Here is a 111,317-nt window from a genome sequence, read left to right as displayed (position 1 = left end):
ATGCTATTCTTATGGTGCTAAGGGATTTTAAAGAACCTCTTAATATAGTTAACAGATCCTCAATATGCAGAAAGAGTTATCTTGCTCTTTGAAACCGCTGAATTTGTACCAGATGACACAGAGTTGACTTTATTGTTTATCCAGGTACAAGACATAATCGGGAATAGGTTTTGTCCGATGTACATAACACACATCCAGTCCCATATGGGTCTGCCAGGTCCTCTAGCACAAGATAATGCAAAAATTGATCAATTATTGATTGGAAGTATGTTGTAGGCCTCAGAATTTCATAAAAAATCACATCAATAGCAAAGGTTTAAAGAAAGAGTTTTCTATTACATGGCAACAAGCTAAGGAGAGTGTAAAGAGATGTCCTACTTGCTCTTTATATGACCAAACACCACTACCTGCAGGGACTAACCCAAAGGGTACTCAAAGGAATGGAATCTAATAGATGGATTGCTCCATTTTGCAGAATTTGGAAAATTAAAATATGTACATTACACCATTGACATTTATTCAGGCTTTCAGTGGGCAACTGCTCTAAATTCAGAAAAAGCTGACTCAGTAATCACACATTTATTAGAAGTTATGGCCATCATGGGTATACCAGCACAAATAAAAACAGATAATGGTCCTGCTTATGTCTCTAGGAAAATGAAACAGCTTTTTGCTTATTTTAATATTAAGCATGTTACGGGTATACCATACAATCCTACAGGTCAAGCAGTCATAGAAAAATCAAATGGAACTATAAAGGATATGTTAAATAAACAGAAAGGGGTGGAAAATGCCCCCAGAAATAGATTACATAATGCCTTATTAACCTTGAATTTTCTTAACGGTAACGAGAAAGGACCAACAGTGGCAGAAAGACACTGGATAATGGAAAAGTCTGCTGAACTAAATCAACTGGTTTATTTCAAGGATGTGCTGACCTCTCAATGGAAGCCCGAGATGTGCTACGTTGGGGAAAGGGCTTTGTTCTTGTTTCCACAGGAGAAGAAAAATTGTGGATACCATCAAAATTAATAAAGGTTTAATTTGAAGAGGAGAAACATCTTAGAAAGGAGATATGACAGCTCATCCACAATGATAATAATCATTCAGGTGGTAAGAAAAACATATAGAATGGGGGCAGGGTTCTGTTCTTATCTCTGCAGGGAAACACTCATCTTTGAAAAATTCAAGGGACCCTGGATGTTTGAATACTGACAGATGAAAAAAATAACTATCTAAGATGGACTATCAAGAAAACTGAATAGGTTCTGTAAGTAAGATATACTAAATCCTATTTCTATATTTATAGAGCTGGTTTTGGAGTTAGATTCTGTTTCAGTCCCTCTCTAATTCCAAGTCTGTTGTTAAGAGAAAAACCCAGAGTTTTTGGAGTTTCTGTCTTATATCAAGAGCCATGATAAGGGATAGAAAGAAATATGAGTTTAGAAAACATCTTTGCTTTTCTTCATATCTATCATACTTTTCATTGAATTTATCTATCATACCTTTCATTGAATATATGTATGTCTGTATATGTTTCTATAATTAATGTTTAAGTTTTCCACAATGAACAAAGAGTTTTTTTCTGCACTGACATTTGAAGTTTCCAGGAAGAAGATGGGGCCCCCATAACAACAACTCCACCTGGTTGATATGACGACATGATACTGATAGCGCTACTACAAGTCATTTTTCGGGTATCAGCTGCACAGATGGTTCCAATTTGGTTAGCTGAAATGGTGCACATCTTGTACAACATTCTGGCCAGACCTCCACAAAATACTCAAAGACTATTTGCAATTTTAAAAGACACTGATCTTGAAATTTAACCATCGTTTTACTTTCACAGGATCCCCCAGGAAAAAACGTCACCCCCATGACAGCTGGAAGTAATTCTAGAGGAGGACGGCCCCTCTCCCAGCAAAGTTTATCCTCGGGTTTAGGGATATTATTTAGGAGTTGATTGTAATCAGTATACAGTTGAGGGTTGGGAGAGGAATTTTATAAGCTCAGGGATCTTTTTGAAAAAAAAGAGGGAAAATTGGATGATGGGATAATAAATAATGGTATTTGTGAGTTACTGTTTAAAGATTATTACATTGATAAATTTTTGTACATGGATGCAAAGTTAAATTATATTGAATATAATGCATGCTTCTACCTCTGTTTAAAACATTTTTATGTATTGATATATATATTGTATTGATATATATTTACAATATTGCAGTGTACATTTCTAACTCTGATTAAGATACTTATATATTGTTTATGAATTGATATTCATTGTTTACATTTGAAGGTCATTGTCCTCATTTATTGCAAGTTGTTTATTCTCTTATTCTTTAAGTTAGATAGGTATTAAGAATTATAGATCAATAGTCATCTATGTCTGTCATATTTATAGTTAGACTAATCATGCTCTTTAGATACATAGAGATTATATTCTGTATAATCTTCAACCTCTTCAAAGAGCTGTAGAAAATTGCATTTAATTTAATCTTAGAGTTCTGTGGTAGTGAGACACAATCATTCCTGGCAACACCGATATATTCCTGAGAGATTGTTGAGCGCCAAAGACGTTCCACTTGGAGCCCATCTTCTTCTTGGCAAAACCGGCCTCTGGGCAAGGAACTGTCCATACCTCAACTACTGAAAAAATGCTTAGTATCTGGAAATGGATAACAGAACTGTCAAATCTTGCCAAGACTGGGTAAGATGGTTTTGAAAAATCTCTTGTCTTTAAAAATAATCTATCAGTTATTCTAGGCCTTAGTCTATAACTAAGAGTTGCTAAAATAGTTTACAAGTACATACACTAATCTACATTATTATCCTATTCTACCTAGTCCCATTTTTTGTATATACCAAATGAGATTCCTTAGTCTAATTATTATTATTATGCCATCAATGCCATAATAACATATAACCAACCCTGAAAAAAAACACCAATCATCCCATCTGTTGGGAGAGGGGACATAATTTTCTGACAATTACTTCAAACTGTCTTAGGAGTGACAGTATCTCTATGTGGTCCTGTATATAAAACTAAGACAATGGTTAAGTCTCAAGAGGACTAGCTGTGACATTTGTAGCTAGTCTCTCAGTAGTGGGTAAGGCTTATCTGAAATTCTGACCATTTACAGGATACCTCCTATTATAATTAATCTTTCTAAGATCTCTGATGATATTGACAGCCCAAATTCACACCAAACACTGTACATGAGCCTAGGCAGTCACTACTTATGTAAATTTGCCTCCTCACATTCCTTGCTCACTTCTCTCGCTTCTCTTCCTCACCCATAGTCAGAGTACACATCCAATCCATTAGACTCTTGCAAACTCCACCCTCAAATTTCTTCTTTCAATGCAGTTCCTTTTAGCCTTCCTTTCTCCAAATCCCCTAATAATGTCCTCCCCATTCTCCTCTTTCCCTTACTAAGAAAAAACTATTATTTCCAAAGCTGTCAAATATTTTTACTTTCTTCCCCAGCAACAGCTCTCCAAATACCTTTTTACATCCCTCCTCTTCTTTTTGTAGGTCTCTAGTTGTATACTCTCTCACTCTTCAAAATTTCAAAACTACTCATATTCTTGCCTCCATCTTTAATTAGTTCTATTTTATAGGATAGCACCTCTCCTTCCTTTGTTGCCCTTCATAAAGTCATATCTGTTACAGTAAAATACTTTTCTGCCTACATCTACCAACCTGAATACTCCCTATTTTAATCAGTTTCTGAGGCCTCAAACACATCATCCAATGCTTTTTATATAACCTCTTTCTATGTCCCATTTCTTCACCCTATAATACTCCTGTACAAATAGTCAAAACCTAATGGAAACTTTTGTTTGGTTTAACACCTTCACTCAATTAGCACTGGTATAATACTTTTCTACCCTATGGTCCTTTTCCAGGCACTCACCATAGACCTGACCTTCCCTCCTCTTTTTCCCTTCATCCTGCTTCAGTATATAGAGAATCTCCTCATTTACAGACCTCCCCCTTCTCATAGCCAATCAGATACCATTCCACTCCTCTATTTCTCCAGCTCCAGGCATTACCAAATCTCACCTCCCAAAGCTCAAATCTCCACTCCCCAAGTCACCAATCTTCAATTATCTCTCAACCCAACACATAAACATCTCACTTTAAACTGAGTGGTCCATTTACACTCTTTTCCTCTGGCCTCAATACAATCAAGACTACTTAAAATTTAAAATGTTCTCCTTTCTGTCTCAGCACTCTGCCTTGCAGATCTAGCTATGCAGACCTTTCCATCTTTACACGTTCAAAGCACACAATCATTTTCTAGGATTGTAAGCATGGGTAAGTGAGTTCATGAAACAAGGGGATATCAAATATTTATTGGAGAGCACTCTTGAATAACAATAAAGTAAAAAGTCACCATGGTTGTCTGCCCTGGGAGAATTGGAAGCTGTGATAAGGCTTTGGTGACCACAAAAGAGAGGGAGAGATACCTATAGAATATTCCATCCCAACAGAAAAGAATATACCTTCTACTCAGCACCTCATGGAAGCTCCTCAAAAACTGACCACATACTCATTAACAAAACAAACCTCAACAAATACAAAAAAAAATTGGTATAACCCAATGTATCTGATCAGATCATCATGATTTAAAACTAGAAGTCAACAGCAATACTAATTCCAGAAAGCCCACAAACACATAGAAATTAAACAATGCTCACCTAATCATCAATGGGTGAAAGAAGAAATAAAGGGAGAAATTAAAGACTTCCTAAAATTCAATGAAAATGACCACAAAACATACCCAAATTTATAGAACACAATGAAAGCAATATTAAGAGGAAAGTTCATAGCAATAAACATCTACATAAAGAAGCTGGAAAAATCCCACACTAGTAAATTAACAGAACATTTTAAAACTTTAGAACAAAAAGAATCAAACTCACCTAAGAGAACTACATGACAAGAAATAATCAAATTGAAAGCTGAAATCAACAAAATAGAAGCAAAGAAAACAAAACAAAGAATCAATGAGACAAAGAGTTGGTTCTTTGAGAAAATCAACAAAATAGACAAACCTTTATCCAAACAAACCAAAACGCAGAGAGAGAGAATATCCAAATTAACAAAATCAGAAATGAAAAGGGGGACATAACAACAGACATGGAGGAAATACAGAAAATCATCAGGTCATATTTAGAAAACATTTACTGCACAAAATTGGAACACTTAAAGGAAATGGACAACTTTCTGGATAAATATCACTTACCAAAATTAAATCAAGACCAGATAAGCAAATTAAACAGACCTATAATTGCAAAAGGTTGCTTTAGGCAAGAGATAAGCTCTGTTTTAAATATGAATGCATCCTTTCCACTTACAATTTTTTAATTAAAATACTTATTTATTTATTATGAATACAATATTCACAGACCAGAAGAAGGCACTTCATTACAGATGGTTGTGAGTCACCATGTGGTTGCCCGAAATTGAACTCAGGACCTTTGGAAGAGCAGGCAATGCTCTTAACCACTGAGCCATCTCTCGAGCCCCTCCACTTACGATTTTTGAAAGCATGAAATCAAAGAACTTTTGAAAGAATTATATCAATAACTTGGAGGCATGGTGACTTGTATCTGTAAGATGACTCTCTTGCTGCCTTTTCTGATTCTGCTTACTTAGGTCTATGTATCCAATGTCTACATACATCCAAGTAAACATAGATGACACAATAAATCTAACGATTAAAGCTGTCGTTGTCACTATATTCAGAATACCAGCAACATCTCAAAACCCTTTGATCAGAGTCCAATTAAACATATTTATTTTTCCTCACACAAATTTTGATCGTATTCCCCACTTTTACTGACCCCAGACCCATGTCCACTTCCTTACCAATCCAAATTTGTGTCCTCTCATCTTTGTAAAGCTCATCAACTTTAATTTGTGCCACCCATATGTTCTCCCTGTCCTAGTAGCTATCAATGGCTAGTAGCTCCTTACTTAGTGATGGAACTTACTATCTACCTCCCATCATGAAGCTATGGTTTTGTCATCTTGAACTTGTAAATTAATGGTTTTTGTGCAGCATGTTTAAAAGTATAATAATATACAGCACATTTCTCCAAGTAAGTTTTTCTAAGTACATGAATTTACTTAGAGAGCTGGGGACATAGTTTCCAGTTTAAAAGCATTGTCAGCTCTTTGAGAGGTTCTGGTTCACTTTCCAGCACCCAAATGTAGCTCATAACCATGTGTAACTCTGAATCTAGGAAATCTGACACCCTCTTCTTGTACCCTTGGGCACTGCATACAGGTTATGCACTGACATGAATACAGCAAATAAAACATATAAATACACATATAATAAGCAAATCTAAAACAAATTTGCAATAATTAATTTAGTAATGTTGCCTTTTTAAGGTTAGACCCAGAGAAATTAAGAAATTAAGGGATGAATTTTACATTACCTAAGTACACAGAGGAGTGACTTTCTTTTACAAAGAAAGGGGCCCTGATGGTGTTTCCCCTATCCCACAAAACATGATCTCCATCCAAAAACACATCCGCATATATGACTTGCATTCACTTTAAGAATATGAGAATGGCATGTACTTTTAGAAACTTCAAAGCTCACTCCCAGTGACATATCTCCTCTAACGAGGTCATAACTCCTTATTCTTTCCAAAAAGTTCCATCAACTTGTGACCAAACATTCAAATATGAGCCAATGGGGGCCATTCTCACACAAACTACCACAGGTTAAAAGGTTATCACAATATATGAAATGCCTTTTATTCTAACAAATCCTGTTAATCCCTCTTTCCTTTTTTTGATTCATCTTTTTTTCTTTCAATCCACAGCTACATCAAAAAGCAATTCTTTGTTCTAATATTAAAATGTGACCACATTATGGAATATGAGTTTGTGTCTCCCCAAATCACCATGTTGAATCATTAGTCATACATACTGCTGGGGGCAATTAGGAGATTGTTGGTTCTTGAGAGTTTAACTTTCACACTGGGATGAGTGACTTAAGAGAAAGCAGAGTACTTGCTTCTCTTGCTCTATCATGCAAGGATGCTGTAAATAGTCCCCCTGCACATTCATAGAGAAAGTTATCACTACCTGGCTCTGAAGGAAGCTTGGCTTCAGTCTCCCAGCTTCCAGTGAAATACAAAATGAATTTCTGTTGTTGAAGTTGCCTACTCTTTTCTTTTCTCAGTTGAACATTCAGTTTAAAAAGAGGTAGAGTGATGCATTCACAGTGTTGGGGGTGGGGAATAAAACTTCTCAACTAAAAGCTGTAGTTAGAAAAATGTCGTTAGGGTTCAAAGAAAAATAATTATCTTCCTCAGATGAGTAGAATGTATGGGAGTTTATTTAAAATTTTTCACAGTGAGAAAAGACAGACGGAAAGTGGAATCTGATGTATATTCCCTTGTTTCCATTCATCATTTTCATTTTTGTTTCCCTTGCTACAAACTAGCCCTCAAAGTCTACTCATTTATTTGACCACTGACTCATTCCTGAGAAAAAGCACCAAGGTCTATCAATCAGAATTCACTAATTGGCTAATATACTCAATCAGTATTTACCAACTCACCCTAGCACAGACTCTCCTCCCCTCCCTTAAACGCTCTCTCCTGCAGAGATAACTTTCTTTTTCCATTGATTTCCTTGTTTACTTGCTGCTGCTGCTGCTACTACGTTTGCTGCCTTCCACTTACAACCCTACTTTCCTGCCAGGTTATAAATCCCCTTTGTGGTAAGAATTCGGTGTTCCGTATGTTCTGTACTGATTACACATACAGGGAGGTGCAGATGACCTCCCTTCCAAGAGATTTGTTATTTGGTAATTTCTGAGAAATATTTGGAAATACATTATCTGGATTTATGAAAGGATTAGTGACTACATCTATTCCAGTTTGATGATACCAACTCTAACCAAATAATTAGTTGGGTATGTCTAATGTGGAACTTCCCTGCTCCCTAAGAAGTTAAAAGAAGGTATATTTATTCCTATAAACTTCTAAATTTTTTAACCTGGAAGACTCTGAGATGCTTCAACACATATTCAAGATTAAATAAAAATAGGTTTGAGAGAGTTTTGTATCAAGATTGATGAGACATTTTCTTCAGGATTCATTAGTGTTGAAAAAATTAAATTTTATCATCCTGTGAGCAGGAGTATCCATCTTAAACAAAGGAAACAGCTTTGTAAATAAGGTTTAAGGGTGTTGCCACTTCAATGGCCTTGTAAAACATTTGTCTTCCTTCTATAAACAGGTAGGGATTATGCTGTTTAAGAATGTAATGAACTCCCTTGTAGGAAAATTAACTACAAAGTTAAAGTATTTGGCTCTTACTACATCCTGAACTCATGGAATGTTCCCTGGGGAAAAAGCAGAACAAATTCTTTGATAAAGTGAAAGTAAGGAATGAACATTGAAGAAGGTGAGAAATAAGCCTTTCATCTGAAATGTGGGAGAAGAAATTATGCAAGAGGAAAGTTGAAAGACAGACAAACATGCTGTTTAAACTGTGGTCACATTTTACTTTTGATTTATATGTATTTTTATTTAAAGGAAATTAAAAATGAATTTTCTTAAACTTACTAATGACCACATAGGAATCATTGTGGTACTAAATATTCACATATCTTTGTTAGAACACAAGTTTTTAGAATATCAGTGCACTTACAAAGCAAGTGGACAAGATGTGTTTTATGGAACTAGCAAGGTGGCTCACTGAAAAACGCATTTGCTGTCAAGCCTTGGTGTAAGGAAAAAACTGATTCCTGCACGTTGTCTCTGGATCTCTACCTAGAAACATAAACACATGAAGGAAAGAAGGAAAGAAGGAAGAGGGAAGGAAGGAAGAAAGAGTAGAAATAAATAAAGAAGGAAAGAAGGAAAGAATTTTAAAAGATCTTTGTTTTTAAAGACATGGGAATTTTTAGTGATAATTGAACTGCTTTGTGCTCCTTGCTCTATGAGGCAATGGCAGGGTTCCTTCTCCTGGACTCAAGCCCAGGAAGCAGGACTTTAAGAAGCTTGCTGTAAGTTCCTATCTGTGTCTCATGCACTTTGAACGACACTGTGGACTGATGTCAGACTCATGTTTAAGGAATCCTGACCAAAGCTTGGGTCTTGACACCAGCTCTGGTGGTAGAGAACTTGACTAACATGCAGGGAGCCCTGAATTGGAACCTCAACACAGCAGAAAATTGCTCACCTATACATAAAATAAAAAATATCAGTAAATCTTAGTGAAAGAAGTTCAAAGTCGGGCTGGAGTGATGGCTCAGAGGTTAAGGACACTGACTGTTCTTCCAGATGTCCTCAGTTCAATTCTCAGTAACCACATGGCCACATGGTAGCTCACAACCATCTACAGTGAGATCTGGTGCCCTCTTCTGGCATACAATCATACATGGAGGCAGCACACTGTATTGTATACATAATATAAAAATCTTTAAAAAAAAAAAAGCTTAACTTCAAAGTGGAATAAAAAAAGAGTTCAAAGTCATCCTCAGCTAATGAGTTTGAAGCCATCCTATCACTAAAAAATAAATATGACTGATGCAGTCATTATGTGAAATGAGATTCAGTTTTAAGATTTTAAATTTTTATGTTTGCATTTATTTTTTATTTATTTATTGCCAATTTGTTTATTTGTGACAACAGGTGCTTTACTCACATGCTTTTGTGTGTCCCAAATGTTTGTATATAGTGGTCAGAAGAGAATTTTGGATCTCTTCAGACTGGTATACATACAATGTTCCTGTCTCAGAGCCACATGGTTCCAAATACCCTGCAGCTGCTTCCCTAATTATCACACAGAGGCTTAATATAAGTTATAAATTCTCAACCACTAGCTCATGTTTATTATTAACTAACTCTTACATTTTAAGTTAACTCATAGTCCTTATTTGCACTTTGCCATGTGTCAGTATGGCATGTCCATCTTTGATGACAGCCCACGTTGGGCTTCATTTTCTGTATTCCATGTCATCGACCTGGTCTTGTCTGGCTTATTTGTTCATGCTTGATGGGAAGCATGAGGGCTAAGAAAGAAATAGACAAGAGGCAACTGGTAGAGTCAGAAAAGAATCTAGTAAATTCTGAGATTCACGTCGTGTTTAGTTTTCATAGACTTTCTATACCTCAATCCAGAAAGGAAGGGGAAGGCAAAACGCTTCTTTACCAAGATACAAGAAACAAATGAAGTATTTGCCTTCTTAATAACCAAAAGATTAAGTAACCAAACTAGGTTAAAACACCCTGTTAGTAGCCACACAATATATCAAACCTTCTGTCGTATACCCTTGAGGAAACAAGAATAGGTCTGAAGTCTCTGACCTTAGTGAAATGGATGTACTTCTGTGAGTTCCCATACATCTTACTCTCTCTACATCTGGGCAATGTCTTCTGACTCTGCCCTTCTTCTTCCCATTATTCTTAGTTTGGTTGACCCACCTATACAGTTAGTCAATCACTCAAGTTTCCTCTGTAATGTTGGGGCACTCATATTCAGTCTGCATGCCTAAAATATCTGAAAGACTTTTCTGTGAAAGTAGAATTTTGAAGGAATTTTTTAGTGATATTTTATTTGTATTTTAATAAATAAAGCTAGCCAGAAGTTCAGAGAGTAAAACAGCTGTACTGATCAGCCTTATAGACCTGGCAGTGGTGACACACACCTTTTACATAGGTTTGCCATATGATCTGGGTGGTAGTGGTGCATGCCTTTAATTCTAGCACTAGAGACAGCTCTCACATACAGTCTCATTCTGAGATTTCTGGAGGCAGGACCACCATTTTGTGGTGCGGGAAAATTGTCTGTATTCTGTCAATCATGTTTTAAATAAACACTGATTGGCCAGGCAGGAGATATAGGCGGGAAAACCCAGACAAAAAGTAAAAATGATGCAAGGAGAACAGGAGAATTCTGGGGAGGAGGAAGTTGATTCTTCCCACTCCTGGCCAGATCACCAAAGCAGCAGAATGTGAGCTGCTACCACTGGAAAAGGTACTGAGTCACATGGCTAAAATAGATTAAAACAATGGGTTAATCATGATGTGAGAGTTAGCCAGTAAAAAGCCTGACCTAATGGGCCAATCAGCTTTATAACTTACAGAGTCCTTTGTGTGATTTTTCTCTGGGATTAAACAGCTGGGGGGCTGGACAGGACAAAAAAAACCACAAACAAGCCAGCCCTTCATGTTACAATTTTGGACTGAAGTAGAAGTAAGAGCCAGTGGCTGGCTGTTTTGCTTTTCTAACTATCAGGTTGAAACCAAATTTCTGTCTCTAGGTTTTTATTAATCATGCTACATATTGTACCTTGTCATGTCAGATTTCAGCAATCATGTTTTTCTGTGTCGTGCTTGTCCAATTTGCACAGCACATTTTCAGCCACATGACAAGGGAAGCTTCTTGCCCAGTGCCTATTTTTTGTCACTAAGAAAGTAAATTCCATAAGGATTTTCTTCGATGCCCATCATCTACTCTGAGGTATATTGGTTCTGCCAGGAACAGTCATGTCTCATTGCCATAATAAAACCCCTTATGTTATTAAAACATCTTAAATGAAATATTTTGTAGAGCTTTAAAGTGTTTGGAAATAATCTTTCTATTGAAAATATAGCTCTGTTTGACCTTGAAAACCTGCCTAACATGACTATAAGTTTGATTGTAATAGGTAACTATTAACCTGCATTTCTATATTATCCTAAACACTTTGCAATAATAACATTTAAGGACTAGGAATTTACATTACAGTGTTAATTGAGCTGTATAGGTATAATGCCTTGAAAAAGAGTAAAAACATATGTAGGTTGTACCACCATGCCATTCTACTCATTTCTTTTTAAGGACTTTCTCTATCTTTTTTCTTTTATTTCCCAAGGCTTCATTTGTTTTTAAACACACTGTAAACCATTTAAAGTCTGTTGTTTTCTGTCTGATTATGTTGTCAGTATATATATATCTATTTTTTTCTTTGCACATGAGTATTTAATCTGATAAGTGATATAACGAGGATTAAAGCTGTAGTTTGGCAGCTTACTCTACCCCATTCCTTAGCTTATTGAGAGTCTAGCTTCATGGCAGAGGTATTGGCAGGAATCACTTTATTGTGAGAACTCTATGGAGTTTTTAGGTCCATGCCACCACCAAAAAAAATCTGATGCTAACTTCTTATAAGTACTATTTAAGTGTTTGGTGGCAGGACTTCTTAAAAGAGATGTTAGGTTTTTACTGCTAATCCTGAGTCAGGAAGCTTCTCTTAAAGGAGCTGTGCCTCTGCTTGCCTCTAAGAGAGCCCACCTGAGAAAATTACGCTACCAAGAACCATGCTTGACTCTTTTGTGTCCAAAATCACTTCCCAAGCTCTCTCATGTTTTATGTGGATATAGATGCTAAATGTTGGGCATCATTTGTTGTTAGAAGTTTGTGTCCCACCTGGTCCCACAGCCATTCAGTACCAAATAAACATATATTTGGTATGTATATGGCTTATATTAATTATAAATTGTTTAGCCTATTTGTTTAACCTATTTGTTCAGACTAATTATTAATGATTATAAGGAACAGCTCGTTCATCCCCATTGCACTGAACCAAAATAACCACACAGAATTTGTATTAATTAAATCAATGCTTGGCCCATCAGCTCTAACATCTTACTGGCTAACTTACATATTAATTTAACCCATTTCTAGAAATCTGTATATCTTCACAAAGTCATGGCCTACCTGCAAAGTTTCAGCACATCTATCTCTGGTGGTGGATCTATGGCATCTCCTGACTCCTCCTCCTTCTTTCCTGCATTCTGTTTAGTTTTTCCCACCTAGCTCTGTTCCTCTCTAGCTCTGTTATAGGCAGTTTCTTTATTCATTAACCAATCAAAGCAACACATAGATAGAAGGACGTCCCACACCAATTAACTATCTATTACAATCTAAATTAACCCATAATTTTTGTCTATGTTTAAACACATGGCTTGGTACTGTTTCTCGATGAGGCATTTTTATCTTGCACCTACTGTATCTGGTTGATGACTGATGCTCTATCTTTCCTCTTCCCAGAATTCTTAGTCTAGTTGTCTTGTCTATACTTCCTACCTAGCTACTGGCCAATCAATATTTTATTAAACCAATATGGATGACAAATCTTTACAGTGTACAATAGTGTTTTCTCACAGCAATGGAGCAATTTCCAGGAGACCCAAATCTATACAGAGAAGGTACTTCTTGATAAACCATATATATATAGTCCTCCCATTCTGGGATTCAATATCAGACTCTTGCACACTAGGCAGCAGTCCTTCCCTGAGTCTTAGCTCAAGCCCAAACATCTCTTTTCTTCCATATGCTGAGGTGTATAAGGGCTGGGAAGGTTACCTAGAGATTAAGTGGTCTAAGTTCCTGCTTGATGGAGCTTCAGGTCTATTTGGTTTAGAAGCATTCAATAGTAGCAATTGGAGTGATGATGAAATATATTCTACAGTGTAGGATAGAATGGAGACAAGGGTTGCTGAACAATCAAGACCACTGCAACAATCAGCTTTAATAAGTATGCTTAGATTAAAGTTACCTATTCTTAGGTGGGTGCCTGGATCAAAGAGAAGAAATCTCAGGAAGGTTTTTCTCTGGGTATTTAGCATATGATTGTTTCTTTCTGGTAATAATATTGAAAAAACACCTGCCAAAATATGTCAAAGTGAACTGAAAACATCATAATAATCAAAGTAGTTGGCATCCAAAATTTAACTAGGCTTCTTTTCTTTTTGGTGGTACTTTTTCTTTCAAATATAAGTTCTAAGGGATAGTGGAGCATAACAGAGTCAAAATGGTGATTCAGAAACAGGTAGTAAAAAGTAGCTGAACCAATGAGGCTTTGACAACAGATATTGGATGGAAGAGAGGGGAAAGACATAAAGAGAACTGTTGAAGGCTTCTCTCTGACTCCTCCTCCTTTTCCCCAACATTCATTTTAGTTTTTCCTGCTTTCCTATGTTCTGCCCTATCAACAGACCCAGGCAGTTTCTTTATTCATTAATGGTAATCACAGCATACAGAGGGGAATCCCACACCAGAGAGCAGGGGAGAGAGGAGCAGGGAAGAAAGTATATTAAAATATATTGATGGAAATGCTATGAGGAAAACCATTTCTTTGAATTCTAATATGAAATTTTAATGTAAAATGAAAGGAATCAAAGAGAATTGGTTAAATAAAAGAAAACCCTTGAAACCAGTTATAATGGTTATGATGATTATGAGTTCAATGTTAGGCTGAACTATGAGACCAAGGTAGGACCACTCCCAAACTACCACCAATAAAAACTCAATCAGTTTTGTTTGTTAATTTAACAGGACCCAGAATCACTCAGAGGTTAAGATTCTGAGAATGTCTTGAGGGATTGTTGATATTAGGTTAACTGAGATAGGAAGATCCATCCCAAAGGTGGACAGAACCATTCGATAGACTGGATTTTAAACTGAATAGAAAGGAGAAAGCAAACTGAGTGCTCATCTCTCTGCTTCCTGACTTTGAATGCAGTATGAAAAACAACCAGAACTCTAGAAATGACAGAGGCATCTGACTCCCTGGACATTCACTCAAAGTGCTTCAGTAATGATGGGGGCATCCTTCGTCAGCCTATAGGCCTAGAGTTCCTATCAGATTTTTCTGTGAATCAGGAACCCTGAAGGACTGTCCCACCTTGTTTTTGCAAATTCAGCAGTCATTTTTCCTATGAGTCCCAAATGTCCAGTTTATATAGCACACAGTCAAGCAGGCCAAGCAAGAGCAGTTTTTGCCTAAATGTTTAGCCTTGCTACATTGAAAGAACCCCCATAAGAAACTTCTTTGATGCCCATCATCCTCTTGAAGTAATCAGTGCTGCCATAATCAGATCTCTTTCTATCACTGCCAAGGAAAGTATAAGTTTTTAAAATATTTTAAATGCTATATTCCATAGGTTTTGTAGTGTATGAAGATTACCTATTCATCTGAAATATATCTTGGCATATCTAGAAAAACCTATCTAACATAACTCAAAGTGTGATTAGAGATAACTATTAATTTGTATTTTGTAACTGTACATTTCATTTTAAATGAAGAAAATCAATATAATACCATAAACAAGATGAGAAATATGCATATAGTATAACAAAATTGACCTTAAATTTGTATCACTATACAACAATTTTTGAAACAAGCATAGAAATATAAATAAAGTATATAAAATTAACCTTAAATTTATATTTGTATACCAAAATCCATGACAATGAAAAATGACTGAGAATAAGAGTTATCTTTTTCCTATATTCCCCTAAATATAACAAATATCCAAAGTAACAAGTAACAAAATAACCAAAGACCATTCATGACCCCAAAACTCTTGGGAATGTGGACATCAGTTTCTCCAAATTACTTCCTGATATTGGTGAGTAAATTATCTTTAGGGTCCCTGATCAAATTTTGAAATGATGACCATGTCCTAGGAGGACTAGTGGTAACCTTTATTGAAAGACAATACTTGTCAAGGTTCATGAGATCTGCCTTCATCAAACCTGCTCTATTTTCACCTGGAACAAATCCATAGCCTCTTGTTTCTTGTGGAAACAAAAGCAAACTCACTTCTCCAAAGCAGTGAATCATTCAAGTTCCATTTACAAATAAAATTTTGACTTTTGTTTTAAAGCTAAGGCACTTTTTTAATTTACTAGATTTATGTCGATGTTCGATACTACTACATAAACTACTTTTCCCTCTCTGGATTGGCATGGAGGCATGGGAAAAATTGAGACACAGTTAATGCAGCAATATTTATTGTGAGTCTCAGACTTCCTTCATTCCTGAGGATCACCCACGTTTATTATTTAAACACCTTTTATTCCCTAAGGTAAACTAAGGTAGAAGTTCATTAATATTCTCTTTCTGGTGGGTAGAGGGACTGCAGTAACTTCAGCAACTCAGTCACTAGCTTGGAATTCACACTTCTTTCCAGGTGATCTACATAAAAACAAAAGAGGAGAAATACATCCTGAGTCTTTTGTTAGGTAGTGGCAGGCTTTCTGGCAGGATAGTAACTGCTTGGGATACCAACCATGGCCTGAGAACTTGGCTGTCATATCATGTAGAAAATATGGGCCTACAGATTTATTTTTAAAAATACCAATCCAAATTCCTACTCCCTTCCCTCCTCCCATTTCCTCCACACACCTTCTCACTCCACCCCCACCTAATCCTAAGAGAGGGTAAGGCACTTGCTTTGTAGAAGGTCCAAAGCCCTCCATACTACATCTAGGTTGAGCAAGGTATACATCCAAAGACAATAGGATCCCCAAAAGCCAGTGTTAAATTGGGATTATAGGCCTTAGCCCCTCATATCTATCTCAAACCCCAGGCCTGAGAGTTATATTGGTCTAGACTCCAAATCCCAGCAGGCCAGGTCCTGACCCCACCACCCACAGAGTATTTGAATGAATTCCTAAAAGAGGAACATGTGGTCTCTTTTCCTTTCTCCTGGTGGTTGCATTTGCAGCCTCCCTCTTCCGCCTTGGGACCACCTGAGAGCACAGAACTCCCATTAAACCTGGATATTTCTTATTTGGCTTGTTTTTTATTTGGCTTGATTGGGAATTTGCGTTGACAGAAAGCTCATGTAAGGAAATATTCCACACATCTTGGAGGTCCTACCGACACAGGGCAGCCCTTTTCACGTGGTCCTAGACCATGTGTTGAAAGCCCCATAGCCTACAATCTGAGTTCTCCATGCCACGTTTAACCCAGCTTCTGGGCTATAGTGGCTGCGTTTTGGTGAGTCCCTTTTCTCATCTATGCTATAGAGTTCTGGGGAAACAGCAGATGTGCTGGCTCAGGGTCATGGAGTTCATGTCAGAAGCTCTCAATATCTCCTGGACAAGGGGACTCATCAAAAACAACTAACCAAGCTCTCCATTGAACTCAGGTTATCTTGGTCCTCCCTTCTCCTCATTGCCCTGAGTGCCTCAGAGCCACCCCACATTCCTCTATGAGCCTGAGACCTTTTGAGCTGCTTTATGGCAGGCCCTTTCTCCTTAACCATCACCTCCCAGTCCAAACTCCTCCACTGGTGGGATACTTACCCCATCTCTCACTTTTAAGGTCCGTTCTCTGTTCACACACTGACAGTTGTTTCCTTGCCACCACGCCAGTGGACCCTAATATCCCTAAACCTGCCCCACTTTCCCCAGGGAACAGAGTACTCCTCAAACAGTTAACTCCTAGGTGTCTTAAACCTCGATAGACTGGACCTCACATGGTAATCCTCACCACCCTGTTGGCTGCCAAGCTCTTGAGACATCATGCTGGTTGTTAAAAATGCTGCAAGATGCCCTGGTGGCAGTAGGCAGACAGGCCCACAGAGCAGCCAGTCCCAGGTAGAGATGTGGTCCTGACACATGGTGGGCAGGCTGCTCAGTCTCAGCGAGCCCTGGGGTGTGAGCAGGCAGCGAGCAGCTTGTGGCAGGTCCTGGTGCCTGGTCCCGAGCAGCGGGTCCCTGGTGGGGGAGTCGGCAGTCTGGGTGGGACCCAGCCATGCAGAGCTGGGCTGGTCCCAGCTCCTGAGCAGCTGGGCAAGCAAGCGGGTGGGAGACACATGGACAGACACATCGTATAGAATAGAATTGGATATTTATTACTTAGAGGGGAATGAAGAAAGAGAAAAAGAGGAGAGAAACAGAGAAGGGGCGCTAACACAAGAGAACACACTCGAGCCAAGAGAGAGGACAGTGAGAATCAAGATGGAGAGAGAAGGGAAGGGGGTCACTAGGAGTGGGTGTGGCTTGTGTCTTAAAGTGACAACTAACCATAACACTGGTACCATCTCTCCAAACTCAAGCAGGCACCTACTCAAGACACTTGGTCTATACAGCAGAGAGTGTTATTCCTTTGCGGTCACTTTAAGAGCTAGCCACGCCCACCCCCAGCCATTTCTGACCTCCCTCGTCGCCAAATTTCTCGCTCTTGTGTTTGACTCTTGTCGTGTGTACATGTGTCTTTGTTTTTCCTCTATGTTTCTCTTATGTCTCTCTGTTTTCCTCTTCTTTAAGCAATCAATGTCTCCCTCTTTTTTAAATAATACTATGTCCTGTGAGCCTTTTATCCACCATAACCGCCCGCCTGACTCCCCCGGCCGCATGGCTGCCACCCTGGAGATCTTGCAGGGACCCACAGCCATCCTTGTCAGACTAGCAGCTGCTCTGCGAGCCGCCCGGGGCATCCCATCATCATATTCTTTTTAAAGAACAATATTTGGTGCTGCGGACTTGAGAGATTCACCCGCCAAGGGCCAGGGTCCCAGCTTTACTTTTCATCTGGGACTCTGAGCACCAACTTACGGGATTGAATCAAGTCGGGACCGAGGGCCTTCTCAACACCACCAACTGCCTGGACTCATTCCTACAAACAACACCGGCTTCAATTGGTGAGTCGCTCCTTGTTCTGCTACAGACGGTTGCTTTCCTTTACCGGAATCGTGTTTGGACGACTCCTGGGTTGGTCCGCCTGCTTTAGCACTGCACACTTCCCGTGCTGTGTATTCGACATTCATCTGGGGACCGGGTCCTCAGTTTCTTTATCTTTTTTCATTTTCACTTCTTTTCTTTCCTTTTTCTCTCCTCTCATCGTACCGCCGCTACGGAGTGGCCCCGGCCTCTGATTTATCCAGCTAGGCCCATAGCTCCCCACCCGTGAATTGAGGACGCTCGTTCACGTGGTCCTGGGCGCTCTTTCTTTGCGTGGGTTTTCATGATTCAGACTCTGGATAGCAATCGTCCATGGTAGGCAGCTGTTGGCTTTTCCATCCCAGCCGTGACATGGTGCAGTTTTTTTTGGTTCCAGACTTTTGCTCCCCTCTGCAGTTTATGGTTCAGCATGGCAGCTCAACAGCAGCTCAAAAATTGTAACTTTTCCCCCCACAACACGTGGCCGCCGCCATGTTCATTGGGGTCAGGTGACTTTATCGCTAGATTCACTGAGAGCCAGATCACTCGACCAAGCTCTCTCATTCTTATGTATGTCCTGCCTTTCCTCTCCCCTTCCTCAGTGTTCTTGTTAACTCTGATTACAGATGTTTTGCATACTGACATGCTTTCTGATAGGGCCCATCAGAAGCATGTACTCTGCCTAATTCCTGTTCAATCTTTCTATGTATAATGATTGTTCATTTCATCTCGTTTCAGACTACAAAATCATAAACTGGTATGTACTTTTAAGCTGTTTTCTACCAGTGTCAGTTCTGCCACTAATCTTAATGTTACAAACAGTTTTTTTTTTCTTTCTGTCTGTCTTTTTACAAATGTGGATCTTACCTGTTAAGAGTCAGTACAGTCAAACTCAAACCCAACCTTCCAGACAGATTCTATACTGCAGCTATACCTAATAATCTGCCCTCAACTGCTCAGAGATCTGGGGAATGCGATATTTAAATATTTAATTATTTAAAAAAACTTTTCATAACAAAAAGAGACAGGTTGGCTCCTAGCAAGCACTCTGTTTCCTCCGAGAAGACAGAAGACAAACCATCAAAGACCAGCGTCCATCTGCAGTTTGCTTCGACTGCCAAGCACTGACCATTGGGCAAAAACTGCCTTTCACCTAAACTGGAGACCTCCAAACGTGGACAAAAATCACTGGAATTGATAGCCTAACTGCCCAGGTAAGGTAGGCCTGTCTTCCTACAGATTTCTTAGCCCACAGGGTCTTCTAAAGCCTGACAGGCTCTACATTAAACAGCAAAGGTCAAATGCAACCTTCAGCAACCAGGGAGGACCCAAAAGAGTAGCTCTGGGTGCCAACCAAGTAAGTTCTCTGTCATTTTTTAATCAGTAACTCAAGTAAAATCTTATCCTTCTCAAAGACCTCTGCCAGTCTGATAGCTAAGAGGTTTTGCCAGGTTGTCTCACCAAATAAAAATACTTTTCATTATAATTTCTGTTTTTAAAAACCCAAGGAGTTCTTAATACAATATATATATATGTCTAAAACTTCTGTTTTTCTTATAAGTTCCAGAGAACCAAATTAAAGAACCCATCATAAACAGGTCAGATACAAACCCCTCAATTCCCTGGTCCTAAAATTTTTTTCTCAATTTAACTTTGTCCTCTGTTCTGCCAATACCCTAACCAGGTACAAGGGACACCAGACATTTCCTTGCCACAGACACCTGTTCTGTCGGGAGCAGAGACCAACTATGCCAGGATGTGACCAGCACCCAGCTTCTCTCAGATCTCCCTCACCCCCCCCCAAAGATGACGCCCACAAATCAGCCGGAAGCAGCCTTGAGAATTCGCCGCCCCAATTCCTTCAAACTGTAATGTCTAACCTTCTACTTTTTATTATAAAAAGGATCCGGGAATGTTATTCCTTTGCGGCCACTTTAAGAGCTAGCCACGCCCACCCCCAGCCACTTCTGACCTCCCTCGTTGCCATCTTTCTCTCTCTTGTGTTTGTCTCTTGTCGTGTGTACATGTGTCTTTGTTTTTCTCTATGTTTCTCTTATGTCTCTCTGTTTTCCTCTTCTTTAAGCAATCAATGTCTCCCTCTTTTTTAAATAATACTATGTCCTGTGAGCCTTTTATCCGCCATAATTGCCCGCCTGACTCCCCTGGCCACATGGCGCTGCCACCCTGGAGATCTTGCAGGGACCCACAGCCGTCCTTGTTGGACTAGCAGCTGCTCTGTGAGCCACCCGGGGCATCCCAACATCATATTCTTTTTAAAGAACAATAGACAGTACCTTCGACCCCCCCCACCCCCCAGCCCCGGTTTTCCAAGATGCCACAATGAAGGGCCTACCTGCTCCTCATTCTGGCACACTCATCTTGGATAGCAATTTTTTTCCTAGACATCGGCCTTCTCTCCTCCCCCAAGGAACAGATGCCTGACTCTCCGGGATGACAGTACATGGGATGCCTCTCTAGCCACACCTCTCGCTGAATGTGGACACTTAGCTCTACCCTTCCCCACGTCACCCCGTGCCTGCAAGAAGTAGCCATATTTGAGTATATGCCCTTTATTCCAAAGAGAGCCTAAATGTTTGTCATAATTATCACTCCAATTTTCTGTCACCCCTATATCCAAAGAGTCTGGAATGTTAAATTGGGAGCTTAAGCCCCAGTCCCTCACATCTATCCCAGCCCCCAGGCCTGAGAGTTATATTGGTGTGGACTCCAAATCCCAGCAGGCCAGGTCCTGACCCTGAGAGTTCTATTGGTCTAGACTCCAAATTCCAGCAGGACAGGGCCTGACCCCTCCCTTGGGGGTCAGAACCACTCCCACAGAGCATTTAAATGAACTCCCAAAAGAGGAACATGTGGTCTCTTTTCCTTCCTTCCAGTGGTCACTTTTGTGGCCTCCCTGTTCCCCTTCGGGGCCACCCGAAAGCGCAGAACTCCCATTAAACTTGGATATTTCTTAATTTGGCTTGTTTTGATTTGGCTTGATTGTGAATTGCGTTGGCAGAGAGCTCAAGTTAAGAAATACTCCTAACAGCTATTATATGCAGTATAGAAAAATCATGCTGTGACTGCCAGTGGCCCCTCAGTCTGCCCCAGCCATACGACTGTCAACCACATTCAGAGGGATTAGTATGATCCTATGCTTGTTCCTTTCTAGTCCAGCTGGAGTTGGTGAGATCCCATTAACTAAGGTAAACTGTTTCAGTGAATGAACCCTTCATGGAATTGACCCTTTTGCTCACATTCTCATTCCATCCACTCTTCAACTGGACCTTGAGAGCTGGGTTCTGGTGTTATCATGTTGTTTTTTAGGTTGTTGGAGGAATTCTTGCATTGGTGCCTACCTATCTCTTCCATCAAATGAGGCCAGCAATGTCTTTGAATCTTGCTCCAATCTTTGCAGTGACTGTCTGAGTTTTTCAAGTTTTTCTTGGTCTTCTCTGTACTGTCAATGTCTGTGTCAGAAAGCCTTTGAGGTCTCTATAAGTCTACTCTTTTGGTCTTCTCTTCTGGTTTGCTCTTTTGGTGCTCTTTCTTAGTCCCCTCAGTGTTGTAGCAAGCACTTGGTCCCCTCACTATAGCTCTCAGTTTTTAGGCATGGTGTAGCTAGCAGCTTGTGTGGTCCAGTGGATGGGTTTGGGTTTTGGGGGAGCCTAGCCACAGAAAACTCTCTGCTGTCTGGATAGAAAAGCCTAGTGAATTGGGGGAGTGGCCCAGGGTTTTTTTTCCCACTGGAGAGGACCTAGAGAGTGGGCTTCTCAATGTGTGGCTGTTCACTAACCTCTTTAAGTCTCCACAGTATTGGATCAAGCTGTGTTTCAGAGTTTCTCTGAGATTGCAGGAGGATAGGTAGTTTTGGTGGCAGGGTGTGGCTAGTAGGCTGGATGGGTTTGTGATTTGGGGCAGGCTGGAACCAGGGAACTCTTTGCTGGCTAGTTAGAAAAGCCAAGGGAGTTGGGGAAGAGGTCTGGGCTTTTGTCTCACTAGGGAGGACCTAGAGATTGAAGCTTCCCACTGTGTGAGTGTTCACTCACTTCTTAAGTCCCCTCAGTATTGGAACAAGCTATGTTTTAGAGTTCCACCAAGGTTGCAGAAGGAGAGAAAAGCTAAGGCATTTTTTAAGATATTCAGGTTGACGTACTGTATCAGTCTCTTTCAATCCATGTCTCTCAGCAACTGTTTCACTTACCTCCTCCCAATGCTGCCATCAGGTAGCTTACAGTCAGCCCACACACTTCTTATGTCCATATGAGCAAAAGAAAATCTATTACATAGTGCTTGACTGATTAGCCTCTCTCTAACAAAACCTGTGTGCGACTGGGAAAACCCATCATCCACTACATAGTTTAGCTCATGGCATCCATCAGCCAACACTATCTTTCAGGCCCTATGGAAATTTGAGTACCTCATGTTGGTATACCATTTGTAGTTTTAAGTTTATCATTCTACCCAGTTCCACAGTCACTTTTAAAATAACCACTCTGAGGCTTAATAATAATTGCAAGCTGTTTGGTCTATTAGTTCAGGCTTATTATTAACAAGCTCTTACAAATTAAATCAACCCATTTCTATTTTTCCATATTTTACCATGAGTCTCCTGGTTTGTTGTCTCACATCTTACTTCCATGGGGGCTGCTGGTATATCCCAGACTCCACCTTCCTTTTCCTCTATCTTTACTTGGATTTCTGTGGAGGGCCGGACCACATTCTCCATTGCTTCTAGGAACAAAGGTAGAGATTGACCTCTGTGACCCCAAGGTGTGGCGGCACACGCCTTTAATCTCAGCGCACGTGCTTTGTAACTCTCTACCGCTGCGTCCCTGCCTACTCCCGAGGTTTCACCTGGGACTGGGAGCAGTCAGCCAATCCGGGAATGACACGTCCAGGGCAGGGTCTGTTTCCTTTATAAGGGATGGGTTCCATCTTATCTGGGTCCCCACAGCCGTGTTGGCTTATGCTCTGCTCCCAAGAGACATAAAGCTATTCTGCAGAAGGATCCTAGTGTTCCGTGTGGTTCTTGCTGGCGAGACGGTAGCGCGGGACATCTGGTGCCGAAGCCCTCGGGACGCCGAGGAATCTTGACCACCGCACCGACGGGGATCTCTTGGATTCACTTTGGATTCAGGAAGGATTCAGAACTGCAGGGTCTGCATGTCAGAGAGGTAATGTCTGTTCCTGGATTTTTCGGTTTTGAGCTCGACTTGTCTCCGCATTGGGAAGGTTTCATACAGGCCTTGATGCTTATCTTAGCAATTCTCTTATTTTCCATCAAAAATTGCTTAAAAGATGAATCTTGCCAAGCGGTTGTTGCAAGGGCGGAGGAAATTCAGGACAGAATATCAGAAACTGAATGCAGTGGGAGGTTAGACGCGCGCGTGAGAGAAAAAATTAAGGAAAAAGGACCCTCCAGGAATTCTAAGGAAGTAGAAATGGGGGAGAATATTGGCCCACAAGGCCAAAAGTTTTCTGCAGGAGAAGAGGAAGGAGAAATGGATATAGAGGAGGAAGTAGAATTAGCCAACGGCAGGGCCATGAGGTTATCCCAAACGGTCCATCCGCCTCATTATAGGCTACACCTTCCCTCAATTGCCCCTTCGGCGCCTCCTTATGAGGAAAGCCTTGGGCCAAAGACCTTTTCATTTATCCCTGATAAGGTCAAGAGAAAGCTACACTTGGCTTTCCCCGTTTATGAAGGGGAAAACGGGCGATTACATGCACCTGTGGAGTACAATCAAATCAAAGAATTAGCAGAGTCAGTCAGAAAGTATGGAGTGACTGCTAATTTTACCTTAGCCCAGTTGGATAGATTGGCCTTGTCTGCCATGACTCCAGCGGACTGGGAAACAGTTGCAAAAGCATCGCTCATCAGCATGGGTCAATATTTGGAATGGAAAGCGCTGTGGCACGAGGCAGCCCAGGAACAGGCCAGAGCTAACGCTCAGGCCTTAATTCCAGAACAACAGCAATGGACATTTGACCTCCTGACTGGGCGAGGGCATTATGCCGCTGCCCAGACAAACTACCCTTACGGCGCCTACCGCCAGATAGCCGATACAGCTGTAAGTGTGCTTTCTAATGAATGGAAAGGCCCGGATCCCATCTTATTGAGATCCAGGGGAGCTGTTTGTGTTTTCCCACAGGATCAAGAAAGCCCATTCTGGCTGCCAGAGCGATTGACCCGAACAGTGAAGAGTGATCCACAACACACGGATTCGCCTGAGGACCTGGCTGCTGTTCCTCCTGCCATTTTGCGGATGGATGACAGAGCACCGATGGAGGACACTCTCAGCCTTCCTGAAGTTGTTACCAGTCAACCATAGGATGGCTGTGTCTCCCCGATTTTTTTACAACCAATAAGATTTTGGGCCCCCTCCCTACTGTCCTAGAGATGATTTATAAGCTTGGCCGTAGGACTTCAGTCCTGGGCCGTGTCTCTCATTCCCCTACTTCAAAGAATGGGTGGGGGTGGAAATGTTTTGGAACAGTCCTATGCTATGGATTAGTGTTTTTCCTATGGATGGTCTGCTGACTCAAATCCTAAAATTGTAGGGACAAAGTGGTTATTGCACAAGCGCTGGCTGCCCTGAAACAGGGGGCCTCTACTGATGTGTGGTTATCTAAAGCAGTAGGGTTTAAGCCAACCAGCTCCTGCACCCCTAGGACTGTGGTCCATTGCACAGGGTGGAGTACTTGGCTTAGCTAGCCCTGAAGGTTGTCGAGCTGAAGAGCATCGCACAGAGAATGGCCCTCTCTGAGAGATAAGTCGCTCTGCTTAAGGGTTTTCTGCTGTATATTCCCTTTCCCAGAAAAATGGCAGAGGGCAGGCCGGATAGGTTCCAGGTGTCATGAGCCTAGGGACAGATTCCGTGTAAGCCCATTTTTATGTTTTCATTTTGGGAAGTGCGACCTCTATCTTTACCTTCCTAGGGAGTTGCCTTTCTGCAAAGAAGTAAAAAAAGGGGGATATGTGGAGGGCCGGACCACATTCTCCATTGCTTCTAGGAACAAAGGTAGAGATTGACCTCTGTGACCCCAAGGTGTGGCGGCACACGCCTTTAATCTCAGCGCACGTGCTTTGTAACTCTCTACCGCTGCGTCCCTGCCTACTCCCGAGGTTTCACCTGGGACTGGGAGCAGTCAGCCAATCCGGGAATGACACGTCCAGGGCAGGGTCTGTTTCCTTTATAAGGGATGGGTTCCATCTTATCTGGGTCCCCACGGCCATGTTGGCTTATGCTCTGCTCCCAAGAGACATAAAGCTATTCTGCAGAAGGATCCTAGTGTTCCGTGTGGTTCTTGCTGGGACTGCTCCCAGTCCCAGGTGAAACCTCGGGAGTAGGCAGGGACGCAGCGGTAGAGAGTTACAAAGCACGTGCGCTGAGATTAAAGGCGTGTGCCGCCACACCTTGGGGTCACAGAGGTCAATCTCTACCTTTGTTCCTAGAAGCAATGGAGAATGTGGTCCGGCCCTCCACAGATTTCCTCCAGCTAGTGGCCAAATCAGATCTTTATTAACCCATGGTAATAAGACATATTCACACAATACAAAAGGATATACCACATCAGGTAATGCAAGCATCAAGACATGAGGTACAGAGGGAGGAAGTTTGGTGGAAAACATGGGGAAGAGATCCTAGGCCCTTTGCTCCTTACATACATCTCTGTTTGATTCCAAGTTGAAGTGATGCCAACAAATTCCTTCCTACAATTTACCTTCCCACTGTGCTGCATAGACACAGCTCCAAACAGCAGGACCAAGAGACCTAAGACCTCTGAGAGAATGAACAACATAAGCCTTTCTTTCATGGAAGTGGACTGGCCTCAGTTCAAGTAATGAAACTGTAAACTGTAAACTTAACACTTCTTTGAGGAGACGACTGGTTCCCTCAAAGAGTTGTAAGATTGTGCCTTCCTTTATTCTTTTTCTTTCATGTAGATATTCTCCGTATATATAAACAGAAACACTATATTGACCTCCACTCCTCAACTTTTCTTCCTTCATTCTTCTTATCTTTGGGGATTTAGCTTACTTGGTCAACCAAAGCACAAAGCAGAGAGTGAACTGAAAGTAGGAGATGCTTTTAACTCTCAACATCCAGCTCAAGGATGCACTTCCTCCATTAAGAATGGACCTCTAGTTATCACAAACAGTTATCAACTGGAGTGCAGATGTCTAATTGTTTGAGGCTAGGATGGACATTTCTCCCTCAAACTACCACAACTTGATTTTGTTTGTAATGTTTGCTTTCAATATTATTAATTCCTGTTTCATAGAATAAGTCATTCTTTAAACATAGTTTTTTTCATCTTTTTATTGTTTATTTACAGGTGGGGCATGTACACCACAGTACAGGAGTAGATGATAGGACAACTTGCAAGACATGGTTCTCTCTTTCTACCATGTGAATCTCTGAGGTCAAAACCATCTTGTTAGGTTTGGTGCAAACTTTCCTTCCCACTGAGTGTTTGACTCTAAGACTATTTTGAAAATTAATAGACATCAGTGTGTCTAAGGACACATGAGTAAAATGAATTTTGGTCAAAGAGGCCACCTGGATATGAGATATTAGCCTTCTGAGAACATCTGATACTGCATCCAACATTCATTTATTTTTATTTTATTTTATTTTATTTTATTTTCAGGAATTTGTTCTACTTTGTCATTGAACCCAGAGATGCATATGTACTAGACAATCACCGTACCACTGACATACATACAACCTCTTCTCTATGAAGGCCTGTGAAATACAGGTTTTCTCAAATTCTTGCTTTTAAGAGTGAGTTTTTTGACCAGCTTTGAATTGCTAGGGCAAAAAAGTTCCAAAGATCTTTGCTTCATGATTTTTAAAGCCTTGATTAAAATTTTCAGCGCTCTAAGTAATCAAATGTATGACATGAGTAATGAAACAGGGGATTGAAAACAACAGATGACATTTAATAAGAAGCCTAATTTTAGAAGCATCATACCTAGATAAAAAAAGAGAATTAAGAATTCCTAGGTAGAAAAAGAAGTATGCTAATATTTTGCATATAGAAATAATAAATTTGAACAAATAATTTCAATGTAACACAACCAAGATGAAAATGTTTTGCTGTAAAGAAATATAACATCAAAGCAAAATTCAATGAAATTGGATAGTGTTTGAGCATGGTAAAGTCTTAAAGCTTTTTACAGATGTGTAGGAAAGGTGCACTTGCTTTGACTGAGTTAAAAGAAAAAATGCTGTTTGACAATGAAGGCAGCTCTGAAGTTCATTGTGGTGGGGTCACCATAGTCTTCCCTGGGAAAATCTTAGGTGTCACTCTAATGCTTCTAAAATATAAGTAAATATTTTAATCATGATTAAAATAATTTTTGGAGTCAAGGATAAGAAAATATTTCCCAGTGTACTTCCCATAATTCAAAAGAACCAAATGCACACTGTCCATGCGCGTGTGTAGGCCAATAGAAATCTCATTACAGCTTCGTTTTCAGTTCTCTGTCATTCTCAGACTCAGGACTTTTGTGCACATCCATGCACTCGCTTTCCTTCTCTGTGAGCTTCATCTCTGCAAACTCAGTCTCTGAAGAGTCAGTTTTCTCAGGGAGTTGGAACTTTCTCAAAAGTATCAGAATGCAGATTGCTGGGAGGAAGCTTGATCCTCTTAGTGTTACTGGCAACCCAAAGAAAATGTTCCTATAGAAAACAACTAATCTGCATTAAATCTTAACTTGATCAGTGAAATCTAATTTTGTATACTCTTACAGATGATTTATTCTTAAAATAAAAAGACCATGTGATTATTTTGTCCATGTACTTACTATAAGTTATTTTGCTAAGATATTAATAATTTTTGTTAAAATGTCAAAAAAAAAATCCAGCATAAAAGTTTGAATGTATTTCTTTAGTTTGGTGATGCCTAGTTTCCTTTGTCAGCTTGACTGGTTTTAGGATCATTATAGAAAGACATCCCTTGATGTGCTATGAGAATGTTTTCATAAATGTTTAGCTGAGGATGAAGTCCCTTATACCAGGCACTGGGCTTGTAGACCTCAACACTTTCTGTTAGAGCAAGTAACATGACCAGCCTCCTAGCCAAACCATGTCGGCAATTACCTCACACTAAGTCACTATGCTTCCCCTACTGTTATTGCCTGTTTTCTTAAATATTGAGAATAATATACCTGTCAGTTTAAGGGAGATCTGTCTTTTTTGCTCAGAGTTTGATCACACATGAATAAAACATGAAAAGTCACTTCGCAAGTTTTCTCTCCTACTAAGAATTTGCATGTGTGTTATACCAATAGATTTATATATTAATAGCCTTAAATTGTTAAATTCCATGCATAATTTTGCATGTATAAAGGTCAATTTACTTTTTATTGTTTTACTATATGTATGTGTTGGATCTCTCTCTGTGCATTTGTCCAGAAATCCCAGGTGCCTTACAGTTGGAGTAGCAAGAAGTTTTGACCTGCTAATATAGGTTAGAGAATTGAACTCCTGTTCTCTGCAAAAGCAATATGTGTTCTTACCCCCTGAGCTATATGTTTAGCTCCAAATTCTTTTCATTTGCTGAACTTGTCCAGTTTAAGCATGAAGACTATGGATGCTCCCTAAAATGAATTAGGTAATTTTCCTTCTCACCATTTCTGAGAATATCTTTTATACTATCATAAGCATCTCTCTTTATAAATTTGATAAAATATGCCTTAAGATTTTTGTACTTCATGAGTATGGAAAAAAGGTATTTTTAGATGTACATTTCTAAATAACTATGAAAACATTCTTTCATATTCACAACATATTTGTAGAAAAATCTGGTGTGATGGATAGTGTTGTTGACTTAATACAATCTAGAATCTCCTGAGAAAGAAGTTTCAGTGAAAGCCTGTATGCATTTTGTTGACCTGTGAACAGAGTCATGAGACAGGATCATTCCTTAGACAGGATACCTGGGACCACGAAAGAATAGAAAAATTAATCTCACCTACTTCTACAGTGTTAAAACATAAAAATAGTATACATGTGTAGATGCCTAAGATTTCAGATAAAACAATTCAGAAATATATTTCTAAAGTGGGAATAGATTAAAAAGTATCAGTTTATGTCTCTTTCACTTTTATAAAAGACCCTAATCAAAATCAACTTAAAGGAAGAAGGAGTTAATTTAGTTCACAAATCTAGGTTACAAGTCACTATTATGGAATACCAAGGCAAATGGAATTTTAATCCACCCAGATACACTGACAGAAGTAATTGAGATCTTCCACACTCTTAGGATGAATATACCAGCCTGGGAGTGGCTGTCAGCTGATCACAGCAGACCTGCTTGAGGACAGGTCAGCACTTTTCTCTCCCAGAATTTTTAGTATATTGCTCACCCAGAAACAAATGAATGGATATTATCTACAGCTTTTTTTTTTTTTTTTAAGTTTTGGATCAAGAAGGAGCCCAGTGCAGTCTGTTCCGAGCAAAGCTTCTCTGTGGGCTTTCTTAGATCTGCTGCCCTCAAGGACCAGCAAGGTAACAAGCTAAGTCTGATTTAAGATGAGCCTAGAAGGACCTCTGGAGGTGAAGCAGTGAATCCACAACTATTTCACTATACTATTAGATGCCTGCATAGCACTGAGAGTGATGAGAACCATACAGGTATTGCTTTTGGTTGAAGCCATGGCATAAAAGAGTACAACTGGATACATCTGGATCTCAGAGGCCAGGCTCCCTGGTCTGCTGGATCTTGATGGTAATGGTTTCAGATATTTCTATGTGTGGCAACATCCTTCTGCTTTGTGACACTCTCAGCTGGTTTGAACCACACTCCTCTACTGAGCCACATTTTGTTCATGAGTCAGCCAACCACTAAGTGCAGTGGAGCATCTATAAGTTTTCAGAGATGAAACCGTCAGTGCAGGTAGGTCCCTTCTCAAGGTAGCCCCTGGCTAAGGCACCTGACATGTTCTATTAAACTGCAAAGGCAGCACACAGATTTGGGGTGCACGCATGAGAGGATTGTGAACTTTCCAGAGGCTCTAATATCAGGATCTATTGTGCTTGAATGTGCTGGAACTGTTTTCCTGGCCCTTGCAGAAGGGAAGAGTTCTCCTCTTTGTCCATAGGTATGGGGGGGTAGGAGCTGAGAGACTTGTTCCCACCTACTGTGCCATTGTCCCTGGTCTGTGGAGCTTGCTTTCCTGTTTATCACTGGTGTTTTGCCATGCTGGCTCAAGCTCAAGATAGCTCTCCCCCTACTGCTTCAGAGTGTCCACATAGACACACTGTTCCTTTCTGAAAGTATTTAGAAGGATTGGGTTAAGAAGCCCACTCACATTTATATGTATCAACTACTTTAGGGATAATTAGAATATATTAAAATACATGAAAAAGGAAGATATACCATTCATGTGCATTCTAAAAATGAAACAAGTATCAACTTACCACTCAAAATGTTACATATGAATAAGAAATTTTTTGTACTAAAATCATATGTCACAAAATTATTATTACCTGAAGTTATTTATTTCATACATCCTGCAAGCCCCTGGCTTCCCACATTTCCGAGTTCCCCAGTGTAAACAGGTTCTGTCTGTCAAGGCACCAGAGTAAATAGGAGCTGGAATGCCCGCTGCAAATAAATGAGAAAGAAAAACAGCCCGTTGAAAAGAAGAAAGCAAAGAGAAATATGTTATTTGGAAGTATTTATGCTTCCCTGTTTAAAAATAATGAATAAAAGTCTCTATGCTTACTTTAAGGAATTATCAGTTAATGTAAAACTTTTAGATCAAAACAAATAAAAGTTATGTATAAAATGCTTAAGAAGTATGCACTGAATTCATAATTATTTTCTGAAATGTCTTTTTCAGTTTTCTGTACATACATCCAAAACCAAAACTGTTTCCTTCTCATATTATTATTAAATCTACTAAAATCAAGACTCCTGCTATTCTCCAACTATAAACATCATTAACAGTCATCATGTTGAAACTTGATACTTGGATGTTCTTAATCTCTGTTGTCTTTATGGTGGTGCTTGTTTGATTTCAAATTAAAGCCTTTTATTTCCTTTAGGGTGAGCGTTGTGCTTTGACTTAAGGAAATAGTTGCTGTCTTTTGCTTCAGAAAATTTCATTGGTTTACTAAGAATTTGATATTGATCTGATATGTTGGAAAAATTGTTAATACCAAATACTTTTATGAACAATGCATGTAATCCAACTCCAAGTGACTTCTCTTCAGACTTGATACACCTGAAAAACAATACTCACATAAATAAAATACATCATGCAAACGAGTGTCTATCCTAGCATCCTCCCAATGGCAATTATAGTTCATGAACCTAAGGGTTAAGCTTTTAAGCATGAAGAGAAGACAATGCAGCTCTAGCTCTGTTAAACATGCACAAAGGGAGGGGAGTAATGACTGCTGAGAGCTCTCCTGTGACATCCACACATCCGATTCAGGGTGATACCCTTTAACAGTTGGACACTGACTGCAAACCTAGATAACCTAGGTTACCATGGTAACCACCATGCGGTACCCTTATACCAAAATCAATGGAACCAAACCTTTGAAACCACAAATCAAATAAATCTTTTTTCTCTTAAGTTGTTTGGCAGCATTTTGTCCTGATGATAAAAAGAAAATCTAACACATATTCTATATAATTTCAAATTATAGTGAAAGCAATCCAAATAAACAGAGAAAGACTTCATCATGTAGGCTATGACATTAAGATAAGGTTTTGGTTATATGGAGGTAAAAACATTAGATATTTGTCTTTCCTGTACCACCCACAAAATTAAATAAGATGGTTTTGAAAATTACATACAAGGAGGAGGCTTATTAAACAATCAGGATAAAATATGAAAAATATTCTTATAAATTATGAACACGGAAGTCCTTTTAAAATGCGGTCTTTTTCCACCAAATACACCCCTGTATAATAAATGCAGCTGCTGGGATTTAATTTGGGATGTGATTTCATGGAAGAATTCAAGAAAACATAACAGAAGAGTAACAATAGTGTGCAAACATTATTACTAGGTCAACTATTATTTATATTGCAAAATAGTGCAAAGAAGTACGAAAATTTTTATTTTAATAGACTTTAACCCCCATTACATCCAGGAGCCCCACATTAGGGTGTACACGATAGCTCAGTGGGTACAGTTACTTGCCAGCAAGATTGCAAAACTGAGTTTGATAACGGGAATCGACATAGTGGCAAGAGAACCAACTCCTGCAAGGTGTCCTCTCATTTCAACATGCATGCCATAACATGCAAACACACACATGCACAAATGCATACATACACACATGCAGAGAGAGAGAGACTAAATTATTTAAAAATCACATATTAAAACATCAATGAGCCATAGTTTTTACATTCAGTTGACAAGTCAACTTCAGAAATTAGGGTGATTGAAAAAGTGAGCAGGACATGGGAATGGGAACAGAGAATTGCTTAGGGGATCCAACAGCATAGTTCAGCTACTCATATTCCCTTCACCTAGGGCCATCCTCCTCTGTGAGGAGTACTTATCCTTATCTACTGAGCATGCTGCTTTGGAACAGAGGCACCTGGAGTATTGAGGAAGAATAGAGACACTGTGCAGCCACATCAGCTGAATCAGCCTGAAACATGATGGGGTGACAGATGCCACAGCCAAATCTCACTGACTTGCAAGAATAAGTCTGCAGAACTAGTAGTATTTAATGTGTTTATCTGTCTATGAACTAAAACAAGGCATACTCCACATCTCCACTTGTTTGAATATAAAAATATCACATCTTACCATAGAAAATGAATATATAAGAACATATATCTAGCCTATTTCAGTGAGTGCTATGGTGGGTAGAAGTAAAGGGAAAGAAAGACCAATGTCAAGGAATGGAAAGGTAGGGGAGAGGGGGAAGGGACAACATCAAAGAAGAGGAGAAGAGAGAGCACCAGAGGAGAGGAGAGGAGAGGAGAGGAGAGGAGAGGAGAGGCATCATGAGAGAAGAGGAATGAAGTGAGGGAAAATAATGGGAAAGGAATTTGGAAAAGGAGGAGAAGGAGGAGGGGAGGGGATGAAAAGGGAATGTGGGCAAGGAAACAGAAGAGTATAGTTGCCCACAAGGGAGAACTGAGAACGCTGGTCCAGTTTATTTGGATAAAATATTTTGAATGACATGTTGTACTTAACAACTTTGCTTCTGAATTCCATTGAGACAAGAAAAGGGTTGAACAGTCTCTCCATTGTTGGTGTCTGTTAAGCTTGCTAGACGAGAAAGAACATGCAGAAGAAGAAAATGACTTGAAACTTGGCTCTGTAACTTCCTCAGATTATATTAGAGACTAGAGGATCGACTATTGTATTCTTATACCTTCTCATTAGAGAGTATCCACTACTGCATTCATGTGCCTCTTTGTCAGATAATATTATTGAATTTATACTTTTTGATAAAGACAGATTGAGCTCAAGATGTCAAGGGATCCTGGTCACTTTTACACATAGAGTTACACGTTTTGTCAGTCACTTAGCTGAGCATAGGAAAAGGGTGTAGGCAAATACTATCTCCCCCAAAACTAGATGTGCCTTAATGTAGGCTTAAGACATAAATGGAGAGAATAGAAAAGGACCAGAAGAAAAATTCCAGCAAATTTTACATTTCTCTTAAATATAGCAATGCTATTTTTGTATTAAGAGTCTTGAAAAGGGAACTCAGAACATTTAGATTATGGGAACCATTACTTCAAGGGTCTTTCTTGGGAAAGGGAAATTTAATAAGTGACCAAAAAAATCTAAATGCATTGGTAGGGTATTCTTTGTGTAAAAGTGCTTGCCACAAGGTTAGATGACCTGAGTTCAACAACCAGAACCCAGAACCACAAGTAAAGAAAAAAAATATAAAAGCCCAATTCAGTGACATACATCTGTAAACTCAGAATTCCTATAGTAAAATAGAAGAAAACAGAATTATTTAGAACTTGAAGGCCAGGTAGGCTTGAGTACTCAGCCAGCATGGCAGCTGAAATAAAAATGACCCTGCCTCAGAAGCAAGATAAATAGAGAGAACTGATCCCCAACATTGCCTTTTGATCTTCCCCTGCTCTCCGTGGCACACAGGAGCCAGCCAGCCTCACACACACACACACACACACACACACACACACACACACACACACACACACACACAATCATACACTCAGGTATGCACGCACTGCTATGTGGAAGAGAGACAAAGATAAATGAACAAGTTATTTATTACCTCAAAAGAACCATATACCCAGGTATTGATGCTACTGAGGAGACAAAAATGCCAATTACTGCCCTGATGAAAAAGTAATGCAGCTTTATAGTACAATCAGGGCCTTTCTTACACAGCCCAAGAACTGCAGATGAGTTTCCTGAAGACTGAATGCAGCTGCAATTTTGAAATACCTGTTAAAAAATCAAAATGAAACAAACAAATAAACAAAAAGCAATGTCCTATTTGCAGAATAAAACTATTGGGTATAAATGTTTAGTAGCTGCTACATAGCCAATTAGAGAAAAATGGAAAGTGTTGAGGACAATGGTACAACTCGGAGGAGCACTGATCTATCATGAATGTGTTGGAACTCAAGCACCATTAAATAAATACTAAATAATTAAAATGTAGGTTTTTCCCCTTTATTTTCATCTCTGTTTTTTACGTCTGAGAATTTTATCTTAAAATATAAAGGGGAAAATGTTTTAAAAAGTATTGAAACTTTTTATAAATGCATGAAGTATATTTGCAAAAATTCAATTATCCCAAATGAAAAAAATATTTTTGTATCTATTTGCTTGCTTCTTTGTTTTTTATGCATGAATGTATGTATATATTTATGTATATATGTGTATGTGTGTGTGTATTTATGTGTGTGCATGCCTATGTATGTGTGTGTCTATGGGTAGACATGAATATGCCAAGGCATTGAAATAGAAGTTAGGGATAAGTTATGGGAGTTAGTTCTTTTCTGATCTCATGTGGGGCCCCAGGATGTAGCTCTGGTGGTACTGTTTGGGGACAAATGTTTTTACCCACTGAACCAACTTTCTAACCTGCACATACTTTTTTAAAAAAAATAAACAAATATTGTTTGGTTTTGGACCAGTACTAAGTACAAAAACAAAATGTGTTTCAGAATGTTGATAGAATACTAGCAAGTTACTTGCTTACTAAGGAAGTCCCCAAGAAAACAATTTTATTTTAAGAATAAAGTAGATTCTTTTTTGAATTACGTTTCTGGGTATGATTAAGAATCAAAATTTATGTTTTATTTTCACTACCAACAACTCTGTAAGAATTATAACATATAAAAGACAAGGAAAAATACTTATCTCTTCATCTGATGAGCTATAATGATGTGGGCTGGGGAGATGGTACAGCCTGTAAAGTTCTTCACAGGCATGAGGACCTGAGTTCAGATCCCCACCACACATGTGAAACATGCATGTGTAGAAAAAGTGCTAGAGACACTGGTACTCTAAAGGACAAAACAGGTGACTCCCTGGGGCTCACTGCCAGGCAGCCTAACAGAATCAGAAAATTCCAGTCCAAGTGAGTGGGACCTGAGAGTTCACAGCAGAGGTTGTCTTCTGACCTCTTTGTGCACATGCACTTGCAAACACACACACACACACACAAACACACACACACACACACACATGAATGAGGTCCTTCTTTCTACCTGTTGCTTTTATTGGTTAATGAATAATGAAACTGCCTTGGCCTGTTGATAGGAAAGAACTTACATAGGTAGGTGGAGAAAACAGTACTGGATGCTGGGAGAAGGAAAGAGAGAGAGAGAAGTCATGAAGCTGCTGTGAGAGACAGGTGTGCTAAAATTTTGTTGGTAAGCCACAGCCTCATAGCAATATACAGATTAATATAAATTGGTTAAATTAATATAAGAGTTAGGCAAGAAGAAGCTAGAGTTAATGGGCCAAGCAGTGTTTTAATTAATATAGTTTTTGTGTGGTTATTTTAGTTCTGGATGACCAGGACAAACAAACGACCTCACTGCTCCAACACACACCCACATCCACAAAAACTGCAATAAATAAATAAGTTTGTAATATGAAAACATAAGATTTATGCCTGCCTCAACTGCACAACTTGTTTGAGTTTGGCTCAACTTCATGAGTCTCTGTCACAAAAAATGTCAGACTTTGTCCAAAACATTTCAGTTTTAATTTTAATGTTTATGTGTGTGCTTCTGTGTCTGTGTGTCTTAAAGCAGGTGCATGTGATACCTGAGGAAGGTCACATTGAGTTTCAGATTGCCTGGAGCTGGAGTTGTGAGTTGATCTTATTGGTGCTGGGAACCAAACAAGTTTACTGAATGAGCAGCAAGTGCTCTTACTGCTAAGCTAGCTCTACCACCCATTCTGAGGATTTTAACTCTAATACTTTGAAAAATGGTCTCAATTACTTTTAAATTACAAAATAATTTTCAGACTCTGTCAAGGCTTTACATAACATCTGAAACTGTAAGGTCAAATTTCCATATACACAGTAAAGTCTGTTGTTCACAAAAGTATTCATATTGATATTAAGTATGAACTAGTTTTGCCTTTTAGAAGATGTAGGCTTAGATCATAGCACATATTAATTCAGAGAACAAAACATCAGCCTCCAACACTGAAAAGATGTTTACCATGTTAATTCCTGTTCCAACAGATTTCTCACAGCCTGCAAGGCAGGCTGACATGTATGCTATCCCATTGTCTCCACACACTGGATCCCATGTGTTGGTTAGACAGTTACACCTTGTGTTGCAGTTAGCAAGAATCTTTTTCTCCACATATAATGGCTGCTGAATTCTGAAATGATTTAAAATAATGTTACAGATAGTGAAGAACCACCAAGATACCTATTTTCTTCTCTTCATCTCAGCCTGTGTGTGTGCAATCATAGAAAATGAAGCAGGATGAATCAGTAAATTTTCAAAAAATGTTCTCAATAATACCAAAGTATAATTATATTTATAACTCCATCTCCAGTTATGATGACTTCACATTGGGTTTGAGTGACAGGATTTGAATTTGACCTTGAGAATCTCATGTTACCCTCTTTCAAACTCATTATTAAATTTGGGGCAGGTGCTTTTTATTGCAGGAGAGCATGTCTGATTACTCAAACCACTGTTTTGGGGGATTAAATGAAGCATCTATTTTATAAATGGAAATTGCTGATTTTGCTCAAGCTAGTCCTTTTTCATTTTTTCCCACTGTGCAAATTAATAATAGATTACAGTCCTAATTTTTAGCTCTACTAGTACAGCATTTTCTTACATGGTATATAATTAATGTTTATTTTTAAAGTAATTGAAAAAACAGCCATATAGATGGTTTGTGTACCAATCACATAATGCAGAGATCACAAATTGATATTTGGGTATTTTCTCTTTTTGTTCTTGAGGAGGAGATGAATTGTGTTTCTTTCCCTCCACCCCATTTCTCTCTCCTCCCTTCCTGAGTCACTCTCTTTCTTCCTCTCTCTCTTGGATTCTCATGTGTGTGAGTGTGTGTGTGTTTGTGTGTGTGTGTGTGTATAAGCACATATACAACACCATGCATGTAAAGAGCAGAAGATAAACTTTCACCTTGTTAGATAAAGAGTCTCCTGTTGTTCACTGATGCATATGCCAAACTAGCAGGCCTATGGATTTTCAGGTTTTCCTGGCCATGCCTCTCAGCTCACAGTAAGAATGCTGGGATTACAGATACCATGCCAAGCTGTACACGCATTCTGGGAATCTGAACTCAGGTCCTTCTGCCTCTTCAGTAAATATTTACCAATGAATTGTCTCCCCAGAACCTTGAAAGTAATACTCATGTATATGTTTTATTTCATTTTAACTGATTGGATGATATATAACTCTACCCTAAACTAAGCTTTACATTTCCTATGCTAATACAGAAAATGACCAGGCAATCCTTAAAATATAAAGTCTAAGACTGTTGGATCCCAGGCCTTTCCTGGCTCCTCGAGGTGCTATGCAAGACTGTTTACCCAACCAGTTTAGCTTTCTGTCCTCTCCTCTGCTCACTCCACCGGCTAGGGGAATTAGCATAGAGAGCCTTATCCTCTATTGGCAAGGTAATTCAACCTGCAAAGAAAGGTTCTCGCAGTGACACCTGCCCTGTCTGTCACCACAGCTAGCTCAGCACCCCCTGCCCGGTAGCTCCTGCCACTCGGCGCCAGCCGCCCAACACCTTGATCTCACTGCTGACTGGGAGGGGATTCTCGTCCTTTGGCCCCTAAGTATATAAACCTGGAATTTCGCTGAATAAAGTTGACATTTACCTTTTGGGTAAATGATCCAGGTCTCTCTTTCTCTCTCTCTCTGTCTGTCTCTCTCTCTGTGTATGTGTGTGTGTGTGTGTGTGTGTGTGTGTGTGTGTGTGTGTGTGTGTGTGTGTGTTTAACTCCTAGGACATTGTTCCAAGCTCGTGATTCGATATGGGAGGCGCGCACCCGTATCAGGGAGAAAAGGGGCTCACAGATTTGGGTGAAACATAAGACTACAAAGTATATGAGATATAATTATACCGGTGACATAAATAAATATGCACATATATTGACTTACCATGTATTAGACTCAACTATGATAATTTTTTGCCCATTGTAGAAACCTATGAAGGTTTCTTGGCCTGTATAGTTTAGTTTTAACGCTATCTGTTGTTATATAGGCAACTTTTAAAGTAATCTGGATCATAAAACACATGGATAATTAAGTTAAAAAGATTTAGATTATTTTCTTTATTATACTTTAAAGCAGACTAGGATATCATTATGGCAACTACTCATATGTACATAGAATTATAAATTTACTTATTGGTAGTCCCTAGGCCTCTTTAGTAGGCTCAGTTGAATATGATTTATGGATGGAAGAAAAATAAGGGGTAACTATGGATGATTATCTTTATGTTGTAATAAAATGGCCTGGTCGTATACAATGCTTGAAAAAAATGGATTAACAATAGGGAAAATATTATGATCTTACTTATGAAATAACATACCTTTCATGTTCATAAGACATAGTCAAGCCAGCAACTGGGAAATTATCACAGGTCCACATAAAGTTTAATAAAAATATAAGCCACTCGGTCAACGATAAGCAGAAAGCTACGTATGCAGCTTTCTTGACAGTAAACTTTAACTTTTTCATAACAAAACCACCAATTAAATATCCAAAAAATGCTGGAGGTATGTTATAAATACCTATAAATGAAAAAAGAATAGGATTAATAAAACACAGCAGAAAAAGAAATGATATCAATTCTAAAAAAATATCTTAGTTAGGAAATTACTTAATTCTAATATACAGTAATCCTAACCCCTACTCATTCACATATTTCAAATGTCCCATAATGTCACTTTAAAAAGACAATTGTCATTTGCCTAATTATTTGAAACAAGGTATAACTCCATTGTAACCTTCACACACACAGACACATACAAACAGTTAGGTATTTTAGGTACTTCTTTTCACTCTGTAATTTTGAAGGTCACCACTGAACCCATGCTTATCACATATAGAGCATTCTGTGCACTGCTTATGTTGCCCAGAAATCTTTCTTCCTGACTCTAATTTCACTGTTTTTAAAAAAAATGTCAAAGAAAAATAAGAGAAGGAAGGGAAAATCCTATATAGGTTGCATTCATGTAACATCATACTCAGATGAATTTATGCTTCCTTTTCAACTCCATACCATTGCATTTAATTTTATACATCTGAGGGTAGGCATTGGGATTTGGACTTTTAAAGAACTCTAGATAATGTGGATGTTACCAGCCTATGATTGAAAATTTTCTAGACTAAACATACTGTGAATAATCCACTATGAATATGTATTACTCTCATTGGTCTAATAAAAAAGCCAACTGGCCTATAGCTGAACAGGATAGAAATAGGCAGAAAAGCCAAACTGAGAATGAGGGGAAGAAGAAGGGTGGAGTCAGGCACAAGAACTGCCAGTGAAAAGCCTCTTGAGAGGAGCTGCTACTAAACTCTTAAGTGGTGTATATGAATTGTGGATGAGAGATACTTGGTGGATGTGTAAACCTAGAAACTTCCCAGAGTTAGGACGGTAACATAGCTTCCAGAGCTAGTGAAAAACATACCTCAGCTATGAGGCTCAGGTCCCAGAGAGCCAAGCAGGTGGAGCCAGCCACAAGAGCTGCCAGTGAAAAGCCACTTAGCAGTTTAAGGTTTGTATCGTGTCATCAGAAAAGGATAGAGATACAAAATAAAAAGAGAATCAGATTGAAAAATAATGTCTAAGTGTGCAATGTTGTTTAAAAATGCATACTTGCTTGAAAAAGAAAATAAACTGAGAAAGAATAGTCTAAAACAATAAAGTCTTTAAAGAGAGAAGTATAATAATGAAAAATAATAAGCCATACAGATATGGGAAATACATAGGGAGTCTGGATAAGGAATGTTATTGTGTTGGTTTTGAATTTTTTTGAATGCTCATGAGCAAAAGACAATTGTTGGGGGATATGGAATTGTGAACAGGACTGCAAATTTTAACTTTAGGGCTATCTTAAATTTAAAAATGAAATAAAAATATACCTGTCAAATAAAAACCAAAAATGTTTTGGAGAAGAGTATTTGCTTTTGTTCCCACAGGAAACAAAAATCTGTGTAGTCTTTCAGGAATAATATTTATCAGGTTTGATCATGGAAGACCTCATGAATCTTGCAGATGATTTCTATAAGTTTACTGTTTATCTTCCTAGCACTTGGTCATTATCTCAAAATTTCTCAGGCACCCTAAATATGCCTTCACCAACAGACAACAAAAAGCAGTGTGGGGAACATGATGCCCATATTCCTAAGAGATATGGGGGAGGCAATTGGTTACTTGCTGGCCTATGGATGTTTGCTATCAATTAGGGGAATATCATATATTGATGTAAATTTAAAGTTAATATTGTGTCATTGAATATATGTTTCTACTGTTGTTTAAGTTGTTATACCTTTGCAGTTCATTAGAAAATAAAAGCTAAAGTTCTAGTTTTTGAAAGTTATTATAAAATATTTAGGGAAATCAACAAATACAAGTTTGTAGTGAGTCACTTACAACAATCATATTTGTAGATATACTAGATTTGTTTTCAAGATCATGTCGAGATACATTTTAGATAGATAAATGATTTTCAAGAACTTCAAATGTCTACAGAATATGACATATTAAATGTTTTGCTAACATAAGACATTTTCATGACAATGAGATACATCTTATCCTGGTAGCACCAATTTACTTCATAGAAGATAATAGGCATTAATTCAACTCTGTAGATATTTGCTCTCTTTTTGGCAAGAAACTACTTTAGCCTTGAACCTTGATTGCATGCTCTATATACTGGACATGCCAGACCCATAGGAAAAAGATTGCTGAACTTAACCAAATCAAGGCAGGACAGTTTTTCAAGATTCCTGCTTCAAAGAAATGTCTGCCAGACATTCTGCAGAACAGACAGGAAAAATGATTGTTGAACTTTTCCAATACAAGGCATGATAGTCCTTTGAGATTCCTCCTTCATGAAAGAATCTGTCAGACATTCTGCAGGACACAAAGGAAAACAGTTGATAAACTTTGATAATACAAGACAGGAAGGTCATTCAAATTTTTTGCACCACAGAAAAGTCTGCCAGATACTCTAAGCTGGTAGACTGTAGATGGATGCCCCAATATTATAGAGAAATTTGACTGACTGTCCAGGCAGCAAGATGTCCTGTCATTAAGTAACATTTCATCCTTCTGGGGTCTTTGATGGAATTTTAAATTATTCAGTCATAGGTTGAACTTTCCTCAGTTACAAAGAATAAATTAAGTATAAAATTTTAGAATCACCAAGATGAGATAGATGACAGAATACTTGCTCTGCTTTTGTCAAATACAAATTGACTAGATATTGTACCTGTAATTCTTAATAACTGTTTTTGTTGTTTATAAACTTACTATGTTAAAGTTAAACCCTTCCATTTTAATTAGACAAAAGTGGGGCGTACTGTGGAATAATCCATTTGTACACTGTAAATATATATTACTCTCACTGATTTAACAAAGAAGTTGATTGACTAATAGCTGAACAGGATAGAGATATGTGGGAGAGTGAAACTAAGGATGAGGAAGAGAAGGAGGGTGGAGTCTGAGGAGTCACCAGCAGAAGCTAAGGGAGCAGGAGACTTATGTGTCATGCTAATAAATATGGTACCATGTGGCAGAATGTAATAAGGATTACGTGTTAATTTAAAATGATTGAGCTGGTTAGCAATAAACCTGAGGTATTGACTGAGGGTTTGTAATTAATATAAGCCTTGGTGTGTTTATTTGGGAATTTCTGGAAGGACTGAAACTTCCATATATATAAATGAACCCAGGAAAAATTCGAAGTTAGGTATGATCCCAAGGATTACTGTACTAACAAGAAAAGCAGATGTGACTGCACAGACTTCACAAACAATCAAAAGCAACTGAATTAGGAGTAATGGGAAAGGCAGACTTGAAACTCAGAAGTAAAATCTGGGAGTAAGATATCGAATCCCAGTGAGTTAAATCTATATTATTCTTTAAATTAACATGTTGCCTATCTGAAAATTGACTAATATGAGTATCCCTAAAAATTTTCATAATGATGATAATTTCATTATAATTAGAGAGAGAACAACGAGGGTATTTCTGGATTCTTCCTTTCTTTATCAATTTTTGTTTCATTTTCCTGGAGACTAGAAAAAAGAAATTTACAAAAATGTTAACAGACATCAATTGTCTTGTAGTTTCTGAGTCACATTATCATATTGCTTTGCATGTCTCTGAAGACACTTTTTAAAATGTCCTTGAGGAAAGGGAAAATGCTACTAAAAAAAGAATAAAATTACATACCCATGAGAAATACTATCTCTGCAGTTGATTTTCCATATTGTTGTTCCAGGAATTTAGGCATGAACACAATGGATGTGGTAAGTGAACTGATTTGAAGCACACTTACAATGACAAAAAGCACATAAATCTGGTTGCAGAAGAGGCTCTTCATGAATGGCAAGAAATCTGAAACAAGAGAATGTCAATACCATCAAGATAAACCAATCTTGAATTTTGTGTCTAGTAAACTAAAATCTTCTCACAGATTCTGTAGTGTTACAGAAATGCATTTGATGAATCTTTACCCCTGTGACCTAAAGTTCTATATCAACGTATAAGGAATTTTTGAAAGTTAGTAACAAAACTGGCTTTATAAGAAGAAGAACCCAATTGTGCCCTCAAGCCAAACTATAAAGAGATGAAATCATATTTATGGCCACACCTTTTATTTTTTTCCCTTTTTCCCTTCTATTAATATCCTGCATTCACTAGAGAGTGACTAGTCTGTTCTCTTGAATCTTCAAAAGACCCTCGTTGATGAAGTTTAAGCTCGGATACTGATGTTAACACACCATTGTGCAAGGACAGAGAAGCAAAACACTTAAGAAGACTCCAGGATTCTTTCAGTGACTCAGCCAACAACAGCATCCCTGCAGCACTTCCAAACTTAACATTTATTAGAAGAATTAGTGATATTTTTAAATTTCTCAAAACAAGGGTCTCACTGCAGGGAATGTTGACTCACTTGGTGTAGAACTTCTTACTGACTTAACCAGAACCTTTTCTTGTTTAAAGGCTGTGACTCAAACTTGCAGCCTCTTTCTGGTAAATGGATGGAATCTTAACAAAAATAATTTCACAAAACTCTACACTTAATAATCTCTTTTCTTGTCTTCATATTTTCTAACTGAATTTTCTAATTTTATATAATACTCTTAATAAATTGTCTAAACTTTTTAGAGAGCAAAATATCAAAAAATAATTTAGAACAATAGATAGTGCAAATGATAGCAAAATCCATCTTTATGAATGTGAGGGTTGCAACCAGAATTGCCAGAAGCTTTTGAATTCACCCATGTTTTCAGACATCCCTGCTCTCCTAAATTAGTCTGCACATTTCACATTGATTTTTCTATGTGTCTTATACTTTGCTAAGTTCTTTCCTAGTTTTGAATATCGGGTTGACCTAGCAGATCACACAATAACACATAACAATCAGTACTATATCTTTTAGGAGAATCATTAACATGATCACAATTCTAAGAGTGTTTAAGCCTCAAAATATGCTCCCAGTGTGACTGTCTGCCAAGTTATGGTTAACAGTGTATAAGGTAGATATGTGTTATTCAATGCATGATGGTTTTAAAAGTTATGAGTGATGGAAAAATATATACATCATTGATAAAGTTCTCTTAACAGTACTCTGGACCAAAATAACACAAAAAGACAATGTGATTTTCTGCTTATTTTAACTGTAAAGAAATAGCCCCTTCCTATCTTCCAACTATAAATTTCCAGAATTTCAGAACCCAAACCTTGCTCCCCACACAATTGTGAAGTTGGTGCTAAGGTTTAATAAAAAGTAGGCTTTAGTCTTTAGAACCTAGGCACCCAGGCAAAACCCTGGGCCCCTTTGCTACCTCCCTCAGCCACACCTCCTGCAGAGAGGCTGCTTCAGAAACCCTCATTAAACCCAGTTATCTCCAAGTTCCATTCTGCTCCCAAACCCAACCAACAACCATGACCTCAGTGACTTCCTGAGACACAGAAGTAGACTCTACAAAGCAGATCAAGAGTAGCTCCCTGACACAGGAAACAACTGCAACAATCAGACCGAGACAGAATCCTAGAAACGCAGACACCACCTACAAGGATTGGACCAAGAGGCGAGGATACTGCCTGAATCAATTATAGGAAGAGATGGATATGAACCAATGCAAGAATACATTAAAACACCTAAAGAGCAATATGGCAACCACAAAACCTAGTATCCTAATACAGAAAAAAATATAACTTTATGAAAATGATAGAGACTCTTAAAGAGAAAATGAAAAAGATCCTTTAAATATATGAAGGAAAAGACCAAAAAAATGGAAGAAATCAATAAATCTCTTAAAGAAAATCAGGAAAAAGCAATTAAACAGGTGTAGTGAACAGTTCAAGACTCGAAAATTGAAATTGAGGCAATAAGGAAAACAGAAAAAGAATATTAAGAGCTGCAAGAGAAAAGGTCAAGTAACATATAAAAGCAGACCTATCAGAATTAAATCCAATTTTCATTTTTATTTATTTATTTATTAAAAATTTTCACCTCCTCCCATTATCCTCCCACTCCCCCCACTCCCTTTCCCCCTCCCTCTCTAGTCCTAAGAGCAGTCAGGGTTCCCTGCCCTGTGGGAAGTCCAAGGTCCTCCCCCCTCCATTCAGGTCTAGGAAGGTGAGCATCCAAACAAACTAGACTCCCACAAGGCCAGTCCATACAGTAGAACCAAAACTCAGTGCCATTGTCCTTGGCTTCTCAGTCAGCCCTCAGTGTCAGCCACATTCAGAGAGTCCAGTTTGACCACATGTTCCATCAGTCCCAGTCCAGCTGGCCTTGGTGAGCTCCCATTAGATCAGTCCCATTGTCTCAGTCCAATTTTTAATGAAAACTTGTAAAGCCAGTATATTATAGACAGATATGCTGAGGACTCTAAGAAACCATGCATTCAACCCAGGCTATAATACTCAGCAAAGCTTTCAATCACCATTGGTTGAAAAAACAAAATACTCTGCGACAAAACCAGATGTAAACACCTATCCACAAATACAGCCTTACAGAAAATACTATAAGAAAAATTCCATGAGTTTGTAGGCTTTCTGTGGGTAGAATTTTTGTTGAATTCTAACTTTATTCCATGGTGATCTTATAGTACACAGGTGATTACTACAATTTCTTTGTATCTGTGGATATTTGCTTTGTTACTGATTATGTGATCAATTGTTGAGAAGGTTCCATGAAATGCTGAGGAAAAGGTATAGTCCTTTCTGTATGGGTGAAATGTTCTATAGATGTCTCTTAAGCCCATTTGGTTCATTACATCTGTTAGTTCTCTTATTTCTCTGTTAAGTTTCTGTCTGCTTGACCTGTCTATTGGTAAGAGAGGAGTGTTGAAATCTACTATTAGAGTATGAAGTTTGAAGTATGCTTTGAACTCTAGTAATGATTCTTATACATATGTGGGTGCTTTTATATTAGGGGCATAGATATTCAGGATTGTGGCTTTCTCATGGAAATGCAAATTAAAACAACTTTGAGATACTATCTTACACCTGTCAGAATGGCTAAAATCAAAAACACCAATGATAACCTATGCTGGAGAGGATATGGGGCAAGGGGAACACTCATCCATTGCTAGTGGGAATGAAAACTTGTGTGACCACTTTGGAAATGAGTATGGTGGTTTCTCAGGAAACTGGGAGTCAACCTACCTCAGGATCCAGCAATTCCACTCTTAGGAATATACCCAAAAGATGACAAATCATACTACAAAAGCATGTGTTCAACTATGTTCATAGCAGCAGTATTTGTAATAACCAGAACCTGGAAACAACCTAGGTGCCCCTCAATAGAAGAATGGATAAAGGTGTGGCACATATACAGTTTAGACTTCTACTCAATGGTAAAAAACAATGACATCTTGAATTTTGCATGCAAATAGATAGAAATAGAAAACACTTTACTAAGTGAGATAACCCAGACTCCAAAAGATGAATATGGTATGTACTCATACATAAGTAGATTCTAGCCATAAACAAAGGACATTGAGCCTATAATTTGTGATCCTAGAGAAGCTAAATAAGAAGGTGAACCCAAAGAAACACATATATTTTTTCTCCTGGATATTGGAAGTTGACAAGATCGTCGAGCAAAAGTTGGGCACACAGGGGTGGGGGTGGGGCGGGGAAAAAGGAAGATGGGGAGGGAGAAGGGAGAAGGGGAGGATTGGGGAGAGCATGGGAGAATGGGATGATTGAGATGGAGGAAGAGTAGATTTGGGAGCAGGGAAGAAGTTATCTGAATTAAGGGAGCCACTTTAGGGTTGGCAAGAGACTCAGCTCTAGAGGGGTTCTATCGGCGAAACAACCCCACACCAGTTATGTTTTAAGGGGTTATTTATTTTGGGGGTAAAACTTACATACACCATAAACCGTCAGGAAGGGAGCCTAGTCGCAGGAGACGGGAGCAGGAGCCAGGAGCAAGCACCGGAACCAAGAGCCGGAACCAAGAGGGTCTGATCCGGATCTGCTTCTCTTTTTAAAAGAGAAATATACCACGCCCCAGTGGGCTGGTATTTCAGCAGCTATTGGCTGATGGAGCGGAAGTCGCTCCCCGCTGCACTGTGGGCTCGTATTTCAGCGACTATTGGTTGAGGCAGCGGAAGTTACTCCCACAACAGGGTTCCCAGGTTTCCAAGGAGATGTCCCCACCTAGGTCCGTGGGCAGCAAAGGAGAGGGTGCCTGAACTGGCCTTATCCCATAGACACACTGATGAATATCTTGCATATCACCATAGAAACTTCATCTGGCGATGGATGGAGATAGAGACAGAGACCCACATTGGAGCTCTGGATTGAGCTTCCAAGGTCCAGATGAAGAGTAGAAGGAGGGAGAATATGAGCAAGGAAGTCAGGACAGCGAGGGGTCCATCCACCCACGGAGATGGTGAGTCTATTCTAACGGGAGTTCACTAAGGCCAGCTGGACTGGTACTGAACGAGCATGTGATCAAACTGGACTCTCTGAATGTGGTTGACACTGAGGGCTGACTGAGAAGCCAATGACAATGGCACTGGGTTTTGATTCTAGTGCATGTACTGGCTTTTTGGGAGCCTAGTGTGTTTGGATGCACACCTTCCTAGACCTTGATAGAGGGAGAAGGGCCTTGGACTTCCCACAGGGCAGGGCACCCTGACTTCGCTTAGGACTGGAGAGGGAGGGGGAGGAATGGGAGGGAAATGGGAAGGGGGAGGAGGTGGAAATTTTTAATGAATGAATGAATAAATAAATAAATAGAAGAAAATTCCAACAAAAGGAAATTATTTATACCCACAAAAACACAGGCAACAAATGACCTCACACAAGCAAATCCCTAAGAAGGGAAACATAAAAATACTACAACTGAAAAATAACAAAAAATAACAATCACTGTTCCTTTATATCTCTTAATATCAATGAACTCAACTCAGCCATAAAAAGACATAGGCTAACAGAATGAATACAGATCAAAACCCATCCTTCTGCTGCATACAAGTTCCTGCTTGATTTTACAGCAGTCTGCTCCTCAGGGAACAGTTATTAGGTAATCTATCACACACCTTCAAATACTGAAAATTATGCCACCTCTTAGGATGTCTCCTCCAACATTAACTTCAAACATGCTCACAGTTAAACTGTCGTTTTTCTTATCAATCTATGCAGTTACCTTAACACAGATAATTATCTCCCATTGTCTTTAACTTGAGTTTTTGATTATTTTTTTAACTTGGAATAATATTTTCTATAAAATAGACTTTTAAAAACAGGTGAGAAAATATATTAGATCATTGGGTGTCCAGATTGATGAATTTTCCATAAAGTCTAATCTAAAATGCGCTGTTTACAAATTATGTGAGTTGTAATCCAAGCAGTAACTTGGGAAGAAATTTAAGGCATCTGAGTAGGGACCCTTAGTAACAAACTAGCTTAACTCAGCACAGCAGACACATGCTCCACTACCTGCAGACCCATCTAAACCAAATACAGGGGTTAAGGTTTGTCTGCTTGCCTTTAGTGATTCCACGTTTTTCCTTTTTGGATTTTCCTTGGTGTTTCTCTTCTCTGTTGCTGTTTGACATATCTGCATTATCCTCTAGTCCTTCCTTTGGGAGCGTTTTGGGAAGAAAGAAAAAGGGGATGCTGGCCAGGACATTCACTCCTGCACAGATCAAAAAGCCGACCCACCAAGCACCGACCCAGCGTGCATCAGTGGGAGTTATGGTCAGGTCATCTGTGGGGAAATACAGATATTTTGTTAGCTTGATTCATTCTTTCCGTGTAAATTGTAGAAAATTGTTAAGAATCATAATCTCATCTAAACACAGCATTTGTGTATTGTTTGTAAATTATGCACGTTTGCTCTTGTTGGGGTTATTTACTGCAAAACCTGCCTCTACTCGTGAATGCTATGATTACACTTCTTTCGGCAAATTCAGACATGTAGAAAAACTGTCTGAGTTTCATCAGTTGGGTGGAGAAAAACATTATCTAAGAAAGAAAGTTTCTGGATTCCTATAAAGCATAGTAGTTAAAACTTTACTACAAAATGACATAAAAATGATTTGAGACATTTAAAAAAACAGTTTTAACCTGATGTGTTCATCTCTCAAAGCATCACATTGAGTGAGAAAGGGGCGTGGAGAGACAGTTCAGTGACTAAGAGTTACTGCTGCTCTTGCAGAGGCCCAGGGTTCTATTCCCAGCACACTCATGGAAACTTACTATTGCCTGTAACTCTGATTTTACAACATCTGTATCTCTCTTCCAAACTCAGGAGGCACCCATACACATAGTGCACAGATATACACATGTACAAAAATTAAGGTAGTAAAACATCACATGACATACATTATTTTTATGTTGTGTATTCATTAAGAAACTTAACCAGTTTGATTTAAACATATGTGGTGATATATTGCCAGAAGCCATGTCATAGGAGCAGCATACAGAAATGAATCTTATGGTATACAGCCCAGAGGATGACAAAGCTACCTGGGTACATACTGGAGAGGCAGAACCCCTAAGGATTGTTTCCAGAGTACCACTTATATTTTCTGTGCTTCATTATGTTTGCTACTGTCATGTTTCTGCTATATTTGGCATGGTAATATTTGTATGAAGGGATTTCACAGTTTCTAGTATACTGTGATTTTTTCTTGAAAAAAATCCCACTCCTCACTGGGAAATTTCTTTGTAGATAATAATAAAGATGATTTTCATAAAAGTAATGGTGCTTAGTTGAATCAATGATTTTCTGACTTTATGAGTTAGCATAAAAGATGTAGGTAGGTAGGACTATTAGTAAAAATGATTAGGGACATGATTTAAGTTATTCTGACAGTTGCTACAATAAAACACACAAAAAGAGCAAATATAGCCTAGTAGCTACCTTGCTTTTTGTTAGATAAGAGATTTTCAGGAGAAGAAAAGAGCAGGGAAGCTTCAAGTATTATAGTCCCATGAATTCTCCTGTGTAAAAACAGATGATTAAAGAAAATAATTAGATCCCTGCATCCAAAGCTAGGCCTGAGTTTCATGGTAACATACGTTACAGAATTAATCACAGGGCCCATATGCACCTTGAAAAAACAAAGTTGTGAAAAGAAATTAATTGACCCTATTGTGTGTAAAGAAAATAGAAGGTCACCTGGGATCCCCTCTAGAGTCAAGTCTCTTGCTAACCCTAAAATGGGTCCCTTAATGAAGATAGCTTCTTCCCTGCTTCTATATCTGCCCTTCCTCCATCTCAACCCTACCACTCCCCCAACCTCTCCCCAATCCTTCCATTCTCCCTTCTCTCTCCCTCTCCCCTTCTCCCCACTGCACCCCACCCACACCCCCATGCTTCCAACTTTTGCCCGGCGATTTTGTCTGCTTCCAATTTCCACTAGGATCTATGTATGTTTTTCTTTGGTTCACCATATTATGTGATTTCTCTAGGCTTATGACCTATAGGCTCAATTTCCTTTGTTTATGGCTAAAGTCCACCCCGACTAGGTCCTTGGACAGCAGAGGAGAGGGTGCCTGAACTGGCCTTGTCCCATAGTCACTCTGATGAATATCTCTAATGTCACATAGAATCTTCGTTTGGTGATGGATGGAGATAGAGATAGAAACCCACAACAGAGCACTGGACTGAACTCCCAAGGTTCATTTGAAGAGCAGAAGGAGGGAGAACATGAGCAAGGAAGTCAGGACCACAAGGGGTTGGTCCACCCACTGAGACAGTGTGCCTGATCTAATGGGAGCTCACCAAATCCAGCTGGACTGGGGCTTAACAAGTCTGTGATCAAACCAGACTCTCTGAATATGGCTGACTGGGGACTGACTGAGAAGTCATTGATAATGGCACCGGGATTGTTTCTACTGCATGTACTGGCTTTTTGGGACCCTAGTCTATTTGGATGCACACCTTCCTAGGCCTGGATGGAATGAGGAGGCCTTGGATTTCCCACAGGACAGGGTAACCTGCCATCTCTTTAAGACTGGAGGGGGAGGGAGGAGGGTTAGTGGGGGAGCTGAAGGGGAATGGGAGGAGGGGAGGAAGTGGAAATTTTTGAATGGAAATATATATATATATATATATATATATATATATATATAGAGAGAGAGAGAGAGAGAGAGAGAGAGAGAGAGAGAGAGACATCTCATTTAAAGTATCTCCAGAGTAGAGTTAAAAATAGAAATTCACTACAGTGAAACCACAAGCAGGAGCCTGACAATATAAAAGAAACTAGCTGAAATATGCTTAAATGTCATTGCTTTGGGGGGAACATGCTCTGATAGGAAAATTAATACAAAAAATTGTTTAGTTGTGGGCTTCGGAGGAAAACATGTAACTTGTGACCTTAATGTAATTTATTCTTCTGTAAGTAATTTAATTAGGTTTTAGAAAATACATGACATGTGGTTAGTGAGGTGATCTTTCCTTGCATGGATATCCTTTTTATTATGAGGTATAAGATGGATAACAAAAACATAAGGCATAGGAGAAAGGGACATGAAGAAGGAAAGCATCAGGAAAGAGAAGGAAAACATCAGGGAATAAATAAAAGTGTAACAGTAAAAAGGATCCAGCAGGAGAACAACTGGAAGAAGAGTCAAAAAACAGGGTAAAAGAACTGAACAGACATAGAACCGAGTCAGAGCAACCAGCAGAGAGAAAAACAAAGCACTAAGCTTTGGCCCTCAGATTAAATGCCCATGGGTGTCTGTGCATATGTCCCATAGTTCACCTCCTCTATAGCTCCCCTGCAGTTTCTCTGTCCTTCTGGGGCTAGGCCCCTTGCAGAAATATATTTTCTAGCAGTTAATGAATCTGTTCTGTAAAACCTTTTAAATCGGTGCTTATAACATAACAGAAAGATCTCTTTCATTGTCCACAATGACTGCCTCATTGAGAAAAGTCTATGTGAGTAAATCCTCTGATACCAAAGGTGCGGCTGCAGTGTGGGGGGAGAATGGTGAATTCTTGATTAGAAAGTGACATTTTATCCTTACCTCTGCTCCTTTTAGGTCTGAAGAATGTAAGCAGTGATAATATCCCTAACTAAGGATCAAAGGAGGCAGCAGAATAGCAATCTGGAGCAGTCTCCTACACTCTAGAAACTATACAATATAAATAAAATGTATTTTACCTGTATTCACAGACCCAATGTCTACATAGATGTTTGCACAGAAAGAAGCCAATAACAGTCCAACAAAATGGCCAAAAATCTTTCCTGCTTCTAAAATCCCTGGAAGTAAACAAAATAATAGGAAGTTATACACAACCACACAAAGAGTTTGCTTGCACAACAAAGGAAGCCTCGAAAATGAATTATTTTTAACATTAGATTTTTTTTCCTTCTTTTGTAGAGCTTGGTATCAAATCTGGCAAAATTGTAAGTGCTCTGGGACAATTATCTTATACCCTGTAAAAATTTGTCACTTGTATTGCTTTAGTAAAACATGGATTGGTAAGAAGGTGGGATGACCAGGTAGAATATATAGGCAGGTTGACCAGAATAGGAGAAGAGGAAAGTTTCAGACTGCAGTCATCACCCAAACAAAGAGGAAGCAAGGTGAGAATGCCTCACTGATAAAATTTACCAAGCCTCATAGCTAACACAGACAAGAATTATGGGGTAATTTAGGATGTATGAGTTTTTAATAAAAAGTCTGAGTTAATAGGCCAACCAGTTTACAATTAATGTAAGCCTTCCTGTGTTTCTTTGGGACCAAATGGCTGCAGAACTAGGCAGGACAGAAGCCTCTGTCAACAGATAAGTGCTCTACAATTGAGTTATACACTACTACTTCAGATATTCTTATATATTCAACATATGAAAAATTAAGCTTTGTATGTATATGTACATATATGCTGCATGTACATATGTGTGTTGCATGTACATGCACCGGTTTTTATAATATTAAGAAGGAAGCTCCCATTTTTTCAATATCGAATGTTTCCCAGAAGCTCATTTGTGATAGACTTGTTTCTCAGGAGGCACCACTGGAGTCTGGTGGAACCCTTCTGAGCCAGGGTATGGATCTGGGTCTTCAGGTCATCTGGAGTATAACCATCACCTTTTCCTCATTCTATTTTGTTTCCCAGTCTCAGGATGAATTGTTTCACTCCACCCATCCTCCGTCATAATGAGCTGCCTCATGACAGGCTTCTAAAACACACAATCCAGCAGCATAGATAAAAAACTTCCAGAGCCACAAACTAATCCTTTCTATTTATCAATCATTATATCAGGGATTTATTAAAGTTATAAAAAACTGACTGACACAAATGTTTTATTACTGAAAGCCACATTCCAAATTCTCTTTTTTTCTGAGTTGAGGTCACAGGCAGTCCCAACAAAACCATGGTCTTAGCAAGTGTCATTTCATGCTTCCATAGCCATGTTTTCAAAGGGACTCTGTGATGGTTATCTTTGATTGTCAACTTGATTCAACCTAGAACTCCCTAGAAGAGTGTCTTAATGAGATATTGTCTATACTGGGTTTACCTGTGGACATGTCCAGAGAAGACTGTCTTAATTAAGTTAATTGATGTGAGAAGACCTAACCCATGGTGGGCACCACCATTCCCTTGGCAGAGAGTCATCCACTGTGTAAGAGTTGAAAAAGAGCTGAGCATAACCATATAAGCAAAGACATAAGCATGCATAGATTTACTATCTCTGCGCTTCTGGGTGTGACCAGTGGATTCAAAATCCTGCTACTGTGACTTTTCTGTTGTGATCGAATTATAAGGTAAATAAATTAAAAGTCCTCTCTCCAAGGTTGAATTTCCTCACAGAAACAGAATCAGGAATAAAACTAGCACCATCTCAAAAACAGTGTGTGCTGTGATGGATTTCTTGTAATGTGTCTTCGCCACAGGCCTTCACTCCAAACTTCCTTCCAAAGAAAGAATGTGTCCTCATAATGGAACTTCTCTTTGATGCTTTCCTGATCAACTTTCTTTTCTTATTATTATTTTCATTTTATTTGTCTCTTTCAATCTCACCTGGTTTCTTTGATTCCACCAACAGCATCTTCCAACTTTTCTGAGCCATCCCAATTCATAGCAAAAACAGATATGAACTTCAGATTCCTTACGTTTCTATACTTTACACTTTGGTCTTCTTATTTCTCTGTGGTTCTAAGGATTAGTCCTCCTATGTTTGACTGATCTATCAATACCAAACTCTTCTGCCTGTTTTTGTTCTGTCAAACACTCCCTGCTACATGATGTCCTAGCTAATGATTCCTACAAGATCTTCAACCTCCATTCTTACTTCTTGCCCTTCACCGTTCTCCACGACTCCTCAACTCTCATTGTGCTCAGATGTTTCCTGATTCTAAGATAATTTCTTGGCACCAGAGACCTCTGTCATAGATCACTTTTTCCAGTTTTGATCTTTATTCTCATAACTTATTTGATATTGTTGGCCAACTCATCATCTGTCTGCTTCTTCCTAACACCTCCTTCAAACTTTGTTTTTTGTTCACTTTATTCCCATGAAGAAACTGTTTGACTTTTCTTTCTCTCACTCTACCCACTAGGGAGAAGAATCTGCCAGTGTGCTGCTTTATGGATTCTCAGTACATACATATCATTCCAAAGAAATGCCATTTATTCTTTATTTAACTTACTGTCTACCATAAATAATTCTCAATTTTAACATTTGGCTTCTATATCTCTTGTGCTACAGAGTCACAATGCATCTGTATTTATAATTTTTGTTATACTTAATTGAGTATACATCAGCATTTATATATAATATTTATATACTTAAATAGACATTGATTTATAGAACTAAGTTATGTATGTTCCAAGATACATGAGTCATGACATTTAGTCACATCAATAGAGTTATTATATAAATAGATTTTACATATTTATATGTAATTTGTCTCTAGAATTTTGAGAAAGAGATCCATATTCTAAAAACTTATTGCACAAAAGTTCCTGTATTATTTTCCTTAGATTGCTGTGAAGGTACCTGAAAAAGTATCTGAAAAAAATACTTTTACGAGAAAAGATTATTGCCAAATTAATAAATCTCCAAAGAGTGATGTTATTTTTAATTGAATTAATCTTGATTAATTCTAACCCTATTCCTGTCTTCTCTTATGCACTTTTATTTTTGTTCATTTATTTTTTGTAATATGTGTACACTAATTGAAAAATATCTTTATATACAAAGTTATAGACTAATAATCAACTACAGATGGATTGACTTAAGAGCATAAACAAATTATTTTGAATAGAGGAAGATAATTAATAAGAAAATGTAAGAAGGTATACACTAACTTGACTCTTGCCTGGGAGATGCATAGAATTTTTAAAGATGTTTTCACATAATACAAACAAAATAATCAACTTTGATAGTTATTAGATCTATGAAAATGAAACCAATCTGTCTAGGATGGGAATGATAACATTAACTTCATAGAGAGGCAGGGTAAAGAGCCTTAAGTAATAAAAGAGAGCAGACCGTAAATAAAAAACCATTTGGTGAACATGATAAATATGATTGAAACAGAGTTTGGTAAGGCTTATCCCGCAAGAATGTTTACAAGAATGCAACAAAAGCAAATACTAGAGATCAGACAGGAGGGTCAACATGTAAAAGCATTTGTCCACTAAACGTTGACCAAGGACCAGAGTTCAATCGCAAATTCAACTCTCAATAACTCTATTATGACCACCACACTGTCAAGAAAATGCACACACACACACACACACACACACACACACACACACACTACATACAGAGACAGAGAGACAGAGGCAGACAGAGACAGAGAGAGAAAAAGTAAAGCATTTCAAAATACTAAAGACATAAAACCGATAATAATGAATTTGTAATAACTTATAGATGAAAGAATAATAAACTAAACAGAAAAATAGAAAAAAATGTATCCTAGAACATTTTCCAGGAAATATTTGTGAATCTCTAAGGGTTTAGAGATAGTGTGGCTGCATCAGAGGACTGTAGGATCAGCAGATAAGAAGGATCTCTCCAATGTGAGAAGCTGTTTGCTGAATTTGCTTGTCTGGAACTGCTGCTTAATTCCCCCATTGAACAATTTTACAGCCAATGGTGCCATAGCTGTTCATGGTTCTGGAAAACACAGGTATTCAAATAACTATTTTCAGCCTACCTAGAACTTGCCTTGTTAAAAATGATCCCAAGTCTTATTTTCAAACTTACCAATGTAAAAAGGGGAGTTTTCAGATTTGGCAAAATCTTCTATGTAGGAAATGCCCAAGGGCACAATGGGAGTTTCACCAATTCCACGAATAAGATTTCCTACCAGTACATATATCCACATTGAGGATTTAATTTCTTTTTCACAGTCTACATTAAAACAACAGAAAATTACATGAGCATTATGACAGTCAAGTGTTCTGACAGTTAATTCAAATTTTCTTTGTTTCTTGAGGCCAAAAGCCTATGATGACCATCAAGTAACTTATATAACTATGTTAGCAGTGAATCATTGAGTCACCCCTATTTCATATTTTGAAATACTGAGCTATGATGATTACCACTTCACAGAAGAGATGATTTTACATCTCTTCCCAATTCAGTGTTTAGTGACAACACATTGGTTTTAAGAATTTACACCAAAAAAAAAAGCAAGCAGTAAAAACCAGGATTTTGCTCACATCGAAGGACTCAGTTTTCCACCAACTAGTAGACCCAGTTAGCTAATATATACTCTGAATAATTTCCAAACAAATTTGAGGATGGAAAAAGAAGCACACATGTGCTTATGTCTCCAAAAATTCATGTTGGATTGATATAATACAGAGAGAATATTGATGGAAGTTTGAATTTTCAACAGCATCAATTTCTTTGTAGAAAATAAATATTTACCTGAATAGTAAACATATTTTTCCTATAGATCTTATCTTTTACTATTAACATAATACTTCAACAACTGGTGAACACATGAATAACATAAATGAGGCCAAATGTACTGGAAAGGTCAAAGGTGAAATCATTGAGTTCATGCATGCACCTTTCATGTTTGTTTTAAGCTAAATGAACTGACACTCTGGAGAAAAGCTTGACTTGTTGTCTTTAGGGAATTAGACACAGTACTCTCTCCTTTGAATTGATCAGTGGATGCCCACAAATGTCGTAAGCACAATTGGGTCCTGAGATCTAACTCTTCCTTATTCCTAATTAAAATAAAATCCATTTTGATCTCTATGGATTCAAATTCTTATCTTTGATAAACATGATGATTTCTGTCTACAGATCATAGCATGACTCTCAACCCTCTTATGGGGCAGATCTAAAGTATCAGACAATGAAGGCTCAAGTGATTTCCTGAAGCACCGCACAGGGAAGATTTTAACTTATCCACCAAAATGCAAGGAACACAATGGGTGGATTGTCAAAGATCAGTTCAGGAGATGAAAATGAGATAGCATTGGGGTCACTATTTCACCTTGCTATGCTTACAAGGTTTCTGTAGCTCAAAAAATGTAGAGAGATGGCTGCTCTTTGACTCTCAAGTTATTTTGATCTCCACAGAATCCCTGGGAGCAGTGACTTGACCTCTGTGTGATTTCTTTGTGGCTAAATGGCTGTGGGACCTGGTGGGAGGACAGAAACCAGGCAGTACAGAAACCCCAACAAGCAGGCCCTCATTTTACAACATTCCAAGCTTTGGAGACTGCTGCAAATTCTGTGGCATGGATCTAGCATAAGATGGAGAAGTTTTGGCCTGAGACGATCCTGTTGAGTCACTATCTGACTATGTGTCCACTAGACATGTTGGGTCTTTTAGCATATGTGACTTTAAAAATACTCTTTAAAATGTGTTACCTTAAAGAGCATAAGTGCACCATGTGTGTGCAGATGCCCAAGAAGGACAGAAGAAGGTACCCAATTCCCCAGACCTGGAATGGCAGGGGTTTGAGAAAAATCTGATGACAGTGATGGGAACAAATCAGGTTCTCTGTAAGCATGGTGTGGTCCTCTGAATAGAAATGTCCTGCTTTAGAAGCTTGGGTATTAAATACTTAGTTGCCAGTAAGTGGTATTTGGGGAAGTGGAGGAAGAACCAAAGCTCATCTCACCATCATGTTCTGCACATAAACATGGGGCAAAGTGACCATAAAATGAACCCTCCAAAACAGTAAGTGAAACTTGTCCTCCCTTGAGTTGTTGGGAATTTTGATCTCAGTGATGTGAAAGTTACTAAAACAGCTTGCAAATGGCAGAAGCCAGGACTACAGTCCATGAGCCCATAGGAAGTAAGGAAACCACTACTGCTTGGTTCAACTGTAAAGCCATGCTTCTCTTAAAGAGGTAAAAGGAGACTGAAAGACAAGTTACTGTGTAATCAATCAATTGTGAACAGTGACAATGCACCTGCTTTTCCGTGGTGCTTCAAGCGCACAGTACAGATCAGGGAAAGTTTCTGTTTGCAAATCACTGTGATGGCTAGTTTTTTATTAACTCGACACAAATCTAGATATACCTGAAAAAAGGTATCTCAGTTGAGGAACTGTCTCCACCAGTTTGGGTTTGGGCATGTGTGTGAGACATTTTCTTCCTGGCTAGTTAATGTGAGATTTCACAGAACACTGTGGGTCGTACCATCCTTGGGTAGCTGGGTCTAGGCTGTATGAGAGAGGTAGCTGAGCAAGCCAGAGGACCTAGCCAGTATGAGGCTCTCCTTAGTGCTCTCCACTTTGTTCTATCCCTCCAGGTTCCCTCATGTTTGGGTACAATTTGTAAGCTAGATAACCTCTTTCTTTCCTGAGTTGGTTTTAGTCCATGTTCTATTACAGCAACAGAAAACCAAACTAGACGAATCACATAGATCACATCATGAGTCTAAATCTGTCCTTATAAGTCATTTTAACTTGTGGGACTAATTCTACAATGGTGCTGGAGTAGATATAGCTTATTTTAAAAATACTCACATTAAGAAACAAAGGAGTCTTATGGAGTAGATTCAAACTCAGGGAGCAGAGTATTTCATGCTATTACACAGCTTCCTTCATGAAGAGGGAAATAAAGATTGTTCATTTGTCTTAGGTGTCTACTAAACTCAGTGTCATATTCAAAGTCCTTCATAAAAGAATGTTCTGTGCTTGACACTTCTGAGAAGAAAGCAATAAGAAGTATTAGTTACCTGCTGGGTCTGGCATTGACGTTAGGGTCTGGCTTCTATTTCCCAAACATAAGAAGCTGTTTGAAGACAAGTTGCTTAAAGGTGAGATCGTTTTCTCATATTCGTATCTGTGTGGAGACAGAAAACATTCACCATGAGGACGTGGGAGCAATGAGAGCATCTACAGATCACTGACTCCTGCTTCCCTAAAAACACAGTATCCAGAGACCGTGCAGACGTGTTCACAGCAGTCATTCTGACCATCATGAATCCCATTGCCGGGCCAGGGCAGCAGGTAAAGAAATTGCTGCACAGCCTGATGACCTGATCTCATTCCTGGAAATCACATAAAGGTGGAGGGAGAAGAGTGACTCCATAAAGTATTCCTCTGATCTCTACATGTGAATGTCTACACCCACCAGGCATCCTCAGACACATACACACAGGCACACACACACACACACACACACACACACACACACACACACACAAATAAGTAAATAGAAACAGAAATCTGTGTCATGAAGCTGGGCATTTAGTTGGAGGGCTGAACTCCATAATGCATTCGCAGGGCGTGGTGGTCCTTGCTGTCACCCTAGCACTGGAGAGGTGGAAGCTCAAGGTTCCCCTCAGCTACGCAGTAGTTTGAAGTGAGACTGGGCTTCACAAGAAACTATCTGTATTAAAAACAAAACACAATAAACACAAACAAGCAAACAAAAAGCAAATCTTAATATTAAAAACTTGAATGAATAAAAATAATAAATATCATCAAAAGAAATTGATTATCACCAAAAAAGTGTACCTTCTTTATAGCTAGCTCTCAATCCTCTACATGTAGGTGATGTAGCTTTCAGATTCTCCAATACCAACCCTATTTCTAGTTTAGGGAATGACTATTTCCTAGATATCAGTAGGGAGAGATAAAGAACAAAAGCAAGAAAGAGAAAGGGACTCAAAAAGTGTTATTGAGAAGATAAAAGTTTTAGAGAAACACATAACAACACAGCAAATCAAGACAATTGCTCTGCATTTTCTGAGCTGTGGTCATATCCTCCTTTTCTGAGAATTCAAGCAATCATTCTCACAATGTACTCATTAATTTCAACAGGAAAAAGAGTTCATTTGTCATGACAAGAGGTGACAGAATCCACCTCCTGACAAGTCACTGTCATGAGAAAAAAAAGTGCTAATGAACTTTGGTCATTTAACTTGAGCAAATCACCTATGATCAGCTTGTCCTAGAAAGAAAATGACAGACTGCAACAGTAGAGGAGAATGTGTCCAGCTAAGACTCTTCCGATTGTATGCATGCTGGATTTTCTTTGTTTCTTTTTATTTATTTAGATATAAGTGTTCAACATTTTAATTTTTAAGCTGTGTACTATAGCACAGAAATCAGACCAGCTACCCCCATAGCTGCTGCCTGGATGTCCCCACAGAGCTTGCCAGTGAAGTGTGGACAGGAGCCCGTGTCTCCCTTCTCATGACCCAATGAGGACAGGTCAGCTTCAAAAAATTACTACCGTTGACAGAAAGTAGGAATACTTAATAATAGTCAAGTATTTCTTGACATTAATTTGAATAAAATAGAAAGAAAAAATTATTTTAATTCCATGTGCATACTTTCAATTCCCCACAAAAAACACTGAGAGTGAAAAATATCCTTAATTTCATTCATTACCAACTTAACGTGAGGTTGTGCACTCAGCATCTATTTATTCCCAACAGACAATAAAAAGGCAAAGAAAAAAGGTCAAAATGAAAAAGGGGAATGGCCATTTCCTCGCAGTTAGAGAAATCTAGAGATGAGGATGCAGTTCAATTGGTACATTAGTGCCTGGCAGACATCAATCCTGGGTTTGATACTAAGCACTCAATAAAATCAAGCATGATGTATCAGGCCTATAATTCTAGAACTCAGGAGACGGAGACAAAAAGATCAAAGCTCATGATTGTCCTTATATACAGAGTAAATTCAAGGCCAGTCTGAGGTACATGAGTTGTTCTTTCCAAAATGAAAGAAATAAAAAAAAAAATACCAACTTGTAAAATACCAGATTCCTCCATGGGTACAGATGCCTGTGTGCAAGCTGAACACCTAGATTGCATGTCAGGTCCCACACAGTAGGCAGAGAGACACTACTCCTGGGAGTTGTTTCCTGACCTCTTATGAGAGCACACATATTCTCACACCAGAACAAAATAGGTGAAAACAAACAAAAAACTTTGAATGAGGGATTGAAAATGTGGTCACGTAAGTGAAGGCGTAAATCACAAACAATCCCACAGCAGTTTGGAATTATGATTAATAGAATGGGGAAAAACTTACAGATCACTGACCCAGACAAGAGCCCCTCTGCATGATCAGGAAAGGAGTCTAGGAGCCAGAAGCCAGAGAGAGAATGGAGGACAGCCACTGCTTTTTTAAAGAGAGAGAGACCACACCCCAATGGACTGGTATCTCAGCGGCTATTGGCTGAAGGAGCAGAAGGAGCTCCCGCAGCACCTTATGATGCTTTGGAAAAGTTCTTTTTTTGTTTTCACAGAGGATGAGACCCTGTGGATTGCTTCTATCCCAATGTGGTATGATAGACCACGCCCTCCTGAAAGGTTGCTGTGAACACCCTCAAAAAATTACTTTGCTTAACTGCCGACTGACATGAACATAGCAGACAGGTTATACCATGAAAGACAAAAATAACAGCACCCCCATTCAGCATGAAGCAGTTTGGAGAGAAAAAAACTGTATCCATACTCCCAAATATTGTTTATAAATGTTCTTTTATATTTAAAGGGGGATAGTTAGGATATAGATATGAATAATTTGCATTGGAATGTATTTTAAAGTCAATTTTGCTATATGTATATGTATTTCTGATATTAAGATATTGTGATTGTATAGCTCATCTCACAATGTAATGTATAATTAGTAAATATAGGTTGTAAACGGATAATCATCGATAATAGTTAGGCTTGTAGTAATGTTAGATTTTTTAAATATATAGAGATATATTTTACTTAGATAGACATTCGTCATACCTTTCAAAGACTGCAGAATATGGCATTTAATGTTTTAATAACTTAGGGTTTTCATGACAATAAGACACATCTGCTCCTGGCAGCACCAGCTACTTCAAGAGGAAGATGGGCATCAAAGAGGCTTTTTATGGAGTTTGATAGCCATTTGGGCAAGAAACTGCTCTTGCCTGGACTGTTATATAAACTGGACACAGAGAACCCTCAGAGAGAGGACTGTAGAACTTGCCTAAAGGTGAGATGGTCTTTTGGGGTTCCTGATTCATGAAAGAGTCTCTGAGACATTCTGCAGGACACAGCAGATAGTGACTGCCTTTGAAATTTCCTGCTTCATAGAAAAGTCTGCTGGATACTATGGGCCTGAAGGATACTAAGGGTGAAGATGGACGCCCCACCGGTACAAAAGAACTTTAAGTGATTGTTCAGACAGCAAGATGTCTCTGTCATTTCTAGAGTTTGGAAGTTGATTATTTCTTGTTTGCTTAGGTAATAATATATCCTTCTGGAGTCTTTGATGGAGTTGAAAAATAGATAGTTATTGTTTTCCTTAGTTATGATAAAAGATAAAGTAGATATAAATATTGTAACTATAATTCTTGCTTGATAACTGTTTTGTTATATGTAATTTTACTATGTTAAAGTGAAAGCCTTTCTATTTTGTTTAAACAGAAAAAGAAAAAATGATATAGGTAGGTCTTCTTTCTATGTTGCTTTCATTGGTTAATTAATAAAGAAACTGCTTGGCCTGATAGGTCAGAACATAGGGGAGTGTAGTTGACAGAAGAGAATGCTGGGAGAAAGAAAGCAGAGTCAGTCAGAGACAATGAAGCTCCAGCCCAAGATGGACGTAGATTAGAATCTTCCTGGGAAGCCACCACCTTGTGGTGCTACACACATTAATAGAAATGGGTTAATCAAAATGTTAGAGTTATCCAGTAAGAGGCTAGAACTAATGGGCTAGGCAGTGTTTAAATTAATACAATTTGTGTGCTGTTATTTCGGGTGTAAAGCTAGCCATGCAGGAGTCGGGCAGGATGAAAAGCAGGCCTGCTTGCCTCCTCACTATAAATGGCGTCCACGTGGATAAATAAATCCACAAAAAGCTTGAGAAAGCTTGAAAAAGAATAGAATAAAGCATGTTTTCTTGGTAGCAGCATTTTCTCAGGTCTACTCTGCATGCTAGAGGCAAGCAAGTGCTCTCATCAAAGAGAAGCTTCCTGATTCAGCTTTAGCTGCAAAACCCTGCAGCTCTTTTAAGAGATCCTGCCACACACAAAAACTTAAATGGTGTTGATGAAAAGCTGAATACATGCTTTTCAGTTTTCAGCCATAGCAGAAAAAAACCTGCACCGTTTTAAAATGCTGACTTTCTGGGCTGTCCTGTCGGGGCAAACTCTAACACTTTCAGGCAGGCAGTCCATCTGAGTGTGGTCTGTGAGCAAAATGATGCAGCTTGCTTGCTGGTAGGGACCTTGAAACACGAAAGAGTTGTGGCAATAAAAAATTGCTACAGCCAATACCTCTACCATGAGAATAAAAACATACAAAATGGGCTGGGTCCAGTTGACAAAGACACGGCTTTAATCTTCTCCAAAAATACTCATGTAGTCAAAAAGAGAGATATACAGTAAAGAGAGATTCAAAGATGAAAAAACCCTCTAAATGGTTTACAATGTGTTAAAAATATATACAGACTAAAAGTTAGAGTTCTTAAAAGAAAAAAAAAGAGAGAGAGAGAGTAGTTGGGTGTGTTGGTACACACCTTTAATCCCAACACTTGGGAAGAGAGGTAGATTGACCTCTGTTACTTCAAGATGTGGTAGCATGCACCTTTAATCCCAATGCCTGGGAGGCAGAGACAGACGGATCTCTGTGAGATCAAGGTGTGGTAGCACACACCTTTAATCCTAGTAATGGGGAAGTACAGATAGGTGGATCTCTGTGAGTTCAAGGACAGCCTGATCTACAGAGTTATTCCAGGACAAAGATATACAGAGAACCTGTCTCAAAAAGTAAAAGTAAAAATAAAATAAAAAGAGGTTAAAACAAAGCCGCATAAAGATGGAAAATACACAGAGAATCTTGATACTGTATGCTATGATGCTCTATTTAAATTGTTTGAATGCTGAGGAAGGAGCAACAGCTGCTAGAAGATACTTGTTTATAAATGTTGCCTAATTAATCCAAGATAGGTATTCTGAAAATACCTTGACTTCAAAATTGAAGGCAAAAGTTATGTTACTTTGAAGAAAAGATTTTCTTTAGTTTCCACAGGATATGAGAGGCTGTGGATTCATTCTGAGTTAAGAAAAATCCAGTTTGGTCAAGGAAGACCTCCTGAAAACTCTCTGGTAGGAACAGATGGCCCAGGTGTCAGAGTTCTACATCCAGAACAGATTCAATGCTGCCTGAGATGATCGAGACTCACAGTATACTCCAATAAGGACTTTATCATAATTCTAAATTTTCTTTATGTACCCATAAGATTATCAACACCCCCAACCAGCAGGAAGTAGCCTGGATTACTATGCCCACATTCCCAAAAGAATGGACTATGGGTATTTCCCTTTGTTTAAAAAAAAGAGAGAGAGAGGGAAGTGGTGTAGGGGAATTGTCTGTATTCTGTCAATCATGTTTTAAATAAATGCTGATTGGCCAGGCAGGAAGTATAAGTGGGTCAACCAGACAGGAAGTAGCCTGAAAAACTATGCCCTCTTTCCCAAAAAATGAACTTTGAATATTTTCCTTTATTTAAAAAAAAAGAGGGGGGAGTGGTGTGAGAGAATTGTCTGTATTCTGTCAATCATGTTTTAAATAAACGCTGATTGGCCAGGCAGGAAGGATAGATAGTTAAATCAGATAGGAAGTAGAACAAGAGAATGCTGAGAAGGAGGAAGCCCATTCCTCACAGTCCAGCCCAGACCTCTGAAGAAGCAACAAGTGGCCTGTCAGCTACAAAAGGTACCAAGTCATATGGCTAAAATAGATCAGAATAATGGGTTAATAGGAGTCATAATAGCTAATAAGAACCCTGAGCTAATGGGCCAATCAGTTTTATAACTTATAGAGACCTCTGTGTGACCTTCTTTGGGATTTGACGGCTATGGGGTACTGGGTGGGACGGAAACCCCAACAAGTTAGTCGGCCTTCATGTTACACTTAAACTTAATAAAATCTTGAGATTGGGATATGGATGTAAAAATGACCCCTGAATGAGAATGCAAGGGAAATATAACTATCATGCTTCAGGGAACAATAGGGAATGTTTCAGGTCTCTACTAAACGCTGCATGAAGAGACTCTGAGCTCAGAGCCTAGCTGAGTACATGAAGCAAAGTCTAAAGGGAGGGGTAAAGTGTACATAAGGAATAGAAAGATCCTCAGATTCATCCTCCATCGCTCCAGATGGAAAGGCTAACAGGTAGGAAAAGATCCAAACTGCTACAATGAGGATACAAAAGGCAAAAAGAAGAATCATTTTGTTTTAAAATTCCATGCACTAAAAGGTGATGCTCCCATTCCTTTCTAGTTGATGGCCAAGTTTCTACCTATTTAGAAAGTGCAAAGAATTTCTGCCAAGGATCACAATTTTCACATGTTTCTGAGATAGCTTAACATCAGCTAGTCCAGCTCATTTACCTTCCAGTCCAACTCAGATACAACCCAGCCCATCTTAATCACCACTCTGTCCAGACCAGTCATCATTCAGTCCAGATCAGTCACTACCCAGTCCAGATCAATCACCACCCAGTTCAAATCAATAACCAGAAGAATCCATCTCAGTCACCATCTAGTTCAGCTCAATCACCATTCATTCCTGTCTCAATAAACTGTTGACCAATCCTACTGAAAAAGACAAACAACTCACATTAACCAAGTCTATTCTTTATACAGAATTTCTATGGTGTATGCGGTTCTTCTGTTCATGCATTGTTTTCATTAATTAATGAATAAAGAAACTGCTTTGGCTTAGTTGATAGAGTGGAACTTAGGTAAGCAAAGAAAACAGAACTGTATCCTGGGTGGAAGAAGGGCAGAGTCACAGAGAAGCCATGGATCCTCTATCTAAGATGTATGCTGTTCAGAATAACTGGTAAGCCACTGCCATGTGGCAATGCACAGATTAATGGATGTGGGTTAAACTAATATGTAAGAGTTAGCCAATAAGAAGTTAGAGCTAATGGCCAAGCAGTAATTTAATTAATACAATTTCTGTGTGATTATTTTGGGTATAAACTAGGTGGGTGGCCAGGAAAACCAAAGGGCCTATCTCTCCTTACAGCAATTGGCACTTCAACATGGTCAACTAACTCCACATAAAACCTGAGAGGGCTTAAAAAGAAATTCTAGACACAAACATATAATTTAGCACAGTTTTTTGCTGTTTGCTGGCCATATGCCATAGCTTCTTTAAGAGAGAATTTCCTGACTCAGCAGCTGCAGCAGGAAAAAAGTGGCAGTTTTTAAATGCAGGTTTTCAGAGCTTTGCTGCTAGCACAACCTCTGTCTCTTGCAGGAGACAGAGCATTTAGATGGCGTTTGTGAGCAGCTTACTGCAGCTTGCTCTATGGCAATGTGGACCAGCTTTGTGCCTGGAAGTGGGATGGTGTTCTTGGCTCTCATGCTGGACTGGGTGAGGAAAGCCTGCAGTAACTCTATTTGACCTAGGAATGTCACAGCTTAAATTCTTAAGTGCTTATCATTTTGAAAGCACAAAGCAAATGTGTTCCTGAACAGTAAAGAATTACAGATTCACAATAGGACAGATTCAGAAATAAAAGACCTCTAAATGGGTTACAGTGTTGGATAAATGTACATAGCCATGGGAGAGAAAAGGTAAATAATGTAGAGAGTCATAAAATAAAGTTCATGCTTAAAAAATAGGATAAAGTCTGTCCAAAAACAGTGCAGAGAGATCCAGACTGGTGAGTGAGTGGCCACCCAACTGAATGGTGCCAGAGAATGGAGTTCAGGCCCTCTCCATTTCCCTAATCTTTTCTGGCCATCAAGCAGGGCATATTCCCAGCTACTAGCTTTCTTTATCCCATCCCATCTTGCCTCCAAGCACTCCTTTTCATCTATGGTGTCCTTGGAACCCAAACTCAGGCTGATTCAGAGCTATAGGGTCAGGGGAGCCCAGCAGGGAATGGTCCTGCCACTGGGGCTTCTTTTTACCTTATCACCTTGTCCCCCAATTCCCCCTTTTGTCTGTGAGGTCCTTGGAGCCCAGCAAGAGGCCCTACTCTTGTGCTGAGGAAATCTTGAGTGGTGAGTGTGTGACCACCCGGGCAGACAGTCCCAGGAAACTGAGTCCAGGCTCCCTCCAATTGCCTAAACTTTTCTGGCCATCAAGCAGGGCATGTTCCTGGCTACTGGCTTTCTTTACCCCACCCTATCAAGCTCCCAAACATGCCTTTTCATCTGTGGAGTCCTTAGATCCCCCATCACAGCCTGCTTTGAGGCTGAGAGGTCTGGCAGGGAGTGGTCCTGCTGCTGGGACTTCTTTGTACCTTACCACCCTGCCCCAAATGCCTGCCTTTTTGTCTGTGAGGTCTTTGGAGCCAAGCAAGAGGCCCTCCTCCTATGCTGAGAAGATATGGAGTGGTGAGTGAGTGACCCCGCAGCCAGATGGTCCTGGGGAACTTAGTGCAGGCCCACTCCAATTCCCTAAACTTTTCTGACCATCCAGCGGGGTGTGTTCCTGGCTGCTAGCTTTCTTTATCCCATTCCACCTTGTCCCCAAGCACTCTTTTTCATCTGTGGGGTCATTAGATTCCCCCAGCACAGCCTGTTTCAGGGTGAAGGGGATATGATAGCCAGCTGCAGTGCTGAGGGGACCTAAGAGAGAGCAAGAACATTCTTAAATACATGGTCAGCAACAGCAAAGATTGGACCTATATGCCAAGACTTTGCTAGCCTCATCTGAAGGAAGAGATGGGCAGGTGCTAATGCAAGGATTCCTCCAACAACCTGAAATGCAGCATTATAAGACCAGAATCCAGTGAATATGCAATAGGAAGACTTGAACACCCTAACCAAGAAGAAGTAGAAGAAATCAACTTTAACTGTAACCTTATAAAAATGATGAAGACCCTTAAACAGAAAGTGAAAAACTCCCGTAAAGAAATGGAAGAGAAGAAAAACAAAAAGTTAGAAGAAATTAAAAAATCTCTCAAAGATACCCAAGAAAACCAAGAAAAAGCAATCAAACAGGTAAAGGAAACAGTTCAAGACTTGAAACTGAAATGGAGGTAAAAAGAAAACAAACTGAGAGATGGCTAGATATGGAAAATCGGGGTGAATGAACATTAACTACAGAGACAAGTAAAGCCAACAGAATACAAGAGATAAAAGAAAGAACCTCAGGTGCTAAAGATACTATAGAGGAAATAGACTCATTGATCAAAAAAAAAAACAGCAAATTGAACAAATTCTTAACACAAAACATCCAGGAAGTCAAGGATAGCATGAAAAGACCAAACATAAGAATAATAGGAGTAGAAGAAAGAGAAAGATTTCAGCTCAAAGCCACAGAAAATATATACAACAAACTTATAGAAGAAAACTTTCCCAACCCAAAGAAGGATATTCTTATGAAGGTACAAAAAGTTTACAGAACAACAAATAATCTGAGTCAAAAATAAATCCCCTCGCCATATAATAATAAAAACACAAAACATACAGAATAAAGAAAGAATATTAAGAGCTGCAAGGAAAAAGATCAAGTAACATATAAAAGAAAACCTATCAGAATTACATATGACTTCTCAATGGAAAACATGAGAGCCAGAATGTCATGGATAGATGTGCTGTAGACACTAAGAGACCATGGATTCAAGCTCAGACTACTATATCCAGCAAAGCTTTCTTTCACCATCAATGGAGAAAACAAGATATTCCATGACAAAAGCAAATTTAAACAGTATGTATCCACAAACCCAGTCATACAGAAAGTACTAGAAGAAAAAACTCAACCCAAGGAAGCCAGCAACACCAAAATAGCACAAACATCTGACAACCCTCCACCAACACAACTCAATGAAGGGAAACACACAAACACAACCACAAAAAAATAACTGAAGTTAGCAACCACTGGTCATTAATATTGCTTAATATCAATGGATTCAATTCAACTACAAAAAAGCACAGGTTAAGAGAATGGATACAAAAACAGGATCCAACATTCTGCTGTTTACAAAAAAACACATGTCAACCTTAAAGAAAGATACTACCTCAGAGTAAAGGATTAGGAAAAGTTTTTTTCAATCAAACAGACCAAAGAAACAAGCAGGTATGGCTATCTTAATATCTAACAAAATTGATTTCAATCTAAAATCAATCAGAAAACATGGAGATAGACACTTTATACTCATAAAAGGAACAATTCATCAGGGTGAAGTCTCAATCCTGAATATCTATGCCCCTAATATAAAAGCACCCACATATGTAAAAGAAACATTACTAGAACTCAAAGCACACATCAAACCCCACACACTACTACTAGAAGATTTCAACCCTCCTCTATCACCAATGGGCAAGTCAATAAAACAGAAATTTAATAGAGAAATAAGAGAACTAACAGATGTAATGAATCAATGGACTTAACAGATATCTATAGAACATTCCACCCAAAATGGAAAGAACAGCATCTCGTGGAACCTTCTCAAAAATTGATCACATACTCTGTAACAAAGCAAACATCCACAGATACAAAAAAATGGAGTAACCACCTGTGTCTTATCGGTTCACCATGGAGTAAAGGTATAATTTAACAGCAATTCCACCCCCAGAAAGCCTAAAAACTCATAGAAACTGAGCAGTCAGCTACTGAACCATCACTGGGTCAAGTAAGAAATAAAGAAGTTAAAGTCTCCCTTGAATTCAATGAAAATGAAGACACAACAAACCCAAACCTATGCAACACTATGAAAGCAGTGCAAGGAAGAAAGTTCATAGCACTAAGTGCCAACATAAAGAAAACAGAGAAAGCTCACATTAGAGACAAAACAGCACACCTGAAAACTCAAAAGAAGAAGAAGAAGAAGAAGAAGAAGAAGAAGAAGAAGAAGAAGAAGAAGAAGAAGAAGAAGAAGAAGAAGAAGCAGACTCACCCAGGAAGAGTAGAAGACTGGAAATAATCAAACTTAGGGTGGAAATAAATAAATGAAATAGCAACACAGAAAACAATCCAAAGAATCAATGAAACAAAGATCTGGTTTCATTAATCAACAAGATAAACTAACCCCTATCCAAACTAATCAAAAGGTAGACAGAGACCACTCAAATTAACAAGATCAGAAATGAAAAGGGGGCATAACAACAGACACTGACAAAATTCAAAGAATTGTTAGGTTTTATTACAAAAGTATGTAGGTGGGTCTTCTATCTATCTGTTGCTTTCATTGGTTAATAAAGAAACTGCCTTGGCTTTTAGATAGGGCAGGATTTAGATAGGCGGAGTAAACAGAACAGGATAGTGGGAGAAAGAAAACAGCGGCAGGAAGACAATGAAGCTCCGGCCCAAGATGGACATAGGTTAAAATCCTCCCGGTAAGCCACGACCTCGTGGTGGCATACAGATTATTAGATAAGGGTTACTCAAGATGTGAGAGTTAGCCAATAAGAGGCTGGAGATAATGGGCCAGGCAGTGTTTAAAAGAATACAGTTTCCGTGTAATTATTTCAGGGGTAAGCTAGCCAGGACCAGGTGGGAATGCAGTCTGCTGCTCCTTTTGCAACACAAAAGTCTGTATGCCACAAAATTGGAAAATATAAAAGAAATGTACATTTTTTAGATAAATACCATATACCAAAATTAAATCTAGATCAGGTGAACAATTTAATAGACCTATAATTTGCGAGGAAATAGAAGCTGTCATCAAAAACCTCCCAACCAAAAAGAGCCCAGGACCAGATGGTTTTAGTGAAGAATTCTACCAGAACTTCCAAGACGAGCTAATACCTATATTCCTTAATGTGTTTCACAAAATAGAAACAGAAAAGTCATTGCCAAACTTTTTTTATGAAGCTATAGTTACCCTGATACCAAAAGCACACTAAGACTCAACCAAGAAAGAGACTTATAGACCAATCTCACTCATGAACATCGGTGCAAAAATTCTCAATAAAATTCTAGCAAACCAAATCCAAGAACACATCAAAAACATCATCCATTATGATCAAGAAGGCTTCATCTCAGAGATGCAAGGCTGATTCAACATATGAAAAATCTATCCGTGCAATCAATCATATAAATAAACTAAAAGACAAAACCATATGATCATTTCATTAGATGTGGAAAAAGCATTTGACAAAATTCAACATCCTTTATGATAAAGGTTTTAGAGAGGTTAGGGATACAAGGATCATACCTAAATATAATAAAAGCAATATACAACAATACAACAGTTAACATCAAATTAAATGGAGAAAAACTCATAGCAATTCCACTAAAGTCAGGAACAAGACAAGGCTATCCACTCTCTCCATATCTCTTCAATGCAGTGCTTGAAGTTCTAGCAATAACAATAAGACAGCATAAGGAGACCAAAGGGATTCAAATTGAAAAGGACGAAGTCAAAATTTCATTATTTGGAGATAATATGATAGTGTACACAATCAACCCCCAAAACTACCAGAGAACTCCTACAGCTGATAAATAACTCCAGTCTTGTGGCAGGATACAAGATCAACTCCAAAAAATCAGTAGCCCTTCTATACACAAAGAATAAAGAAGCAGAGAGAAAAATCAGAGAAATATCACCTTTCACAATAACCACAAAAAGCATAAAGTATATTGGTGTACCACTAACCATGGAAGTAAAAGATCTATTTGACCAGAACTTTAACTCTCTGAAAAAAGGAAATTGAATGGGATACCAGAAAATGGAAGCGTTTCCTATGCTCTTGGATGGGTAGGATCAACATAGTAAAAATGGCTATTCTACTAAAGACAATCTATAGATTCAATGCAGTCCCCATCAAAATCCTAACAAAATTCTTCACAGATATTGAGAGAACAATATGGAAAAGCAAAAAACCCAGGATAGCCAAAACAATGCTATACAATAAAGGATCTTCTGGAGGCATTAGCATCCCTGACATCAAATACTATTATAGAACTACAGTAATGAAAACAGCTGTGTACTGGCATAAAAACAGGCACATTGTCCAATGGAATTGAATTGAAGACCAAGATATTAACTCACAAATCTATCAACAACTGATTTTTGACAAAAAACTAAAATTATACAATGGAAGAAAGAAAGCATCTTCAACAAATGGTGCTGGCTTAACTGGATATCAACCTGTAGAAGAATGAAAATTGATCCATATCTATCACCATACACAAAACTCAAGTCCAAATGGATTAAAGACTCAATATAAATCTGTCCACACTGAACCTGATAGAAGAGAAAGTGGGAAGTAGGCTGCAATACATGGGCACAAGAGATAACTTCCTGTGTATAACAGCAGAAACACAGACAATAAGAGCAACGATGAGTAAATAGGACCTCCAGAAACTGAGAAGCTACTGTAAAGCAAAGGACACTGTCATTAAGACAAAAAGGCACCCTAGTGAATGGGAGAAGATCTTCACCAACCCCACATCAGACAAGGGTCTCATCTCCAAAATATATAAAGAACTCAAGAAACTAGACATTAAAACTCTAAATAACCCAATAAAAATGTGGTACTGAAATAAGCTGAGAATTCTCAACAGAAGAATTTCAAATGGCAAAAAGATACATAAGGACATGGTCAACTTTCTTAGCTATCAGGGAAATGCAAATCAAAACAACTTTGAGATAACATCTAAAACCTGTCAGAATAGCTAAAGTAAAAAACACCAATGATATCTGCCTATGTTGGAGAGGATGTGGAGTAAGGGGAACACTAATCCATTGCTGGTGGGAATGCAAACTTATGCAACCACTTTGGAAATCAGTGTGGTGGTTTCTCAGAAAAATGGGCAACAACCTACCTCAGGATCCAGTTATACCACTTTTAGGATTATACCCAAGAGATGCCCAATTGTACTACAAAAGCACGTGTTCAACTATGTTCATAGCAGAATTATTTGTAATAGCCAGAACCTGGAAACAATCTAGATGTCCCTCAATGGAAGAATGGATAAAGAAAGTGTGGCACATATACACATTAGAGTACTATTCAGTGGTTAAAAAAAAACAATGACATCTTGAATTTTGCATGCAAATGGATGGAAATAGAAAACACTATTCTGAGTGAGATAACTTAGACCCAAAAATATTAATATGGTATAAACTCACTCATTAGTGGATTCTAGCCACAAACAAAGGACATTGAGCCTATAGTTCGCAATCCTACAGAAGTTACGTAATAAGATGAACCCAAAGAAATACATATATAGATACTCCTGGATATTGGAAGCAGACAAGATCTCCAGGTAAAAGTTTGAAGCATGGGAGTGAAGGGAAACAGACAGGGGAAGAAAGGAGAAGGGAGAAGGGGAGGGTTTGAGAGAGCTTGGGGGAGTGGGATATTTGAGAGGGTTAAAGAATGGATATGGGAGCAGGGAAGATGATATCTTAATTAAGGGAGCCATTGCGGGGTTGGCAAAAGGTTTGTCTCTAGAGGGGTTCACAGGTATCAACTGGTGTGTTTCCAGCTATGACCCTGGGCAGTGGAGGAGAGGGTTCCTGAACTGGCTTTGTCCTGTAATCAGACTGATGACTATCTTGAATATCACCATAGACACTTTGTACAGCAACAAATGGAGATAGAGACAGAGATCCACATTGGAGCACTAGACTGAGCTCCCAAGGTCTAGTTGAAGAGCGGAAGGAGGAAGAATATGAGCAAGGAAGTCAGGGCTATGAAGGGTTGGTCCACCCACTGAGTGTGCCTGATCTAATGGGAGCTCACCAAACCCAGCTGGACTGGGACTGAATGAGCATGGGATCAAAGTGGACCCTCTGAATAAGGCTGACAATTGGGGCAGACTGAGAAGCCAATGATAATGGCATTGGTATTTGTCTCTACTGCATTTACTGGCCTTTTGGGATCCTTGTTTATTTGGATGTATACCTTCCTAAGCCTGAATGGACGGGGAGGGCCTTGGACTTTCCACAGGGGAGGCTAACCTGCCCTCTCTTAGGACTGGAAAAGAAGGGAGAGAGGGGAAGTGGGGGAGTGGGAAGAAATAGGAGGAGGGGATGAAGTGGAAATTTTGAATGGCATTATTTATAAAGTAATAAAAAAAGACAGTAAGATAGTCATTGATTAAAAGGAGTAAGAAATATATGCCACATAAAAATGAAAAATTCACAGAGTCTGGATTCTGTATATTATTGTATTTTCTTAATTTTTTTTTTTACTGTGAAGGAGCTAAGTACAGAGAGACATTTCATTGTATGGGCTGCTAAACTAAAGCAGCATGTATATTTTAAAGGTAACATGACTTACAAATTGGAGTCTAAGTTGCTTTGGAAAAGAGGTTCTTTTTGATTTTAGATTGCCTCTAGGCAAATATGATTTCATAAACCAAGGTCTCCTGAAATGTTGCCATGAGCACCCTCAAAAAATTACCTCACCCAACCACAGACTGAGATAAACCTAGCACACAGGATACACCATGAAAGACCTGATTAACAGTGCCCCCCGCCATGAGCATGAAGCAGTGTGGATAAATCTATGCTCATATTCCCAAATATTGTTTATAAATATTCTTTTAGATTTAAAGGAAGATATGATATAGATATGAATAATCTGCATTGGTATAAATCTTGGTTTATTGATACAAATTTAAGGTCAATCTTGTTATATGTATATTTCTGCTCTTGATTAGGTATTGTGATTGTATAGTTCTTTTAAAAATGTAATGTATAATTAAGAAGTATAGGTTAATAGATAATCATCTATAATAGTCAAGTTTGTAGTCATGTTAGTTAGATTTTCTAGATGTGATAGATATATTTCAGATAGGCATTCTTCATATCTTTCAAAGACTACAGAATGTGGCATTTAAATGTTTTAATAATTTAGAACTTTTCATGACAGTGAGACATATCTGCTCCTGGCAGCACCAAGCTACTTTGAGAGGAAGACGGGCATCAAAGAGGCTCCTTAGCCATTTGGACAAGAAACTGCTTTTGCCTGGATAGTTTCACTGGAAATACACTACCCACAGAAAATGACTGATAAACTTGCCTAAAGGTGAGATGAACTTTCAGGGTTCATGCTTCATGAAAGAGACTGTGAGGCATTCTTCAGGATACAGAAGAAAGTGACTGAATCATCTTTGAAATTTCCTGCTTCATAGAAAAGTCTACTGGATACTATGGGACGTAGGCTGAAGATGGATGTCCCAATGCTACAGAAAAACTTTGGGTGAATGTCCAGGGAGTGGGATGCCTCTGTCAATTCTGGAATTCTGGAAGTTTCTTACAATGTACTTCCTGTTTACTTAGGTAATATTATATTCTTCTGAGGTTTGATGGAGTTGAAAAATTTATAGTTTTCCTTAGTTATGATAAAAGATAATGTAGATATAAATATTGTAACTGTAATTCTTGCTTGATAACTATTTCGTTATATGTAATTTTACTATTTTAAAGCCTTCCTTTTTGTTTAAACAGAAAAGGGGAAATAGTGTGGGAGATCCTTCTGTTCATGTGCTGCTTTCATTGGTTAATGAATAAAGAAACTGCTTTGGCCTAGATGGTAAGGTGGAACTTAGGTGGGCAGAGAAACAGAACTGAATGCTGGGAGGGGGAAGAGCAGAGTCACAGAAAAGCATGTATCCTCTGCCTAAGATAGATGCTGGTTAGAATCTCTAGTAAGCCACTGTCATGTGGTGATGCACAGATTAATGGAAATGCGTTAAACTAATATGTAAGAGTTAGCCAATAAGAAGTTAGAGCTAACGGCCAAGGAGTGTTTTAATAAATACAATTTCTGTGTGGTTATTTCAGTTGCAAGCTAGCTGGGCAGCTGGAACAAACAAAGGGCCCCTCTCTCCTTGCAACATTTCTATTTAGCATTCTGTTGTTATTCTTTCTTAAGTATTTACAAATAATAAAATGTCATATATAGGAGACACTATTACACTAAGTCAAAGACAAACAAAAGCTATACTTGAAGAAGCCATAGACACACATCCAGAAGAAGAGAATCACATAGAAAAAGAGTTCTTGAGAAACTAACAAGATATTCCCTCAAAGGAAATATTCAAGGTAGCGAGGTGTCCCTGACAATATAAATTTAGAAATAACCTAATGCCAGTGACATGCCCTGGATTGAAGAGCTGGGATGACGAAGTTAAATTTCCCAGAAAGTAGCTGAGAGATTCAAAGACATGAAGTTAGAAATTTGCAAGATATGAATGGAAGATAGGATTCCAGTGATCAAATAGTGGCTGCAGAAGAGGAGGAGGAAGATATCATCAGAGAGGAAAGAGTAAAAACAACTTTACTAAATGTTCTGGCCAAAAGCAACTGATGGAGGTGACAAAGGAATTAAACCAATCATCATCAGTGTCAAACTGTGGAGATAAAAGAGAAACCAGTCATAATAGTTAGGATTCCAATTCTAATTCCAAAATGCACAAACTTTGACACAATGTCTCCAAAGGCTGTAGGGAATTTTTTTCTCTACAGAAAAAGTAAGAGAAAGTAAACAGGAAATCAGAGGGTAGGATGTTCCACTAGTGAGTATAAGCATAAGAAAGAGGCAAAGAATTGTTGTGGTGGTGGCTCATCCTTGTAATACCAACATTTGGAAGACTGGGGCAAGAGGATTACAAAGATTTGAAGCCAGCCTAATCTAAATAATGAATTCTAACCTGGACTTCATAACAAGATCTTATCACAAAAAGAAAAACAGAGCAACACTAGGGAGATGATTCAATGTTGAAGAGCACTTGTTGCTCTTGAAGGGGGTCTAGGTTCATTTTCTAGCACCCACAGAGTAGCAGACAACGATCTGTAACTTCAGGTCTTGGGGGAAAGTATGTACTCTTCTGATAACTGTGATTACCAGACACACAAATAGTGTACAGCTATACATGCCGGAAAAACACTCACACAAATATAATTGATTAAAGATCTTAAAAATCAAATGAAAAAGAAAATAATTTAAAAAGTCGTTTATAAGAATGGTTTGTATTATATTTTAAATAAACACTGATTGGCCAGTAGCCAAGCAGGAAGTATAGGTGAGACAACCAGACAGGAAGTAGAGGCAGGTCAATGAGAACAGGGGCATTCTGGAAAGAAGGAAGCCCATTCCTCTGCAGTTCTAATCCGACCACAGAAGCAAGATGTGACTGCCTTGCTGAAAAAGGTACTGAGCCATGTGGCTAATGAAGATAAGAATAATGGGCTAATATAAGTTATAAGAGTTAAGAAGAAGTCTGAGCTAATGGGCCAATCAGTTTATGACTAATGAAGACCTCTGTATAATTTCTTTGGGACTTAACAATTGCGGGAACCTGGCAGGACAGAAATTCCGTCAACAAAAAAGAGTACAGGAGAGGCAAGAGGAAGAAGATAAGGGAAAGAAGCCAAACAAATTCATTCTGACACCCAGACAAGCAAAGGAAGAACTGAAAACTATCCCTAGAAAGCAGAAATAGTTGAACGTAATTTAAAATTTTACAATTTTCTGTGTAAGACACTTTGCAAAACATGAAAATAAAAATCAATGTTTACATTAGTCTATCTCTCACTCATCTGTGCTTATATTAAACAGTAGTCTCCTTGTATCTGGAGTATATAAATAGTTGTGGTGAATGATACAGCACATGTTTAGGCAGACTCAGAGAAACCATTCAGGTGTCTCAACTTCCTGAAAGCAGTGCTTCAAATTCCCACTTCCCAGTGAACTGGATTGGACCTTAAGGAGACTGAAGGTCATAAGATTCACAAATCATATTGGTAGAGTGGAGACCATACCTTCTAATTTCCATTTTAGCCTTCTGTACTTTGGAGGAGCATTGCTCTTCCCAGGGAGGAAATTCTGAGCCTCATTTCATGTAGGGAAGAGTGGAACCTAAAATTTAATCAAAGACTGGAATACTCACCGGCCCATCAGGAAATGAGGTAGTGATATTAAGAAACACCCTAGGCCCACAACCACACAACCAGCACCAATAATGATAGGCCTGTGCAGTTTTGATCCAAAATAACTCACAAATATAATCAACAAAAGGTTTCCTAGGAGAGGGGAATGAGAATGTTGTTTTAGTAAAGTATCAGCAGATCATAGTAAACAGCCTCTTCATTGTTTAAATAACCACCTTATGATTTCAGTATATATATATGTATATATATGCACTGTAATATATATACATGTATGTGTGTATATATACTACACACACACACACACACACACACACACACACACACACACACACATATATATATATATATATATATATATATATATATATATATATATATATATATATAAAATTTGTGACCCTGATGAAAAGTTCTCTTCCATTCTGAAGAATATTAAATGCTCTATTCAGGAGTATCCAGCTCTTGATAAAGCATAAAAATGCAGGTGTCAGCCTACACATCACCTCTGACCTCTTTTCTCATGCCTATTCTCTGTGCAGAATCAAATGGATTCATGTTTTTTAACTTAGTATTCAAAAGCTCCTGAATTGCTCACCATGGCCAATCTGGATGTCTGCTTTTACTGTCACATTTTTCCTTAGACTAGGCAATACTGTTAACAGAGAGGTCAGAGTCCTTAACCTGCAACTGTGTCTTAGGTCTAGATTGAAGGAGTCAAAAGTTTAAACCAAAAATTCATCTCTGATACACCTCGCTAGCCACCTTGCTCTGAGAGTCTTCTGTGGCTCAAATTTCTATTAGTTCTACATGTGTCTGCAATTTTTATTGGTTCCAGGGACCCAAACTCTGGGCCTCATGCTTGCACAACTGTGACTTTAACCGCTGGGCAATCTTTCAAGCACAGGACCCGTAATTTTAATAGGATAGGAAGTGCATGTTTTGTGACAATTTGATATTTGATGAAAAAAAGTCCCTGCCTTGGGGAATCAAGTGGAAGAAGAACCCAGGGAGATGTACTCTCACCACTCTGGAGCCTCCACATGCATTTGCGCATGTGCATGTACTTGTGCAAATAACTCATACCTACAGGCATGCACCCTGCATATACAGATGAAAAAGATTAGTGACACAGGTTTTAAACCTGCTGGCACCATCAAACCTTACCCTGCTTTTAGACTCTTTCATTTGTATTTTTCCCCATGGGCTTTATCACTTTCTAACAAATTAAAGGATTTACATATCAAAAAAATTCATCTCTGTGGTTTAGGAGAAAGCTTAGGATTAAAACTCAGTGGGAAACCCCATTCTGATTTAGGAAACTTTGATAAACATGGTTAAGAAATTAAAGAAAAAGTGAGGCCTGGTGGCACAGACCTGCCATTCCCAGTCACAGGGGGTGGTAGGACAGGAAGATTGAAAGATCAAAGGTGTCCTGGACTACAAAGTGAGTTCAAGACCAGTCTGGGAATCTTACTGTGAACTTCCCAAAACTAAAAAGTAAATAAAAGGGATGGAGATAAATTGGTCTAATGTTTTGTCTAATATGTGTGAGACTTAGGTCCATTTAATCAGTATTATTCACAGAAGAAAGGGGAATTAAAAAGAAACAAATATATAAATAAGCACTCTACAAATCTCATACTTGTAGTTTGGTGAATATTTACCATTCATACTATAAATAAAGGAAGGATCAGAAAACATAAACACACTTTTTAATGGCTTAAAAAATATCTCAGTGATCTTAAATAACTCAAAAATATTTGAAGACTGTTTTTCTTCCAATTCTATTTCTCTCTAGTCTGTTATCTACATAGAAGAGGGCATGCATTATTTTGAATGGAATGTACCCTACCTCTGTGTAATTATTATCCTGTCTCTCTCCAAGATCTCTCATTGAGATCATCATGCAGAAGGTAATGTCTCAGGACACCAACTGTTTGAACTTTGAACATCTTTCTAGTCTATTGATGAACAGCCATGAATACACAGAATCTTGTCTGAAATCTCTATTGTTTGAAAGGAAAAGCCTCCCTTCTTCACATTTGACTTAGATGGCCTTCACATTGCCTTGCTATCCCCCTTAAATAATTTGTGGGAAGGTGTGTGGGAAAAGGTAAGGTGCTGTCTAGGCCCTGCAAGGTTTCTTTCAAAACTACCAAAACTACTATTTGGTAGGGAAAAGCCTACCAAATGCTGCATTCACTGGTCAACAATTACATTTAAGACTTCATTTAAGACACCTGCCAGTCAGTGGTGGTATCATCATTTTCTACCTTAATGGGTAGTACTTTTTACCTTTAGTTTAAATTAGATTTCACAGGCATTAGAGTTTTCCATGAACTTGGGTAGGAATTGTTTTCAATAATCGTTAACTGGACAATAGCATTTGTGTTCGTGGTAGTGTAGAAAACAATAGTGACTTGAAAAGTCATCATTCTGTCTCCAAAATGCTTATAACCTTGTAGTTGTTGTAAATACTGCAAAAGGCCATGCAGTCAATAATTACTGGAAAATCAGATGTAGATAATCTTTGCCTTGTTAAAATACGTGAACATTCTTTCTTGGCAGGATGTTTAAATGTTCTGATAATTATACTCCAGTGTAACTACATTCCTTTTGACCTATATAGTTTCATTTTGTGAAATTAAAATATCCTAAAATCAGGTGGTATTGGGTTTTCAATAGGAGTCCTTAGTATAAAAAGATCATGACACTCTTCCAACCCCATACTGGCTCTCTGGCACCAGAAGGATAAAAGTCACATTCCAGATCAAGCCACAGTCGCTACCCATTTTTCTTTGCTGCACACTTCTCGAGGTTCATGTTCTAAGAACTTACACCTTCCCATAACACAGGTCTGACTTGATCCAAACATAATCTATTTGATGGTTCATCTGCCGATCACATTTACCTGTCTGTTTCTTTTCCTGGATCACCTTTACCCCTTCACGATACTGTCTTCCCTAGCTCAATGTCTTCCATAGGACCTTGGATAACGAATGGACAGCACTTGCTGCATCTAACACACTAGAACATGACTGAATCTATAAAAAGTCTATGTAAGACATTCATCCTGACAGCACTGGGAAAACCTAGGACAAATGTAAGACTTTTTATCCTGGGAGACAAGATGGAACAACCTCAATGTGGACTAGTTACTTCACAGTCCTGATTTTCATGACTGTTTTGGTTGAATACATTAAAAACAATTTCACTTTGAAGGAAATAAAAACTAAGAACAAAAGGCTTCCAGGTCACCTTGTCTACAGAGAACACCTAACCCTCCTTCACCCTCTGTAATGTGATATTCCAGTTCATTACCCTCATTACCCAAATCTTTGGATTGTATCTGACACAACTCAGACACAGGAAAGCATCCTCATCTTCTTTGGTATCTACAAGTGGAGAGTTGCTAACTTCCCAGGCACAGTGGGGACAGAGAAGCACTTGCTCTTTCCTTCAGAACACCAGTTCCTCCAGGCTCCCACAACAATCTTCTAAAATGCCTTGAAAAAGACCTTAGTGTCTGTCTGAGGTATATAGTGATGGAATTAGATATTAATACTCTAAGTCTTTCCAATTGTCAGAAAGAGAGACCATGTTAGGGTATATGACAAAAATTAGATATTATCATGGGGACATTTAAATTAATGGTTACTCCACACCCAAACCAGGCCATTCAATCTCATCAGGAAGCATGTAACTCAGTCAGATTAGAAAATCTTATGCAAAAAATAAGAAGAGAATATCAATACGCAATAATACGTAAATGTAACTTACCCATTTCAAAACTCCCACTGATAAATCCAACTATAGATGTGGGGATATTGAATTGTCTCTCTATTTGTGTGAGCATGGAAACCATATAATGTCGTGATAGTGCTTGGCCTAGATATGCCATTGTTAATGCCAACAGAAACATCTAGGAAGAAAAACATTTAATAAAAAGTGAGAACTTTGTTTTCCAATTATATATCTGCCACCTACTGACAAAACAACCTCTACCAGGAAGTTTGCTTCCAAATTAAACAGCCCTTGAACATGGAAGAAACTTTAAAATGTAATCTCTCCTCTATCACAGTGTCCTAACCCTGGAAATGCAGTTAGAATAGTAGGTTAGCAGCGGTGAGTTTTGTAGAAAGGTATGTCTTTGCTTTTTTATCGGTGCACCTTATTCATACAGAAAGACATGGAGCTATTCAATGGAAGACACAGTCATTGATGGGTCTTCTGTATTATATGGTTATCTCTAAGACAAGTGCTGTCCACTTTAAGGAAGGTAAGAAACAGAACACAGAATTAAACTAAAGTATGTTTCTGCTCATGTTTTCAGGAATGACTAGTCTCTGGATGTCCTTGACTATAGTGATATTTTGTATGTAATATAATAAATATATTTACCTCAAGACCAGAATGCAGAATTAAGCCACTAGTCAGTCACAGAGACCAGGCAGTCATGGCACACACCTTTATCCCAGCACTTGCGAGACAGAGGCAGACAGATCTCTGTGAGTTCAATGCTTCCTGAGCTATATGAGACTGTATCTATCTAAAAGAAATTTAGAGCTTACACAAAGGTGATCCCATCAGTAACTCACACAAAAATAAACAAAATGGCAAAAGTGAACACCAAGTTCAGTATAGTTTAACAGTATTCTAGAAGTTTGTCTAACACTAAACAGTATTTGCAGAGATATTCCCTCTTCCCACTACAAATCTTTCAGAGGATGCAATTGATACTTGATTATTTCACATGAGTTTTATAACTTAGGTCTTTATTTAAGGGCAAGAGCTATCAAATATTAAAAAATCAGACCGTGAAACTGCATTTATTAGATTTATATTTTGAAGAAGAAAGATAAGCAGGGAGTGAGCCCATTGCTCTTTCTCTAAAGTATTTGGTTCTGTGCATAATATAAAAGAAAACAGTGTCCATGCTGGCTCAGGTCTACTGCTATGTAATGTCTGTGTTTATAAAGTTAATCCTGCTAACTGTTCTCCTCAGCATTCCAAACTCTGAAGCAAATGCTGTCATAGCAGTTCTTTTGCTCCTTTTAAAGGAGTCCTCTTATTTCTTTTTTTCATACTTTTTCTTTGTGCATGGGTCTGCATGTTTGTGTGAATGAGTTCATATATGTATATGTGTAAGGGGAAACAAAAGACTACTGCAGGTTTAATTCCTCAAGCCTGATGCATTTTTTTTTTATAGCAGAGACTTTGACATGTGGAATTCATCCAGGAGCCAAGGCTGGGAGTCAGCGAGCACCAAGGATCTGCTGACTCCATCTCCCCCACCCTGGGATTGTAGTTATGCTTCACCATTCCTCGTTTCTATGGAGACTTGGAGATTGAACTCGGATCATCCTACTTCCAAGGTAAGTATTTCACTGGTTGAGATATCTCCCAACAGCCTTGAGAAATTTCCCATTCTTTTCTCGAATGAATATTATTGAATAAATATTCAATTTGGTGATTTCATACATATGTAGGATCATCTGGTTATCACTTTCTTCCTCTTCTCACCTTGACATTTCAATCAATACTTTCATTCCTAGCATTCCCTTTTCAAGTTTCATAAGTTTGGATTTAGATTTTGTTCCAAGTAGCTCAACCAGGGCTATCTGTGTAGACACTGGTTTAAAACTAAACATTGGTATCTAGTGAGGTCCTCAGTGTGTGCATGATTGAAGGTCATGAAGGCCATCTTTTCCCCTGTCCTGGAACACTATACTTTAATGATTGTTTTCTAAACTTATCTGGCACTGTAGACTGCTTGACCACCCTAACATTTTAGACATTTCTAAAGTCAGAGAAGTCTAATTCATTCTTAAACAATCACCTTTAAATTTTGACTTGTAAACTCATGGTTTTAGCATTTTCCCATAACCTCCACACCAGTGTCTACTTTTTTTGAACTCCAAAGTAACTGTTGTGGATTGATTGGGAATAGCCCCATAAGCAAGTAGATTTGAATGCCTGGCAACCATATAGTGGCATTATTAGGAGCTCTGGCCTTGTTGGAGGAAGTGTCAATTAAAGTGACTCTGAAGTCTCAGAAGCTCAAGGTGGGCCCAGAGACACTCTATCCCTCCTGCCTGTTGATCTGGGTATAGAACTTTTAGATCCTTCTCGACAACTGTATCCTCCTTGGGCTCCCATGCTTTCCACCATGATGGTTATGGACTAAAGCTCAGAAATTGTAAGCCAGCCCCAAAGAAATGTTTTCCTTTATAGTAGTTACAGTAGTTATAGTGTCTCTACACAGCAATAGAAACCCTAAAACAGTAATCAAAGATGGGTGCTGGTAAATGTTTATGATACCTGATGATATTTCTCTATAAATGCTACTAATGTTAGCAACTGATAATCAGAATACCCATCATTGCCCTTAGCTTTGAAGATTAACATGTGGCTCAGCAGTTAAGACCACTCGCTGCTCTTTCTGAGGATCTGGGTTCTGTTCTTAGTGCCCACATTGTATTTTAAAACTACCTGTATCATCAGTTCCAGGGAATTCAACAACTTCTGTCCTCCAAGGATACCAGACACACAAGTGGTAAACTAACATATAGGGGGTAAAACAACCATATACATAAAAAACATAAATTGAAAGTAATTAACATATTTAACAGTGAAGAAAAAGGTATAGATCAGTGATAGAATTGCCAATTGTGTTGAACATCTGGGTCTAATTCCCCATACTACTTGAATAGGATGTCACTGAATGGTGAGCACTCACATATATACAGAGACAGACACAGAGAGGGATACACATACACATAGAGGTTTCAGAATGATGGTTTTGTCTTAAAATGTAGGACTACCACTATTCTTTTCAGATGAAGTACAAACACGTTGCACAAATTGTTCAAAGTGGCACATCTAGTAGACATCTTTCCAAGGTTCAGGTCCAGGGGCTCTGGACTCCTCAGAATGTGAGAATTGAAGGATAACTTGAGGGGTTGGGTGTCAGTAATTCATGCATCGCTGCACATAAAAACACTTCCCAGGGCTGAGTCTGAGGCCTCCTCTCTTTTACATTAGTGTATGGAGTCCATTACAGTAGAATAAGGTAAATGAGCTTGTGATAGGATGACTTAGGAGGCAGCAGCTTAGAAAGGAAGTTGAGAGGGGCTCTGCAGAGACTAGGCAGTGCTTAGATTCCCTGGGATTATACATGTTCACATTTGGTGATCACACAAAGATATCTTTAGAACTGTGAGAAGGACAACTATCTCAAAACTACTGAAAACCACACAAACAGTAAAGAGAATGGATATTTTTCTTACAAAATAATTGTAATATTGTCAAAATTCATAGACTATATTCATCTAACTAGCTCATGAGCTCATCTATGCATGTTAATCAACACAGCACTTCTATTCAGGAACTGCTTCCTAGCTCTGACCCCTGATCTTTTGTCAAAGCCCCCTGAGAAGTGAGCACTGGCTAAGCCTCAGCCTTCAGGCCAAGTTCCAGCACAGCGTAATATACATATAAAACATCTTAAGTCTCATGCTCCTTTAAGACCCCCTGCTGCGGGAGCTCCCTCTACTCCTTCAGCCAATAGCCTTTAAGATACCAGCCCGCCTGGGTATGGACTCTTTTGCTTTAAAAATCAGTGGTAGCTGTGCACTCACTCTCTTGCTTCTGGCTCTGCTTCCGGCTGCTAGACTCCATTCCTGTCGTGAAGAGGGCTGTTGCCTAGGACGGTGATCTATAAGTTTTCCCCTTAAATAAATAACCCTTTTATTAATCATAATTCCAAACTTGTGTGAGATTGTTTTGTGACTCATGCCTTCAAACCCATAAAATAGTGATTCTCAACCTTCCTACTGATGCACCCTTTAGTACAGTTCCTCATGTTCTGTTTGCCCAACCATAAAATTATTTTTATTTGATACTTCATAGCTTTAATTTTTCTACTGTTATGAATTGTAAAGTAAATAGCTGTGCTTTCCAATTATCCTAGGTGACCCCTGTGAAAGGGTCTTCAACCCTTAAGGGGTCTCCAATCATAGGCTGAGAATCTGTCCTCTAGGTTAGTCTGAAAAATCTTTTTAGTTAAATAATTTTAGACAACCATATTAAATAAGTCAAGTTCTTTAAGGCAATAAATTGAGAACACATTAAAAAATAGTTTTTATGTTTAAAATTTCATATAAACTGAGCAATGTTACAAGAATTTTCAATGTTTACTTTAAAAGACTGCACGCCTATACACATGCACATATATCTAAACAATTCATACCTTAATTTTTGAAAAGCATGTCGCCCCATGGGTTGCAACCCTTTTCCCAGGTTCTCCCATGTTCTTCTGGTGATTTCCAGATGTTTATGTTTTAAATGTCTTACTGCTGCCTTTTCAAAAAAGCAAACAGTTGTTAATTAAATTATTTACTGAACTATAATGAATCATTCTAAAGATACAAAAGAGCTATCATAGGTCTCTTAGTCATGATTACCATTGTTGTGATAAAATACCAGGACAAAAATCAACTTAAGTGGAAAGGTTTTATTTTAACTCACAGACACTGTTTCCTGCTTTGTTCCTCATCACTTGCACTGCCTGCTTTCTTAGACAACCCAGGACTGCCTGCCCAGGTGTGTTCCACCCACAGTGAGCCAGACCCTTCCACATTAATCTTCAATCAAGAAAATGTACCACAGAAAAGACCATGTCTTTGGAGGGCGTTTCCCAATTAATAGTCCCCCTCCCCAAACGTCCCTAGCCTGTGTCAAGTTGATGTGAAACTGTTCAGCACAGCTATGGAGGTGGTTCAGTCGGTAACGTGTTTGATTCCTATGACTGAAGACATCAGTTTGAATTCCTAGCAATCAAGTGATATCCCAGACTTCTGTAACCCCAATACTGGGAGAATCCAGACAGCAGGATCACTGTAATGTGAAGACCTGGTACTCTAACCAAATGAACAACTGACAAATTTGTGAAAAGACTCCATTATAAAACTTAAGGTAGAGCATTCTAGATGAAGACATTCTGTATTGACTTGTGGTCTCTATAATATGCATGCCTGTATATGTGCACCTACACACATACATGTACATACATATCATACGTACATATTCACTGCATTCACATACATGTACACATAACCTCTGGAATAGGAACAATTTATCTAATACCTTGAATATTATAAAATTATCTAGGAAGTTTTTTATTCTGACTGATCTTGAAAATAATGCAATAAGAAAAGTTTTGGTTTGCTGTGGGAACTTCTTCAGTCAATAGCCTTTAAGATACCAGCCGACTTGGGCTTGGTCTCTTATACTATAAATGCAGCCAGAAATGTCTATCTCTCTCTTTCTCTTTCAATCTCTCTCTCTCTCTCTCTCTCTCTCTCTCTCTCTCTCTCTCTCTCTCTCTCTCTCTCTCCCCTGCTGCTGCTGAATTTGGTTCCTGTTCCCTGTTTGTGCAGAAGACTATGATCTGTAAAAATACACCTAAATAAAGAATCCTTTATTATATTCAACTTTGAGCTAGTGTGGGACTACTTTATAGCTTCAATCTACTATACTTGGACTTTGGTGCTATTAAAGCATGTCTCGGAGCTTGTTAGGCTCTGATGTTAAGCTAATGACAATGTGGTTAAAATAAAGCTTTTCAATTTTTTAGCAAAGCAAAAGAAACGCAGATGTTGCTCTTTGAACTTACTTGAAGGCTGCTGCCTTTAAGAACTCCAGAATATCTCTTGGTTTGTTCTCAACCTCTGCCTAATTGAATTCACAAAGGCTGCTTTCCAGGCTTCCTTCTTGAGGTCTTTACATTCCAAACTTCCTTGGAGTCTCAATATGAGAAAAACTTTCTATGGCACTTTTGATTCACAGAAACCTAGGGAGACATAAAATTTTAATCAAGAAAACAATATAAATATAAACAACAGATACATCTATGATCTGGGGACAAATCTAAAGCTTCAAAGTTTTAAAATGTAGGGATATGAAAATACTAGAAACCCAAAGAGACATCTGGCATGGTTGTTTATCACTACATCTTATGTATGGACAAACATGCACCTCTCTGTATAGGCTTTATGCGGGTACAAGTATTAATATGCAATGCAGAAAGGTGACTTGATGTCTATTTAACTGTACTAGCCTCATCAAACTATTTGGTGTCTTAAAAGTAGGACATTTTCATCACCATTTTAATTTTATACTTATTCTAGAAAGTCCATTTCAACGTATCAATATTATTTCTCACCCATATCAACAAAACTAATTTATGAAAATCCTCTGAACAACATTCATTCTGCATGTAATTCAGAATGGTTCTAAGTTTATAAAACATTTAAAACATTTACCATAATTACAAATTCTATTCACAACTGAATAATTATGTATAACGCTAGTTCTATTTACTGCCTTGAATTTATAAAAAATATTTACTGAATATGTACTATGTTCATGAAGCATCAAGACTGAACAAAGAACAAGACAAACTTGCTATTCTATAGAGGAGTGAAGTTGTTTGAGACACCTCAGTCACCAGAGTAAGTTGTTTGTTTCAAATCCCTAGGAACATAGGCTTCTTCTGAAGAAGACACAATTTCTTTTTTAAAAAAATAGAGGTACACTGTGATAAAATGGGGTCACATAGGCTGAGGTACAACTCACATATTGTGCAAATAAGGAAGAAAATTCATAAGATATAAATGAAAATTATAGCGACTGTCTTGGCAGTTTTGAACAGATAAAGGAACGAAATCCCAGACTCTAGGCTCCCACATAAAACTTCAGGTCCACTTAGCTTCCTGAGAGGACCTGATACTGATTGAGAAAAGAATTGCAGAAAGTGGCAATATTCAGCAGGGATGAGACTTGATTTAAATCTACACCAAAGACAGATGAAACATCAACCTCTGGACTCTCCTCCCTGCCTCTCCTCCTCACCCTTAATGCAGTCTCTCTTCAGTCTTTTCTAGCTTCTCTGCCTTCTTGTCTGTCCTGAGTCCAGATTGGTCTCCCTGAACATCGCTAAGAAAGCTTACTCCTCTCCCATAACAAAGCTGTCTTCTCTTTCCTTAGTGTCTGAAAATGTAACCATATTTTATATCTACTTTTTATAATTTTAGCCAAGAGGAACTGGAAGTGTCATCCAGGTCTTTGGATGACTTTTCCAGTGTACACTAAGCTATCATCGTGGTAATTTTTATCACCACCTTGAGATTCCTTTCCAAACACTTTTGTTCTGTCAGAGAAGTCTTACAAACAAGTGTCCTGACTGTAAATAAACTGTGCAAAGCCAAGCTCTTGAAAACAGATTCAATGTAAATAGACTAACACACACCTTCCTCTACTGTGCCAATGCTTTTGTGAAAAACATTATATCTTTTCAGATACATTTCAAACATGTCTATAGAGGAAATAAGGCAAACAAACATGTTTCGTTTATTCAATAAAACCTGTGTAACCCAATATTGAATCATGTCACAGGCCCCTGTTTTGCACATTGAACCTAAATGAGAAATGTGCACCAAGTAAGTGTTAGTCACATGAACAGTGTGCCTTTGTTGGCTCAAAAGTGTTTAAACAATGCTTCTTATCCCAAGATCACACAGTATCACAGACAAATATGTATCATTCATCAGTGCTCACAAAAGCAGAAGGTTTGACTTTTATTAAGCAGACAACACTGTCAAGTCTCCCCTTCTTTAGCACCCAAATGAAGCGTAGGAACACACCACTGTTGTTCTTGAGCAAGAGTCTACAGCTCTGAACCATTTTGCACTGCTTGTTTCATACTAAAGTGTATGACAGAGTGTCTGCTCTCTCAAACATTTTAAGAACACAGGGCAGAATTGCTAATTTGGTGGATGAGCATACTACAAAGCAGATCTCTAGAACAGTAACTACCTTGCAGTGCTGACACTGTATACACACTGAACAGGAACCCTAGTAGTAGGAACCCTTTGGTTCATGGCCCTTAACGACATCTCAATCCCAGGGGAATGCAAGTCTATAAAAGAGAATAAACACACTCACTCATGCTCAGATCCATGAAGTTTGTAGTTATCAGTACATGCATGCTGTTCATCCCACCTTACTCTGTACTCTTAAATTAATGAGTTAAAGGATTTGCTTTACTATGGCAAAGTAAATAATACATACATGAAGAAGTCTTAGGAGATGGTCCTCTTCCTGCTGAGGAAAATATAAAAAAGTCATAGCAGTCAAAATCTTATGAAAATCACCTTTCCCTGAAATCCTCAAATTGTGTTTATCTGCTAGAGACAGCCTATTGGGTGTTGTCCAGCTGAAATGCTTTCAACCAATAAAAACCAAGAAAGGGCATGTAGAATCAACAGAGACTTGTTTGAGTCCAAAAAATTAATTTACCTTGGTCAGCTTTTCTAGTCAGGAGTAAAATAAAACAATACTGAATTCCAATTATTGAGCCAGACATGTACAGGTACACTTTTATATCCTACATTCAAGATATCTGGACGTACTACTCTAGAGAAACCTTAGCCATACATCAAGCACATTACCCATTCACGTGATTCTACCATGCAAAACAAGTCTGGAACATGGACAAACCTTTCACCAGCAATCTTGCTAGTTTGTGACTTTACTAAATTTCCAGCAAAATTGTAGCTGTTAGGTATTGAAGATGAAGAATATGAAGCTTGTGTTACTCTCAAGAGGTCTCAGAATCGATGGGAGAGACAGATCATTAACTAGTAACAGGTAGCTATTGCCATGATGCAGTCATTGTCAGAGGGAGAAGATTAATGAGAAACATTCTCATGCCTGTCTGTGCCCTCTGAGTGCAGTATAATATCATAGCTGCTTGTGCTTTAAAATAAGTACAAGTTTGAAGGTCTGTTTGCAAACTATCTGCATGTTTTGGGACAGACCACTCAGTTTCTCTAACCATAAATAAAACCAGCATCTATTGTCCTCAAAGCACAGAAAAGAAAACAGAGTTTGTGACTGAAACCAAAATAATTTAATGTATAAAAACAGTCACAAAGGCTCAAGAAGAGTTAGAAAGTCGAACTGGGAAGCAGGTTAAATCAGGAAGTGAAGGAGCTGAGATGCACAGGCTGAAGATCTCAGTCAGAAATCCCCCACTGGAAGCTAGGAAAGCCCTGGCATTTCCCCCTTCTCCACAATCACGATGTCACACAAATATTTACCAGTAACACATACTAACAGAGTCTGATAGACAGGAAACCTTAGTCTTCAGTCTGGGATATAGAATAAATAGAGCATGGGAGTTAACAGATGTAAAAACTGATGAACACTAACCAAAATAACCATAATCCTCACTGTCAAATTCAGTATCTTAATACATATTATAAAATGAGCACACAGCAAGAGTCAGTTAACAATATTTGTTTGCTGCTGCAGAATAGATTTAAAGTCTACAGTGGCTGTTCCAACTTGGGTTAGGAGACAGTTCCTTGAATATTTCAGCAGTCCTCACTTCCTGTACTCACATCTCTGAGACACAGCAAACACAAGGCTTGCCATCAAGTCAATTGATTTTTTTATTCACTCAAATGCATGAGCTTATCCCTTCTCTTATCACTGTAAAAAGAGCCATAATCACTAGGTCTTCACAGAGTATGTTGTGTCCACAAGGAGATGACCAACTATTTGGAGGCTTACTGACAGTAAGTCTATTTGCCAACTCAGACAAGCTACCACATTCTGAAATATCTGCTTATTTAGTGCTCAGTGGTATTTTGGACTTCATGTGTGATGTGTGTTGTTCAGTTGAGTGACAGCACATAAGAAAAGTTTTAAAGAGTCTTTATTCCTGAAGAACTGCTACTACAATGGAAGATACAGCTCTGGTACCACTTAGATAACACATTATGTGACAAAATTGAATATCATGGGAGACTACAGACAATAAATAATAAACATCCTCCTGAAGTACTCTTCACAGATTTTAATAATTGTTCCTGGAAACCTGTCACATTAGTGGATTCAGTTCTGATAAAATACTGTAGCATAAATACTGTCATCCCAACTGTAGAGGTACAGGATTCAAAGTAAAGGGGAATCAAACAACTAACTAAGGTCACAAAGGTCATAAATGATAAAGTTGCCGCGTATCCTTGTAGATGCTTGCCAATTGCAGTCAGTCGCCCCTTTTAGGTGCATGTGTCTCTGTGTAAAACCTATGCCAGAATTTTCTGATGGAATTTACAACAGAGTTTGTTTTTAAAATCCTGTGTTGATTTCTATACTGTTTCTATAAGCATCATTGGAGATAATTTTCTTTTTTTTCTTCCCTTCCCCTACTCCATCTCTACCCCCATCCCCATGCTCCCAACTTTTGCCCAGCTTCTTGTTTCCTTCCAATTTCCAGGAGGATCTATATATATTTTTCTTTGGGTTCACCTTGTTATTTGGCTTCTCTAGGCTTGTGAACTATAGGCTTAATGTCCTTTGTTTATGTCTAGAGTCTACTAATGATTGAGTACATACCATATTCATCTTTTTGGGTCTGGGTTTTCTCACTCAGGATAGTGTTTTCTATTTCCATCAATTTGCATGCAAGTCTTTTTTAGTTAAAAATGGAAAATGAACTAAAAATCTACTCTTAGGAGCACTTGCTCACTAGGTAGAGGACACTGGGTACATTGAACCCTAGCACCCAGAGTAGACAGCCGTCAAATCCCTGGAAGTCTAAAAAGGGATACCAAAATACCAAGAAGTGGCAGTAACTTGATCAGAAATGTTCATATGACATTTATGCTAATGCCTTTTCTTCATCTTTGGTTTTGTGTTTGTGTTTGATACATGGATGTGCACATGTCTGTGTGTGAGAACACATGTACACATTTGGTTGCATATATGTGTAGTGTATGTGCATGTGTGATATGGGGGGTACATGCATGTGTGTGTGTGTGTGTGTGTGTTTGCACACACATATGCATACATGCAAGTGCACATACCCATTTATGCAGGTACGCATGTGGAAGTCCAAAGAAAACCTCAGGTATTGCTCCTCACCTTTCACTTAATTGAGACAGGGATCCTTCTCTTTGCTGCTCCCTTGTGATGTCAACTGTCTTGTGAGATTCCCAGGTTTCTTCTGGCTCTGCCTCCCATTTCTCTGTGGGATGCTAGGATTTCAGTGCTAACAGCTATACTTGGGCTCTGGGGATCTGAACTCAGATCCTTACTGATACTGCTCTCTAAGCAGTTGCCCCAGCTTCTCATCTTAGAGCTGCTTGCAGCATAGGCTCATGTGATATATTGTAAACTCCATCACTAGAGCTGCTTATCTTCTGGAAATATGTTCTGTTGCTAGAACATCATTACCAAAGGGTACCCAGCACCCAGAGCTCCACTGTGGATAACACCGGGAACAAATATCTCTGTCCCTCTCCATTTTGCAATTGCCACAGTTTTGAAATTCTCTAATACATTACTAATTTGTGGGGCATTTGTACTCAGGTATTCCTGGTAATGTATTTCTCTGTTGTTAACATAATAAGTAGACCCTAATACATCTGAGTTCATATGATAAATGGATTGCATATCATGAAGGCATGATGTGTATGTGAGGACTGTTGATTAATTTTGTGATTCTGGCATCTTTCCCTGATTTTAATTACAGAACATTTAAGCAGCTGAATAAATAGTTTCATCTCAATGCATCATCATGACATATTTGAAGTCCAAAATCCAAATTGTGAAATTCTTTGAAAGCTACCACAAAACAATGGCCCACTGAGAGTGTCCTTTGCTTTACAGAAGCTTCTCAGTTTCAGTAGATCCCATTTATTCATTGATTCTCTTATTGTCTGTGCTACTGGGGTTCTGCTTAGGAAGTGGTCTCCTGTGCCTATATCTTGTAGACTACTTCCCACAGGGCAGGAAACCCTGACTGCTCTTGGGAATGGGAAGGGAGGAGGAGAGGGAGTGAAGGGAGAGGGAGCGGGAGCGGGAGGGTATTGGGAGGAGGGGAGGAAGTGGAAATTCTTTAAATAAATAAAAAAAAGAAAACAATTTATGAAGACATAAGGTGACATTGTAAAGAAGACATGCTCCTTGAAGGAAAATGGTGAAATACATTCTCTAACACCCCTCTTTTGTACTACAACTTTACACTGACCACACTCATAAATGAAAAAAAAATCAATGTTTTATATACAAGTGAGAACATTTCACAATTTTGCAAGATTTCATAAATTTAAAATCATTAAAACATCTTATTCTCCTCAAAAAAGAAAAAAACAAACAATGACCCACAAGCCCCTAACTGAATGACCTTAAAAGCACAAAGATGGAAGTAAAAATTAATTAATGAACTCAGTGTATCTAGCTCTATTGTAATGTAAAGCTTTAAGAAGGGTTTACAGGTCAAAAGGAATTGACAGCATTGATCTAATTGCAATCTTCTTTTGTAACTATGGAAGCCCCAATACTATAGTAGGCCTTGCATACAGAGGCCTACTAGAGCGGTCCAACACACATGCTAAAAACTAAAATACCTGCTCTTTAAGAAGATGCATATATTCACTATCTAGCTGAATGCTTGCCTTTATGCCTATTTACAAAAGACCATTTGTCACAGATAACTTTGAGAACACAGACTTTATATGAAGAGCTCTATCTAAACTGTTTTAGACATCAGTGTAGTTTCATAATTTTTTATTTTGATCATTAAAATTTTAGTTTTAACATTAATTTAATAGCACATACATAATATACTTTTTATATGTCATTTAGACCCATTGTACTAAAAATTTATTTTATAGTTTTTGGGAAAAATCATCGAACTTAATTTATTTTGTGTGTGTGTATGTGTGTGTGTGTTGAATTTGTGCTATAGCACACATGCGTAGGTCAGAGGAAATCTTGCAGGAGTCAGTACTCTCCTTCCACCACATGGGTTTTGGGGATGTGATGCAGGTATAGGTCCATGGCAACAACTGATTTTTATACACTGAACCATTGAAAAGGCTACTTCATATTTTTTCTAGCACTGTCTAAAGACCCAATCTGTTGTTGGAGGCTACTTGTTCATTTCCAGACTGCCCTGACTTGAAATAATTACACAGAAACTGTATTATTTGCAATACTGTTTGGCCAATAGCTTAAGCATCTTTCTGGCTTACTCAAATATCTTAACCCATTTCCGTTATTTCGTATTTTACCATGAGGCTTGTGGCCTACCAGCAAGATTCCAGTTAGCAGCGCGTGTCTTTCCCCTCTGATGGCTCCATGGCTTCTCACAACTCTGCCTTCTTTCTCTCCATATTGAGTTTAGTCTTCCCTGCCTAGCTGTACTCTGTCCTATCATAGGCCAAGCCAGATTCTTTATTCATTAACCAATTAAAAACAACACATATACAGAAGGAATTCCTGCACCACAAGTCCAATCTCAGACATTGTGTTTAGGTGATTATCTGTAGTTTATGGATAAGAACCAGTGTCTTGGCCTTTTCTTGTAAAGAGGGGGATTCTTAACCATTTAAAGAGAACATCACGGGCAAGAGGGATGATTTGTTGGTTAAGAGCACTTGCTGTTCTTCCCAGACCATACATCAGGTGGTTCAGAATTACCTGTAACTTGAGCTCAAGGTATTCAACACCCTCTTCTTGCCTCCTTTGACAACAAAACCCATGTGACTGACGCACATACACACATCAATTTTTTAATTAAAATTTCTAAAAATGCCAGATGTTCAAAATACCTCCCAATACTAATCTATCTGAAGTCCATTCATCATAAGGCTGTCATTACACCGCAAGTGTGGGAATATTGTGGGAATGATATGATGCCTTTCCAAGGTGCCCAGGCACATAATGCTCATTTGTTCCAGCATTGGTAAAAGGAGCTTTGATTATGTGGTCCATGTGTATCTTCCAGTTCTCTTAGTATCAAGGTATTTTCCCCATTTCAATTGTAGGACATTTATGTGGAGTTCTATAGATCACACAGTCTCTTGTATATCATTAATTCACTAGTTTTAGCACTTGGTGGCAATTTAAAGCTCCATTATTTCTACTAAATGCTTAACTTTAAAATGGAATTCAAGAAATGTAATTGCATTGGAGGTATATGAATATAATATGTAAGGATAACTATTAATGCCAAATATTTTACATTGGTAAGGCTTTTCGTAATTTGATATAAATTTAAATCTATATTTATTATACTGTACATATGTTTCTATTGTTCTTTGGAGAATTGTGTTTATTAGGTTCATTTAAAAATGTAACATATAATTCAGAAATATAGATTATTAGTAAGTTAGTTATATAATTTGATTATCTAATAATCAAAATTGTAGTCATATTAGGTATGTTTTTGGTGAGGAAGAATTGTCTGTATTCTGTCAATCATGTTTTAAATAAACGCTGATTGGCCAGGCAGGAGGTGTAGGCGGGAAAGCCAGACAGGAAGTGGAAATGATGTAAGGAGAGCAGGAGAATTCTGGGGAGGAGGAAGTTGATTCCTCCCACTCCTGCCCAGACCACCGAAGCAGTAGTAAGCTGCCCCACTGAAAAAGGTACTGAGTCACATGACTAAAAGAGATCAGAATAATGGGTTAATCAAGATATGAGTGTTAGCTAATAAGTAGCCTGACCTAATGGGCCAATCAGCTTTATCAATAATAGAGATCTTTGTATGGTTTTCTCTGGGGCCTGCCGGTTGTGGGGTACCAGGCGGGGACAGAAAACACAAACAAACAGTCTCTCATGTTACATGTTTTCAGGGTTAAACAAATACATTTTAAATAAATAGGTGGTTGTCAAATGCTTCGGAGACCTACAGAATATAACATTTAAGATGTTTGATAACCTCTTTTCATGGCAGTGAGAAATATCTGTCCCTGAAAGCACCAATCTACTTCATAAAAGGAGAAGGGAGGGAAGGGAGAAGGACAAGGGAGGGAAGAGAGAAGGGAAGGACTGGCAACAGCTTGGGGGAGTGGGAGGGTGGAGATGGAGGAAGGGTGGATATAGGAGCAGGGAAGAAGATATCTACATTAAGGGAGCCATTTTAGGGTTGGCAAGAGGCTTGGCTCTAGAGGGGATCCCAGGTTTCCACCGAGATGTCCTCAGCTAGGTCCTTGGACAGCAGAGGAGAGGGTGAATGAACTGTCCTTGCCCCACTATCATGCTGATGATTATCTCGAATATCATCATAGAATCTTCATCCAGCGATGGATGGAGATAGAGACAGAGACCCTCATCAGAGCAACTGACTGGGCTCCCAAGGCCCAGTTGAAAGGCAAAAGGAGGGAGAAGACAAGCATGAAAGTCAGGACCACAAGAGGTTGGTCCACCAACTGAGGCAGTGTGCCTGTTCTAATGGGAGCTCACCAAATCCAGCTGGACCGGGTCTGAATGAGCATGTGATCGAACCAGACTCTCTGATTGTGGCTGACAATGGGGGCTGACTGAGAAGCCATTGATAAAGGCACTGGGACTTGTTTTTACAGCATGTTCTGGCTTTTTTGGGACCCTAGTCTATATGGATGCACAGGTCCCTAGACCTGGATGTAGGGGGGAGGGCCTTGGATTTCTCACAGGGCAGGGTTCCCTGCCCCCTCTCAAGCAGGGTGGAAGAGGGAGGGGGGAATGGGTGAGCAGGAGCGGATTGGAAGGAAGGAAGGAAGTGTAAATAATTGAATAAAAAAAAATTAAAAAAAAAGAAATATCTGTTCCTGGAAGCACCAATCTATTTCATAAAATGACAATAGACATCAAAGAAACTCCATATAGAGTTTGCTTTCATTGTGGCAAAGCTATCCGTCTGGGCAAGAATCTGTCCTTGCTTTAACTGGTGACAGTATTCCATCCAAACTGGACAAGAAGGACACAAATGAAAAAGGCAGCAGAACTTTACCAGACAGGTGGGAGAGTCATTTAAAATTCCTGTTTCATAGAAAATTCTGCCAAATATTCTTGGTCTATAGGTGAAGTTGGATGTCCCAATATTACAAAAGAAGTTTGGGTGGCACTCCAGGTGGCAAGTTGTCTCTGTCATTTCTACAGTTTTGGAAATGGCAGGGACTTGCTCTGTACTTCCTATTTACTCACGTAATAAAGAATCTTCTTGGGATATTTTATGAAGTTGAAAACTAGATAGTTATCTATACAGTTTTACTTTGTTATAATACAGGTTAAATTAGGTAAAGTACAATCAAAATAAAGAATGGAGTATTTTCTCTCTGAACTTGCAAGATACAAATGGACTAGATGTTGCAAATGTAATTATTGATAATTGTTCTTATTATATATTATCTTTCTATGTTAAAGCTGATGTTTTTCCTTTTATTTAGACAAAAAGGATAAAGTGTGGAATATTACTTTAACTATACAAAGTTGTATTGCATTTCTTTATGCTGTGTTTATGTTGTGGAATGTTACTTCAACTATGTAAAGGTGTATTTAATTTCCTTATCTATGGAAAGATGTGTTACATCTGTTTGTGCCTCATTTGTTTAATGGTATAAATATGTGTTGCTTTGCCTGTCTAAATCACCTTATCAGTCTAGTAAAAAGTTAAATGGTCAACAGCAAGGCAATGGAGGAATATCCATGGTTGGTGGACATAGAGAATAAGTAGGAGGAAGAGGAGGGAGTGGGGAGGAACTTGAACTTCCCACAGTCAGGAAACCCTGACTGATCTTAGGACTGGAGAGGGAGGAGGAGAGGGAGTGGGGGGAGTGGGGTGGTGTTGGAAGGAGGGGAGGAAGTGGAAATTTTTATAAATTAATAAAAAAAATATGTATATGTACAAAAAAGAGAAGAGAGACAGAGGGAGAAAGAGAGGGAGACACCTGGGTCCAGCCAACCAAGAAGCCTGGGAAGAAACAGGAAAATATAGGGAAAAAAGCAGGACATATAGAATAAATGAAAAGTAAAAAGCTCTGAAGCAAAACATAGATGAAGAGGAAGAGGTAATGTAAGATATAAGAGCTAGCAGGGAAAACTAAGATAAGACTGAACATTCATAATGAATAAAAAAGTCTATGTGTGATGATTTGGTAGTGAGCAATCAAGATCCTGCTATGACCGATATAAGTTATATAAGGAAGAAACTATTTTGGATCGCACCTTGAAGGTGTAGTCCATCATAGCAGAGAGGGAAAGGTAAGAGGGTTGAGAGGTGTCTTATTGCATCCACTGTTGTGAAGCTAGTTAGCTCACTTTCTCTTTTTAACTTAGTCTGGGAGACCCTAGTCCATAAGGTAGTGCCATCCATGCTTTTCCTACCTCAGTTAAACTTTCAGCATATTGCCCCATAGGTATATGTTTCCATGGAAATTTCAAATCCAGTCAAGTTGACAATGAAAGTTAGTCATTACTACATCAAAGTCATGTTCAATTTTTTCTAATAGAAGTTAATTCAATTTAATTCCTACATGTAAGGGAGCCCTTGTGACTGAAGCTGCCCCTTCAAGTATTCTTATATCATTTTGAAAGTTGCTATTACTGTCCAGTCGTTTATCTGTTGTTTTTATTGATGGCTATTTCTTCATTTTCTGTCCCCATCACTGGCAGCTTCTTCACTTCATATCATTAGATGATCTATGGTATGGGGAGATCCTTTTGTATATGTTGCTCTTATTGGTTAATGAATAAAGAAACTGCCTTGGCCTGTTGATAGGATAGACTTATCTAGGTTGGAAAAACTGGACTGAATGCTGGGAGAAGGAAAGTGGAGAGAGAGAAGCAATGGAGCTGCCACTAGAGTCAAGCATGCTGAAACTTTACTGGTAAGCCACAGCCACGTGATGATACACAAATTAATGGAAATGGGTTAAGTTAATATTTAAAAGTTAGCCAATAAGAAAATAGAGCTAACGGGCCAAGCAGTGGTTTAATAAAAACAGTTTCTGTGTGATTATTTTGGGGCTGAGCAGCTGGGAATGAACAAGCGACTCCTCCAATAGATCTAATTTTATTTATTCTTACTTTCCCCAGCAGAGCTCTCAACTCAAACTTTCATGCAGAAAATTGATTTTCATCACTAAAAAATAATATATAGGAACCAAGACATAAACAGAGATATAGAGATGGTCATACATAGATAGACAATAGATGTATGTGTTCATATATATTTACATAAATACAAAAATAATAAAAGTGAGGACACATTGATTGTTTCCAGTTCTTATCCAGTAGTGATCTTTCTTTCTGTACTTGTAGGCTTCATTTTCATCATTGTAAATAGATACCCATTATCTGCATTCTATATGCTATCTACTTTAGCATATGATACAAAGGTAATAATTTTCAGAATTGCTGGTAAATATCATCTCAAGTAGTCAACCAACTAAGAATTCACCATTTTCTTGTAGTTTTTTATGTAATGGAACATAAATTGTCAAGCATAGTAACCAATGAAATACACCTGTGTAGCTCACAATCCTCTCAAAGTACAGGAAATTTACCTCCTGAGAGAGAGGTTTCTTGTGGACAATTTGATTTTCAATGCTAATATCATTTTCATCTTAGTGCATATCTTAAATAATATGAAGAGAATGAATTACCACTTTAAAAAGCAAAAAAATAAGCTAAGAATGAAAGTATATGGCATTATAATCTGACTTTGAGCCCCAGAACCCACATAAAGACAGGAGAGAATCTACTCCAAACAGTTGTCCCCCAACACACACACTCTCACTCATACCATGTGTCACATACCTTGTAACATACACACAAAGCATACCACACACTGTACACATCAATACCCTTCAACACAGTAAAAAGAATAAATTTTAACGAAAGGCATAGCAAACTACAAAGTACACATTCAATAAGTTGTAAACTGTTTACAACAAGATTAAGATGGCAATTTCACAGAAAAAAAAGTAGAGTTTTAATAAAGAGATAAGTCCTTAGTCAGCACAACATAATTCCTTCATTGGTCCTCATGGACCATGACTCTGAGATTATTTTACTCATCTATCTTTCTCCATGAATCACACTCATCTCCATCAAAGTAATTTTTCTACATTACAGAAAATATTTATTTTATTATTCCTATTTATTATCAAATTTGGGTAACTTTGAAAAATCTAACTTACTTCAATATCTTGCAATCTTCTAATATGTCTGACTGAAATCTAAAACGGTGCCAGATTATTATTGTTGCTGCATCAATCAGTAAGTGTGTGACATCTCTTAGTTAATTGAAGTAAACCTGAACTTCTGACTGAATTTTTGCCACATATTTTTTTTTTTGCCAAGGACAGTGCTTATTTGTATCTGTGATTGCCTTGGGGTTTGATTCTGTTTACCTTCTCTGAGAACTTTACTCTCTGGCTGCCCAATTCTGTGCTCATTAGATTACAGCAATGAAAAATATCATCTTTTAACTTATTGCTTGATGCCAATTTGCTTGTGGGATTTTTGTCATGTTTTCCTCTTTACATTTAGCCAAAACTTTAGCTAGATTGAGATCAATAAAATACTATCCTTGTACTTAATAGAAACATGGACACTCTTGTATGTTGAATGCCCCCAGGTATTCAACACCCATTCTAGGACCACCCATGGATAGTTTGATGCTTATCCCTTTCACCTGTTAGTAAGATATGCTGTCCAAGTATATTCATATCCTGTTTTGTGTGCATAGTCCTTGTATAAGAAAGGATAGTGGTCTATGTCAGAGAAAGGAAAAGTGAAGCCTAGAGAGATAACTCAGAAATTAAGAGTTTACCTGTGTTTACGCAGGACTCATATTCAATTCTCAATACCACAGTTCATTTCTATACTTAACTCCAGATCCAGGTATCAAATAGCCTCCTCGGGCCTCTGAGTTTGCTATATTCACATGACACAGAGAAATGCAAGCAGGCCTAATGCCAAAACATATAAAACAAATAATCATTTTTAAAAGATAGGTAAGGGTAAATTGAAGAAATTTTGAGGTAAAGGGATATACTAGAACATGCATGTGACCATCATTCATTCACTGAAGGGAACAATGGGGCCTACAGAAATCAAACTGATCAAGGAATCATGGGCTCCCCAAGTAGAACAAAACACTAAATATGATCTCAGTGAAGATAAACAAACAGAAGTTAAAGAGAAGTTAGTGAAGAATAACTGACTCCATCTGATTTTCTACTCTGAGAATATGAATGAGAGGTGCTTGCAAAGAAGTTAATCAAAAGCATCAACAAATGACTTAGGTACTAAATTATTTATACTGGTTTTGAGGAGGAGTTGTCATACATCAATAAGCTGGAATGAAACATAATACCACAGATTTATGCACCACTCCATAGACTACAGTGTTTCTGAGCATTGGAGACACAGTGCCCCCCACCTGATCCACTGTCATGATCTACTCTACTTGCCAGCAAGATCACCTAATTACTAAATTCTAACTAATATTCTTCCAACTTCTTAATTTTGTATTTCTTTGTTTTTCTTTTTTTTTTACTTAAAAGACTGGTTCCCCAGTGTTCATAATCCTAACATACTCAAAGCCAAAAAAGAAATATATTAAGTCTAAGTAATATTTGAGATCTTTCGTAAAATATTACAGGTTTTTTCCAAAGGAATACTGCAAAAAATAATTTCAGCAAGAAGAATAAAATGAACAGTTAATCATTAGTTACTTCATGGAAGATTCTGCAATGCACTCAATTGATTGTTTTACTTTCTTATTTATAGTACACTCTCCCTACTCAATAAATAAAAGATAATTTTTATTCATGGAAAGCTAATAGGGAAGAGTTCTTTCCCACTGTTCTTCAAGTTCTGGACATTAATGAACTTTTTTGTGTGTGCGCTGGCCTGTTCTGCCATCCCTGTTTGTCTGACTTCAGTTGGATTGGTCACTTCAGCAACCCTTGTCTCCATTCTACCCTACACTGTAATACCTGTAGAATGTATTACATCATCATTCCTTCAATTGCTACTGTTGAATTCTTCTAAACCAAATAGACCTGAAGTTACACCAAGCAGGAACAAATACCACTTAACCTCTAAGTCACCTCCCCAGCCCTTATGCACCTCAGTATATGGAAGAAAAGAGATATTGGGACTGGGACTAACACTAAGGGAAGGACTGCTGTATAGTGTGCAAGAGCCTGATATTCAATCCCAGAATGGGAGGACTCAAGTTTAAATATATATTTGGCTTATCAAGAAATGGCTCCTCTCTGTAGAATTGACTGTCCTGAAACTTGCTCCGTTGCTGAGGGATAACACTATTGTACACTGTAAAGATTTGTCACCCATATTGGTTTAATTAAACATTGATTGACCAGTAGCTAGATAGCAATTGTGGGCAGGACAATCAGGCTAAGAGAATTCTGGGAAGAGGAAAGATAGAGCATCAGTCATCAACCAGATATTGAAGATGCAAGATATGAATGTCTCCTGGAGAAAAGAAACCAAGCCATGTGGTTAAACATAGACAAGAATTATGGGACAATTTAGGTTGTAATATGTAATTAATAATAAGCCTGAACTAATAGGTCAAACTGTTTATAATTAATATAAGCTTCTATATGTTTATTTGGTACTGAATTACTGTTGGACTGGGTGGGACAGAAACTTCCAACAACAAATGATGTCCAACATTCAGCAACTACATCCACAAAGAACTTGAGAGAGCTTGGGAAGTGATTCTAGACACAGAAGAACAGAGTCAAGCATGGATTCTTGGTAGCATAATTTTCTCAGGTGGACTCTGTTTGCTAGAGGCAAGCAGAGGCACAGCTCCTTTCAGAGAGGCTTCCTGACTCAGGATTAGCAGTAAAAACCTAACAGTTCTTTTAAGAAGCCCTGCATCCAAACCCTTAAATAGTGTATATGAACAGTTAGCATCAGATTTTTTGGTGATGGCAGGAACCTAGAAGCTCCACAGAGTTGTGGCAATAAAGTGACTCCTGCCAGTACCTCTGCCATGAAGCCAGACTTTCAAAAAGCTAAGGAATGGGGTGGAGCAAGCTGCCAAACTACAGCATTAATCCTAGTTATATCACTTACCAGATTAAATATTCATGTGCAAAGAAAAAAGATAGATATATACACTAAAGGCATATTCAAATAGAAAACGAAATGAAACAAAAGATTTTAAATGGTTTACAGTGTGTTTAAAAATAAATGAAGTCGAGCCGGGCGGTGGTGGCGCATGCCTTTAATCCCAGCACTCGGGAGGCAGAGGCGGGAGGATCTCTGTGAGTTCGAGGCCATCCTGGTCTACAAGAGCTAGCTCCAGGACAGGCACCAAAGCTACAGAGAAACCCTGTCTCGAAAAACCAAAAAAAAAAAGAATAAAAATAAATGAAGTCTTGTGAGAGAAGAAAAAATAAAAAGAAATAGAGTAGAAAGGCTTGGTGACACAAGCCTTAAATCCCAGGACTTGGGAGGCAAAGGCAGGTGAATCTCTGAGAGTTTGAGGCCAGTCTGATCTACAAGAGTGAACTCCTGGACAGCAAAGATATACATTTAAACTCTGTCAAAAAAACCATAAATGAAAGAATAAAAATAAAAGAAATGGAGTTTAAAAAACAAAAAGATGGAAAATACACAGAGAATCTGGATACTGTATGTTATTGTGCTATTTTTGGATTGCTTGACTGCTGAGCATGTCAAAACAGCTGCTACAAGACATTTGATTATAAATGTACTTCCTTGACTTCAAATTTTAAGACAATTTAAGATATTTAAGATATGTTACTCTGGGGAAGAGGCTTTACTTTTGTTTTCTCGGGAAATGACAGGCTGTGGATTCATTCTGGGTTAAAATAATAAGATTTAATCAAGGACATCCTCCTGAAAAATCTCCAATGGGAACAGATGGCCCTGATGATCCAATATTTCAGAACAACTCCGTTGCAGTTTTCTCTGAATTCTACATCTAGAACAGCCTCAAGGTTTCTGGCTGAGATGATCCAGGCTCACAGAATACTCCAGTCAGGACTTGATCATAATCCTAAATTTTCTTTATGTCCTCGTAGCATTACTATCACCCCCAATCATTAGGAAGAAGGCTAGAAAACTATGCCCACATTCTCTCAAAATGGAATATGGATGTTTCTGTTAGTTTAATTACAAGTTCTTATAGACAATGATCAGGAAAAATGCTACACAAAGCAGGTTAGATTCAGGGACTTGTTTTGAAAATGAAAAAACAGAACTGCTGTGGAATAATGCTTTGGTACATTGTAAAGAATAGTCACTCATATTGGTTTAATAAAATGTTGATTGACCAGTAGCAAGGCAAGAAGTGTAGGTGGGACAACCAGACTAAGAGAATTCTGGGAATAAAAAAGGCAGAGAGTCAGTCACATGCAAGACACAGAGAAAGCAAGGTGAGACTGGCTCACTGAGAAAGGTGCCAAGCCATATGGCTAAACATATTCAAGAATGAAAGGTTAATTTAAGTGATAAGAGCTAGCTAATAATAAGTCTGAGCTAATGGGTAAAACAGTTTATAATTAAAATAAGTTTACTTGTGTTTATTTGGGACCAAATGGCTGTGGGACTGGGTAGTTCAGAAACTTATTAATACTGCATAGACCAGCTGTCCTTGAACACATAGAGATCTCCCTGTCTCTGCTTACTGAGTGCTGGGATTAAAGGCATGTGCCAATATCACCTGACTGAAAAGTGAGAATTTTTCTGCTCTTCTGATGAGAAATATAGCCTAAAACAAACTGTGAAGAACTGGGTGTTGAGAAACATGGTCTTTGCTCCAACAGTATGCAAAAATTTTCTTCGATCTTATATTTTTCAAATCAAAACTGGAAAAAGGGTGGTAAACACTAAACCTAAGAAACACATATTTCCAACTTTGAAATGTTTGGTCATTGCATATATTGTCCTTCCAACATGTCAATGATTTCAATGTTATATTCCCATATGAGTGTGTGTGTGTGTGTGTGTGTGTGTGTGTTGATGTTCATTCCCCTCTATATGCTGTGAGTATGTTTTATTACCATTGGTTAATAAAGAACCTGCTTTGGATATGGTAGAGCAGAATAAATCCAGGCAGAAAATTCAAACAGAATTATATAAAGAGAGTAGGCAGAGTCAAAGAGACATCATGTAGCTGTTGAAAGAGAAAAGCACCAGAACCTTACCAATAGGCCACAGCTTTGTGGTGATACATAGATTAATAGAAATGGGTTAATTTAAGATGTAAGAGTTACTTAGAATTACATCTGAGAAGCTGACCAAACAGTGTTGCAATTAATACAGTTTTTGGTATGATTATTCAGGTGTGGGAAGTTAGGAAATGAATGCAGTCTCCATTTACATGTTTGTGTAACGTGTTTGGTGGACATGTATGTGTGAGAGAGTGTGGGCACACATGTACTACAGTACATGTGTGAGGGTCAAAGGATAATGTTGGTGTCAGTCTCCACCTTCTGCCTTGTTTGAAACTGGTTCCTCTGTTTGCTGGTTCCTTCACTGCAGATAGAAAACTTCCAGAGATGCTCCTCAATCCTCTTCACATCTAACCACAGGAGTCCTTGGAATGTGGAAGCTACTGCCCATTTCCACATGGGTCCTGAGGACTCACACTCGGGTCTTCAAGCTGGTGTGGAGAGTCCTTTAACCACTGAGCCCTTTAGCCAGCATTTTATACATTTTCCTATTGAGCTTGCTAATTCTGTTCTTGATATAAAACTAGAAAAACTTCCTTTTTTGATTCAATGAGAATTTTGATGAGTGTGTAATACCAACATGTTCAATTCTTCAAGGACTTTCCCATTGGATTGCAGGCAAATAGTCAAATATCAATAGGATATTGAAAATAATAATAGTTGGGTGACTGGCATGCTGAACAAATGCTACTATGAGTGGTGTCAAATTTGAGAACAAGGCAAAGCTCTCCTGGCATCCTGGGTGTGTATTCAAACATTGTTGTACATTTCTAACATGTTTTAGCTTCAGTTTCTTTATTTTTACATTAAATAATGATGTGCACACATACATATAAAGAAATAAGAAGACAGGACACAATACAGCAGAAACCTTCTGTAAATAGAAACACTTTGTGGTATGATTGCACAATTTATTACCTAGAATGTTATGAAATTGTCCAAATCCTCTGAGTTTAAGAAAAATATCAATCAATATTTTCCAAACTTGGATCCAGCTTACTTCCAAGTCTTATGAGCAAAATAGTAAGAAAAAAAGAACATTCATAGCTCAAGATATTTGAGAGATCCTAATAGTTACATCTGGTAAAAATGCTGCAGACCAAGGGCTGAGGAGTTTCATCCAGACAGGTGAGTGTGTGCTATACCGGGGCAGATAGTCCCAGAAGAGAGCACAGCCCCGCTACTCCAGTTCCTGCTGAAGGGACTCCTGTGTTCCACTCGACCCTGCCCTGCACCCATGTCTGCCCTTGTTTTTGAGGTGTCCTTGGAATACCAGGTATCCCTATTTAAGTACTGAGGAGTTTCATCCAGAAGGGTGAGTGTGTGCTATCCCGGGGCAGACTATCCAGAAAGAGAGCATAGCTACACTACCCCAATTTCTGCTGCAGGGGCTTCTTTGTTACACGTGAACCTGCCTTCCCCAAGCCTGCCCTATTGTCTGCAAGGTCCATGGCCCAGAAACAGTTCCTGCTTCTGCACTAAGGCTATCCACCCAAAGGGGAGACCCTGTGTCTGTGCTGAGGAGTTTCATCCAGACAGGAACAGTTCCTGCTCCTGCACTGAAGAGATCCACCCAGAGAGTCAGTCACAGCAGACTGGACCAAGACATCAAGACACTCCTCGCTCCATTTGAAAGAAGAGATGGGCAGTCGCCAATGCAAAAATCCTCCAACAACCTGAAAGGCAACATGACATCACCAGAAACCAGGGATCACTAAATAAGAAGAAGTGAACACCCTACTTCAGATGAAATAGAAGAAATCGACTTTAAACGGAACATTATGAAAATATTAGAGGACCTTAAACGGGAAGTGAAAACAGCCATAAAGACATAGAGATGACAAACAAAAAGGAAGAGGAAATGGATAAATCTCTCAAAGATACACAATAAAAACAAGAATAACAAGAAAAAGCAATCAAACAGGTAAGGGAAACAGTTCAAGACTTGAAAAATGAAATGGAGGTAATGAAGAAAACACAAACTGAGGGAAGGCTGAATATGGAAAATCTGGGTAAATGAATAGGAACTGCAGAGACAAGTATTACCAAAAGAATACAAGAGATAGAAGAAAGAATCTCAGACAGTACCCCATTTTTAATTGGGTTAATTAGAGTTTTAGTGTCTAGTTTCTTGAATCCTTTGTATATTTAGGAGATCAGACCTTTGTTTGATGAGGGGTTGGTGAAGATCTTCTCCCAGTCGGTAGGTAGCCTTTTTGTCTTACTGACAGTGTCCTGTGCTTTACAGAAGCTTCTCAGTTTCAGGAGGTCCCATTTATTCATTGATTCTCTTATTGTCTGTGCTACTGGGGTTCTACGTAGGAAGTGGTCTCCTGTGCCTATGTCTTGTAGACTACTTCCCACTTTCTCTTCTATCTGGTTCAAAGTGGTCAGATTAATGTTGAGGTCTTTAATCCATTTGGACTTGATTTTTGTGCATGGTGATAGATATGGATCTACTTTCATTCTTCTACAGGTTGGCATCCAGTTATGCCAGCACCATTTCTTAAAGATGTTTTCCTTCTTCCATTATATACTTTTAACTCCCTTGTCAAAAATCAGGTGTTCATAGGTTTGTGGGTTAATGTCCGGGTCTTTATTCAATTTCATAGGTCGACTTCTCTGTTGTTATGCCAATACCAAGCTGATTTCAATACTGTAGCTCTGTAAAAGAGTTTGAAGTCAGGGATGGTAATGCCTCCAGAAGTTCCTTAATTGTATAAGATTGTTTTGGCTATCCTGGGTTTTTTGTTTTTCCATATAAACTTGATTATTGTTCTCTCAAGGTTTGTGAAGAATTTTGATGGGGATTGCATTGAATCTATAGATTGTTTTTGGTAGAATTGCCATTTTTACTATGTTGATCCTCCCAATCCAAGAGCAAGGGAAATCCTTCCATTTTCTGGTATCCTCCTCTATTTCTTTCTTCAAAGATTTAAAGTTCTTGTCAAATAGGTCTTTCACTTCCTTGATTAGAGTTACCCCAAGATATTTTATGCTATTTGTGGCTATCTTGAAAAATGATTCTTCTCTGATTTTTCCTCTTTGCTACTTTATCCTTTGTGTATAGGAGGGCAACTGATCTTTTGGAGTTGATCTTGTATCCTGCCACATTACTAAAGGAGTTTATCAGCAGTAGGAGTTCTTTGGTAGAGTTTTTGGGATCGCTTATGTACACTATCATATCATCTGCAAATAACAAAAGTTTAACTTCTTTCTTTCCAATTCGAATCCCCTTGATCCCCTTATGTTGTCTTATTTCTATTGCTAGAATTTCAAGCACTATATTGAAGAGGTATGGAGAGAGTGGACAGTCTTGTCGTGTTCCTGATTTTAGTGGAATGGATTTGAGTTTCTCTCCATTCAATTTGATGTTAGCTGTCAGCTTGCTGTAAATAGCTTTTATTATATTTAGGAATGAACCTTGTATGCCCAATCTCTCTAAGACCTTTATCATAAATGGGTGTTGAATTTTGTCAAATGCTTCTTCAGTGTCCAGTGAAATGATCATGTGGTTTTTTTTCTTTCAGTTTATTTATATGATTGATTACATTGATAGATTTGTGTATGTTGAACCAGCCCTGTATCTCTGGGATGAAGCCTATTTGTTCATAATGGATAATTTTTCTAATGTGTTCTTGGATTTGGTTTGCCAGTATTTTATTGAGAATTTTTGAATCGATGTTCATGAGTGAGATTGGCCTGTAATTCTCCTTTTTGGTTGTGTCTTTGTGTGGTTTTGTTATCAGGGTAACTGTAGCTTCATAAAAGGAGTTTGGCAATGACTCTTCTGTTTCTATATTGTGAAATACATTAAGGAGTATAGGTATTAACTCTTCTTGGATGGTCTGGTAGAATTCTTCATTGAAACCATCTGGTCCTGTGCTTTTTATGGTCGGGAGGTTTTTGATAACAGCTTCTAATTCTTTGTGACTAACAGGTCTATTGAGATTGTTCACCTGGTCTTGGTTCAACTCTGGTATATGGTATTAATCTAAAAAGATGTCCATTTCTTTTACATTTTCCAATTTTGTGACATACATGCTTTTGTAGTAAGATCTAATGATTCTCTGAATTTCCTCTGTGTCTGTGGTTATGTCCCCCTTTTCATTTATTGATATTATTGATTTACGTGTTCTCTTTCTGCCATTTGACTAGTTTGGATAGGGGTTTTTCAATCTTGTTGACTTTCTCCAAGAACCAGCTTTTTGTTTCATTGATTCTTTGGATTGTTTTCTGTGTTTCTATTTTGTTGATTTCAGCCCTCAGTTTGATTATATCCAGTCTTCTACTCCTCCCGGGTGAATCTGCTTCTTTTTTTTTTCTAGAGCTTTCAGG

General features: G+C 38.4%; 1 protein-coding gene across 6 annotated transcripts; it reads right to left on the bottom strand.

Annotated features, from left to right (window-relative positions):
- Positions 1-26,793: 26,793 nt before the first annotated feature.
- On the bottom strand, positions 26,794-94,228 carry LOC125399184 (solute carrier organic anion transporter family member 1A5-like). 6 transcript variants are annotated; one of them, XM_048432545.3, is made up of 17 exons: positions 93,889-94,228; positions 91,027-91,059; positions 88,571-88,747; positions 87,146-87,255; positions 82,675-82,816; positions 78,894-79,026; positions 59,814-59,920; positions 56,867-57,013; positions 52,808-52,906; positions 49,180-49,401; positions 43,395-43,559; positions 39,519-39,720; positions 37,151-37,316; positions 34,735-34,907; positions 31,663-31,727; positions 30,988-31,105; positions 26,794-28,176 (listed from the first exon to the last, which is right to left on the bottom strand). In XM_048432545.3, the coding sequence occupies exons 4-17, from the start codon at positions 87,203-87,205 to the stop codon at positions 27,957-27,959; spliced, it is 2,019 nt and encodes a 672-aa protein (XP_048288502.3). In that variant the 5' UTR covers positions 87,206-87,255; positions 88,571-88,747; positions 91,027-91,059; positions 93,889-94,228; the 3' UTR covers positions 26,794-27,956. The 6 variants fall into 6 exon arrangements, with proteins under 6 accessions (XP_048288502.3, XP_048288503.3, XP_048288501.3 ...); XM_048432546.3 differs by lacking the exon at positions 91,027-91,059; XM_048432544.3 differs by lacking the exon at positions 93,889-94,228 and having other exon boundaries at positions 91,027-91,153.
- Positions 94,229-111,317: the final 17,089 nt, after the last annotated feature.

The sequence above is a fragment of the Myodes glareolus genome, chromosome 3, assembly GCF_982192425.1.
Source record: "Myodes glareolus chromosome 3, mMyoGla1.1, whole genome shotgun sequence".
Classification (NCBI taxonomy): domain Eukaryota; kingdom Metazoa; phylum Chordata; class Mammalia; order Rodentia; family Cricetidae; genus Myodes; species Myodes glareolus.
Note: the sequence above shows the minus strand (reverse complement) of the source record. Positions and strands in the feature narration are given on the sequence as shown.

Excerpts from the sequence above, each read along its gene's own strand:
- LOC125399184 (XM_048432545.3), bottom strand. The coding sequence starts at position 87,205 with ATGGGAGAACCTGGGAAAAGGGTTGCAACCCATGGGGCGACATGCTTT. Across the intron at positions 31,728-34,734 it reads GGGTATATGGTTCTTTTGAG|GTGTATCAAGTCTGAAGAGA; the intron begins GTAATAAATAAC and ends ATTGTTTTTCAG. Across the intron at positions 31,106-31,662 it reads ATTGTTCATAAAAGTATTTG|CGGGCATTCCAGCTCCTATT; the intron begins GTATTAACAATT and ends ATTTATTTGCAG.